Here is a 144,179-nt window from a genome sequence, read left to right on the forward strand (position 1 = left end):
TATTTGACATTTATGCTATACACACGATTTTCTCTTTAAAAAAAATGTATATAAATAAGAATAAACACAGTCTGATTTCATCAGATCATCATGCCTTAAGATGGTCAGCAGATGAATAAAATCCATCTGCCTTCAACCTGCAGACAAAAATACGCGTGGCAACAGTTTAACAGTTGCCCAATTCTGTGGCAAAACCGTGGACTTGGCAATACTGGTGATGGGATTTAACAAAATGTTCATAATGATCCATTTATTGCACATGCTATAATGCACAACTGATCAAACTTTCAGAATAAGATAAGATGCAATCTACTCATCTTTCAAAATGAAATGACTTGAAAAAAATTTGCAGGTCGCACATGTACGGAGTACAAATGAATCATTAATCATGTTCGGCTATCAACTCTTAGGTCTGTTACCAAGCAACCAACAATGCGTGAGCTGCTGCTGTACAGTAAACATTGTAATTATAGTTTTTATAGGTTCAATGCTCTTCACATCATCTGTGAGTTACCATTACATTTAAAGCTCCCATAACACATGCTGTTTCTGCATATCTGATGTTAATCTGGAGTACCTATAGAGTAGTATTACATCCTTTATATCTCCGAAGAGTTTTTTCAGATTTATAAAAGACAGATCAGCTTTACTGATTCTTTCCAAAACGCGTGGAAACATTAGGAAGGAGGAGTCCAGAGCTGCGGGAAGAGCGAGTCACGAGCCAAGCAACACTGTATACAACACTGGATAACTTCACTACATGTTCGTGTCATTAACCTTATATTCACTTATATGCCAATTTCCAACATAACTCAGAAGTCTTACTTACCGCATGCAACTCATGACCCGGTTCCGACTTTTCAACAAAATCCAGTGTTAAACAAAACACACACGCAAAACTCTGCTGGTACCCCGGATAAACAAACTATATCCATTGTTTCCATAATGCTGGCTTACTTATCCTTACATCTAAAAACACACTTCTTCTTTCATGCCACTGTTAAGTCTTGATATCAAACAAAGCTGTTACGTGAAGTGATGCATGTGACTTCTAGCGTCCTCGGTCCTTGCTCTAAAAAGTTAAATCTATGATTTTTCTGTAATACGCCCCCTGATGTCTAAAGGGCTTGTTATAGTTGTGCATAGGTCCTACAGTGTAGCCTCAATGCTTCATATAAACTTCTGTGTCGTCATCTGTGTCGACGTGCAATTACAGATGCAGACGAAAGAAAACCCACAAACGAAGAAGCAGCAGCAGCTTGCTGTGTATGTTTTGAGGAGATCAGCAGTGATAGAGGTAATTAAACTTTAACACAAAAATGTTAAAGAACATTTTTTTACCTGACGGGAGGGGTTCTAGTGGACCAATGACAGCGCTTGGCGTAGATACAGATAACCTATGGCATAGCTAGGGTGTAGACCTTACGCATAACTATAACTTGCACTTAATACTGTGTATACACCAAACATGAAGCATCGTGTTCGTATAGGTTAATTGCAGGATTTAAAGGGAAACTTTAAATCTCTTCCCCAGGACCGTTCACCAAACAAATGTCCATATCCTGTTCTGATGCAGAAATTTTGTACAGAGGGCGCACAGCGAGGCACTACTAGTCCGTCCAAGCTCGATCCAGTCCGGGCTCCTCTACGCAGCAGATGCAGCGGCTGCTGCGTCCTCTCCGGGCTTCTCGCCGCAGATCTTTGCTGTATTGTGGCTCATAAAGGTAGCCAGAACAGCGGATTAGAGCATCATGCTTGCGAAATCATCCTCTTCCATATCATGTTGATTACCTTCCGCTATTACTGTAACATGAAGCCTGACTCGCTTCACAGTGTCTGTTAGCTTAGCTTCCGAAAAGATGGCAGCTGTATCGTTTCTTTTAGTGTATTTTCGTAAGCCCCACCCACTGATCTGTAATAGGTCTGTAGCGTGAGTGGGTCACACCCATAGAGCCCCCCTGAAATAAAATGAGGATTGAGTGTTTGTATTCTGCCCTTGACAAAGATATAGCACTTCCTTCTTTCAGTGATGCAAAATAACAATTTTTACATCATTGAAAGAAGGAAGTGCAACACTGAAATCAGTATTCCTCCCTTCTCAGGGGAAACTGAGGGAATGATGCACGACCATTCAAAAACATGACTGTTTTTTTAACAATACAAAGCAATACAAAAATTGCGCCACCCAATTCATTGCCTTGCAAGAGTTCACATCTACTTGCATCTTTGCATTAGCTTTGTATGTAATCTACTCATGCAAATCTTTGATTTGGTATGCATGTACCGGTGCTGTCTGATGACCCTGCACCTTCTAGAGGTTGAGTGAGATGAGTTTGACTTCATGCGAAGCTGCTTAACGTGAGTATATTTAATGAGTGCATGGTGAGATAAAACGTTTGACACGTCATAGTGAGAGTTGGGCTTGTAATCTGAACGTTCCCGGTTTGAGCCTCATTGCTGGCAGGTTGCGACTGAGGCGCCTTTGAGCAAGGCACGTTTCCACTAGTTCAGTGGTTCTCAATTCCAGTCCTCGGGGCCCCCCTCCCAGAACATTTTAGATGTCTCTCCATATATAAAAACAGTTGATTCAGTTCATCAGCTTGTTAGTGTGTTTGTTAAGGAGCCTGATGAGTGAAATCATGTGTTTCATATAATGAGACATCTATAACATTCCGGGAGTGGGGGCCCAAGGACTTGAATTGAGAACCACTGCCCTAGTTGATCCCCAGGCACTGAGGTCATAGTTGCCAACTGCTGTGGGTGTCTGTGTTCATTACTCACTAGAATGGGTTAAATGCGTAGGCAACATTTTAAGTATGGGTTTCCATACCTTGGCCACTATGTCACTTTCACTGCACTGTATCAGGTCTATAGTTAACCTAGACAGTGTAATGATGGCTATTGCTTGCTGGGGAGTGTTGCTCACGTTTTGGTGCATCTCTGTCATAAACGTGTGGTGTCCACGTGTTTACTTAACAAACACTAAAGGTTAATGTTGCATGTATTTGAGGAGTGAAAAGAAGTTTAATAGTCTAGCATTTGTTGTTGAGTCATATAGACAATAATCAGTTAAGACAGCTCAAACATGCATTTTAGTGTCTGGGACTAGACTTGAGCCTTGTCTTCAAAACAGGGCCTCTGTGTTTGCTTTTAACTATGATGTTTTAAGGTGGATTTAATAGACTTTCACAAAATTAGAAATAATTTTTGTCTTGGCTCATTTGTGGACCTGCAAAACATTTACCTCCAACATATATACAGCACAATTTCAACAAACCACCATTATGGCGATCAGTGTTTGCACTGCAAAAAATGATTTTCAAGAAAAATATTTCTTGTTTGTCTTGCCAATGGGGTAAGCAAAAAAATCTTGAACATTTTTCTTAAACACTAAATAAATGAAAATTCAAGAAAAATGTGCTTATTTTATAAAATTGGCAGTTTTTTTGCTTGTTTTATGAACAAAATCACTTAAATTTGATATTCTTGGTCTAAAAACTAGACTTATTTTCTTGGGTCGTTTTGCTCATCAAGAAAATGCATCTTAATTTAAGAAGTTTAAGATATTTTTTCAAGACAAAAATACTAAGATTTTTTTTCTTGAAAATCATTTTGCAGTGTGCATTTATTTCATCAGCTCATTTGCATTTTAAAGGACAAACCCAAAACCGGCACATTTTTGTCCAAACCCATGAAGTAGCAATTTTAACATGCTATAATAAATTATTAATGGGGTATTTTGAGCTAAAACTTAAAAAACTTAACAAAATTGCTACAATCCTAATTTGTTTTCCTGCATGTCATTCTCCTCACTTCCTCATCTGATCTGTGTTTACCATCATTTGCGTGCATATGATACACCAGTCCTTCCCGTTCACTTAATACAGCACATCTTTCGTGTCATTTTATGTATTGGTTTCTCAATTTTTTGGTTTTTTTAACCCATTGTTGCTTGGGTTTGAGGTTAGATTTTGATGTCATTTATTATACAGGTTTCTCCTTGTTTTTGTCTAAATTTAAACCATGGTCACTTGGAGTTGCGATTTGGATGTCATTTTATGTAAACCCAAGTGACAAAAGTAAAAAAGAGAAACCAACACATAAAACGACACTAAAAGATGTGCTGTATTAAGTGAATGGGAAGGACTGACATATCATATGAATGCAAAAAAAAAAGAATTTGGCGTATGCACGACTTTTCACACTGCGTGCTATTTATACGCATTTCATGAGAGTGGGCTGTATAATTCCAACTCATCACAGGGATGGCAGATTATTGTGATGTTTATCTATTTATTCATGAGCTGGGCGTTTCATAATCATTCCAATGAAGTGTGCTGGACAACTGGACTGCAGTTTCTGGACAGCTGCAGTCTGTGTTAAGGAAATGACTAACTGTCTTAAATTAGAGATACACTTTCATGTCTGGGTCCACTTAACTCGCTTAACTTTATGTCCCTGAGTTTGGATGTTTTGTATGTACAGTTTAAGTTTGTAAGTGGTTGCAATTGATCAATGTGTGTGGTTAACAACAAACAAACATTTCCTGAAGTGCATCCCCTCTGCGATACATACAGTATAAATTTCCTTTGCTCTGTGAGTTTTTTATAGTATCGACCATGTGCGTGCTTGTACACGAACACATTAGTATGCAGTTCTGGCCCTTCAAAGAGCACTCACGTTTCAGGAAGTGGGGGTAAGGAGTGACTCAGTTAGTTTTAAACCCCTAAATAGTTTTTGAAGTCATGTTTGTTTTTTTCTTGTTCTCTCCTATGGAAGTCAATGGTTACAATCAGCTGTGTGCTTACCATCATTTATCAAAATATCTTCTTTTGTGTCCATCAGAAAAAAGAAATTCATAAAGGTTTAGAACAACACAAATTTCACGAGTTCTCTTTTACAAATAAGTTGGATAGATTAAATTTGTAAACATATTTGGCGTGCTGTCCGGGGAGAGGGCTCTGAGCTCGGAAATCGGCCCGAACACAGAGTACCCCCTGGTAAGTGAGAGGAGAAGGGGTGGTGGAGGGATTCTGAAGACTGTAGAGAATCCTTAGGTGAGTTTGACTGTGATTATATACGGGTTTGCCTTTGTGCTGATGTGTTGATTACTGATTGTAGACAGCTGGTGATACTAGAGTATTTGTTGATTACTGATTGTAGACAGCTGGAGGCACTTGAGTAGTTTATTTGACGTGTTCCTCCCGAACTACGTTAATAAAACATCATATGTGTTCAATGCGGTATGTGGACCATTTGCATCGTGCGTCATTTCAAAATACTAGTGATGGGCAGTCCGGCTCTTTCCATTGATTCGGCTCTTTCGGTTCAAGCGCTGGCTCTACATTTTAGTGATGGCAGTCCGGCTCTTTTCATAGATTCGGCTCTTCTAGCTCGGCTCCCTTAGAAGAGCCGGCTCCCCTGCATGCGTCTGAAGATTCGGCTCTGCTCGTTCGCTACAAAGAATCAGCTCTTAGAGCCGCTCGTTCGCGAACGACCCATCACTACAAAATACGTGTCTGCTGCACATGCGTCAGTAGAGTTTATAATAAAAGAGATGCTAAAGTTCACAAAATACTCACAAGACACTAACTTAACACTAAACTTTTTAGTACACATGAGATTAACCCTTGTGCATCCTTGAGGACATTTTTGGCTTTTTCAGTTTTTTTGTTATAACTTTGCCTGCGTTAATGCTAACTGCATAAAATTTTCAACAGGTGTGTATTTTTATTGGAATTTTAATATTTCACCTTCATTTCCTTTAAAAAAATCTATTTTCTACTAGGTACAAAAAATACTTCCTCTCAGGACCTTTTGGACAAAAATTTCCTATTGAAACCCATTAAAACAATTTTTAATCCCGGTGCCATTCAACTATAAAATGATGCAATCTTTGTTAACAGGCTTTCATTCTTTTGGCAAGGCTTCAAAATTTAAATTTTTACTATTTTTTACCAGATGGTGCCATTTTTTTAGGTTTGGCATATAAAGCAAATTATCGCTTTATTGTTGTTTTCTGCTTATGCATATTATAGAGCCAATTAAATATATTATGAAGCTATAATTGTGTGGGTGTGTTGGTATGGATGTCAGAGTGTGGTTTGTATGTGTGTACTGAAAATGTTGTCTGTGTGTGTGTGTGTGTACCTGGTAATTATCACGTTGTGGTGACCAATTGTCCCTGCAAAGATAGGAATACCAGCATTTTTGTGACGTTTTGAGAAAAATGAGAAAACAAGCTTATAAATCAAACAGAATGATGTTTCTTGAAAATGTGAAGTAGTAGAAGGGTTTCTGTGATGGGGTTAGGGAATGGGGTAGGTAAGGGGAATAAAATATACAGTTTGTATGGTATAAAATGCATTACGTCTATGAAATGTCCCCACAAAACATGGAAACCAGAATGTGTGTGTGTGTGTGTGTGTGTGTGCGCGTGTGTGTGTGTGTGTGTGTGTGTGTGTGTGTGTGTGTGTGTGTGTGTGTGTGTGTGAACAGTTTGAATGAAAAAAATATATTGTACTAGAAATCACAAGACTACAACCGCTGCAAAGGAGGTGTCGTTTTTGTCGTTCTGATACTGCATAAAAATATGAATGCATAAAAATTAATGTGTTGTTAATCATTGACATATTGTAAGGAACGACAGAGTCAGGATCCCAATGCAAAAGGTAATTTTATTTGACAATAAACAATTGGGTAGACTGCCAGTGAAGAACTGAGAGAATATGAAGAGGCCTCAGCCCTCTTCGACCCTTCTTGACTCTGGGAATTACTCAGGAAACTGAACCCCAAGAATGTGCACAACAGAAAATAGGAGATGCCCCGGCCGTCCACGGCACGGGGAGCTACACAGGGATAACTGAACCCCAATATGGGCCGCAACGCGGGAGGCTGGATGATGGAGGGCGAACTCTCTCTACCCGGAGCACTGTGGAGATGGCCAATCGGATTACCAAGCCACGGCAGAGGGGCACAGACGGTGGAGAAACAGCAGTGCTGGTCAACGACACCAGACGGGCATACAGCAGATGCGATGGCAGTCTAGCAACCCGCAAATGGGCATGATCCATAGGACACAAAACTCAGCTGCTCGCTGTGAAGAACCAAAGTCAGATGGCAACAGTCTATGGAGGGAACAGAGAAACTCAGTAGTCCAACTGCGGGTAATAAATCCACAGCAGGGAGATATTAATCCACAGATGGTAAATCAGCAGCTGAACATCTGAAATAGCGAAAAGCAGAAGGCACAGACTAATATATTAAAGTCAACAAGACACGACACGACACGATACGGCGACATACATCAAATGACGGACTCGCAAATACTGAGGGGAATTAAGAGAGACACTTCTTCCGACTTCCGGTCTCAGGGTACGCTGGCGCGCTTTGCTGCCGCTCCTGTTACTGTTTTTATTTGTTTATATCTGTTTATTTTAAGTTACTTTTAGACTATAATGTAGTAGGCCCTGGATTACTGCGTTGATTCAACTGTCTGTGAGGATTTTAAGAGTTCAAGCTCGTAGTGTGCTACGGAGATTTGCTTGGAAAACGTGCGGTGTTTAACTCCGGTTGAGCTGCAACCCGGCTGTGTGTGGATTGCAGGGGAGAACGCCGCTACGGAGGGTCACCTGGACTAGTCTGCAGTGTGTAAACTTCGGTTCATTGCGTCTGCTGGCTGAGTGTGTGGATTGTACGACACTGTGGTTGGTGTATTACGGAGCTCCATACGCCTTGACTCGTGAACGGACATTCATCGATCATGGCGCTAAGGTACACTACACGTACACTTTTGGCTTTAAAACATAACTGTTATTCTCTAAAGACTTCTATAATCTCTGTCGAGATATTGGTCTGTTACGTCCCAAGCGATATATCCATCGGGGCGTAAGGCGCAGCTTTGCGGATACATCCTCTCCTAACATCTTTGCCCCCATTTGCCGACGTAAGACCAACATTATTTAATGCGCGATCTGTGAACAATAAAGCATTGCTCTTAACGGATTTTATTACAGGCAAAAATCTGGACTTGTTGCTTTTAACTGAAACTTGGCATAAGGGAAACGATGGGTTCCTGTTTAATCAGATCACTCCTGCGGGTTTTGGAGTATTAGATCTTCCAAGATTATCTGGTAGAGGTGGAGGTGTCACGGCCAGGGGCTGGCTGTTCTAGGCTAAAGCCACGCCCCTTCTCAACTTCCACCTCGAGGAGGTCCCCAAAGCCAACCCAATGACCAAACAACACGAGAACGGGTAAGTATAAAACAATCTTTATTGAATTTAAATATTTAAAATGTCTTGGGGAATGGGGAAAGGGGGATTAAAACTAAATCTAGCTCTGCCCTCCAGGTGGGCCTCAGCCAGGGGATGACGGGAAGCAAGGGGCCAACGGGGGTCCGGGGCGTGGGACTCAGGCTCCGGCCCGGCCTTAATAATCCGTGGCGCGCTCCTTCTTCCTCCTGGAGGCAGAATCAGAACCAGTATGAGTGTGGGGGAATATTATATTGGTCGCGTACCTGAATCTTCCTCGGGGAGACTCTCCCTTGTAGTTACACAATTTCCGTCAGGTTACTCACTACTCCTTTCCCTCTCTCCACAGGTATCGACTTGGACACAGAAGCACCGTTAGCTTGCTTTAAGATGGCTCTCACCTTTCAACTGGACTAGCGAACCGTAAGTACAGGTTTGGCTCGGCTTCTCCTCAGAATATTCACTCTTTCTCCTCTTCTTCCCACAGGTATCGACTTGGACACAGAAGCACAGTTAGTTTGCTTTACGATGGCTCTCACCTCTCGACTGGACTCAGCGTACCGTAAGTACAGGTTTTGCTCGGTTCCTCCTCAGATTCTTCCCCACAAGTCTACCGGATACAGTGCATGCTCCGTCTCTATGGATCGACAGCGTGAGAGATTTAATAGGCACACAGGCAGCAGTGGCGGACTTACAGCATCGGCGCGGCGTGCGATGGGGTAGGTAGTTCCTAGGTGGCGTCGGGGGTGGAATATCCCAACGTCTCACCGGGCCGAGCGCTGCCCTTTCCTCGTTACCGTCAGGCGTTCGAACTCTGGACAGGGGCGCCCCTTTGTAGAGGCCACGGGACGATGGATTTACGTCACCTCTCTCTCTGCGACAACAATATTTATGCAATAGAAAATGTCAATAATAATAGCCCCAAATCGTACTCACACCTCTGCTGTTTCCTCGGCTCTTTACCGCCACTTTTCACATCCGCCTGAGGTCTAGACGGGGGAAAATCGTTTCTGGGCACCGTACTGTTTCTGGAGGCCCGAAGCACGCTCACAACGTATGCTGTAATGAACTAAGCTAAAGCCAGCAGCCTCTTTGTCTTCTCTCAACGAAGTGCGTGAAGGCGGGGGTTGATCTGACAAGACACACAGCAATACACAGCAACCCACAGCAATATACAGCACCACGTCAAAAATAAAGGTTTCCACCGCACAAAGACTCACCCACCACTCCAAGTGTACGAAAAAGGCGCCCGTCTTCCCTCACTTCGCTTAGTTCAGATATGGCGATGGAAATATGCGGCCCAGCTAGTGGTGTCGTTGTTGTGTCTGCTTCGGTAGGTATTTCCTCGGCTCACCCACCACACTCTGTTAGGGGTAGGGCCGTCCTCCTTCTCCTGGAGGGAGTTAACATAAGCCAGGTTAATACACAAGATACTTTCAGCTAGATCTAGGTACTCACAGCGATGCAGTTATAATTCCCCTTTTTCACTTCGTCTCAATCCGTCATGTGTTCGTTCTCCTCACAACCTTTAAGGTTCGCGATGACTTCCCAATCAACAGTTCCAGCCTGAGAGAGAGAGAGAGTTAGACAGCCACAAACAGCACACCAGCGGCCACCACACAGCGCTTCCACACACACCCAAAAGGACTCTAGACTGTGAATAAACTTGGCCTTAAGTACTGCCTTGTTCAGCGTATCTTCCAATCAATAACCGCTGTCCCCAACTAGGCACAGGTGCATCGAATTCGCCGATTTCCCGCTCGCGGCGCTTACCGGAAGTCCGGTGTTCGTCTTTTCCGGTCCGGGCGGAAATACTTCCGGGCGGAACCAAACTTCCATAATTTTGGTTCCGCCCCAAAGAAAAAAAAGATCGTCACCTTGTGACAGAGGCATCATTGTTGTTTACAACTTAAAATTTTGTACAAGCACTGTGACTGTTCCCCAGTATTCATCATTTGAATGTCTGGTTATTAGTATTTCTGCCCCTGTATACACCATCATTGCTATAGTCTACAGACCACCTAAGACTAGGACACATGCTGCTTTTTTTCTGAGTTTGCAGACTTTTTGTCAATGCTGGCTTTAAAGTTCGACAGAGTTTTAATTGTGGGAGACTTTAATATCCACGTTGACCGGAGTGATTCAGGCGATGCTAAGGAGTTTCTGTCACTAATTGACTGCTTTAATTTCATGCAGTTTGTTGCTGGCCCAACCCATAATAAGGGTCACACGCTGGATCTTGTGATAGCTAATGGCTCCTTTGTATCACAGTTTTTAACTATTGACATTGGCTTGTCTGATCATTCAGTTGTCTGTTTTAACCTTGAATTATATCACTCAAATGAGCCTACCTCCCGAACAGTATCTTTTCGGAAGTGGAAGTCCATCGATCAGACAGCTTTCTCCAGCTCTGTGGTATCCACCCTAAGTGATCTTCATCAACTACCATTGGAGGAAAAAGTTTTACAGCTTAACTCAACTTTAGCTGCTAATCTTGACATTTTTGCTCCTCGAAGGTCACGCCAGGTCACATATGCCCGTTCCGCTCCGTGGTATAACGACAATCTGCGCTCAAAAAAGTCTGCTTGTCGACAAATGGAGCGTAAATGGCGCCTTACTGGTCAGAGTGTCTATTATCAAGAGTGGAAGGTCCTTTTGGGGGGCTATCAAACTCTCTTGGAAGCTGAAAGATCATCGTATTACTCTCAGACTATTGTAAATAATCAAAGTAATCCCAGGCATCTGTTTCAAACCATAAACAAGTTGCTTTAAGTTGATTCTGTAACTCATTTGTCTGGCTCCCAGCAGCTCTGTGATTCTTTCTTACATTTTTTATCTCAAAGGTTGCTAATACCCGCAAAGAAATTGAGGCTAACTCTGACTATGCAACTTCATTTCTTTACACATCGGGGTTAACTGGTGTTCCTTTAACTCATTTCTCACTACTTGATTCTGAGGCTCTTACAAGGGAGGTATCAAACACAAAATCATCCACCTGTTTGTTGGATCCAATTCCTACGGATTTATTTAAAGCATGCTTCTCTGTGTGGTGCCCCTTTATCCTTAGTATTATAAATGAATCACTGGAAACTGGAGACGTACCAGCAGTACTAAACAGTGCGGTTATGCCGGTGCCAAAGAAAGATAATGTTCCTATGGATGATTTTAACAATTTTCGCCCCATTTCTAATCTTCCTTGCTTGGCAAAAGTGCTTGAGCGTGTTGTTGCTTCCCAACTCAGTAATCATCTAATAACTAATAATCTGTTTGAACCTCTTCAGTCAGGTTTTCGCAAATGTCACAGCACTGAAACGGCCTTGGTCAAAGTTACCAATGACCTGCTGATGGCTGCAGACTCTGGAGCTAAAGTTACCAATGACCTGCTGATGGCTGCAGACTCTGGAGCTATCTCACTTTTAATTCCTCTGGATCTTAAAGCAGCCTTTGACACTGTGGATCACGGTCTTTTACTTGCTCGCCTAGAAACTACATTTGGGGTGTCTGGGACAGTTTTGGAATGGTTCAAATTGTATTTTATTGACCGTTCCCAATTTGTATCGATGGGTGGCTTTCGCTCTGTTTCTTGTCCGGTTGTTACTGGTGTCCCTCAGGGATCTGTTTTGGGTCCTTTACTTTTTAATATTTATCTATATCCATTTGGGCATCTTCTGCGATCGCTTGGTCTTAATTATCATTTCTATGCTGACGATACCCAAATTTATATCCATTCTAAACCTGGAGAAGATATTGATTCATGTTACCTTGCTGGCTGTATTTCTGAGATTAAACTATGGATGAATAATAACTTTCTGTGCTTGAATGGTGGGAAAACTAAGGTTATGCTTATAGGGTCTCGGCATCGAGTTCGCAAAGCGACTACTCTGACATTGTCTTTTGATGGCACTGTTTTAGAGTCTCAAAGTAAAATCAGGAACCTTGGTGTATTTTTTGACACCAGCCTCACTTTTGATTCTTCTGTCCAGAGAAGGCGTCCTTTTTCCATCTCAGAAATATAGCTAGAATACGCCCGATGTTAAGCATATCGGTCGCTGAAAGGTTAATTAATTCTTTTGTGATTTCACGTTTGGACTATTGCAATGCAGTTTTAGCTGGAGTCTCTAAAGCTACAATTAGAAAATTGCAATATGTCCAGAATTCTGCTGCCCGGATCCTGACTGGAACTAGGAAATTTGAACATATCACACCGGTTCTGAAATCTCTGCACTGGCTTCCAGTCAGGTACCGTGTTGATTTTAAGGTCATGATGTTAACCTACAAGGCACTGCATGGCCTAGCTCCGCAGTACTTATCTGATTTATTGACCACTTATTCTCCAAATCGTAGCCTGCGCTCCTCACAGTGTAATTTGCTAGTCGTTCCACAATCACATCTTAATCTATGGGTGATAGGGCTTTCTCTGTGTATGCTCCCACACTTTGGAACTCTCTTCCTCTTGAACTCACGGAAGCACAGACTCTTGGATCTTTTAAAGCTCTTCTTAAGACACATCTTTTTAAACTTGCATTTGATTGCTGAGCTTGTGATCATTTTACAGTTATTTTTTACTGTTTTTTTTATTTTTGCTTGCTGAATGTTTTATTATATTGTGATTTGATGTACAGCGCTTTGAGAAGCTGCTTTTAAAGGCGCTTTATAAAAATAAAGTTTATTATTATTTATTATTATCTTTATACTACTGCCGATTAGGAATAAACAAGCTTCAGGTGAGATGACGCGGTGAGAAAATCACAGAGAACCAGAAACACCTGTGTGAGGCGCGTGTGAATCTGTCAACAAACACAAAACAACACAGGGAAACAGGGCATACAGCAAACCAGTAAGACCGAAATCATGACACAATTTCAAGGCTGTAATAATCAAAGAAAAAAAATCTGCTTAGCATTTAGTAAATTGAAAATAATTAAAATGTTTATTTTTTTTCGTAAAAAAACAGCAGTGGCATTATGTAAACAAACATAATGCATTTAAAGGGTTAACATTCTGAAAATGAATGAATATTTGGTCATTGTGATTAGAGCTGATGCTGGTTAAAAAAATGGCATCAGTGAAAGTGGAAAAAAATATAAATCTATAATATTTTTATGACACTTTTTGGACATGGACATTTGTGTCCTCTATGAACCTATGTGTAACTTTTTTTAATTGATGCACAAGGGTTAAGCGAGTATCTGGCAAACGTAAGTGTCTCTTATACCATAAACCCCTTCGAAGTGTCTGCAGCAGGAACTTATTTTGACATTATGCGTGATGCACATACGTTTACATGGCGCGTCGAACACATATTTTGACATGGCGAGCCACACACACGATGGCTTTGCATCGTGCGCCCTTGAAAAAGAAGTCACCGGCCACCACTGATGGATGAAAAAATTAATTTTCATTTTTGGGTGAACCATCCCTTTAGGCATCATTAAATCAGTCAGTCTCTCTCAACTTTGTTTTCCTGTAACATTATTAATGAATTATTAATAAATTCTTAATGCAATACCAAGACAAATAAACTACAAAATACAGCCTGCCATTAAAAACTTTAAAAGAGAATTTTGAGCAGCTTGAGAAAAGAGGAGAAAGCGACATTGAGACGGTGAAGTACAAACCACAAAGCTGTCAACGTAGCCAAAAAAGATGTATGTAGCAGTATCAGTGTCTTAAGACCCAGAGAGATTTAAGTGCACTGATGTTAATCGCAACCAGAACACAAACCCTGTCACCTCCCATAGGGAGTTCATTTACTTTCCTACACATACAAAGTATCAAAGGACCATGAACCTCATAGTTTATTTACAATAGGTTAAACCTGCTTGCTTGTTTAAATCCAATGTGAAACAGCTGGTGTTTATATTGTTACTAATGTAATTACTAATGGTTCAACCCTGCTTGAAAACCAAAGTAGTGGTGAATCAACAAGGTAACCATTAAGACCACAATCACACAAAAAGCCACAAATGTCTGTGAACTCACTTTCTATATGACTCACACAGAGGGTCTCGTAAAATGCATAGAGGTGGGAGAACCAAAAGTGTTTGTGGTGGTTTGCTACTTGTTTTAATGTGGATGTCATTGAGTGATGGGAGCAGCAATGGTAGGAGATACTTAGGATTCTTAGGAGGGTTAATACTTCCTAAGGGGTCAGAGTAATGCAACACAGACATGTAATGGAATTCTAGTCAGTAGTTTGGGGAATTTCCTTAACCATGTCATCACACTACAGCTCCATGCCAGGGCTCCAGACTGTGACCAAAATGGTCGCATTTTTGAGAGCAGTTTTTGAGACAGCGCAAGTATTTTTTACTCGACCTGCACATTTACATTTTTATGTTGATACTTTTGTTTATCAGTCATTGTACAATGCGCCGGTTGGTTGTGGTATTTGTCCCGCCCCTCCTCCACTGTGATTGGGTGGCTGAGTGTAAAGTGACATTGACGAGCTGAGATTTTTCAAGTTTTAAAAGTTTTAGATGACGGAATGTGACCAAGTTTTTACCGCTCATTTGCACAATGCTTCAATCATTTTATGTCAATATGCTTTTAGTTAATCTTTCGATGGGTCTACACTGATGGGTCAGGGCTCGAAATTGCGACCATTTTGGTCGCATATGCGACCGAAATTTAATCTGTGCGACCTAAAAATATATTTGGGAGCATTTGTGCGACTGCCCATTTTGTTGTGACGCGAGTTGATTGTGATCCTGCGTGCTGGCGCTGTCCCAGGTTCAGTGTTCTCTCCAACGATACATAACCAATCAAATTTCACCATTAAGTTCTTGCGTTTAATGAAGACCGTAGATTGGCTAATATGAGCGTCAGTCATTCCTTGTTGCCGTGAAGCGCGGAAGACGAACGCGTCGCGAGCATGACGAAAGCGAGCCGATTACAGCCAAGGTTATTACTGTATTTTTTGAAGACGATCCGAATTCAAATGTAACTCCACCACCGGAAAATACGAGTTGACGTTAAACCTTTCAGAGAGAGTGGCTTAAAGATTTCGAGTGTCTCCGCTATGAAAATGTAACTTACTGTGTTTACTGTAAATCCTGTAAAACGGCGTTAATGGCGGAATCAAAACATTTTAAGCGCCAGACGTACCTTGCTTAAACATGGCGAAAGTGCCAAAAATACAAGACGTGTCATGACAAATGTGTTTATTATTGATGAAGACACCGACCTGTCTGTCAAAGTGTGTTTGATGGTGTATGTGCGCATGCGCTGGTGAATGGACATTCGACAAACATCCTTGTGGTCCATGTTGCTGTGGAATACGACAATGCTGATGGTATGTTTTTGTTGTATTTTTTAAAACACTGCCTATTTAGTAGTAAAAGCATCCTGGTAATGCAGTTATCAATACCAATATACAGTCATGTTCAAAATAATAGCAGTACAATGTGACTAACCAGAATAATCAAGGTTTTTAGTATATTTTTTATTGCTACGTGGCAAACAAGTTACCAGTAGGTTCAGTAGATTCTCAGAAAACAAACAAGACCCAGCATTCATGATATGCACGCTCTTAAGGCTGTGCAATTGGGCAATTAGTTGAAAGGGGTATGTTCAAAAAATAGCAGTGTCTACCTTTGACTGTACAAACTCAAAACTATTTTGTACAAACATTTTTTTCTGGGATTAAGCAATCCTGTGAATCACTAAACTAATATTTAGTTGTATGACCACAGTTTTTTAAAACTGCTTGACATCTGTGTGGCATGGAGTCAACCAACTTGTGGCACCTCTCAGCTGTTATTCCACTCCATGATTCTTTAACAACATTCCACAATTCATTCACATTTCTTGGTTTTACAGCATTTTTGATATCACCCCACAAGTTCTCAATTGGATTAAGGTCTGGAGATTGGGCCGGCCACTCCATAACATTAATTTTGTTGGTTTGGAACCAAGACTTTGCCCGTTTACTAGTGTGTTTTGGGTCATTGTCTTGTTGAAACAACCATTTCAAGGGCATGTCCTCTTCAGCATAGGGCAACATGACCTCTTCAAGTATTTTAACATATGCAAACTGATCCATGATCCCTGGTATGCGATAAATAGGCCCATCACCATAGTAGGAGAAACATGCCCATATCATGATGCTTGCACCTCCATGCTTCACTGTCTTCACTGTGTACTGTGGCTTGAATTCAGAGTTTGGGGGTCGTCTCACAAACTGCCTGTGGCCCTTGGACCCAAAAAGAACAATTTTACTCTCATCAGTCCACAAAATGTTCCTCCATTTCTCTTTAGGCCAGTTGATGTGTTCTTTGGCAAATTGTAACCTTTTCTGCACATGCCTTTTTTTTAACAGAGGGACTTTGCGGGGGATTCTTGAAAATAGATTAGCTTCACGCAGACGTCTTCTAACTGTCACAGTACTTACAGGTAACTCCAGACTGTTTTTGATCATCCTGGAGGTGATCATTGGCTGAGCCTTTGCCATTCTGGTTATTCTTCTATCCATTTTGATGGTTGTCTTCCGTTTTCTTCCACGTCCCTCTGGTTTTGCTTTCCATTTTAAGGCATTGGAGATCATTTTAGCTAAACAGCCTATCATTTTTTGCACCTCTTTATAGGTTTTCCCCTCTCCAATCAACTTTTTAATCAAAGTACGCTGTTCTTCTGAACAATGTCTTGAACGACCCATTTTCCGCTTTCAAATGCATGTTCAACAAGTGTTGGCTTCATCCTTAAATAGGGGCCACCTGATTCACACCTGTTTCTTCACAAAATTGATGACCTCAGTGATTAAATGCCACACTGCTATTTTTTTGAACACACCCCCCTCAACTAATTGCCCAACTGCACAGCCCCAAGAGCGTGCACATCATGAACGCTGGGTCCCGCCTGCCCTCCGAGAATCCACTGAACCCACCGGCAACTTGCCTGCCACGCAGCAACAAAAAATATACCAAAAACCCTGATCATTCTGGTTAGTCACATTGTACTGCTATTATTTTGAACAAGACTGTATATTAGCCTTCTATATTAGGGTCACTTTTGTAATGTCACAATTAATCAGTGTTTTACGTGTTTGCTAGATTTTCTATGTAATCTTAATCATGTTACCTGTAATTGTTAAATTATTATTGCTGCAATACTATTTCAACAGCATTTGGGTATTAATTTAGAAATTTATGCAGCAAAAAATAAAATAAAATAAAATAGAAGACCAACTTTTAAATGCTGCCCATAGGACGTGTAAAGCCCGGTGGTGGTGTTTTATTTTTAATAAAATAAATCTATTAACATTTACATTGTAGTTGTGGTGCATTTAAATTTTTTGATGGATGCGCCTAAATTTTTGCTGGTGCTCCTAACTCTTTAAAGTTGGGAGCACCAGTGCTACCAAATAAAAAAGTTAATTTTGAGCCCTGTGGGTACACACCTTAACACATCTTACTCAGATCCGAGAGCAGGCACGGGGTCATTAGACATTGCAGAGATGAGAGATAAAGAGAGCAGGAGCACTTATACATTAATACCAAAAACATTATAGATGAGAATAAAGGTTTTAGTAATCTCATGAGAATACCAGTTCTTATCAGTGACCTTAGCCTTCAAATCTGGTGTTTGTTATGAATTTAAATGTTGCACCTCAAGAAGCTTTACGACACATTGCTTTATGGCAGTGATATCAAACGCTCAATGGCTCTTGAGTGCTACATCATAGATTTGCGACATTGGTGTCTTTCAGTCGATGTACTTTTAAAATTTTAAATGCGCGCCTTAACAGAGAGAAGCTGGATTAACATTCTCATGGATTTAACTCCAGAGAGGACCGTGGCTGCATTAATTTCACAATAAATAAGTTATTATGATTACACTTGTCTGTCTGTTATGGTTTTAATTTCAAACAGCCCTACTGAAAAATCCAGCTAATACCAGCATAAGCTGGTGAGCCGGTTTTAGCTGGTCTCCAGCTTGGTTTTAGCTGGTTTTGCTGGTGTAGGAAGCTGGTTTTGCTGGTGTAGCAAGCTGGTCTAGCTGTGTTTTGGTCACTTTTTAAGCTGGTCTAGCTGGACTTAGCTGGTCAGGCTGGAAGACCAGCTGGCCCACCAGCATGACCAGCTTTGTCAGGCTGGGAGGACCAGCGTAAACCACATTAAAACAGCTAAAACCAGTTACCAGCCCATGCTGGTCTTAGCTGGATTTTTCAGCAGGGAGTACATGATTTTAAACTGTTTTGGGTAGGTTTAGGGGTAGGACTGTATTAGCGGCTTAAAAATATCTTTTAAAGCAACACTAAAGAACTCTGGCTCTTTGCTCCCCCTACAGGTTAGGAGCGTAATTGTTCATTACCACTGTCGTAAAAACTGCAGCATAGCTGGCTCTGATTGGATTGTAGGTCTGCCGTAAAGCAAGTTTTTGTAGTTTTCACTCGAACTACAGGACCGCTACCCGACGGTTGGAAACTTCTTTAGTGCGGTTTTGGCCGATAGAGGGCTGCAAAGCGAATGTGAAAGTGCCGTTCACCCTGTTTTGAGTGGATGAACCACTGAAACTTTTTTGGAAACGTTATTTTAAGGTAAAAAAAAAACTCTTTGGTGTTGCTTTAAATGCTATATTGTTACAAATAAGTTATGTTGCATAATATAAAAAGAATACATTACATTCTATTTAAAAAAAAAAAACTGTATAAAAAGGGTTTGAGTTTAGGGTAAGGTTTGGGGTAGGAGTAGGGTTGTAACATTATCCATAAAATAGTTAAGGGGAAATTATACAGCAATCTTTATAGTATGAAAGATTTGTAAATGTTTTACGTTTTGTAGCTGTAAAAGTTAAATTATAAAATGGGCAGTTCTGGTTCTTCATTCTGATTGGTTGAAACACGTTCTAAGCTGTAATAAAATACCTCGGTAACCCCACGGTTCAGACCGCATTACATAAGTATCACTGTGTCACTGTTGCTGCGTACTGATTTATGAAAATAAACACCACAGTCTTTAATCATATTTTTAATTTTTCTACAATTACACAATTAATGGCGATATCCAGATAAATGTCAATAAATATTGTTGAGACATCTTGTCAATAAAGAGAAAGCGTTCTCTGAGGAGTTTCTAACTCAAATTCATACGTCCGCTATTATCCACTGGGTGGCGATCTTACCCAATTTAAACACTGACGCATTCACTCAACACTGAAAACACAGTGTATACTGTTCATGGCTCTGAATCTGATCTCTTACAAAATTCCTTCACAAAAATGGAATTATCTTCACTTTTAGCTGAAAATTTGAGAGGTGATAAGAGAACAAATGAAAGTAGGACGAAACTTGTTTTTTAAAGCGGAGGGTCTTTTTTATTTGATATATTTTTTCTGTAAGGCATTCAACTAAAACTGGGTGGCAACTCAAAAAAAAAAAAAAAACACTGACAGGGAAAGAGTTAACGTTAAGCATGCTTCCACGCATATTTGATCATCACTTCAACAGTTACAATATAAATGTTAATGTATATTTTAGATGAATGTTGATTTATTAAAATAAATACCACAGTCTTTAATCATATTTTCATTGTGTCTTTGCTGCGTCTGTGTTGTTTGTGAACTGCGCTCTGTTTCACTCAAACTTGATTCTGAGGAACTACTTTTTTGGCGGAAGAGTAATATTCGTACTAATATAATTACAACTTATTTGTGTTTATTTTATGAAATCCTGCTAACGTTATGCATATGAAGTAACAGTTTTATTAAAGCAATAAACCCTGCAAACCAGCGGGGTTACAGTGCATTTTATAACAGCTAAGGGAGTTAACAACGCCCCTTAGCTGTTATAAAATGCACTGGTAACCCAATGCTTCTTGGGGCTTATTGCTTTATAATGCTACGATTAAATGTTGCAAATATGTCTACATTGTAAGGTTTAGCATCTATTTAAACATACGTGTGTTTTTGAAAGTTACATATTAATACTATCGCAGTTTCCGAAACCGTCTACTTCCATACTACATAGTAGGCGAAAAGCACTACTTCGCCTACTATATAGTATGGAAGTAGGTGGTTTTGGATGCAGCATATTTATTAAAGGTCCCGTTCTTTCTGTGTTTTTCAAGCTTTGATTGTGTATACAGTGTGCAATATAACGTGTTCATTTTTCACGTGTAAAAAACGCGGTATTTTGAACCACTCATCTCCATTACAAATAGAAAAAAGAGGCTACAATTTGCACAAGCTCACCAAAATTGGATAGTTGAAGACTGGAAAAATGTTGCCTGGTCTGATGAGTCTCGATTTTTGTTGAGACATTCAGATGGTAGAGTCAGAATTTGGCATAAACAGAATGAGAACATGGATCCATCACGCCTTGTTACCACTGTGCAGGCTGCTGGTGGTGGTGTAATGGTGTGGGGGATGTTTTCTTGGCACACTTTAGGCCCCTTAGTGCCAATTGGGCATCGTTTAAATGCCACAGCCTACCTGAGCATTGTTTCTGACCAAGTCCATCCCTTTATGACCACCATGTACCCATCTTCTGATGGCTACTTCCAGCAGGATAATGCACCATGTCACGAAGCTTGAATCATTTCAAAATGGTTTCTTTATAATGACAATGAGTTCACTGTACTAAAATGGCCCCCACAGTCACCAGATCTCAACCCAATAGAGCATCTTTGGGATGTGGTGGAACGGGAGCTTTGTGTCCTGGATGTGCATCCTACAAATCTCCATCAACTACAAGATGCTATCCTATTAATATGAGTCAACATTAAAGTATGATTTCAGCCCCTTGTTGAATCAATGCCACATAAAAATTAAGGCAGTTCTATAGACGAAAGGGGGTCAAACACAGTAATAGTATGGTGTTCCTAATAATCCTTTAGGTGAGTGTATGTAACGATTTCTGATTGTGTAGTTTATTAAGTGTATTATATAGCTTGCGGTTAGCTCAGCTGGCAACTGATGTATTCCTGTGGGCGGAGTTTAGTCCAAAACTATAGTGACAACATTAAAGCAGGAAGTAGAGGGCTGTAGTCGCTGTAGGCTTTGAAAGGCGAATTCTGTTTAAGAAAATATATCGCCTGGCAGTGAACTTTGAGCTTTATCATTTTACAGGTATTATTTATGCTATTACAGCAACATTACACACTAACTAGGGTTTAAAAAATGGGATCAGAAAGAACTTGACCTTTAACCAGGTCAGGAAAACTGGATAGAAGATGAGAAACGTGTGAAGGATTAAAGAATGTACAGGAATCAAACTCATCTCATTACAATATGCTAGCTGGATAACACTGGGTATAACTTATAGTATATATAGTTTAATAAAATAATGTATATTATCAGCAACAAATCAATTTGTATTTACTAGCTGCTGACCTAAGATCAGCACAGGGAATATCTATGGCTAGTTTGAAAGATATTTTGCTGATTTGTTGTAGGCTACCTTTCGTCTTTTGGGGTCTATTATGGCTAGAATTAGTCAAGGGGGTTGTATGATTATTTGGTTTATAACTTCCTATTCTGAAAGTTTTGCATAATGACATGTGCAACAAATGCATATAAAGTTAAGTATATTTATTATCAAAGTATTTGTTCGTAATATGTTTTTTTGTGCGGGGAGTGAATAATTGCATTGCAGGCTGATTTAAGATGTATTGTACCCCACTTTCTGCTGAATGATACAGAAGTCATGGGCAGGAAGGTAGGGCGGCGTGGAAACGAGAAAGCTTTCCACAAATCTAATTGCTCTTTTTCTTTTTTTATAAAACCCTTCATTGAAACGGTGGATGAGTCAGCTCAACCGTGCCTTCTAAACACAAGCCAGACACACACACTGACTCATAATACAGACACTCATCAATACCATACACATAAACTTAGCAGGTTAAAATACACATTGACACGCTATGCTAAAATTAGACAAACATTCATGTCTGACTGAAAAAGGCTTTCGTTGTCTCGCTGAGCCTCCTCTGCTGTTCACAGAAACACTTGTGGCACTATGATTTGACCTAGCCTTAACCAGTCAGAGTCTACAGACTAACTTTAACCAGTGCATGTGTAGTTCTTATTAGCCACTTACAACTGTCTTCTGTCCACACACAGGTAGTTTAGACATGGTTTTGTTGTTAACTTTACAGACACATATGGCAAAAAATATATGTGCTGAAATACATTTTGAAATATGTCTACAAAAAAAAAAAATTTCACCAATATTTTTTTGTATATTGGACAATTTATTAAAAGAACATACAATATATATTAAAAAAAGAAATATATTTTAAAGCATTTAAAACTTACAAACCTGTAAACATAACAGGTTTTAAAAGATTTAAATTAAATATATTTTCAACTGCAAAAATATACTCTTAATTTTATATTTTATACATATTTAAATTTTATAAAAAACGTTTATATTTTTGCCAGGAAAAATATATTTTTTTGCTGTATGGGTTGTAAAATTTGGTTATTAGGTAAAATGATGGTAAAATTATGTGTTGCCCCTAAAATACATTGTGAATTATATGTTAATATATGAAGGTTTAAACTGAATATATTTTCAAATTCAAAAATTAAGCTTTACTTTCTACAAAATGTATTTCACATATACGGTATTTAAAACATATATGGCCAAAGAAATTTATTTTTTTGCCATATTGGGAACAATAGACAATATGTAATATATTACATAATTATTAATTACATTCAATCAGAATTTTTTTTTTTTTGTATTTGGTACATGCACATTTGAGGTAATCCTGTGAGTTTGTCATAATGCTTTCCCAGGATTCCCTTGGTCATAAAAAATCCAAAATAGCAAAAAAAGCCTTATTTTAAAGCGTGTGAAAATAATCACAGTACCTTTGGAACAGGAACTTGTTTTGGGAAAGTGCCTACAGACAGCTCACAAGGGGTTGAAACAGAGCTATTACATTCGTCTCTGATTCGCTCCTTTGATGTGAGAACTGTGGTTTCCTCTCTCAAAGATCAAAAGATATATCACTTTGAACCTTCACATCTGAGTCCATGAGATCTGCTATGACCGGCACAGTTATGTGAGTAAGGCATCATGGACTAATGCCATAAACCAAGACATAAATACTGTTTTACTGGTCATCAGTGAAGGTGTGTGTGTGGTCTTGTTTTCTCTTCTCTTTCATTTATTATTCTTTCAGCCGATTTAATTGTTCTTCCCTTATCATGCAGTACGTGGAGGTGACAAAAGGTTAGGGAGCATCTTCAAAGTTCCATAAACGGATAAGGGTGAAAGAAAAGACAGACTATGCTCAGAAAAATAAGCGGATAGTTATCTCTCCAGGTGTTAAAAACAAAGAGAAAAGGAAAAAGAATGTAAATCTTGCTCTGTGTGTTCAAGAAGAACATGGTGTGCAATTTCCAGTAAAAATTCAAAGTGCAGATGTATGCACACTTCCCTGAATTAAGGCAAAATGTTGAATGCTGCCAAATTTTTCAACTAAATAAATGAATGTAATTTAATAAATATGTGATGCTGCATTGAATTAATACGTTAAGTTATATAATACATAAGAGATAAGAAATAGATTGTTAACCATCACTGTGCATTTAGACAAATATGGTCACTTCAGTATTTGCATACTTTGCTACTAACTCAAATCTATGTACTTTTCCATCAAATATACTGCATTGTATAAGGAGGCAAAATGCAGTATCACCTCCCACACCAGATTAAAGGGACATATAATGAAAATCTGACTTTTTGAATGAATGAATGAAGCTTTATTGTCACATGGTCACAGGTACCAGTGAAATGAAACCTTGTTTAATCCATGTTTAAGTGCTATAATTGGGTCCCTTACCTCTATCAGCCTAGAAAATGTAAAAAAGAAACAACCCAGTAACTTAGTTTTGGTAAACCATTCTCTGCAAGCATATGAAAAATAGCTCATTGAAATTTGGCTTCCCTGTGATGTCAGAAGGGGATAATACCGCCTCTTAATCTGCATTATCCAACCACAGCACTGCTTTTAAAGGCGCTCTAAGCGAATCTGTGTGACGTCACTTTTTGTTGATGTTTGAACTGTTTTCAAATAAATAGAGTGTAGCTAACTCCTCCCCCTTCCTTCTGTGCTTTCATGAACGCACCCAACCCCCAAATCCTTCTTGTCGTTTATTGGCTGGAACACTTTGTTATGTTTCGTGGTGCTAGGTTTGGCCACTTTGTTTTTATTGCAGTTTGTGGAGCCTGGGCTGTCTACAGAGATCGCGTTTTTTACAATTTGATCAGCGGACAGTTTTGCTGTATGTAACAAAAAATGTTTTATGGTCTAAAGCGCGTGAATTCGCATAGAGCACCTTTAATGCAGAGATCAGCTCATTTGCATTTTGAAGGACTCAACCTGAAACGGCACATTTTTGCTTACACCTACAAAGTAGCAATTTTAACATGTTATAATAAATTATATATATGGTATTTTGAGCTAAAACTTCACATACATACTCTGGAGCCACAAGTTTTTTTACATCTTAAAACTCTTGTGAAATGTCCCCTTTAAAACATTCTGGTAAATAAAGTGCTCTTACACAGTGTTACATACAAATGGGCATTTTAAAAATATAACTAAACATTTAAATTACATACCTACTAAGCATTACTGTAATTAAGAGTGTTTTACATATAATTCAAATAAAGTAAAAAAAACAGTTCACTTAAAGTGAACCAGAAAAGGAAATAACCGAAATGACCTCAGTCCTTTTGGGGGTTTTTTTTAAGTTAAAAAAGTAAGAAGCAATATAGTGGAGTTCTTTTTTGTTCCTCTTCAGAACTGAAGTGACCTCAGACCCTTTCTTGTTCAGGTCACAACTTCATAAGAACTCAGACCCCAGCTTTCTGTGCAGCAGTTGATTTTAATACATGTGAAAATGACACGCAAAACAAACCGGGACCTCATTGTTTCACATGTCAAAAAGAAGTCGAAACACAAAAGAACTCAAAAGCGAACCGTACTCAGACAACCTCTGGACGTGGGGGTCAATTGGGTGTCTGAGATCGCTTGCTTTGTTCACATTAGCCCTTAGCCCATTATGGAAAATACACGAAAAATGCATTCAGGATTTGTTCAGGATCATTTGATTTTTGGTTCATTCACACTGCCAATGATTTTCTGGAATCCGTGTGTGCATTCACACACATACCATAAGGATCCTGTAAAGACACATGACGTGTTTAAAGTTCTGCAAAGTTTGTCCTTTTCTCCGCAGCATCTGAAGTTTGCTAATTATCCGTGATTTCTCTCTTCACAAACCATGCACCTGCATTTTTGGTTTATGATAAGATTATAAAGGAGTGCGTGATGTGCTGTTCTGTCATGCTGGTGAATGATCTCAGCTTCAGCGCGTGTAGTGATGAGCTCCCTGATCTCTGCTTCAGTCCAGTTTGCTGACATTTCTTTACTTGTGAACGTTGATCTGCGTTTGAATTTCTGTGTCAAAGAGATGAACCATAACTTTGCGTCACAATGACATGGCGTTCTCACAACGGCACACCCCTTACGGCATTGTTTCTGTCTCTTGTTCCCACAGAATGCTCTCTGTGAATGTTACGCCAATGTTACTAAGTTCTCTTTATGGGAGTGATCCAAGAACATTTACGGTACATGTTTGTGTTCACGCCTCAACAATTTTACGGAAATTTTCTGGGACCAAAGTGCTGTGCAAATGGGGTTAATGTTGAACCCCTAATTCTGTATTTTGTGGTGGGGGAATGAACTCTTTCCCCGTCATTGACGAGTTAACTCTTCAATTAAGAGAAAATGTTTCCCTGTCAATGACAAATATTTCCGGCAATCCGTAATACCGCTATTATCCAGGTGGCGATAAACCCGAAAGTATCGCCCTAGGGCAAACAGCTGTATTTACGTGTAAGTTTTGAAGATCACTCTGAATCTGATCTCTATCAAAAGTCCTTCACAAAATGGAATTAACTTTCAAAATTTGTGTTTTTGAAGAAACCTACACATATTTGAGAGGTGATAAAAAGAAAACTAATATAGGTAGGATGAAACTTTTTTTGTAACACAGTTTCCTGAAGGCATTGGGATAAATGAACATATGTATGGCATCAATGCTGCTTCTTCTAAGCCAGGGCTTCTTAATCCAGTCCTGGAGGACATTTAGTACTGCTCACTTTGTTTGTCTCCCTCATCTGACACACCTGATTCAATGAATCAGCTCATTAGTAGAGACTGCAGTACCTGAATCAGGTGTGTCAGATGAGGGAGACAAACACAGTGTGAAGTACTGGGAGTCAAGGACTAGGTTGAGAAGAACTAAACTCACCCTGGCTGAGTGTGCTGCCACACTCTAAAAATAGCTGGGTTCTTTTTAAACCATGTTGGGTATATATTGGACACAACACACTGCTGGGTTATAATTGACCCAATTCTGGGTTTTTTTAACTCCACTGCTGGGTTATTATAACACATGGTTGCATAACAAGAACCCAACATTGGGTCGTTTTTAACTCAGCACGTGTTCTGTCCAATATTTACCCATTATGAGTTAAAAATAGCCCAGCCATTTTTAGAGTGCACAGCCCCTAAAGAAGTGAAAGGGAAAACATTGCTTTACTCTCCATAGCCTTGAGTTTAAATTAGGAAATTCCCTTTCCAGCTACACAGGCTGCAATTTGTGGAAAGTTTTGGAAAGTTTCATTTAAAAATATGTATAATTAACCATGGTGAGCTTAGAAAACCAATGAGGCTATTTCTTGGTAAAGTAACATATACTGGAATAGAATAATTATGAGAATATACTCATACATGTCATTCTCAATGAAGTGTCCTCAACACTCTGCTTTCATTTACTGTCTGTGGCCAGTGATCTGGAATGATGGAATTGTGGGTGTCAGAGGTTTTATGATTAAAAACAAACGACACAACCTCTTTTGTGCTAGTCTGACAAGAACATGTTCACTCTCAGTTTTCTTGTAAAGCGAACAAATGTATTTGAGTGTAAATGTATTTAGCAGTAAAGCATGAAGTTGTCGTTTAGGTTTAGCTTGATCTGTTGAACAGAGGGGAGGATTTGAGGACACGTAAAAACTTTTGTGGTTTTTATTTTAACAATTAAAGTAGATCACTGTTGGGTGTTCCTGTGTGGCATGAGCGAACTTTACCCAACACAAAAACATTTTAATAGTGCTCTTTGGACTTAATTAACCAATTAACAACAACAACAAAGGTACGTCTGGTACTTTTTTGACTTATTGTCCCTCCTCTTCTGAGTGCTAAAGAAAGTCAAACTCTAATGACAGCATTCCCACCCAGCACAAGACGTCATTTAGACGTTGTTTTTTGGGCTAAATCACGTCGGCCCGTCATGACCTTCATTTAGTCCAAAAAAAAGACGTTGAAAACTGGTCTTTGTTTGGTCCGTCTAATTCAGTCCAAATTTAGCCTAAAATTAGACGTCTTTTTCGGACCACTTTTCAACGTGTCTCCATTCAATAATAATCCTGACAAAATATGCATTAATGTATAAATACTGAGCACATTGAACGATAATGAAACATATGCTTTGTTTAAAAGTCTATTAATATTTCTGTTTATTTTAATTAAATAAATATCTTAAATGTGCTCTAAACAGGTCATTTCGGTCCTGTACAGCACTGATAGAAGCACTTCATTTTCATCTTTTAACAAATATCTTTATTTTCTTTTAATATGATATTATTGGCAGAGGCGCGCGTCCGTCTCATGCTTTGTGATCACGTGATTATTCAACGGGGAGACGCGCGTTCTGGATTACAGTTTCTCCTCAGACAAGTGTTTCTGTTTTGTGGTCGATTTTGGGGTAAGTTTCCTTAAATTCGTGGTTACTTTATTGAAATTAGTTCACAGGGATGTTAATTCAGTTGTCAGTATATGTCGATACGAATAATAAATGATCAATTTGAATGTTTATCGTTTGTTAGTAATGTTAGCTCGAGCGCTGTCAGCTTGACTGAGCTCGTCGCGCAGGTGACGAGCAGGTCAGTTAATGGAAATCTTTTATTTGTCTTTATATCTTCTATATGATCGTGTTATGCTTGTTTTTAAATGTATTTTAAATTGTTTAGTTAATTATAATGCAAGTTTACTCCAAGTATTGTAGTGTGGGCTTTTTTCAGCTTACGGCTAGCCTGATTGAGCTCGTGGCACAGCTGTGAGCTAACAGTTAATGTTAGTGGATATTTGTTTTATATCTTTTATAAAAACGTGTTGTGCTTTTTTCTTAAATGTATTAAAAAAATTATATTGCAAGTTTACTCCATGTATTGCAATGTATGTGTGCTTTGTTCAGCTCCCTATCAAAATTACATTAACTAGTCTACTTTAAAATGTTAAAAGGCCATTCTGAATAAATAACTGTTGTATATTTATTTTTACTTCTTTCAGATCCTTTTCTTGGTGTGTCTTGATGTTTTCTATTGGCTAAAGAGTAAGTATTACTTTGTTCATATTTTCACAGCCACCAGAATCAGAAGTAAGTGCTCAAAAGTGAAATAGCATGTTGGTCTCTTCAATGCAATGATAAATAAAATAGTTATAACTAATGAAATAGTCATATCTCATTTTGACTTTATGTACAGTTTGCTCGAGGTCAAAACACAGCTCATTCATACAAATCAAACAGTGACACTGGCTATATGTCTGCTTTATTTTTTATAGCAATAAAAGCATAGAGATATATAAAGCAAAGACAACTATAAGATAATCCTTCAGGAGCCAGTAAAACATATAGTTACAGCAGTAAACATACTTGTTATGGGGTAAGAAAAATAGTACAGTGTAGATATGAATTATGGTATCCTAAGCACTTTTCTTATTATTGCTTCTGTCTTGTTCTTCATTTTTTGTAGTGCAAATAAGGAGACTTAGAGTAAGTACGAATTGAGCTTTTAGTACTGACGTGAATATTACATCGACATTCGTTTGAAAGAAATAGAAAAGCGCTACGTTTTATTTTGTACCACCAAACTTGCTGTATAACTACGATAATAATACTTTTTATGATGCTGCTGTTTACTCCATTGTAGCATGTCTCTGTGAAACTGACAATCTCAGGTAGGAGCTGCTGGTTTGTGGTTGGCAGTATGGATCACGGTCTGCGACTCATGAGGAGCTGGTCTGGAGACATGAAGAGGTTGTCAACAGGTGTGGTCCTATACTCTACCAAAATGAGAGAGGGATCAGTCATGTGGGCCAATGTGTGTGAAACTAAATGTTTTTGCAAAGTCTTTAAACTCTTTGTGTTGATTTTGTGGAACTTTTAATTTCACTGGTATGCCATGTCTCGCGAAAGTGACTAAGCTTGCTGATGACAGTGGCAGACATAGTAGTGTTGAGTTTGTCTAATTGGAAGAAATGGTAATAGTAATCTAAATTAACCATTTATTCATTGTCCGAGGTGAAGAGGTCTGAAGCTAATACCTGCCATGGTCTGATTGGTATTTCATGAGGAATCATGGGTTCCTTGGTATTTGAATTATGTTGAACCAGGCAAGTACTCCATCTTTCGATCATGTGTTCTGTCTGCTTACACGTTCCTAGCCAGAATAACATTTCGTGCCCTCAGCTTAGACTTCTCAGCGTGTGCGCATATCTCAGGTCAGATATGACTATTTTCTAATCTTCACTGGTCAATGAAAGTTTGTCTTAAAAGTCAATAATGTATGTGGGAAATTGTCTCCTCTTTGCAGGCCATCCATCCAAGATCATCTATCTGAGCTGCTGAAAACTGCCTCGGTACGGATCTGTTGGAGCTTTGTGTCAATGACTGGTAAGTTTTTATAATTAAGTGAATCTACATGTCCATATCTTTGATGAGATTGTCATGTTTTGTTGTTATGGACTTTTTGGAGAGTGTGTCTGCCACAGGAATCTCCTTTCCTGTTCCGTGTTTGATGTCATATTTCTAGGGCTGTAGAATCATTCTTTAAAGTGGTGGAGGAGCGGCATCTAGTAGGACCCTATGAAATCCATTAAAATTTTGTCCGGAATTCAGTTTTATTTTTCTCAAATAATCACACCAAACGCGCTTTAAATGCTTGGAAATGCAAGCGCGACGCACTGCGTTTTGTTAAAAAAGAGCAGTGTGACGTGGCTTTTCATATTGCTAGCAACCAACGAGTCAGCTGTCTTGTCAATCAAATATTGAAGCGTGATATTATTTTGCTCTTAACTGTCATATTAGCAGAAACTTTAAAAAGAGGACGCTTGCTCTGACCTTGTTTGAGGGTGAGAGGTGCAAAAACACACAGGAGAGTGAGTGAGTGGTGTCCGGTTCTTCAAAGCAACTGTAAACTTCCCTCACCACACCGTAAGGCCCGCCTCTCCCCCCATCCGATTGGACAATGGAAAGATGCGAATGACGTCGGCTGCTTTTCCGCTCTCAGCGCTCCTTCAAAAGCGTGTGCTGCGGCTGGTGGCAAAAAACGCAAGGCGTTCAGCGCGCATAAACAGTGCGCAAATACTCCCTGCCCATAGAATATAATTAATGAAAAGGCGCCTGCAACTGCCATAAATGCATTTGGTGTGATTGGCCCCTAAGAGTGATTCTTAGCTTTAAGAAATTTGACAACTTGCTTTTATACTTAAGATTGAAAGTAGGAGTATATTTCATGAATTCTTAGTACTTAAGACAAAAATGGCACTTTCAGAAGCTTGATAAATATGGGAACAGTTGTCTAACTTGAAACTAACTTCAGTTTCTTTCCTTTCCCATCAGAATTTCTGCAAATTCCTGTTCCGTGTCACATTGCTTATGCAAGACTGAATCCATAAAGGTGAGTCGTCATCATCTTGAGAAACGTCTTTGCTCACTGCATGCACATTTCTTTTATAAGCAGAATGACACACTTTGGTGAAGTGATTGTGTTTTTGGGGCTGTTTAAACTTGGTATTAAGATGTGTGTTTGGTTTTTTTGTCGATCGGATCAAGTGGATGAGAAGGACACATTCTGTTTACACCTGGTATTTAAATCCGTCAGTTTTGTCCCCTTTCAACCTCTTCTGTTCTGAATACTTTTAGGTGATGGTCTGTGGAGACTGGGCGATTCCTTCTGCTGTCATTTAAACATGAGCAGGAGTAATGACGGGTTTAAATGGACGCAACTAATATTATGTCAGAGTCCGCTGCTTGTAAGTAAACATGCTGCACAGTGTTTTGTACATTTATATGTAAAAGCTTTCTTTGATATTTCTTTGATATTCTCTTGTGGCTGTTGGAACACATTCTACCACATGCTCGCTTACACTACAAAAGCAATCCGATCAAAAGTGTTTTCAACTACCTCTGAATGTGGTCAAAAGTGGACGAGCTCAAGATGTTTTGAACTTCATTTACACCTGTCTTTAGCATCGTCCACTTGTGATCCGATCGACAACAGCACATCTTAATACCAAGTGTAAACGGCCCCTTTTTTACTTGCGCTTCCAAGCTTTATAATGGTAAAAAACAACAGTTAGGGGACAACTTCTGACTTTAAACCTCAATAAAGTGCATTCATCCTTCACAGAGGTAATCCATACTCAAATATTGCCACTCATTGCGCATTGAATCGTGTGAGTCCAAGACATCGTTACCGGGAACTAGTTATTATAGTTTATAAAGTTTAAAACATTATCTTTTCTTACTATATAGCATCGAATACCCACAGAAGACCCTTGGAGCGCTGTGGATTACTTCTTTAAAGGCTGCACTTCTTTGGAAAGTCAGAAAATGTACCCTGATCCATGTTTTTTCCCATATTAAGCTCGGAAAAGCTCGGACATTTACTAGAATAACTCCAAATGTGTTCGTCTGAACATGTGTATCTGGAGTTACTGAGTGTGAGTACATCATGGGGTAATTTTAAAATCTGTCTGAAGTATCGCTTTAAGGTTTTAAATGGAGTATAGCAATACATAATTGGGACTAAATAACAAAGGTAAAATAAAATATACATTCCTTTAAATATTAGTGTACCTAATTGGATTGATCATGCTTTACCTTTTAAGACAACCCCTGTTTTTAATGTTAACATTTAATTTTTTTAATGTTCTCACTTAGATGCTGTAACCATAAAGCAACCAGGACAACACACCTGGAGTGACCGAGAGCAGGATGAAGGAGGAATCGGATGAGAAAATGTCAACTGGTGCCCATGAGGAGACATATTGTTCTTGGACCTGCTTTTTATGTTTAGTAATAAGTGGTTTTATGTGGTTAAAAAAAAGTAAATTAATATTAATATTTAATATTTTAATATTCACTCCAAAATGGTCTAGTATTGTCACTTAACTTATGCTGCTTGACTTCTCAGCATAAAGATCATTATTAAATTAATATTAAATATTTCAAATTTAGAAATAGGCTACCCCATGCCATCTAACAAAGAAGTGGGCACTCCGTGCGTGTCGTGTACCCAGCACTACACCATATGGCATCATTGATGTCCGCTGTTAGTAGATATATAACTGTTATTAAATAATTATATTGTATTTCTTTCTATTTAAGTCAAAGTTCAAAATAAAACTCTATAAACCTCTCCATTGTGAAATGGTTTATATACATTCACGGTTTATGGAGTTTTATTTTGAACTTGGACATAAATACGAAAAAATATAATATAGTTGTTTAATAAAAAGTTGTATATCTACTGACAGCGGACATCACTGATGCCATATGGCCCGGCATTGAATTGACCCCTCAGATCTGATTTGTGCATTTTTGTATTCATGGTTAAAATGTTCAACTTTTTGATTGTAATAATAATTTAACCTTATCCCCATATGGGATTTAAAATGTTCAGTGACATTACTGTCAGATTCAAACGTCTTTCGCGCTGAGCCAGACGGACGAGCTCAGCGCTGTCATATAGCAACATGCAGTGTTTTCAACCTCATAATGTTTATTTTAGATTTCAGACATTTAAATACACATAAGCACTGGTAAAACAATAGCCTACATTTAGTTTGTAAAATACACACTGATGTCTGTGGAAGCAGCAATACAAATCTATTCAAATAAGATAGTAATTTGCAAATAATAAATAAATATTATTTTCAAATAATAATAATTTGCCGACGTATCAGACAAACACAGTGAGTATAAAGTTTACTTTATTGTTATAAAGGTTATAATGAAAAGACGGGGATGCGCTCCTCCCTTGCGAAAAATAAGCGTGCTTAAATGTACTTTTATAAAGTGTACTTATTACATAAATATAATATACTTTAATACAGTTAAGTGTGAATTAAATGCAATCTTTTCGGAACACTTAATGCACATTAAATGTAATTAATTTCAAATATATCATATATTAAGTTGAAATAAAATTTAATAAGTTGCCATTAAGAGTTAACTTAATTGGTACTTTATTACAACTTTATATCTACTTTCATAATTGCTTCTAGTGTTTTTACAATATAGGCTACTTAAAGTGCACTACACAATATGATGACATGAAATTAATGTGACTTAAAATACACTTTAATGTCGGTTAACAATAAACTTAAGTGTGGATTAAATCCAATGTTTTCAGCGAAATTAATAAACATTAAGTGTAATTAATTTAAAATGTATCACATATTAAGTTGAAATTAAAACCAATAAGTTGCCATTAAGAGTGCTTTTTTGCATCAACTTATGTGGGTCTTTAATACAACTTTATATTTACTTTCATAATTGCTTCTAGTGTTTTTAAAATATAGTTAAAGTGCACTGTTCAATCTGCTGTCAAGCAATTAATGTGAAATTAAAAATAAGTTAAAGTATATTAACAGTACATTTAATTATAATTATATATAATTAAATAATAGTAATTTAATTATAATAATTAATTTAATTATTAATTAAATGTTATTCATTAAATGTAATGTTTCAAATACAAATTTGCCAAATAAATTCAAAAATATAAAATTAAATTCAATCAATTGAACTGTGATTTCAGTGCAGTAAAGCGATTTCAATGCATCTTTCTACAGTATGTACTTTAACTACTTTTATGTACTTCTCAAAATACTGAAAAACAAATCTAGTTAATTAAATATGTATTCATTTCAGTTTAATGCATTACAAACAAACAAAAACCACAATGCTTACACTGACAATAAAACAGTTTGGTAGTCAAATAATTATGAATCGATTTTTTTGTTTTGCAAAAGTACATTTAATAAATGAATAATGAGTTGTATATGTCCAAACAAATACAAAAAAATGATCATTTATTAAATGTGTTTTGAAATATTGTCATGAAAGTGTACTTTCTTTAAGTTAAACTTAAATACATATTATTGCAGTTGTAAAAAGTGCGCTTGTGTTAATAAATAGTGTCATTAAAGTGTGTTCCATTTAAGTAGCTACATTAAGTGGTCTTTAATTTTAATTATATTATATTATCAGCAAGAGCACTTCTTAAAAATTATACTCTTATTATTTTAAGCACACAAAAAGTACGCTTTCAATACACTTAAGCACGCAAATTTTTCACAAGGGCTGTCAAGCAGCTAACAGAGCTAGGCCGACGAACGTGCTCTTAAACAGGAAATAATATATGGAATTATTTGTGCATCTTTAAATAATTGTAAGAATACATTTCCTTTAAATATATTTTTGTCATATAAAGTTTTAAGAGATAATAATGTCTTTTCCACTTTTATTGCTTAGACTTGTTAATGCGGTTAACGTGTTTTGCGTATTTACCTCAGTTTATTTCAGTAATATTGCTGTTTTTCCGGTAATAATAATACAATTTACATGTCAATCCTGCTTCCTTATTCGTTTATAAATTGTATCATGCTGTTGTGTAAAGTAATATGTAGATATTTATTGCCATATGAGACGTTCATTGCCGTTATATGAATACTCTCGTCTATTATTCAAATCATATGCGGAATAAGGTGTGCATCTTTGAATAACTGTAAGAATGCAGTTCCTTTGAAAATAATTTTTGTCAAAGTTTTGATCAATAATAATGTTGTGAGGAAATGCCATTGCCGTTGAATACTCTCGTCTACAATATGGATTATTACGCTGTTTAAATTTTGCTAGTGAGTTTCTGGTTACCTGTGCAGTTGCATATGGAGTGTTTTATGGAGCGCTGCATTTAAAAAATCTGTCGTTCCAAAGCGAGATCTCAATGTGTATTATTCATTAATGGTATAAGTTAAGCCCCCAACAATTTCAAATGCCCCCTCAGTCATTTCATCCTGCAGCCGGGCCTATAGGCAACTCATTACATTTTGTTTCAACTTAATATATGATATATTTGAAATTAGTTGCACTTGGTGTGCATTCGGTGCGCCGAGGGGATTGCATTTGATTCACACTTAGGTGTGTTGGAGTTTATTATATTTGTGTAGTGGGTACACGTTATAAAAGTACATTTAAGCACAATTATTTTTCGCGGGGGAGGTGCGCATCCCCGTCTTTCAAACATGTATCATTATGACCTTTATAACGGTGAAGTGGACTTTGTACTTCCACTGTGTTAGTCTGATATGAATAACATGCGTCGGCAAATTATTATTATTTGAAAATAGTATTTATTTTTTATTTGCGGATTGCTATCTTGTTTGAGTGGATTTGTGTTGCTGCTTCCGCAGACATCAGTGTGTGTTTTTCAAACTAAATGCAGGCTATTGTTTTACCAGTGCTTATGTGTATTTAAATGTCTGAAATCTAAAATAAACATTATGAGGTTGAAAACTCTGCATACTGTAATGTTGCTATATGACAGCGCTGAGCTCGTCCGTCTGGCTCAGCGCGAAAGACGTTTGAATCTGACAGTAATGTCACTGAACATTTTGAATCCCATGTGGATAGAGTTAGGTTATTGTTTAGATCAAGGGGTTGAGCATTTTGGCCATAAATGCAGGAATGAAACAGAGGGGGTACGAACCAGATCTGAGGGGGCAATTATATATCTACTAACAGCGGACATCAATGATCGTGTGGTGCTGTGTGCACGGCACGCACGGAGTACCCACTCTTTATTAGATGGCTTGGGATAGCCTAGTATGCCCACACTTTGTCCATTGTGGCCACATTTTCCCCACGTATTTGTATTAAAATACATTTTTTCACACAGTATTTTGTATTTGTGATATCTGTGAATTTGTGAAAGTATTTTGTATTTGAATTTTAAAACAATTCCATATATGTATGCCTATCTCAGATCATATGCATGTGAAAGGCAGTTTCTGGTATAACTAGCAGAACACAAAAGGTTTTCTGTGTCATTAGAAATGCAGTCAAATAGTGGGACAACAAGGATAACTGATCATGAAGGTAAGAACCTTAACCATGCCAGGTGAGGGATAAATTATGGCTGAAAAAACAAAACAATTAATTAAATATTCATGTCATATGTGTATTTGACATATAAATTCGTATTAACTTTATGTTAGCTGTCCTATTTTGAGACAATTATTAGCCTAATAATAATAGTATAATTAATATTATATAATTAATTCTTAAAATGAGGTTAAACCCTTGGAAAGACATAGGAAATAATATAGAAATTTAGCCCTTTTATAGACGTCTTTTCAACGACCATGAAAAGACGTCTTTTAACCTTTCACTTTTCAACCAAATTTAGCCTTAATCTAGACGTCGATTTATAGACGTCTTTTCAACGACATGAAAAACACGTCTTTTCACCTTTCACTTTTCAACCAAATTTAGCCTATTTCTAGACGTCGATTTATAGGCGTCTTTTCAACGACATGAAAAACACGTCTTTTCACCTTTCACTTTTCAACCAGAATTTCACGTCATTAAGACGCCTGGAGAAGTCGTCGTTTCGACGTCTTTTCAACCAGATTTTGCTGGGTGGGTTTGTGGCATAATGGTAATGGCATAGTGAAAAGATTTACTTGACGTTTACCAACAACAATTTTCATGTGCAAACAAAGGTGGAAAGTTCTGTCGTTGTCTGTCCTCTTCCAGTTGCACTGATTTCACGTTGGTGTGCTGTGACACGTTTTTTTGGCCGATAATTTAATGTCAAACCACTTTTTTATTTCTTGAAGTGTTCTCCTCATACCCAACAGAATTAAATGCACTGGTAACATGTTCCCATGCAGATTTGTTTTCTTTTGTTAGTCATTCTTCCTGCACTAAGTGAACCAACAGTATGTGTTATTTATATAAATATAAAATCTATATTTTATGAAGCGACAAGAACACTTTTTGTGTGCAAAAAAATGCTGTTATTCAATATTTTCTACTCTTCCATGTCAGTGTCACGGCCGGGGCGGACCCGAATATACTAAAGGTCGCGCCCCTCTCAACTCTTCCACCTCGAGGAGTTTCCCAAGACCACCCCAATGACCAGACAGACGAGTAAACTACAGTTAAAATAAACTTTATTAAATATTTAAAAGGAAAGGGGGAAAGGGGAAAGGGCAATTTAAAACTAATGGGTCTTCTTCTCGCCTCCAGGGCCACTTGGGACAAGGACTGGGGACAGGGGCTCTTTTGGGGCTCTGGTCCGAGAATCCGTGGCACGCTCCGCTTCTTCCTGGAGGCAGAATCAAATAAAAGTTATGCAGTGGTACGTTGTTCTAGGTCGCTACTCTTCTCACCCTTCTTTCTCTTTCTTTCTCTCTCTCGTGCCTTAGTTGCGTGGCTCTTTGGATCAACCCCGGGGTTCTTCGCTCACAAAGAGTCTTCGAACAATGGTAAGCAATCACTATAAGCACAGATTGTTTTCACTTCACGGAATATGTTACTCACAGTACTGGGGACCTTCGTTTACACAGGTTTCACCGGAAACGTTCTCACAGCACTGGGGATCTTCATTCACACAGAGCCTTCGTTGAGGCACAGGTCAGTAATTGCTATAAGCACAGATTAACTTCACTTCACAGGGTATGTTACTCACAGCACTGGGGATCTTCGTTCACACAGGCTTCACCGGATACGTTACCCACAGCACTGGGGGTCTTCGTTCACACAGAGCCTTCGTTGGAACACAGGTAAGTATTTGCTATAAGCACAGATTAACTTCACTTCACAGAATATGTTACTCACAGTACTGAGGATCTTCGTTCACACAGAGCCTTCGTTGGGACACAAGTACGTAGTTGCTATAAGCGCAGGTTAATTTCACTTCACAGGATATATTACTCACAACACTGGGGATCTTCGTTCACACAGGCTTCACCGGATACGTTACCCACAGCACTGGGGGTCTTCGTTCACACAGAGCCTTCGTTGGAACACAGGTAAGTATTTGCTATAAGCACAGATTAACTTCACTTCACAGAGTATGTTACTCACAGTACTGAGGATCTTCGTTCACACAGAGCCTTCGTTGGGACACAAGTACGTAGTTGCTATAAGCGCAGGTTAATTTCACTTCACAGGATATATTACTCACAGCACTGGGGATCTTCGTTCACACAGAGCCTTCGTTGGAACACAGGTAAGTCTTTGCTATAAGCACAGGTTAATTTCAATTCCCAGGATATGTTACTCACAGCTCGTTCGCTCGCAGACAGTGGATTTTCGCTACAGCGTCGGTGCACCGTAATCCTTCGCCCATCCACTCAAGCTGTCCGGGCGTTGTAGGGACTGGTGGGCTCAGTGGCACGGAGCCGAACGCTTCCCGAACTCCCCCTCCTACTTCCACGGCCGGGGTCACGAGTTGGGGCGAACTTTCGTCGGGGCCCCGCACACCACAAGCTTCTGTTGGAAAGGTCAGTACACACACAGCTATGACCCTCAATCCGCACGGTACACTTCCTACAATACTCACTGGGTTTCACCACTGTCTGCTCTTTGGAGGAGCGACGCTCTCGTTGACACACCCGGGGCACAGGGCTTAATTTTCTCGCTCTCCGTAGGACCCAGGCCACAACAGATGTCGTCATCTCGCGACTCGTCCGAGGCTAGGCAGTTTGGACGCTATAAGCACAGCATACACACAGCAAGTAAAGCGTAAACACCATCAATCCGTGAAACTCACCCACAGCACTCTTATACAACTTCACGTGGTTTTTAGATCGCCCTCGCCACCTGGCTACGGCTCCCTCGAGAGGATAGTTGGGCGATAGCTGGACCACCGATGAGAGTGAGATGTGTGTTATTCGCAGGCCCGGCGTGTTGTTTATCACTCCTCTGGCTCACCTGCGCTTCCTTTTTCCACAGGGCCACTGCTCTATTGGTGAACGGTGCTTCCTACCAATTGCTTCGTCCGTGCTTCCGGTCAACCTGCGGCTCGCCCACGCTTCCCTCTCCAGTGGGGCCAGGGACCTCAAACACAAGGAAAACACACACCAAGCAACTCCTCTTCCAAGTATTATACAGATAAGTACTACAGCTGTTACTCACTCTTCGTTGTCAATGATTTCTAATATCTGCACTGTTGAATGCTCTGTGTCCGCTCTCTCACGAGTGAAATCTCCCAGTATTCCTTCACCAGCTGACTGTCCCTTTCTCTCTTCCCCAGGGGAACGATCAAGCCAGCGTAGTCCGTCTGCAAAGCAGCAACACAGCGTATACAAAGTACACAACAAGCACCCCGTTTGATGTCTTCAAATGTCTTTTTATGCTCTGACTCTTCTCCTTGTCAGCCTATTAGCAACCGCTGTGTAAATTATCCCCACCTGAGTGTGATCAGGCTTAATTTCGGTTTCGGGGAAACCCCGGAAATTCCGGTGTTCTGAGTGAAGCGTCCGGGCGGAACCATCATCGGGCGGAACCCGTCTTCTACACTTTTGGTTCCGCCCTCACAAACCGTCACCTGTGACATCCTCCCCCGCCGAAATGGTTCTAGTCCCTAGAACCGCTTCCGGTGACCCACTCTCCATACCGGATGGGCGGCCGTCCTCGATTTTCCCGCTGGGGACGCTGTGGTAGGGGCTCTGGGGCTTCCTCGGCAGGCAAATCATCCGGCTCTCGTGGAGCCTCTTGGGCTACTTCGTTCGCTGGACCCGCTTCAACAGGTAAGTTCTCGAGCTCTCTTGGGGCCGCCTGAGCCGGTCCCTCTACCGGGCCTCTTGGGAAGATAACCCACCCTTCGTACCAAGGGGCAGCAGTCTCCGGCTCCTTAGGAGCTACCTCTGTGGCTAGTGGGGGATAGTTTAGTTTGGACAGGGGCGGATCCTGTTCCGATGAACCACCCGATCCGGTCCAGGCTTCCCTTTTGGCCGGATCGTGTATACCGGCTGCCCCGGTCTCTGCTGCCGTTGCACAATGTACGGCCTCGCCTCCCACCGATCACTCAACTTGCCTCCACCTAGTCGCCGATTATCCCGGACTAGTACCCTCTCTCCGGGGAGCAAGGGAGCGTCCCGTGCCGTCCGGTCATACAACCTCTTGTTCTTTTCCCCGGCCGCCCGGATCTTCTCATTGACCTGTTCATAGGCGAAGTGGAGACGATGGTGGTGTCGTCCTACCCACTCAGTCACGTTCCCTTCTTTCTCCCCTCCCGATGTTCCCAATAGGAGGTCTGTGGGCAAGCGAATGTGTCTACCAAACATTAAATACGTGGGAGCATACCCCGTCGTGCTGTGGATGCTATTATTGTATGCTTGTAACAAATTCGGTAGAGCACTCACCCAGTCTTCCTGGCGTCTCTGATCTAGCGTTCCCAACAGGTTCAACAGGGTCTGGTTAAAGCGCTCACATCCCCCATTCCCTTGGGGATGGTATGAGGTCGTGTGGGTCTTCACACACCCGTATAGCTGGCACAGTTCCCGAATTATGCGGGACTCAAAATTTGGGCCCTGATCTGAGTGCAGGAACTCAGGGCACCCAAATGGCTGGAAGACTGCCCTCCATAGTGCTGTGGCCGTGGTACTTGCTGTCTGGTCGAGGGTGGGGATGGCCCAGGCGTACTTGGTGAACAAATCTGTCACGACTAAGATGTTCTGGTATCGGTCCTTCGGACGACTCAGGGTCAGATAGTCCATTGCTACGATATGGAGGGGGGCCTTTGCGTGCATGGGTACCATCGGTGCTCGTGGTTCCTGTCGAGATTTGAACAGAGTACATCGGGGACATGCTTTAATGAACGTACTCACCGAATCCTCCATCCCTGGCCAATAAAAGTGTCGGCGTAGTAATGACGTGGTACGCTCCTGCCCTTGATGCCCCATCTGGTCGTGGTAGGCCTTAGGGTTGTGCCGATAGACGATAGTATCGTGTATCGACGATCTTCAGACATATCGCCAATGGCAGGCTTTCATGGCGATAGTCACGACGATAGTTGGCGAATGGTTATTATTATTATTATCATCATAGTTTTATATTAACACCCACAATGCATGCTTTTCCTCACATGAGGGTTTGGCTTTAATTTACGTGGAGAGCTTGTAAAGAGAGAATTCCTTCTTGCACGTACCTGCATTAATGCGCGCGTCTTGGTCTCCTTCTACCACTAAAATCCACAGCGCCGCGTCATGAGCAGCTGTGCTTCTCTCTGTCTCACGTGCACGCGCTCTCACGTCTGTCCGAAGTCTAAACATAAACTAAAGTAGTAATCCTTATGTATTTGTTCAGTTTAATGCGTTTCATGCGAGCTGAGGCAAACTTTACTTTTTGTTTAAAATATGACCCGCTGCATGGCGCCTCTCTCACTCTCGCGTACGTGCAGAGAGCTGCGCTCTGTCCGAAGTCAGATCACTAGTTATTAATCCTGTTTATGATATGCATTTCAGTTGTAGCAACACGCCCCTCGTGTTTAATATATGATCGCGTTCCGCTGGACCGATGCGTTTAAAAAGGCACCTCATGAGAGCACCACTGCTTGACACATGTAGTCTTCTGCAACAGCACTAAACCAATGCATTGAATTGTTTATGTGCGCGCACGTGTGTGTGCGTGCGCAGATGCATGTTTTTACAGTTATTAAGTAATCATGATAGGGTTTTAATGACGCGCATTAATGGCATCAGGTTTAAGAAGGTTGCGGTCATGACGGTGTTGCTCTTGTTTTTTTGTCCACCCATCAAGTGACTTGTTATAATGAGTAAAAATTAACAAATAAAAAAATGAGTAAACTACTGCCCCGCCCCCCGATAATATCGTGTATCGCCGATCTCACAGGCTGACGATAGGACGATCTGAAAATAGGGCATATCGCCCAACACTAGTAGGCCTCCAGGAGTGTCCGGACTAGACTGGTCGGTACCACGATCTGACTGACCTCTTCATCGGTCCCCGGATCCCGGATAGTCCTGCACAATACACCTTCCGTTAGCTTCAATTTCTCCCACTGCCCCAGTATTTTATGACCCACCTCTGTCTGAGTTTGTCTCTCGGTGGGGGTAGGTCGCCGGGCCCGCCTAAGCCACTCGCTCAACCTCCGTAGCTCTTGATCTTCTTGCTGTCTGGCCCTCCAACGCTGGGAGTCCCATCCCCAACTTACGGGCACTGCCTCCTGTTGGCTCCCAGGCGCCTCTACTATCCCGACCATCAGTCCTTCCTCTTCTTGTCCTCCTTCAGTTCAGGCCGAGCCCCTCGAGTCTTCCCTCGCTGGTAGCCGGGAGAGGGCATCTGCGTTGGTGTGCTCCCGCCCCGGACGGTACTGCAGCTGATAGTCGTAGTTGGCTAGCTGGGCCACCCATCGCTGTTCCACTGCTCCCAACCGGGCCGTCTGCAAATGTACCAAAGGGTTATTGTCAGTGACCACGGTTACCTTGGCTCCCCAGAGGTAATCCTTAAATTTCTCACTCAGGGCCCATTTTAGCGCCAGCAATTCGAGCTTGAAGGAACTGTAATTGGCATCATTTCTTTCAGCGGGATGGAGGCTCCGGCTAGCGTAGGCGATCACCCGTTCTACTCCGTCCTGTTTCTGTGCGAGCACCGCTCCCAGGCCCAGGTTGCTGGCATCTGTATAGAGTAAGAAGGGTTTGGAGAAGTCAGCATATGCTAAGATCGGAGCTTGTAACAACTCTTGCTTCAGAACCCTAAAGGCCGTCTCACACTCTGTGGTCCACTCCACCGTGGGGGATCCCCGGCCCCGTGGTCGCCCTGTCCCGACCAATAGCTGGTTCAAGGGTTTGGCAGTCTTCGAAAACCCCTTTATAAATCGCCGGTAGTATCCTACAAAGCCTAGAAACGATCTCACTTGCCTTACAGTCCTAGGGGCCTCCCAGTCACGCACCGCAGCTACCTTCTCGGGGTCAACAGCCACTCCGGCCGCACTCACCACGTGTCCCAAGAACTGCATTTTACGACGCAGCAGATGGCACTTTTCGGGTTGCAATTTCAGCCCGTACCTCTCCATCTCTCGGAACACCTTCTCCAGATGTTGTAAGTGAGTCTCGAAGTCTGGGGAATACACAATCACATCGTCAAGGTATACTAGCACAGATTCCAATAACTGACCTCCTAAGCATCGTTGCATCAGTCTCTGGAAGGTGGCGGGAGCGTTGCACAGCCCGAAGGGCATCCGGTCCCACTCGAAAAGACCAAAAGGCTTGGTAAAGGCGGTCTTTTCTCGGTCCCGTTCTTCCACTGGCACCTGCCAGTACCCGCTGGCCAAATCCAAGGTGGAATACCATGCAGACTTAGTCAGGCTTGTTAGTGAGTCCTCAATGCGGGGCAGGGGGAAAGCATCCTTCTTGGTCAACTGGTTTAGCTTCCTATAGTCCACGCAGAACCTCCATGCCCCTGTCTTCTTCTGAACCAACACTATAGGTGCTGCCCATGGGCTGCTACTCTCCCGCACAATCCCCTGCTCCAGCATACCTTGTAGGAGAGTCCTCACTTCGGTGTATAAGGTGGGGGGTATCGGCCGATACCGCTCCCGACTCGGTGCGGCTTCTCCCGTGGGGATACTGTGTCGTATCACCGTCGTACACCCATAATCTTCATCATGGGTGGAGAACACGTGCTGCCATCTCTCCAACAGTTCTCGTAGCTCTTCTGCCTGTTCCCGCTCCAGGTCCTCACCTCGTAAGGAATCCCCTGCCAAATGGGCCGGCATCTTTCTCTCCCTCGTCTTAGACGCTCCTTCTGCTTGGGTTAGGGCTACCTCAACCACTGCGGGGTGCACCCGCCAGAAACTCACGTCCTCCTTATCCCGTACTTGATGGCCTTCGACCGGCGTCACTGTTACTATCCGCTGGTGTTTATGTAAGTGTACTGGGTAGGGGTTTTCATTGCAGACCTTTACCGGCACTCGGCCCCGCCGCACCACCGCCAGTCCTCGGGCCACTCCCACCTGGGTGCAGTCTGCATGGGGTTCGACCAACACCCAGCCCTCAGGCCCTTGATGCCGCTGGGGGACTCTGGCCCATACCAGGGCTTCACTCTTTGCTGGTACTGACAGTGCAAACCGACATGCCACTCGTCCAACTTCTTCCCGGCTGTCACGGCTCTTAGCCATCTGTACCCTTCGGCAGTCGGCCACTACACGTTCCCAGCCCGGCCGTTCAGCCCTCGGTATGGTCTGTACGGGCCTAGCCCGAAATAGCTCCTCCCAGCACTCCGAGAGGACGTTCATACCTAAGAGGGCTCGATGCTGGCCGAGACAATGGTCCTGTACAATGATGACCCCCTTCTGCGGGACTTGTACTCCATATAGCTCGAAGTCGGTCAGCCTGTAGCCGATGTAGGGAATCTCTAAGCCGTTCGCCCCCTTCAGGGTAAGCCAGGGCGCTTCGGCCTTGTGTGCAGGGTAGGCTCCAAATAACTCATGGGACAAGCTCTCTGAAAATAAGGTGACCTGGGAGCCAGTGTCGACGAGACATCGCACCGTGGTGCCACATACCTGGACCTCCACTGTTGGGCTAAGCCCGATCATCCCGTCCTTGGGTTCCACTCTTCTATGGGGGTCACTTTGGGGGGCGCCGACCACATGACCCACTGTGGCCGGTCGTCCTAAAAACCCCCCTCGGAGGCTCTTCGTGGGCCGCATTGTCTACTCACATGTCCTGCGATCCCACACCGATTGCAAATGGGCCTCCCTTGTTCGTCCCACTCGAACCTGGGCCGACTAGCCTGCCAGGGCCGCCTCATCCCATCTCGTCCTCGGTCGGAATACGTCCGTGCTCGGGGGGCGGGCCCTTCTTCCTTCTTTCCTGGCCCTAGGCGCAGCTCTCCTACCAGTGTTTTCGTTAGCTCAGCCATCTGGTCCCGCACATCCTTTAAGAGTTACATCTTCAACGCTTGTTTCCAATCCGTCACTTCGGAGGCTGCCACAGGGCCACTCACTGCTGCACATACGGGGGTCTCCTTTACTTCAGCTTGGTCGCCTTCCAAGGCCATGGCCTCTTTCTTCAGGTCCTCGAACGTAAGTTCAGGGTCTCTTCTAAACTGTACCTTGAGGTTTTGACGTAGGGGACCCTCTCGCAGCCCTAGCAGGAACTGGTCCCTCAACAGAGTTTCTTCGTCTCCCAACCCATGATCTTGACGCCGCTGCAGGCGTGCGTACTGCTCGCGCAGCTTCAGGGCAAAGGCTCGAATAGACTGGTGGGGGCCCTGTTTGCAGTTGAAAAACTGCGCCCTCAGGACGGCTACAGGGGTGGTGTCACCATACTGCTCGGTAAGGAACTGGAATATGGACTGGGCGGTGGCTCGAATGGCCTCGGGGGCGGCTTGTACTTCTCGCCGGGCTTCTCCTCCTAATGAGTTTAGCACAAATTGTTGTTGTTGAATAGCACTCAGCCCTTGAAGGCCGGCCAAATACTCGATCTGGGCCCTCCACTCGGTTAAACGGACCTCGGACTCGACCCCACTATACTTCTGCACCCAGGGGTTCCCCAGGAATACGTGCATGGCACGGGGTGGTGTTTCTGGCCTCTCAGGCACAACATGGGGTGGGGCTTCCGGCAACTCGTCGTCGGCCATTGGAGGGCCTTGGTCGCTCAACTCGAGGTGGAAATCCTGCCGACTACGCCAAAATCTGTCACGGCCGGGGCGGACCCGAATATACTAAAGGTCGCGCCCCTCTCAACTCTTCCACCTCGAGGAGTTTCCCAAGACCACCCCAATGACCAGACAGACGAGTAAACTACAGTTAAAATAAACTTTATTAAATATTTAAAAGGAAAGGGGGAAAGGGGAAAGGGCAATTTAAAACTAATGGGTCTTCTTCTCGCCTCCAGGGCCACTTGGGACAAGGACTGAGGACAGGGGCTCTTTTGGGGCTCTGGTCCGAGAATCCTGGAGGCAGAATTAAATAAAAGTTATGCAGTGGTACGTTGTTCTAGGTCGCTACTCTTCTCACCCTTCTTTCTCTTTCTTTCTCTCTCTCGTGCCTTAGTTGCGTGGCTCTTTGGATCAACCCCGGAGTTCTTCGCTCACAAAGAGTCTTCGAACAATGGTAAGCAATCACTATAAGCACAGATTGTTTTCACTTCACGGAATATGTTACTCACAGTACTGGGGACCTTCGTTCACACAGGTTTCACCGGATACGTTCTCACAGCACTGGGGATCTTCGTTCACACAGAGCCTTCGTTGAGGCACAGGTCAGTAATTGCTATAAGCACAGATTAACTTCACTTCACAGGGTATGTTACTCACAGCACTGGGGATCTTCGTTCACACAGGCTTCACCGGATACGTTACCCACAGCACTGGGGGTCTTTGTTCACACAGAGCCTTCGTTGGAACACAGGTAAGTATTTGCTATAAGCACAGATTAACTTCACTTCACAGAATATGTTACTCACAGTACTGAGGATCTTCGTTCACACAGAGCCTTCGTTGGGACACAAGTACGTAGTTGCTATAAGCGCAGGTTAATTTCACTTCACAGGATATATTACTCACAACACTGGGGATCTTCGTTCACACAGGCTTCACCGGATACGTTACCCACAGCACTGGGGGTCTTCGTTCACACAGAGCCTTCGTTGGAACACAGGTAAGTATTTGCTATAAGCACAGATTAACTTCACTTCACAGAGTATGTTACTCACAGTACTGAGGATCTTCGTTCACACAGAGCCTTCGTTAGAACACAGGTAAGTATTTGCTATAAGCACAGATTAACTTCACTTCACAGAGTATGTTACTCACAGTACTGAGGATCTTCGTTCACACAGAGCCTTCGTTGGGACACAAGTACGTAGTTGCTATAAGCGCAGGTTAATTTCACTTCGCAGGATATATTACTCACAGCACTGGGGATCTTCGTTCACACAGAGCCTTCGTTGGAACACAGGTAAGTCTTTGCTATAAGCACAGGTTAATTTCACTTCCCAGGATATGTTACTCACAGCTTGTTCGCTCGCAGACAGTGGATTTTCGCTACAGCGTCGGTGCACCGTAATCCTTCGCCCATCCACTCAAGCTGTCCGGGCGTTGTAGGGACTGGTGGGCTCGGTGGCACGGAGCCGAACGCTTCCCAACTCCCCCTCCTACTTCCACGGCCGGGGTCACGAGTTGGGGCGAACTTTCGTTGGGGCCCCGTACACCACGAGCTTCTGTTGGAAAGGTCAGTACACACACAGCTATGACCCTCAATCCGCACGGTACACTTCCTACAATACTCACTGGGTTTCACCACTGTCTGCTCTTTGAAGGAGCGACGCTCTCATTGACACACCCGGGACACAGGGCTTAATTTTCTCACTCTCCGTAGGACCCAGGCCACAACAGATGTCGTCGTCTCGCGGCTCGTCTGAAGCTAGGCAGTTTGGACGCTATAAGCACAGCATACACACAGCAAGTAAAGCGTAAACACCATCAATCAGTGAAACTCACCCACAGCACTCTTATACAACTTCACATGGTTTTTAGATCGCCCTCGCCACCTGGCTACGGCTCCCTCGAGAGGATAGTTGGGCGATAGCTGGACCACCGATGAGAGTGAGATGTGTGTTATTCACAGGCCCGGCGTGTTGTTTATCACTCCTCTGGCTCACCTGCGCTTCCTTTTTCCACAGGGCCACTGCTCTATTGGTGAACGGTGCTTCCTACCAATTGCTTCGTCCGTGCTTCCGGTCAACCCGCGGCTCGCCCACGCTTCCCTCTCCAGTGGGGCCAGGGACCTCAAACACAAGGAAAACACACACCAAGCAACTCCTCTTCCAAGTATTATACAGATAAGTACTACAGCTGTTACTCACTCTTCGTTGTCAATGATTTCTAATATCTGCACTGTTGAATGCTCTGTGTCCGCTCTCTCACGAGTGAAATCTCCCAGTATTCCTTCGCCAGCTGACTGTCCCTTTCTCTCTTCCCCAGGGGAACGATCAAGCCAGCGTAGTCCGTCTGCAAAGCAGCAACACAGCGTATACAAAGTACACAACAAGCACCCCGTTTGATGTCTTCAAAGGTCTTTTTATGCTCTGACTCTTCTCCTTGTCAGCCTATTAGCAACCGCTGTGTAAATTATCCCCACCTGAGCGTGATCAGGCTTAATTTCGGTTTCGGGGAAACCCCGGAAATTCCGGTGTTCTGAGTGAAGCGTCCAGGCGGAACCATCATCGGCCGGAACCCGTCTTCTACACTTTTGGTTCCGCCCTCACAAACCGTCACCTGTGACATCAGTCTCCAACTTGTGTTCATGAGAGCATTACGACACATACGCGTGACGCTGACAACAACGCATGTGCATGAATTGGCAGAGCACTGCGCATATGAATGGGTGAGGTGCAAAACACGTATTGCAGCCACAGACCAAACCCCTCAATGACAATGACACACTAGGCATTAATTATGTCTATGTGCAGATTGTTCTCGACGCAGGAGGTCAGAGTTCACAACAAGCATGTAAACGCGCTTTGGAGACTGACACAGCACTACTTGGGGACTCCAGGGCTGTTTCTCAATTCCAAGAACGCAAAGAACAGACTTGCTTTCTCGTTGAGATTGGTCTTGCCAGGCGACCTTGGAAGAACGAACTCAGAAGATGTCGAGAACACAGAAGGCACTTGTGAGAATTGAGATGTGTGCAATCTTCCTGTTGGTCACCTGACCTCCCCAGATTTCAGCGCGCAAGTCTGCACTCAATGCATCCTCGATATCAAGAACACATTCGGGTATTTTCATGCATCCTCTGTATTTGTGTTCTTGAGAATTGGAATTGAACTTTGACGGTTCATGATGACGTAGAGCAAGAACACAAGGACGCAAGACGTTGAAGAATGCATATTAAGAAACATCCCAGGTCAGCCGCTGGCGGTCGGCATCCTACCGTTGACACAGACTTCCAGTATTTTGGCGATGCCTCCTACCTGCACCCCTACATCATCTTTGGATTCCTCCCATCCTCTGGCTTCCTCGTCGGCCTCTCTCACCACATTGTCGGCTTGTTCAGCAGAGTCCCCACCAGCTCCTCGGTCCCGGGAGTTAGCGGCTGGTCTCTGTGCTTCCAGCGCTTTGGTGTCGTCCCGGTCCTTCGACCTCTCGTTGCCGGTTGCCAATTTCCCCATGGCTCAGATTCCGGTGTTTGGACCCTGGGATTCGCTCAACGCATCATGCGTTACACTATGGCTCCTCCCACCTTCAGCTACACTATTGTCCATTGTGCCAACTCTTCCACACCCTTCACTAATTGCCTTCACCTCTTGTCCAAACCCTCATTCCTGCTGTCACCACGGCACGAGAGTGGGGAGTACTGTCACATGTCGTCTTGTATTGACTTCACCTGTTATCATTTGTCCTAATTAGTCTACTTCCATCTGTACCTGTTTAGCTCCCTTATCACTCTGTGTATTTATACTCCCTGTTCTGTTCATCATTTGTCGGTTATTGTCTAATGTATGCCATCTATGTAATGTCAATTATCAGTAAACCTCTATGTTATTTGTACTCCCGCCTTTCTTACAGTGGATACGTGACAGTTGTCTAGTGTCCACCAAAGCATATAAAGTATTTGGAGGGGAAAATATGTGTGGGAATGAGTTAACTATGTGTGTGTGTGTGTGTGTGTGTGTGTGTGTGTGTGTGTGTGTGTGTGTGTGTGTGTGTGTGTGTGTGTGTAATACCAGTACATTTTTGACCTTGTGGGGATTTTGGGGTCCCCATAAGGAAACAAGCTTATAAATCAAATAGAATGATGTTTATTGAAAATCTGAAATAGGAGAAAGTTTTCTGTGTTGGTTGGGATTTGGGAATAGAATATACAGTTTGTACAGTATAAAATGCATTAGCAACAAATGTACCTGATTAATCTGACCAATTTTAAAAAGCAGGATTTTAGGAGAGGGGATAAATAGCAGTAGGCCCAAGAACATGCACTGAGGAAATAAAGACGCTAATTTTTTGTTTCATGTTTACTTGTGCAAAGATGTGCAAATCGGTCAGGCTTTGCCAAGTCAAGAGCCAACACATTTTGTGTCTTGGCAAAGACAGAGCCAACATTTGGTCATAATGTGCTTGTTAAAAAGCTCAAGGGGAGGCAATAAAACAATACAGTCAAGTTGTGTTTGGAGAGAAGCTATATAGTTGTTTAGCTCTTGTTGTATTATGTGAGGAACCCTCGGGGGTTAAGGTTTGTAGAGAAATTCGAGAAGAGGTTTCAAAAATGTAACAAGATAACAAAGCAGATGATAAAAACGGCAGCTTAGTCCTGTCTATCTACAACTTATCTAAAAGCTTGCGTGGATGCCAATGTGTGTATCAGAACTTTTCCATGCCATCACCACTACATGTTTTAAGAGCAGGTCTTGACCTGCATGATTTATTTCCAAAGCCTGAGCAAACAGACTTAGTTAACTTTGGTGAGAAATACCTAAATAAATAAAGATGTAGACAGATGTGCACCAGATCACAGAGTTAACATTAAAACATTAGACATTTAAGCCCTAACATGTAGAGCCCTATTTGGATTATAATTGTTTCTCATGAGGACGTCTGTAAAAATATATTTACAGTATATTTAAGTCACGTTTTCGCAAATGCCATTCAGCAGAGACTGCACTTTTAAAAGTATCAAGTGACATTATGATGGCCGCAGACTCTGGACAGTACACTGTGTTAGTTTTACATGATCTATCATCTGCGTTTGATACATTGGACCATACCATACTGATAAATAGGTTAAGAAATGAAATGGGTTTCTCAGTGTCTGTTCTAAAGTGGTTTTCCTCTTATTTGTGTGACAGATCCTTCTGTGTGTCTGTAAATAACATTCTGTCCGAGTTGTCCCCATTATTAAGTGGAGTCCCTCAAGGCTCAGTTTTAGGTCCAATTTTGTTTTTATAGTACATTACTCCCCTTTGTGAAATAATTTGTGGTTTTAATAATATCTTGTATCATTTTTATGCTGACGACATTCCGTTGTATTGCTCTTTTAATGAGTCAGAGTTTGGGAAGTTAACTGACCCATTGGAATGCTTGTCATCTATTAAGATCTGGTTAAACAATAACTGTCTACAATTAAATAGAAACAAGACTGACACCCTAATTATTGCCCCAGACCAAAAAATCCCTAAAATTAAACAACACCACTGTTCTCTAAAATCTGTCAAACCGAGCCTAAGAAACCTTGGGTATTGTTCGACCAGTCAATGTCATTGAATGGTCACTCTAGACTGATGGAAATTGTTTTTATCATCTAAGAAATATCTCTAAATGGAGATTATTGCTGCCTAAGGGGCCAGTCACACCAAAAGCGCTTTAAACGCTTGCAAACGCAAGGCGCGACGCACTGCCTTTTTTAAAAAGAGCAGTGCGGCGCGGCTTTTCATATTGCTAAGCAACCACCGAGTCAGCTGTCTTGTCAATCAAATATTGAAGCGTGAGCGCTCTTTTGCTGTTAACTGTCATATTAGCAGAAATTTTAAAAAGAGGACGCTTGCTCTGACCTTGTTTGAGGGTGAGAGGTGCACAAACACGCAGGAGAGAGTGAGCGAGTGGAGTCCGGTTCTTCAAAGCAACTGTAAACTTCCCTCACCACAACGTAAGGCCCGCCTCTCCCCTCATTCGATTGGACAATGGAAGACGCGAATGACGTCAGGCGCTTCTCCGCTCTCAGCGCTCCTTCAAAAACGCGTGCGCGGCAGGCGGCAGAAAACCACAAGGCGCGCGGCGCGCATAAACAGCACGCAAACGCGCCCTGCCCATAGAATATCATTCAAAAAGGCGCCTGCAACTGCCATAAACGCTTTTGGTGTGACTGAGCCCTAAAGCTACAATGGAGTTGATTATTCATGCTTTTATTTCTTCTCGCCTTATTGTAATTCTGTCTTTTTTTGTTTTAACAAATCTTCCCAGAGTCGCCTCCAACTGGTGCAAAATGCTGCCGCTAGGCTTCTGACAGGACAAACAGAAGGGCACATATCACACTGATACTATATACACTCCATTAGCTTCCAGTTAAATTTAGAATTGATTTTAAAATTTTAGTTTTTACTTTTAGAGCACTAAATAGACAAACCCCTCAATATATCACAGATTTTTTGACTCCGTACTTTTCATCTCGCACTCTTCGCTCCTCGAATCAAAATCTCGTTAGAGTCCCCAGAACACGTCTTAAAACCAGAGGAGACCTGTCCTTTCACATGGTTGCACCAAAGCTTTGGAATACCCTGCCCTTATTGCTACGTGAGGCTAAATCCATTAAGTCTTTTAAAAAGCAACTGAAGACATTTTTATTAAGCTTTTAGTTAATCAGGCATTTTATGTTATATATTTTTTGTTTTTAATTTTCTGTGTATTATTATTTTTGTACTCTGTAAAGCAACTTGTGATTCTGTATCTGTGATGGGTGCTATATAAATAAACCTTACTTACTTACTTACAATAAAATCACTGACTACCCCCTATAAATGATGAAAATACCTTACGTCTTCATGAGAAACAATTACCGTCCAAATAGGGCTTAAGAATATGTGCTGATGTGCATGATGAAAAGAAATTGTCTGAGAGTCAAAAACAAAAAGAAATAGTACCCAATGAAAAACAGGTGACAACTAAACTCAGCAAAAAAAGAAACGTCCTCTGACTTTTAACAGTTTTTACTTTCAGTAAACTTAAGGTGCGTAAATATTTGTATGAACACTAAAAGAGTCAACACCATAAGACATAAACTAAAAATGTAACACAGACATGTGACTAACAGAAAAAGAATAATGTGTCCCTGAATGAAGGGAGGCTCAAAATCAAAAGTACCAGTCAGTATCTGGTGTGACCACCAGCTGCTTGAAGTACTGCAGTGCATCTCCTCCTCATGGACTGGACCAGATTTGTCAGTTCTTGCTGTGAGATGTTACCCCACTCTTCCACCAAGGCCCTTGCAAGTTCCTGGACATTTCTGGGGGGAATGGCCCTAGCCCTCACCCTGCGATCCAACAGGTCCCAGACGTGCTCAAAGGGATTACGATCCGGGCTCTTTGCTGGCCATGGCAGAACACTGATATTGCTGTCATGCAGAAACTCACACACAGAACGAGCAGTATGGCTGGTGGCATTGTCCTGCTGGAGGATCATGTCCGGATGAGCATGCATGAAGGGTACCACATGAGGGAGGAGGATGTCTTCCCTGTACTGAAAGGCATTGAGATTGCTTGCAATGACAACAAGCTCAGTCCGATGGTGATGTGATATACCGCCCCAGACCATGACAGAACCCCCACCTCCAAATCGATCCCGCTCCAGGGTACAGGCCTCGGTGTAACGCTCATTCCTTCGACGATAAACACGAATCCGTCCATCACCCCTGGTGAGACAAACCGTGACTCATCAGTGAAGAGCACTTTTTGCCACTCCTGTCTGGTCCAGCGAAGGTGGGTTTGTGCCCATAGGCGGCGTTGTTGCTGTTGATGTCTGGTAAGGACCTGCCTTACAACAGGCCTACAAGCTGTCAGTCCAGCCTCTCTCAGCCTATTGCGGACAGTCTGAGCACTGAGGGATTGTGTGTTCCTGGTGTGACTCGAGCAGTTGTTGTGGCCATCCTAAACCTGACACGCAGGTGTGATATTCGGATGTACCGATCCTGTGCAGGTGTTGTTACACGTGGTCTTCCACTGTGAGGATGATCATCTGTCCTTCCTGTCTCCCTGTAGCGCTGTCTTAGGCGTCTCACAGTACGGACATGGCAATTTATTGCCCTAGTCACATCAGCAGTCCTCATGGCTCACTGCAGCATGCCTAATGCACGTTCACGCAGATGAGCAGGGACCCTGGGCATCTTTCTTTGGGTGTTTTTCACAGTCAGTAGACAAGTCTCTTTGGTGTCCTGCGTTTTTAGAACTGTGGCATTAAATGCCTACTCTCTACAAGCTGTTAAGGTGTTAACGACCATTCCACAGGTGCATGTTATTTAAATGATTATGGTTAATTGAACATGCATGGAAAACAATGTTTAAACCCTTTACAATGAATATCTGTAAAGTTATTTGGATTTTTACAACATTACTGTTGAAATACACATAGTTGAAAAAGGGACGTTTCTTTTTTTGCTGAGTTTATGTGTCTGAATTTCACAAAACCTGTTGGGGGGAAAAGTCACAGCATCTTATTTGCATTTCATAACAGTTATGTATATGCAAAATATATTTTCTCTTGACTTTAAAGTAAAAAATAAACTAGATGGCCGTTTGTTGAAAAAAACTCCAGCTTCAGCCACTGGGTTCAACTCAAATTCAAAAAGAAGCAATGATTCTGCAGTCAGACCTCCTGTCATTCAATCGAGACGCATTAAGATATAGGTTTAGGCTTTCATTTACAATTTTTCTTGTTTAAAAGAAAAATAAATCAACTGATGCTATGGCCTGGTTCAGAGTTTTGTTTATTGTGAATGGAACAGAATGGCATAAAATAAGTGCTAACAATAAGAAAAACATTATAATGTACTGAACACAGTGTGAAGGTGAAATGTTTGCCTAGAGACACCTGTATAAATGAAATGATAAAACAGCAGACCAAACACATGCACATTTAAAATAAAGTACATACCTATCAAAATCTAAAGTTCAGAAGGTGTGCTGTAAATCTATTTCAGCACACCTATATAGGAGAATTGTGTTGAGCCTCGGCCATGTTGTCTTTAAGCTAACATACACGACACAATTCTCCTCACTCCACACCACAGCTGGTAAGGCACAGAGAAACCTGAAGCCTCTATAAATATCTCTACTAATGTTCACATACAGATGTCAGCAGTAGGACAGCACAGCTGAGAATCAAAGCAGAAAAAATAGATCAAGACATACATGCGTGAATCTCACAAAACCTGTCAACAAATTCAAATATCCAAGTCATATTTCAAGCTAAAAAGGTTTTCATGACATTTAAGCACTTTATGGTCACTTTAATAATAATGTTTCTCATGATCCTAAAATTAATTTTTTTTAATTGTTATGGTTGACAAAAATATAATTGTAACAAATTTAATTTAAAAGGGTAAAATTGCACAGGTCTGATGAGTTTACTATTATTCAAAAATATAAAAAGAACTAATAAATTAATAATACTTTAAACAGCGATGTCATTGAAGAACCAATTTTGATTCCCCAACAAATCATTCATCCAAAGGTTTTTAAAAGAGCAATTTTTTCTTACCTTTTAAAGAACCGTTTCACTACAAACATCCTTCAAAAGCCAAGGGCTTTAAATGTTAAAGGTTTTTATTGAAGCATACATCCATACATGGTTCTTCTATCACATCATGTAGCACCTTTACTTTTAAAAGTGCATAATATATCTAAATTGCGAAAAGTAAGTGCGAAAACTATCCAGAAACATTTTTACATGTCCATTTACAACCCTAGGATTTGTCCTTTGAATGAAATTATCTATTTTTGCTCTATTTGCAAGGGTCACGAATAATGATGTTGAGCTCTGCTCTGATTGCTCTGCTCTGAGGCTCATGCCAGTAGCTCACATTAGTAAACATTTTAACAACTTTGTACCTAATTTAATGTGTAATTTATTGTTGGGGCCTACATCTCGGCTGTAACGTCACAGTTAGGTGTTTTCCAGGAGGCTTTTGCATGCACAACGTTTACATAAGAATGAGGGAAACAATCGTGTTTGAGGCTTACGATATGTCATTACCATGTACAGAACTCTTATTATTCATCTATGTCTATGTAAATACAGTTTTACAACCCCACCTTTTAATTTCTGTTTAAATTACAGTATTAATGTCAGCTGTTTGCCAGTAACTTACTGTAGATTTAAATTGATGTTATTTACATGCAACAGTTTGTTCAAAGTTAAATAATCATTAAAAATTAACAAGTCTTAATCTTTACAGAATAAAACTAAAATGACAGCCTCATGCAAAGCATTCTGGGAACCAAAATCTGAAGGAAAAAAACTTGATGAGGTTTTCTGTTTTCCAGAATGCTTTGCATGAAGCTGTTATTTTATGGTTTTATTCTGTAAAGATTATGGGCCCTATTTTAACGATCTAAGTGCATGGTCTAAAGCGCATGGCACACATTCTTAACGGGCGTGTCCGGATCCACTTTTGCTAATTTAACGATGGGAAAAATGGGTGTGTTTTGGGCGTAACATGCAATAAACCAATGAGAGTCTTATCTCTCATCCCCTTTAAAAGCCAGTTGCACTGGCGTAAGGCTAATCCCTATTTAGATGACAGACGCTAATTAAATAACAAAAACAATATTGCGCCATTGACTTTTGACTTTAGACCAGGTTTTAATTGGTCAATGACCAATGCTATTTAAATAACTTGGCGCTAAACGTGAAAATTATCATTGCACCGGGTTGAAACTAGCAAAAGACACTTGCGTCGCGCATTGCGCCAGGTGTATGATAGAGCTCAAAGACTTGTTAATGTTTAATGTTCATTTAGACTGTTGCCAAAAAAATAACATCAATTTAAATCTACAGGCAAACAGCTGCAGAACTACATCATTTTTTACAGTGTACTTTTTTCCTGACAGTGTATAACCAATGTTCTTAGGTAAATAAGACATCATATCATGTACTTCTTTCAAAATGAACAAAATCTTTTACCTGATGGTGTTGATCATTACTGATGGAGTGAAAGAACCGACTGAGTTTACAACAGATTTTTTTCAAAATATTTTTGTTTGACATTAAACAAATAAAGAGAGCAAACTAATTGTTAAGTAATATTTAATTTAATTCAACAATCTTCCCAGTGGTTGGCTTTTTTCTTTATCAAAATTTTTACTTTACCACTTATTTCCTGAAGTCTCACTTTGTAAACTTTATTAAATGAATGTTTGGCTATTGATCCATTTTAGAAGTCCAGATGCTACGATTATTGTGTAAGAAAACCAAAAAAGACTGAATTACACTAAAGGCTGATTTATACTTCTGCATTGGACGTTGTAGGTCTGACGCAGGAGTATCAATCAGCCTTAATAAAAGTCTAAAAGAGAAAATGTGCTTAATTGCCATGAAAATAATCCTTAACAGACTTTATTTGATACAAAATGTAATACATTTTATTGCTGTTTTTTAGATTGAAATGTGGACATTTTGCTAAGTTTCCCGAACAAATCCTTTTCTAAATCACTGCCTCAAAATAGTTGAGGAATAACAAACTGAAGGATTTGAAGAGATGGGAGTTAATAACTGTGCTAATGTGACATCTGAAATATCTAGGGAACACAGGAATACATTATGTGACTTCTGTCTTACTGTGAGTAAAGGGTCATTTAGCTTCATTCAAAATTCCTACATGGCTTTTCCTCAACCGTTCCTCTCGTGTTCCTCGCGTTCCTCTTCGTGACATTCAGGCCCTCTTGAATGCACACCTGTTCAAGTGAGACATTTGCATGAACTCCCATGTGTGTTGGGCTGTTTATAGCCACATATACGAGACCTTGCAAATCAACGTTTGCACATATCTCGTGAGTGTTTTATCGCCACTTTATACTGGTGAAATGATTTCTTTCGTCAGCACCATAAGAAATCTTCATTGTACATTTGGCATGCAGTGCTCCCTCAAATGCTGCCAATATAGTACAATCCAAATATAAACTTAACCAGCAAAATAAATTAATGGATATGAAACATGTAAACAGAGTAAACATTTAAAAATATAACAAAGCATATATTTGGTTTAATATTAAGCTTGTTTGATGAAATGCTTCATGTATGTGTGTGGGTTCTTGTTTCACTACAGAGGTCCATAGCTGAGAAAAAAGTTTGGGATTTCCATTTAAGACGAACTTTATCCTCACTGCTTTTTTCTCGTTTATAATTTTCCCATCTTTAAAGTCCACCTCTCCATGTGTGGCTATGTCCATTTGCTTGCTAATCATTCATATAGAGTCAGATAGAAAGCTCTAAAAGACTCGATGTTCAACTTTAACTGCACTTGCAACTCCTCACCACCATGTTGGACAACTGCTCCACCTGTAACCAAGAGACAAGACAAAATGAGTCATTCACATTGTTCACATATGTCTACATTACTCAATTCTACTATCAATTAATTTTATCATTAAATGTTACTGTAGGACAAAAATCACAGGAGAAGAATTGGGCCAGGAACTTCTAAACAATTAAATATTTTCCCTTTTTTAAAGGGTTCATATGATGAATTTTTTTTAAGATGTAAAATAGGTCGTTGGTGTCCCCGGAGTGTGGATGTGAAGTTTTAGTTTTAACATGTTAAAATTACCACTTTGTAGGTGTGAGCAGATTTTTGGGGTGTATCTGTTTAAATGCAAATGAGCTGATGAAATGCATACACTGAACATAATGGTGGTTTGTTGAAATTGAAACTCAATTGTGCTGTCAATTATTCTCTCTCTCTCTCCCTCTGCACTATATTGCAGTGCTGTGGTTGGATAGTGCAGATTATTATAATAAGATCCCCTTCTGACATCACAAGGGGAGCCAGACTTCGATGGCATATTTTTTCACATGCTTGCAGAGAATGGTTTACCAAAACTAAGTTACTGGGTTGTTCTTTTTCCCATTTTCTAGGTTAATAGAAGCGCTATTAACGTTTGCGTCAATTTAAACCTGCCATTACTCCCACTCGCGTTTAAATGACAGCAGAGGGACTCGTCCCCAGTCTTCACAGACCATCCCTTTACAGTATTCAGGACAACAGAGGTCAAAAGTGGACAAAAGCGACGGATTTAAATACCAGGTGTAAACGTAAAAGTGTCTCTCTCGTCCACTTGTGATCCGATTGACAAAAACGCATCTGAATACCAGGTATAAAAAGCCCCAAATAGTCAATAAAACATGTGAGCTTGCTGATTTGAATTGTTGAATATAAGAGGGTAAAAACCAGTGTGGCAGGATGAGCTAAAACCACCATATCACCTGTCAATGGAAAGTACCTGTATTCATGAAGCTGAAAGGCAAATAAGATGAAGTAATTTACCTTAGGTTGTCTTCCCTTATAATAAATAATTGGCAGAGAGTCCAGGACTGCAGGTACACAGCAAGGCTGAGCAGATGCCCCAGGGTTATGATGTTTGTACAAAGCTAATACCTATTAAACACATAAACACAAAGAGAGAAATGTTTGAGGAAAATGCTGAACTCTTCATCAGCTCACACTGGAAGTGTAAATCTGCAATACTAACCCCGGACAAATATAAAGCAAATATACAGTTAGGACATTTTGTACATGACAAGCAGCAAACAGAAGCCTTGAATGTGTTCTGGCATTGTTGTAATTACTCAAATCGCTATAGAAGTCAACGGGTGCCGTGCAGTCAACTGTATGCTTGCCATCATTTATCAAAATATCTTCTTTTGTATTCAACTCGTATTTAAATTTTTGGGTGAACTATCCCTTCAATTTAAACATAAACTTGCAATAGCATTAGGTTTATTGGTAGTGCATTATTTTACAGTCCTGTTCAATATGTATGTGTATGTATGTATCAGCCTTGTCTCACTGTTAATACGTAGTATTAATATGTAACTTTTAAAAACACAAAACATTTTTTGTAGGTTTAAATAGATGCTGAAGCGTACAATGTAGACGTATTTGCAACATTTAATTGTAGCATTATTACATTTTTTACAGCTACAGAACATAAAACATTTACAAACTTTCATACCATAAAGATTGCTGTATAATTTCCGTTTAACCATTTTATTGATAATGTTACCACCCTAACCCCACCAAAAAACCTTATCCTAAACGCAAACCCTTTTTATACCAAAAAGTTTAATAACAATAGTAACAATATAGCATTTAAAAGATATTTTAAGCCACTAATACAGTGCTACCCAAACAGTTTTTTAATAATCATGTACTCTTATAAAGTGTTCAAAAGCAAATTTCAAAAGCAGTACCAAAAGGATATGCTGTAGCTGCAGTCCTCTTTGGAGTAAATAAAGTTATGAATGCACAAGAACGTTAATCCAGCTTCTCTCTGTCGAGGCGCGCATTTCAAATTTCAAAAGTACATCGACTGAATGAACAGACAGAAATGTAACAAATCTGTGATGTAGCACGCAAGAGCCAATGAGCGTTTAATATCACTGCTGTAAAGCAATCTGTCATAAAGCTTCTTGAAGCGCAATATTTACATTTGAAATCATAACTAACTTGAGATTTGACGTTTATGGTTACTGATGAGAACTGGGACATTTTGTGTGTCATGTCAAACAAACTAAATATTACAAAATAGTTAAATGATTACAGAAAGTGTTTTTCATTTTAATCGTTTAAAGTCTTGATTAATATTGTGTAAATCTCTGAAAGTCATGAACATTTCATTAGGTAAATGAGTAAACTGTGTAAAATAAATAAATCAGAAAATATGTATATATGTGTATATATATATATATATATATATATATATATATATATATATATATATATATATATATATATAGCTAAATTAAATACCTATAGTCACATAATTTTTTGATTCTTTTTCATGATACTGTCACATATTTACATGTTTTTCCGTGATCGTATCACGAATTTCTGTTTGTGTGTCATTGTCACATATTGGTTACTCAACTGTTTTGTCCTATTTTCTTACCATTGTCGCTTCGGTTTACATAAAATGACATCTTACCCAAACCCAACTCTAACCCTAACGCCATTATGTACCTATAGTAACGTGTATATATATATATATATATATATATATATATATATATATATATATATATATATATATATATATATATATATATATATATATATATATATATATTACAAATTTCCCATTTGCTAATTGCTCCACTCTCATATATGACTGGACATTTGAGAGGTCATGTAAGGTTTTTTGTGATGTCATAGTTTCATTGGCATTCAAGTATTTTTGGAGGACCTACAAACACTAGACCCATTAGGCAGTGTCCCACATACAGTATGTAGTACTGTATGTACTTACTAGGTAACTGTATTAACAACTGGTACTATAGCCCTAAAGATAATCCTTAACCCAAACCTATCCCTTATTACGTACATGTAATTACCAGTAATTTGTTGAGCAATTTAATGATGCTAAATTTAAATAAACAAGTAACATAAAAACAAGCTCATGTTTTACAAATCATGTTTTACTGTTTAAGGTTGGTTAGGAGTGTAATGTAGGCTTCATATGTTCATAATCAGGTTTTCAAGTGTACATGGGATTCAACCCATTCTCACCAAAAAAGCATACAAATGACACGCAGTCTGATTATCGTGCAATAGATATGCCAAATTCCGCTTTTGCTAAATTTAAAGCTAAATTTGGCGTATCTTTTGTACGATAATCACACTGCGTGTCATTTGTACGCATTTTGGTGAGAATGGGTAGGGGGATTAGACATGAACATCATAAATACACTTAAATAAATAAGCACTGTTAGAAAAGTATCAACAGGACCTTATTAGTAGGCTATTTTAATAAGCCATCCATTCCTAAAGAAAGCCGACATAAACAATATCAGTTTTTCCTTAGATCTGTCATTGATATGATATCTGTCAGAGGCGCAGTAATGCGGTCACAGGTGTGTGTTTGTAAAGTAATTTACAACGGCTTCAAACATGGCTCAACCAATCAGAATCGAGCACCGGAACTGTTCTACCAGATCTGTTAATCATTAATTGTTGTTGTAAATGTCTTGCATGTTTAAACAGATTTGGCTCACTTAATAGTTAAGTACACACACATTTAACATTGCTGCACTCATTGCAAGTAGGCTACAGATAAAAATCAAAAAGAAAAAAATATTATAGTACCAAAACAGTGCTGCCCAACCAGATTTCTGGGTGCAGTCATGGGCCAGGGCGGATCGGGGCAGTAGCAGCAGTAATGCGGTGGCTGTACCAGACTGTTGTGGTGAAAAATGAGCTAAAACGGACATAAAGGCTATTCATTTACCAGTTGGTCTATGTTTCCATGTAGCCATGAGCTTATGTAGTTAGAGAAAGAACATGATTGCATAAATAAGTGGCTGAAATAAGTTTTCTCTGTTGGGTGAGCTGACCAAGAGACAAAGAGTGAAGTTTGGACATCCAGTAGGCACATTTGGAGTAGAACTTTTGCACTATTACATCAAACAGAACCAGTTATTGTAGCTTGGTCATCTGGTCACGGTGGGAGGTGTTCCTGGCATGTCCAACCAGGAAGAAATAGCAAGGCAGAGCCGGGACACACTTGGATGAATATATCATGACTGTCCTGGGAATACTTTGGACAGAAGAAGAGGCAAGAGAAGAGGACATGTGGGCTTAACTATTAAGTGAGCCAAATCTGTTTCCAGCATGATCTCACGAATAGACGTGTGTATTTTTACATAAAGTGTGGTTGTACCACACATACATTTAAAGGTGCAATAGAATGTAAAACTGTCTTTATCTAGGCATAGATTAATAATAAGAGTTTTGTACATTGTAATGACATATTGTGAGCCTCAAACATGATTGTTTCCCCTTCATGGAGGAATCAAAAGACCACTGAAAAACAGGCCAATCTGAACATAACGCCAACTGTGACGTTTCAGGCTACGTTTACACGGAAACGATCTGAAGAGAAAACGCAAAAGTGTCGTTGCATTATCACTTTTTATTCCGCGTTTATACGAGCGTTTTGGGTGGGAAATCGGCGTGCATTTGGTGATGCAAAAGTGTGTGATATTCGATGTAGTATGCACTCCAGGCCGCTAGGTGGCAATGTGAAGCACTGACAGACAACAACACCAAGTCCACGCGGCTGCGTACAACCTTCTTCCTTGTTCTTCCAGGTCTCGTCCAAAGCCGTCTGGTTTGCCTCCGACGATTTGGCGCATCAACAATTTGATGGAGGTAATTAATGCAACTTCTCTGATCAGTAATACTGCTGGAAAGACTCTTGTATATTTATCAGAACTGCTATGGCAACTTAAAGGTCCGATGTATGGAAGTAATCCGACATGTTTGTTGTTATTTTCCTGAACTGGTGCATGCCTGTGACGTAACTGCATACACGACGAGAGCCACCATGAGCAGAGTTCTGCATTTTTACCCTTTAGATGGGAACGCGACAGTAAATGGTAGACGGTAGACAGCATTTTTAAGATTTCCACTCTGGAGGCTGGTTTCACTTTTTTGCGTTTTTAAGCCCCAAAAAACGCTGTGGCCGTGTTAACGAAAAGGCACATCCGATAAAATATTTTTACGTTTTCACCCTCTAGCGTAAACAGGGCCACAGTCGATATGTATGCCCCAACATTAAATTACACATTAAATTAACTACAATATTGTTACAATGCTAAAAACAAAGTTGTTACTGCTAGCGCTATATGCTAGTTAATGCTATATTCTAGCGTTTAGGCTGAAGTTCTGCTATTGATGTTACATTTGACAGGCCCATACTGATAAAAACGTACCACTCAGAAACGTCCTTTAATAATCTCAAAACAATTGATTATTCCTCAAAATCTGTTTCTTCATCTGATACAGACTCAAACATACCATCTGTTTACACACACACAGAGAGCTACTGAAAGAGATGCTCTGAGAAACAGCCAATCAGAGCAGAGCTTAACATTATTATTCATGACCCTTTCAAATAAGGTAATAATAAACATTTCATTAAGGCAAATTCGTAGTGTTGTAAATGGACATGTAAAACCATTCTATGTTGATATCAGAGAACAATTTAATAAATTATTTCAATGCATTCTTTGGCATCTTTTTTATGTTTTAATACACACTGAAATGTACAATATCGACAGGACTAATACGTTAATTGTTTACGTATATACGTATTAACAGTGAGACCAGGCTGGTTTATCTTATCGCACACTATGACAGACTCACAAATGTAATTTAATAGTTTTTGCTGTGGGTTTTTGTAACAAAAAATAATGCATGAGAAAGCAAGAATACGTTTGACCTCGTTTAATCTTTTCAGTGCGTGATGGAGGCAGCATTCTTAGAAGAACTAAAATTGGTCCTAAAGGCAAACTGTATTCTCAAGTTTCATTTGTTTTGTCCGTCAGATGTATACAGTGAAGTGTCGTGCTGAGAAATCCATTGATTCATTGAGCTCCTCACACCTTAAGACATTCAAGCAACACAAGTATAGTTTCTTTTCCTTCTAGTAGACGACAGGTTACTTTTTAAAACCAGTCAAATGAAGTTAAAAAGCAAGACAATAGCACAGAAAAGTATACCTGTTACATATTTGTTTATAATAAATGATGATGTTTCAACCCTTGTGTTAACTAGTCATTCAAATTTAGCTTTCCCTACATTGTCAACTTCTCACTTTTCCTTACTGTACTGTAAGTACTCTCATTAATGTCCCTGTGGACACCACCCATTTATTGTGAATGAGCTCATACATCAAAAATGAACTAACAATCACAGCCCCAGGTGCAACATTCCAAGTTAATGAAATCTGTCATTACCCTCCTAGGTTGGTGTTGTGTATCCGTATCCTAAACTAATTTCTGATGGGAACCAGTGTATAGAAACGATTCATGCAGGAAAATAAATATCCCTGAAATGGCCAGATTTGTGCACATATAGTACATGAACTTCTAAGTGCTATGACAACCCCCCCGTGTGCTCCACTGCACGCTGAATATGCAAAAGACAAATCATACGGGTTTAACAGACATGAGGGTGATGACAGGATTTTCAAAAGCGCATAAACTGACAACAAACACCTTACCTCTGAATATTTGTTCTCAGCGTTCCAGATGTAGGTGCAGGAACCCATGCAGTAGTTTGCGAGGTAACCCTCGGGTTTGTGAATCCATTTCCAACCCAGATCTTTGCGAAAGTTGATGTAAAGCTTTCGCATACAGCAAGTCTCAGATTTCCTGCCAGGGGATATCGAGAAATGGTATTGAGTTTGTTTATCGTGTGAATTTAACAGATTTTAAACAGATTGCAAACAAATAAGACTCACTCATCACAGGTTTCATCTGCGCCGAGGGCTCGCTTCCTGCGAGCGGATGCAAGAGAGCTGCCATTAGACGGCAAAGATAAAGCTAAGATGTATGGTTTCACCATCATTTCTGCGAGAGGACCTGTGTCACCTCTCTGTTTGTCAAGTCCTGACAAAAGACACACGTACAGATAAGGATTACATCAACGTTTACATCTGTGTAGGATAGATTTCTAAGAGGCAATTTTCAGGACTTGAGATTATCATACCTGATATGATAAAAAGGAACTTCTGCTGGTCTTTTTCTGCCTTACATCCACAGTATAATCTTAACTCCAAACTCTGTTCGTCTTCTGTTCAGCACACACAAACACATTTATTTGAGTTTCTGAGAATACCAGCAGTAAAAAACTAAATCTAAAACTAAATAGAAAATATGTAACACTTTTTGTTTGATGGTTACTTTGTTTCTGTAAACTGTAACTAGTGCATTTGCTCTTATCTGTATACTTGTAGCAACTGTGTGCAAATGTGTTCAGGCTATTATTTCCTCAAACAAGTTTTAATGAAAAATATAATACAGCTTTCTTGTGCAAAATTCATCCAAAACAATGCTAGAAGTATCTGGGTGGTGTCCATAATTGGGACACCTGAGTTTACGTGAATATTTTGCATGCAAATTTTTATCTATCACAAAAATACTGATCACCAGATTCAGCTTGGATTCCTCAATTTTCCTCAATATCTTAATGCAGGACCTCACCTGAACTCTGGAGCCATTCTGTGATAGTCTGCTTTACATCGAATGAGAGCCAGCTATTGGCCGAGGCCTTTGAGACGAATCGAGTGCCCAGATATCGGCCCTGATCACCCACTCCATGATACAGTTCCAGTCTTTGCTCCTGGTCCATCGTAGGATTCTTGATTCGAAGCCGTAATTCAGCCTGAGAGAGCAGCCGGTGGTCTGGGATACCCTGACGCATCTCTGACACGTTAAAAACCATCTGATGCTTTGTGCCATTCGGCGCTAAAAAGAGAACCTCTTGGTCAAATATTTTATAGTTTAGACAACACAGAGTATTATTTTCAGATGAATACACCACTGATTATGGTACTGTATGCATGTTAAAGTGTAGTTTTAGATTGCAATATTTCCACCTACAGTCTCTTCAGTGAAAAATATATAAAGCAGAATAAAAAAGCCTCTTTTATTCAGAATCTGCACAACTTTTAGGAGTCTGAGAAAATGCACAAATCTATCTGAGTTGGGTTTAAAAAGGTAAATAGTGTTATACAATCAGAATATGAAAATATTACTGTATTTGCCAAAATTTCTCAGCTTATTGGCATTGTCTTTGAATGATACTGCGAGAGATTTATTTAAGACAATAAACATGTATCTGAACATACAGTTTTACTTGTGGGCAAGTTTAAGAGAGAGAGAGAGAAAATAAGAAAGAGAGAATATTTGACAGCACAATTGAGTTTCAATTTCAACAAACCACCATTATGGCGATCAGTGTTTGCATATCATCAGCTCATTTGCATCTAACATCACACACCCAAAAACTCACACCTCAACAAAGTGCTCACACCTACAAAGTGGCAATATTCACATGTTATAATAAATGATCTATGGGGTATTTTCAGCTAAAATGTCACATTCGTAGTCTGGGGATACTGAAGACTTATTTTACATCTTAAACCCCTTTAAAATTGCAGAGGTTAGCTCCAGTCGTAATCAAACACGCCTGAAGCAGCTAACAAGTTTTTACTAAACATTTTAGACACTTCTAGGCAGGTGTGCTGAGGCAAGTTGGAGCCAAACTCTGCAGGACACCGGACCTTCAGGACCCGCTGTCCTGCAAAGTTTAGTTCAACCTTGCTCCAGTTCACCTGCCTTTAATTTTCGAGTGATCATGAAGATCTTGGTTATACTGTAGCTTCAGATGTGTTTGTTTGGAGCTAAACTCTGCAGGACAGTCAATCTCCAGAAGCAGGGTCAAAGACACAATACCACAAAAACATGCGCACAACATGCAACACGCATCTAAAAGTAAACATTTCTTTAACTTTCCTAAATATAGTGTACCTGTATACATAAATATATTGTGTACACACAACCATTAAATGCACTGTAAAAAAAATCTGTATAAATGACAGTATTACTGGGAATTACTGGCAACTAGCTGCCAGTAACTTACTGTTGATTTTACATTTATGTTATTTATTGGCAACAGTTTTTTTCAAAGTTAAATGAACATGAAACATTTTCAGTCTTTATCTTCTACAGTAAGTTACTGCAACCAGCTGCATAATTACAGCTAATTTTTTATGCATATACACATACGATATGAGACAAATGTAAAACATTACTATTGTGTTCATTACTATATCAAATACTTAATATAAATGATATGAAATAATTTACTAATGTAACTAATCTTTAGGCCAAGCTTGTAAAACTGCTAGCACGTTATTTGCTTTGCAGTTGTTAAACAAACTTCCAAAATGCAAAGCACAATTCAAATCATTATTAAAATTTGCATAATGATGTGTGCATTTCTCAGAACAATTCATACAAACTGCATAACATCATGGATGTCCTGCAAAAGCCTGTAATTTGTTCAACATCCTTAGTTCATCTCTCAAAAGTACATTTTTACGTCAGTGAACATGTCAATGCCATCAAAATGGCAAGTCCTTTTGTGATTGTTTATTCACAAGGCAGTCAAAACGTTTAGCCCTGTTGTGAATATAACAAGAGTACACAAAAAAATAGAATTTGCTTTTATGTTGTGCACAACTGACTTGGACTTGATGATGTGGAAATTGGAAAAATACATTTCTGATCTAAGAAATGCTCTTAAGCAGCGTTTCTCAAAGCGTGGGGCAGGCCCCACTAGTGGGGAATGGGAACATTACAAGTTCACTACGACGTCACGTTGTGACCGACGAATTGGGAACCACACAATTCGTTGGTCACAACGTGACGACGTAGTGACCGGCTGAAAGGGAACGAGGGTTAAATCCGTAACCGAGACGTTCTACATAGCATCTTTCAGCTCTTTAACCATTGTTAGGGTCCATTTTCCAAGGCAAATATTTACCCGTGGCCCTTCTTTTACTTGAGAATCTAATGGACTTGTCATCAGTATTGCTATGTAGTGTTAACACATGCATAATTGTGTGTTGATAGTGTTCAGCTTGTGATAGCTTGAGACAATTATATTGTGTGTTTGTGTTTTCTGAATGAGAACATGGTTAAAAGCTGTGCAAATTAAAGGCATTTTTGTATAGAATTTAGCAAAAGGCGTTGAGTAAATTGAACCTTGTGAGAAAGCAAGTGGGTTGTGTTTAAAATGAGTTGTGAGAAATGTATTTATGTTTCGAGAACTGAATTATTGGTTTGGGGAATTAGGCCAAAAGAGAGGAAGTAGAGTGAGAGGAAGAGGAGTGAGAGGAAGAGGATAAGGAGTGAGAAGATGAGCACTGTGAGTTGAAGAAAAAGAGTAAGAGGAAAAGGACTGAAAGTTAAAGAAAGAATGGGTTTAAATATTTACTTTTCATTTTAGCTACAGACCACAGACTGCTCAATTTTTGTAAGAACCTAATTCTAATTTTGAAACACTTTTGATATTGTCTAACTAGTAGGACACCAATTGACACATTTCGACTGTACTCTAAACACTTTCATATAACAAAGACTACTAAGCTAAAGATGTAAGGTTATTAGTATTAAGACTATAAACAATTTTGTTTTATCCAACGTGATCTCATGAGAATATGTGTGTATTTTTACGTAAAATGTGGTTGTACCACACATACATTTACTTAAGTTTCAAAACACACTGAAACGTATAATATCAATGTGTTGACAATATTTAATATATTTATGTATAAACAGCTTTAGAGATATAAAGATTTGTACATATTTCTATTCATAAATATTAAAATAGTAGGCATTGCCATTTCTTACTCATATTAATGACATGTTTTCAGTCGTGTCTTATTTATTTAAGACAGGTTACTCATTCACCTAATGAAATGTTCATGACTTTCAGAGAATTACACAATATCAAACAAGACTACACTTTAAAACCTTAAAATGAATAACATTTCTATGATCATTTAACCATTTTGTAATATTTAATTTGTTTGCCATGACACGCAAAAACGCGTTTTCTCCTATGCAACAACTGTTTTGGGTAGATTTAGGGAAAGGACTGTATTAGCGGCTTAGAATATCTTTTTAATGTTATATTGTTACTAAAGTTTTCCTACACATGTCTGTCCATTGCTTTGCATAATAAAAAAAGAATACATTACAGATTTAAAAAAAAATTGTATAAAAAGGTTTTGGGTTTAGGGTAAGGTTTGGAGTTCACTGATAAAATGGTGTTATGACAGATTTGTAAATGTTTTAAGTTTTGTAGCTGTAAAAACGTAACAATGCTACGATTAAATGTTTCAAATGTCTACATAGATGCTGAAGTGTACAATCTAAATTCACAAAAATATGTTTTGTGCTTTTGAAAGTTACGTATTAATACTACGTATTAACAGTGAAACCAGACTGGTTTAATTTCAGCAATATACTGATTGTTCTGCATGAAACCAACCACATCACTCCACAAAAGTCTTATGCATATAATAGTAAAACATTTCTTGTGGGCTGACATTTAAAGCTAGACCTTGTTTGTTAAAAAAGGGGACTTTCTGAGTCGAACCATAGCTTTGTGACAGTCGATGTTGACATGTTTGTGAGCCATCAAAGGATGTTGAACATCTAGTCGAGAATGTGGGAGGAAGATTCACAGTGGTCTATTCCACTAACAATAACTCACTCTGTCACAAAACCAAAATTATTGGCCAAGACCTGCCAGCACCCTCGATGGGATTAGAATACAAAACAAATACTACAATCACACTGCAATTTTGATTGTACATTAAGACGAAACCCAGATATGTTTTTGTGAGATTAATTCAGATATCATTTTGTCACAATAGATGATATTGAAGTTTATGTGTTTTGTAAATATGCATTTTGATGTTGATACAGATTGATTTATTATTTAACAGTACAATTATTTTGGTAAGATAAATATTTGACAGAACAGTGAAAGGAAATATAGGTCTCAAAAAACTGTAATGAATCCTTTAGCCCCACTGCAAAGAGGTTAGCCCATGTTGTCTAGTATGGAAAACTCTTCTGTTATGTCCAATGTATCAACAAATGTGGTCAGAAATGAAGGATGTCAAGGACAAAATGTGCTGCTCTTTGTTTATGGTGTATGGTGAATAAGACCAGGGTGGAGATGGATTTGTGTATGTATGTGTTTACACAGGTTGACGCTCAGGTAAGCTCAGGACAGCTGTCCTAACAGGCACCGAGACAGCCTATCATTAGTGATGGGTGCAACCAGATTCCAGCAGGCTTAAATATCTGCCTCTCAAACACACGCTTCGCCCCTTCTTTACTGATCTATCTCTCGTCTTAGATCCAGTCCTCTGTCTTTCTATAACTACCTATGCTGATCCACACACATAAACACTGACGTACTTTCCCGGTAGATGAACGGCGCAGTCAGCACGATCTTTAACGTGTAATGACATGAATTGTAAAGTGACACATATGCAGCATAAAACTGAGTTACGAGTCTTTAGACTGACATGGAAAATCAGGGGGTGCCTGCAGGGCACCAATTTAAAAGTGAAGTGTCAGCGAGTGCAAACTATTATACTGCATTTTATCATAACATAACTGATTTACTGCTAAAAATTTGCAGAAAGACATAATACTAAATGTAAAGTTATTTTTTTTTTTAAAAAGTATCAGAATTACACTAAAACTCCAAAGGAAATGTTATATTTTGGCATCTTCAGTATGTTTACCCTTTGCCAAGAATTTGCAGAGTAATGAAGTTTCTTGAGGTTTCACCCTGGGACGCTATTACAGGAAACTATCAAAGGAGTTCCCATCTAATCTTGGATCTTTGTTTGGTGCTTTTTCTTCATTATTTGGTTCAATGTATAAAACTTTTAAATAAATAAATACATTTTAAAATCTAAATAAATTTTTTGTTTTGCAAAAAATAAATAAATTAAAAGGTGAACACATTTTGTGTTTCTCCCAACCCATTCTCATGATTTGCATATAAATGTGACAAAAAACTGAAAAGTTTGAGATGCCAATAGATAAAACGACAAAAAAATATACGCTGTATCAAGTGAACAGGAAGGAATGGCGTATCATATGCATGCAAAATGGCTATTTATACAAATTTCATGAGAATATATATACACATAATTCAGATCAAATGGGCTTTAAGATAATTGAAAATATTTTAGTCAAGTGAGCCTAAACTACAAAAGGGGAAAAGTCAACCAATCTTCTCCTTCAACAAAACAGCTACTAAAATCATATTATAAAATGGCCCGTTCTGGTTCTTCATTCTGATTGGTTGAAACGCGTTCTAAGCCGTGATAAAATACCCCAGAAAACCCACGGTTCAGACCGCATTACATAAGTATCACTGCGCCACTGTTGCTGTGTACTGATTTATGAAAATAAACACCACAGTCTTTAATCATATTTTTATTTGTCTACAATTGCACAATTAATGGCGATATCCAGATAAATATCAATAAATATTGATGAGAAAACGTTCCCTGAGGAGTTTCTACCTCAAATTCATATTTCCGCTATCCACTGGGTGGCGAACTTACCAAACTTAAACACTGACGCATTCACTCAACACTAAAAACACTGTGTAAGTTTTGATCGTGGCTCTGAATCTGATCTCTTACAAAAGTTATTCACAAAAATTGAATTATCTCCGCTTTTAGCTCAAAATTGAGTTGAGGCAAATAAAAAAAAACACGCTGACGAGGAAAGAGTTAAGTATGCTTCCAAGCATATTTGATCATCACTTCAACAGTTTTACAATATAAATGTTAATGCATAAATTAGATGAATGTTGATTTATAAAAATAAACACCACAGTCTTAAATCATATTTTTATTGTCTTTGCTGCGTCTGTGTTGGTTGGGAACTGCACTCTGTTTCAGCCACACTTGATTCTTGATTCAACTTTGTTTGGCGGAAGAGTAATATTTAGACTTATATAATAACTTATTTGTGTTTCATTTTATTAAATTCTGCTATGCATATGAAGTAACTGTTTTATTAGCGCAATAAGCCCCGCAAAGCAGTGGTGTTACAATGCATTTTATAACAGCCAAGGGGGTTTTAGGCACTCGGCTTCGCGTCGTGCCCAACAACGCCCCTTAGCTGTTATAAAATGCACTGGCAACCCACTGCCTCTTGGGGTTTATTGCTTTAGTAAACAACATTAAAGTTTATTAAGCAAGGTCTTCTAATATAACTCAAAACATTACATTAGAAAATTAAACTTTTACATAGAATTCATATTTTTTATGTCAGTGAAGTGCTGGCATGTTTTGCTTTGTAAACAGCTACTGAAAAGTAAGTTTATAGTCATTTATTTCAGCTAAATACTACCCAACACTACATAACATCAAGATACCCAGCCGTGCACAAAAACATATTTCAACACACACGCACACATTTAATGTTAAAGTTAGTGGTGTCTCACAAGATAAGTGTATGTAAGTGTTACATAATGGCAATGTGAAATTTCATCTTTTGACATTAGGCATGCAGGAAGTGTTTCTCATAAGATCTGCCAAGAATAACATTTTACTCGAAAACAGGACCTCTGGGGGAAACTGGTTCAGTGCTATAAGAAAACAACTTCACGTGGGATAGTTGACTTTTAACTAAAAGAAAGAATTGAAAATGAAATGGCAAACAGCCAAATAGTGATCCCTAAGGCAATGCAGTATGATTGACGGTAATGTGGAAGAGATACAAAATGTGTGCTAGTTAACAAAGGGACATATTAAACAATAGCATGTTTAACTATCCAAAATAATTTGTGTTGTTTGATTAAGCCAAGTGTGTACAAGATAGACAGCTGTTGCATACTAATAGTTTCTTTTCAAATCACAAAATGAATTTCAGATGAGTTGCATTAATTGCAAGTCTCAAACCCCAGCAATCCACCAGAACATTAAAGCAAAAACAGTAAACCAAAATTTTTTGCATGTTTTTCTTTTGGCTCCGGGCTTAGCATTGCTTCATGCACTGCACATTAATAAATTATTGTGGCATGATTGCAAAAGCAATTGCAAAAGTTGTAAATACAGAGAGTGGGAGGCCTTGCGATTGCATCAATTCAAGACTCAATGAATTATTACCGTTTGCTCCACCTTAACCATGATGGAGCACAAAAACAAAGTGGGAGTTCTAGCTTGCTAATTATTTTCTTGAAATCTTAGTCACACCTCAGGAACAAGCAGCCGTTAGATGGATCTGTCGAGGACAGAAAAAGCAGAAACAAAGAAACACATAATAGAGAGAGATCGAGTTACAGGAAAACCCCCAATCCCAGAGGATTACACAAAAGACAGAAAGGAAGAAAAGGACAGTGAATCCCGCATCGCCCCTATTTCTCTTTGTTTGTATCTCTATCATTGAGGAGATGGGACTTGCTCGAAGGGTGACAACCAGAGGTCTTGTTCACAGCATGTGAATTTGATCACAGGACTGATGTTTATGCTTCAGTCTTTGAAGTGGTTAAAAGACTGAAAGAGGAAAAGACGATACTGTAAAATAGGGTGGGGACGGTACGAGATGAAAGCAGGTGGGTGGCAATCATCAGACGAGAAGTTATTAAGCACCAGGTGTGGCGGAGCATTAAAAACGGTCTGCAAGGTGCGAAAACTTTGAACAGACAGATGTCAGGATGATCAAACAAACAGAAAGAATATGTTGAGCAGCTTTGAATGTGGACACCAAACATCTGAGTTTAACAATCTACCCAAACAAGGCAACAGCATAAACAACAAGACTATTAAAATGCCACAGATACTCGGAGGGCAACGCACGGCATCTAAACAGATGGAAAGTGAAATGCTGCATGAGGGGGGCACTGAAATATTAGAGAGGGCATGAGGGGAACACGTGCGAGACAATGAGAGACAGGTCGGCATGATTTACTGCGTGCGGGTGTAATTAAATAGTTAAACATAATTGACGTCGCAAAACTGCATGACGGTTGGCTTTCCACAAAGATAATAGAGGAAGTTTGATACTTGAAGGAAACAACTGTTTGCACGATAAAAAAAGTCCCATGTATGCTGTTCAGTCTGGGGTTTCATTGCAAAAATGACCAGGTGGGTATTCCAGAAAGCTGGTAACTGTATGTGACATTCCCGGGTATGTTTGAAATTATAAATGTCTTTATGAATTCCCTGTGTGTGCGCATTAACTCTTGATTACCAGTAGGAGGTTGATTGAACTAACTCTTATCATGTGTTTTGGAACTGACATGATCGGGGTAAGCAGGTTTTGGGTTAATCAACCGAAAGTTCAGGGTTTCATGGATGGTAAGTGAACCCCGCTTTCTAAAACACACCCGTGCTGACTTTACCCTGCACAGCTACTTAAAGAGATAGTTCACCAAAAAATGAAACATCTGATTTCATTTACTCACACTCATGTTGTTCCAAACCTGTATGAATTACTTTGTTCTGCTGAACACAAATTAAGATATTTTGATAAATGTTTGTAACAAAGCAGATCTGGGGCACCGTAGACTGTCAAAAAAAAAGGTACAAAACTGTAGCTTTCTGTTGCTGGGGTGGAACCCTAAGGTTCAGTTTTGTACTTTTACAGGTATACTAACATAATATATGTTGTACCTTTTTGGGTATACCCAGGGTGCAATTTGTGAAAAAAATCAAGGGGGGTTCAAATACTTTTTTATGAAAATAAATTATGACCACGGGCTTTTATTGATTATTCAGCAGTGTTGTGCCTGAACGAGTTCATTGAACATAAGTTCATGAACTTGTTCATATTTTGGGCAAACGTGAACTAAACGTACAGTATTACTGCCTGATGAACCTTTCTGTGAACTCGTTCATTCTGGTGCTTGTGAACGGCACGCTCTCTCAGTTTAAAGTCGTTCAATAGGGTGCCAGATTTCTATAGTCGGCTAAAACACACTGTTTTTTTAAGGCCTTAAAAGTGTAGTGGAAAAACACCCAATCTGGCAACACTGCCACCAGTCAGTGTTTCATGCTGCATGCGTCATCAAAACAACACTGACTCTGGACGCTGCTGAAATCCCTCACATAGTTTAACATTAAATAACATCATATTTGTCGTTAATATAAATCGTTAATATTAACATAGGCTGCTAACGCATATTCTGGCTCTTGATATAGACTAAGTTCACGCTATTTAACGTGCACGTGCGGTGTGCAATACCTGCGAGTTGTCCTACACGTGACGCCTCGCAGCGCTTCTCGCCCGGTCTGCGACCCCCTTGAACCACCCGGCTAGCCTTCAAGGTATGTGCAAGCAAATACAAAAATTGAAAGACAGTCAATGCTAATGTAAACCCTGTTTGGATAAGGATTTAAAGTTGGATAAGAAGATGAAATCTGACGCATTTAGCTTCAGTGTTAAAACTGATAAAATTATTGCTGTCTGTGGTTCCATATGGGCTATAATGGCAATAATTAAAAAAAATATATGGGGAAAAGAACAATAAATTAGTTCATTTTTGGAACTGTAAACTAGTTTTAAATTTTGAAATATGAACTATGAACTGAACTACTTCATTTTAAAATTTGTGAACTGTGAACTGAACCAGTTCATGTAGAAAGTGAACTTTCCAAACACTGTTATACAGGGTATTAAGTTATTTCTTGTAATAAAATATGTATTAAAAAGTAACCAGTCATCGCACCCGCCCTGAGTGAAATTCGAACTGGTTTGTAAGGCATGAGTGTCGGGCGCTCTAATAAAGAAGGTCGAGAGCTTTAACGTCTGTCATTAGAGCGAGGTTGGGGAGGTTTGCTTTTACCTCACAGCTCTCATTGATTGCTTAATAAAGCAATTATGGAACCTAACCTGTACATGCCAGAATACATGTGCTTTTTTATGCTTTATAGAGCTGTGACGTTCGCGAACGAACCGATTCTTTTGAACGGCTCATAAACATGAACGATGGGAGCTCAGTTGCGGCTGGAGGGGAGCCGTTCTTTCGGTCGTTCTTTTTTTCCTATGCGTGTTTCACACAGATGCACAGATGTTATTGTTCATTTAAGACTTGAAGGGGCTGATGTCCTATTTTCAAAGTTTACAGTAGTAATAGTAGTAATAGTTGATTGAATGTAGACATTTCCATTTTATTTATTCTAATTTGTGGAAGTGTTTGTAGTAAAAGCTGTTTTGCACAGAAATTCATTGCACCCGGCTTTGTTTTTGATGTTTATTTGTGAGTAGGTATTGTATGAATAAAATAAGTCAACGTAGCTTTACACATACACACACTTTGTACTAAAGGTAAATCCAAAATAGTGACGTCACTGTCTAAGCAGAGGGATGTTGTGCAACCCTATGGAATATAGTCTACACATGACAAGTGAGGTAATAATCAATATTTCAGAATAATTCAAACTCAGATATTGGTGTGTGATCTCTGAGTTTTAATTTGACTACAAATCTCACCTCATTCCTCCCAGTGATTATTTCCAGGATAAACTGAGATGCCCCCAAGCTTGCTTCTTAAAACTGACTAAATATTTAAAAAGAGCAAAAGAGCCGTTCTTTTGAACGGCTCTTTAAAAGGAACGAATCGCAAAGATCCGGATCCCCTCAAAGAGCCATAAATCCCATCACTAAGGCTTTATGCTTTGCATCAGACATGCAAAAACACTTGTTTATAATCATAATATTTATTAGAAAAAAATGCAATGCACACCTACTCTCGTCTCAATATAACAATAAATAGGATATATATGCATACTTAGACAAGACGTCAGACTAAGAAAATGATTTTGATGACAGACTTTTGACCTTTTTTTGCTTTCCTGTGTTATCCTGGGTGTTCCCTTCATTCTAACGATGGTAGTTTCGGTTTTCTCATTCCTTCAAACAGTCCTTTTCATTTAGTTTGTTGCTGTTTTGCGCAAAAATAGACTATTGGTGCTTGGGGACATTTGGAAAATCCGAGCATGGATTAAAAAAGGATCATGACATAACCTTGACGCGTTATCTCAGAAGCGGAAGCGCTATAAGTTATACTCTATTCCTGATGTTACTGTTGTTTGCACTAGTGCGTGGCAGCATTTTTAGTTATATTACATTATCTTTATTTTTTGGTAGTTTATATGGCTGTATGATGATCATTAAACATGGGGGGGGGTAAATTTTGTGAGGGGATAACAAATTATTCATCAGAGGATATAAAGACCAGACATGGTGATCATCCCTGCCACCCCCCCCCCCCAGCAAATTGCACCCTGTGTATACCCATAAAAGTACAAAAATGAACCCTTTAGGGTACCACCCAATCAACAGAAATGTACGTTTTTCTGACAGTGTATTTTGTAAATAAATGATGACAGAATTTTCATTATGGGGTGAATTATCCCTTTAATAAATAAATGAATAGATGTTTAAGCTCATTTTGACATTAGGTTTACTTTGTGACACAAACTACATGAAACAAGCCCAGCTATGTAAGAAATCATACTAGTTATGATTATAACAACATATTTGACAGACAAATGGTGCAATTGACCGCTGCATACAATTAAAAGAAATACTGTTTCACATGATACCCAGTAAGCAATTGTGCATTTAAACAGCCATCCAAACATAGCCCAGACATTTAGATTAAAACAACATTTGGGCTGAAATTGTAAATGTAATAATGTCTAACCATAGGCCAAAACTATATGAAATAAAACAATAAATGTAACCAAACACCTTGTTGATTTGCTTTTATGATGGAATTTTCAGTCATCTCACAAATTATTTTTGCAAAAACCGCATGTAACCAAAGCCACCAAGTGGGTTGCTCATAATCGGACTATATGGCATCTATAGTTAACCTAGACAGTGAAAGGAGAGCTATTGCTTGTTGGGTGTGCCAATTAACTTGACCACTATAAGTGCATTCATTGTGTTGTTCTGAATATGTGTTATGTAGATTTTTAAGTGAATAACTAAATAATTTTGTATTTTATATAAAAACATTGTAAAATGATGAAAGACTGATAATAATCATCTGCATTTTCCAGATGCTCACACTATTAAATACACATTACAATATATTACAGCACAAATTCAAGTGGTGTATGTCAGCATCATAACATATTAATGGGAAGCTCTTACCTTGCCGCATGATAAACTTGTGAACCTCTTTGCCGAAGTAGTCCTCATCTTCAGCCTGCACGGGGACGGGCTTCGTCTTCATTTCTTCGTTGAGTTCAACCGTGCTGTTGTAGAGCGAGAGCAGGTAGTCCGGGATCCTCTGACGTTCCTCCTCGTCGTCGGACTTTGGTTCTTTGTCCATGCGCAGTTTGCTGAGGATCAAACCTCGGATGGCTTCTATCCGTTTCTTCTTTGCCATGTCCAGGTCTAGAGTCCTGCAGGTTGACATGCTCTCTGTGCCAGCCACCATGTAGAGGGCTGTCAGCGCCAAGCAAAATAACCTCATGGTGCCAAGTGTGAGTCCGAGTTCTCTTCCAATCGATTTTAGGCAGAGATCTTACGTGAAGTGCTCGGGGAAAACAATAACGGTAGTGTTACAGGTGAATGATGTATGCTACTTGATGATGATGTTCTCGGAAAGCACCTTTATTAATGAATGCGGCTGACGTCTGTGTGTTTAAGGAGATCCCCAGTTGCCTGTATCACCAGATCTGCATCCACACAGAGCATCCCACACAATACGCTATACCTGAATACCTGGCATGCACATGCAATACGTAAACTTACAAAACACATGGATAGCTTTTTAACTGCTGGTTCATTGCTGGCAGACACACACAGAAGAAAGCTTGTTCTTGCCCACGTGTCTGGAAGGACTTTTTTTTCCCCAGTCTTGAACAAGCGTTCAGTCCTGCTGTGAAAACACACACACACGCTGATGTCCAGACACAATGATACGCTTGTAAACGTGTTTCCTTAACAATCTTCCTCTTTGCTCACAGCCGGCTTCAATGGTTTTTGACACAGAGCCTTCCACATGTGTCTGTGTCTCAATGATCCAAAGTGTATTTGCAATGAGACAAGGGCTGTGTCTGCTTTAAAAGCTGAATGAGTCTCTCTGAATGAGACGTTTTTTTTCTACTAACACTATTGATGACTTGCTACAAATACAAATTACTTCTACAATGTCTAAGTAAGTATAACTTTATGTAGCAAAGCCTTTAGGTTAGATCTTTGAAGTAAGTAGCAGGTTTTGTGGATAGATCTATTCACATGGCCATCGACGGAAATTGAAACAGAAATAGATCTTGGAAACCACCCGAGCCCCAATGATGTAATGTGTCGGGCAAAACAAACTAACCACGACCTTCAACCCACAAGTTTCGAATGACAGATGGACCAAACCGAAAGGATGAAAGAAATGAACCGTCCAAAAGTGCCCGGGCTGTAAACGAGTGAACCGCAGTAACACCAAGAGTAAATGAGGTGCGAATGTCCTCTTCCCTTAACTCCTCTTGCTTCTATTCAGTTCTGTCCGTCCACCTTCATGCCTTGAGTCCTAAAGAAAAAAATCCCTCACACCTCCTTCCTCTCTTGTGCCTCTCTTTTATTAGTCCTCTCTCTCTCTCCTTCGCTTGTCAGAGTGACAAAATGATTTGTGAGAGAGCTTAACGTTCCAATAACTTCTCTCTCTCCTGCATATGTTCACCCTCTTTCCGGGCTCCTGTTGTTTCACTATTGGAGCCGAGAGCTCTCCGCCCAGGAAATGAGGCTAACTGACTCTCTCTGAAACATCTGCTGCTCACACAGTCCTTCTCTTATACTGAAGCACTCCATAACCTCTACTAGACACACACACACATCTACACAGTGAAAGAACAGACAGGTAAATAACACGTGCATGACACTAACGTCTGACCAAACTAACCACACACTTTACCATCTAAGTGGCAAGGTCAGATGATGGCAGGAAGGCACGCTGAAATTCTCAACGTCTCTCTGTTAAACAAACTGAACTCTGACGAGAACCGCACAAAACAAGACTGTTAACAAAGCCGTATTTATGACATGCGGTGAGTTGCCGCCCTCCGTCTTGGTTTGTTACTACTATTTCACATATTTTGAAAGATGGATGGTTTGTTATGAAATATTTGTGAAGTTAAAATATTAGTTGCATGTGATCCAGAACCACATAAGGTTGGATTTTTCTCACAAATGTGAATACGATCCTCCCACAAATGTGAACACGATTTTCTCACAAATGTGAACACGATTTTCTCACAAATGTGAACACGGTTTTCTCACAAATGTGAACACGGTTTTCTCACAAATGTGAACACGGTTATCTTACAAATGTAAACACGGTTTTCTCACAATGTGAACACGGACACGATTTTCTCACAAATGTGAACACGATTTTCTCCCAAATGTGAACATGATTTTCTCCCAAATGTGAACATGATTTACTCATAAATGTGAACATGGTTTTCTCATAAATGTGAACATGATTTTCTCACAAATGTGAACATGATTTTATCATAAATGTGAACTCGATTTTCTCACAAATGTGAACATGATTTTGTCACAAATGTGAACGTGATTTTGTCACAAATGTGAACGTGATTTTCTCATAAATGTGAACACGATTTTCTCACAAAAGTGAACACGATTTTCTCACAAATGTGAACACGATTTTCTCACAAATGTGAACACGATTTTCTCACAAATGTGAATACGATTTTCTCACAAATATGAACATGATTTTCTCACAAATGTGAACACGATTTTCTCACAAATGTGAACATGATTTTCTCACAAATGTGAACACGATCCTCACACAAATGTGAACACGATCCCCCCACAAATGTGAACACGATTTTCTCACAAATGTGAACATGATTTTCTCATAAATGTGAACACGATTTTCTCACGAATGTGAACACGATTTTCTCACGAATGTGAACACAATTTTCTCACAATGTGAACACGATTTTCTCACAAATGTGAACATGATTTTCTCATAAATGTGAACATGATTTTCTCACAAATGTGAACATGATTTTCTCATAAATGTGAACATGATTTTCTCATAAATGTGAACCTGATTTTCTCATAGGTGTGAACACGATTTTCTCGCAAGGGTGAGCACGATTTTCTCACAAATGTGAACACGATTTTCTCACAAATGTGGACACGGTTTTCTCACAATGTGAACACGGACACGGTTTTCTCACAAATGTGAACATGATTTTCTCACAAATGTGACCATGATTTTCTCACAAATGTGAACACGATTTTCTCACAAATGTGACCATGATTTTCACACAAATGTGAACACGATTCTCTCACAAATGTGAACATGACCCTCCCACAAATGTGCGCAATCCAAAACAGCAGACGGCACCCCCCCGACCTTTTTTTCAGACATCTTCAACGAATCTCCCCAAAAAGCCCTGAATTTTACCTTAGATACCACCACTGCCAGTGGCAGCAACTGAATAAAGACATATTTCATTTGTTGGGCTTTATTCTGTTGGTCTCATTGAATTTATTGAAAGTGTTAATAATACTAAGGGTGGGTTGCACCAACAAGGATTAGGTCTAAATCTGGTTTAAATCAAAGCTTATTTAATAATTCTGTTGCACCAAACTTTAAACCTGTTTAAAAATAATCAGGTTTTCATTTAAACTCCCATTTTGATGCAAGTTTAAATTTTACAGTAAACCTAGATTATCTTTAATCCTGTTGCTCCATTAATTAAACTCTGTTTAAAATCTCAGTGAGGGATTAACTTTAAACTTGCATATGAGGAGGTTTAAATATGTTTTTTTTTACAATTAAATGTCTGGCTAAATGATTAGAAACACATACTGCGAGCGTGGTGGAGCTACTCAAAGATGCGTTTATTATAACGTCTCAACAAAGTGAGTTTGGTGGCTTAAAAAGATTATTAACAGCACCGATGACAGCTACCGATGCTCGTATGTGCTTCTCCTCTGTCACGCGCGCTCCAGTCAGACAAAGGACAGTGAATGAACAGACACACGGTTGTGCTTTATGACAATTGCTTCGACACACCTTATTCATTATATCACAATATCTGAGCTTTGCGATATTTCCTGTCACAATATTTCCTGATCTGTTAATCAATACAATTGTTTTAAAGATTGTCAAATGTTTTTATTTGAATCAGACCTTTAGATTTGCCTACCGGTGTAGGTGGTTTATAATACAAAAATTACATTACCTTTGCTTGCATAAACTGTTTATTTCCTTTTTGAATGACAACGTCAACATTATTGCTTTTTAATTACACCGGAAAATTCAACATGGCGGACAAAATAAATAGCAGATGAAGGGTTTAATACAGTTTAAAGTTTTAATCTAAGATTTGTTAATCTGTGTTTAAATTTAAGTGGTGCAACAGAACTCGAATTAAAATTAAACTGAGATCAACAAACCCTAGATTAGCTCTAAACTCTGCTTAATTTAATCCTTGTTGGTGCAACCCAACCTAAATGTCTGTTAATAGTAAACAAATTCTGTGTGTACTAATAACAGACATTTATTATTATTACACTTTGAATAAATTAAATAATATTAAAGGTGACGTTCTTGCTGATCCAATTTTTTCAAACTTTAGTTAGTGTGTAATGTTGCTGTTAGTTAATAATACATGCAAATTGATAAAGCTGAAAAGTTCACTGCCAGGCAATATATTTTCTTTAATAGAATTCCCCTTTCAAAGCCTACAGCGAACGGCCGGTTTGGACTACAGCCCTCTACTACTTCCCAGTTGAATGACGTCAACATAAGAGTTTTTTACTAAACTCCGCCCACAGGAATACGTCAGTCGCCAGCTAATCTCAAACTGCTCTGCTAAACTAAGCTGCTGTCAAATCACAACACACTAAACAAACTAAACAATCAGAACTAAGGCATTTTTGAAGGAGGGACTTTTTGAACAAAGAAGACATCAGCCCGTTTTTAGGACCGTGAAAACAGCGGTATACACAAATAAGTAAATTGTGTGAAAAATACTGTGTTTTGTACACGTGCAACATGAACACATGTTATATTGAGCACTGTTAACACAATCAAAGCTTTAAAAACACAGAAAGAACGGGACCTTTAACATGAAGCCCGACAAAGGAAACATGTCCCCATTCAGCTGCCGCCACAATAAGCAGGGGTGGTGTCTAAGGTAAAATCCAGGGTTTTTGGGGGGTTGAAAAAGTCTGACAAAGTCGAAAAAGTGCCATCTGCTGTTTTGGATTGCACACATTTGTGTGAAAATCATGGTCACATTTGCGAGAAAATCATGTTCACATTTGCGAGAAAATCATGGTCACATTTGTGCAAAACAGTACATATTTGTAACACCTCTACATTTTCACTTAAATTGATTTTGTATTTGCAAAGCATTTTCTGTTTGTTTGCAAGTCGAGTTTCCCTTTGTAAAGCGGATTGAGTTTGTTTGCAAGATGCTGGATTTGTTTGTTTAAATATGGCACAAAATTAATTGCATAATCATCTGTTTGCAATCTTTTTTATGTCACTTTTAAGCAAATATAATTCTCATGTAAGTGTTTTTGTACTATGATCTGGTACAATCAAGAGAAAGAAGACTGCCTTATACTCTGACAGTATTCGTGTTTATGTTTTCATGGCGCCCCCTTGTGGTTCTGAAAGGGCAGTGAAAAATGTGTTAATGTCAAAGTATTTTAACTAATATTTACTACATTTACATTGATAATTAATAATATGTCTTTTCAGATATTACATATAAATGCATCACCTTGTCTCTAAAGCTTTAATCTCTAAAATGCTTTCTTTAAAAAACACTATTCTTTATGTATTTTGAATCATGTTTGTGAGAGAATTTTTAAGTTGAGCAATATTGTGCGCACTTTCACAGATTATAAACTCCAGCCAAGGGACACATTTGTTTCCAGTATGTTGACTTAGCTGCCGCAAAATTGCAGCAAAATTTAACGAAAGAGGTTATTTTATGTAAATGTATGAAATGTTGTGACAATGAAACAATAAACCACACGTGATTATTAACACTATGACACTATACAATTTTATACACTTTCAATTTACATCCCATATGGAAAAAAATAATTTATTTGGCCAAAATATGTTTTAAATATATACCTAAGAAATGTAATAAATATATACATAAGAAAGTTAATAATTAAATATATCTTTGAATTTGAAAATATATTTAATTTTAACCATCATACATCAACATATATTTCGAAATGTATTTCAAGGGCAAGCAAATACATTTATAATTTTACAATCCATATGGAAAATATGTATTCTTGGCCAAAATATTTCTTAAATATGCTAAATACAAGTACATTTTATAAAGTATATTTTTGAAGTTGAAAATATGTTTAATTTTGTAACATAAACATAACGTTCATCTTCCAATAAGACGTAAATATATATATCCTTGGTTTGAATGATATGCTTTAAATATATTTATTTTTAAAATATTTTTTTCAAAATATACAAAAAATGGCCAAACAATATATTGGTGAGAAATAAATTTTTGTAAACATCTTCCAAAATATACTTCAGCAAAGATTTTTTTGGCCTTTAGTTGTATAGACAGTTTCAGCAGTGACAGTGGCTTTTATTCCACTCAACACCATTTGTGAGTTCAAATTAAATGACCTGCGAGCTTTCCCACATAAAACTGAGACGAAGCACAACATCAGGCTCTAAAGGGGTTAGACTGACACACACTAGCAAAACCCACCCACAAATAAAAACACAGCGAGCGAGCACACCGTTTTCACAAAAAGATCAACTTACCTCAGAGCTGGGGTCAGGGGATTACTCTAACAAATATCGTTGCTCAGATAAAATACCCATGTGAAATAAGTAACTTTAGCACCATCCGTGGTCAAAAGGACATTTCCCAGTCCTACTACATGGGCGTTTCTAAATTCGAAACCTGCAGCTTCCGGAGGTCGCATATGCAGGATGCATACGTCATCAAGCCTGGTTTATTTACGTTCACTGAGCAATACATTCGCAAGTCATAAGCATATTATAATAATTAACGATTAACTAAAAATAATAGTCAACTTTATAATTGTTAACATTCTTGAAATAAGACGAATGCAGCCTACAAATGCGACCTCCGGAGGCTGCAGCCTTTAAATTGAGAAGCGGCCACTGTGTCGCTATGCACTTTTCATACAGACATGCTCAGGCGATAGTTAATCTCCCAATGGTTTGTAATAGTGGGCTGTTTGTTGTGGATACTTGAAAGGCTACTGGTTATCATCAGCACTTGAGGACATTTCTGAAAGGACGCACTGAAGCGAACAAATCGATGACTATCCATCCAGTAACAGTTTTACAGTACGTCGAGTTGCTGGCTGCTTACGGTTACTATGGTAAAGCTGTGTGGAGGACCTGACTTTAAACAGTGTGGACGGACTGCTCGTTAATGTGGAATATTTATACTTCCGACTAAAATTATATTCATATTAAACCCAGCGATTAGGAGACTGTTTCACATAAAGAGAGCGATGTAATTAACTTCCGTCTTTCTTCAGGTAAGCAACGTCTATGCTTCTAATGCAATAATATTTTACATGGAGATATTCTGCTGATTATTTTTCATTGTGAGTTGTTATTTAAAACAACACACCACAACCGATAATCCAATCACCTATTAATGTTTAAGTCTTTATTAAAATTTCTCTGGCACAAAAATATGTTTTAAAAATATGCTAAATACATTTTGTAGAAAGTAAAGCTTAATTAAATATATTTTTGAATTTGTACATATATTTAGTAACCTTCATATATTAACATATATTTTATAATTTGTTTCAGGGGAAACAAATAAATTTCTAATTTTACAACCTATTAGGCTTATATATTTCAAATATATAAGCCTAATAGGTTGTAAAATTAGAAATGTATTTGTTGAATAAATAATTTGTTTCCTGGCCAAAATATAAACGTTTTTACAAAATGTATAAAATATAAAATGTAAAAGTATTTTTTAAAATATAAAATTATAAGTTTATTTTTGTAGTTGAGTAGTTAAAATTTTTATTTTAATCTTTTCAAACATGTTATGTTTACAGGTTTGTAACATACAAAGTTTTTCTTACAAAGTGATGTTAATATTAATTATTTTAAATTATAAAAAATTATTAAAATGGCCAAAATATTTTTGTAAACATATTTCAAGATATATTTCAGCACAGGCCTATATATTTTTGGGACATTTTTGTATTTTTGAGATATATTTGAAAATAATTTTTGCCATATGAGACAGAAGATCTTGCATAGTTCACTTGGCTACTTAATCCTTTTCCTGGTAAAAGCCTTACAATTATAAAAATTTTACAATGTCAATTGTTTTATTCAAATAACTTTAAAATAATATAGCCTGTATAGTAACCTGGGTAGTTGAAATGAAATTTTAAGAATTTGTAACAGTGCTCATGTGTGACATCTAAATTGATTTTATATAAACGTGCCATTTCTTCTAATTCTATACACTACATTTACAGAGCGCTTATTACACTGCCAGTGGGCACCTTGATGTTAAAAAGACATTAAATTGACATCAAACACTGACATCAGGGCAAAATGCTAATCAAACTGACGACCAAAACTTGATGTCTATTTGACGTCCACACACTGATGTTCTTTCAGCCTCCAAAATAACAACACAACAGCCATTTAATGAAAGGAAAGTTTTATTCAGCAAACTTGAAACTAATAGTTAGGGCTGTAGCCTAGTCCACCTTTGTCAAGTCCAAGACCAGGTCTAGTCGAGACCAAGTCAAGAGTCCAAAGAGGTTTGAGTCCAAGTCTAGACCAAGTCCAAATGAGACAGTCAAAATAGAGACAGAAAAAGAATCCTCTTCAAGACCTCATACTTAAATATTGATAATTTATGTGATGCGAATTTGTCGTCTAAATAATGACATTGATTGTAAACTGAATGGCCTGCAAACATATTGGTCTGCAGTTTCCCGGACAGGGTTTAGATTAATCCAGGACTAGGTATTTTATATTAGGACATTTAAGTAGTTTTTGCAAAGATGACTTACAAAAAACATTACCGGTGTTCATCTTGAAACAAAACAACGGCACTGATATATCAGTGTTTCCCATACATTGATTTATTTGTGGTGGCCCACCACAGAATCAACACTGGCCCCCACAAATAGAAATTTCATGATTCCCATTTACATTTTTATTTCACTATTTAAAACAGCTTAATTCGGCTTAAAATGTAATTTGATATATAATACAGATCAAATACAGATACAGATCAAAGAGAAGAAGTGAAACATATTTCAGGTGCCAACACTAGATCAAACGCAAACACGACATGATGACGTCAAATATATGCTGATTAGCGGGTGACGTCATCACCACCACAGTCTCTCAAAATCCTGTGGGAAACACTGTATATGTAAGGAATAATTGACGACGGGCCATTGAATTATTCAAAAATAATGCACACCCAAAGTGGTAACGCGGCAAGACGTGAAGCGGACATGCATTTTAATCTGGGACTAGGGTAAACCCTGTCTGGGAAACCGCCCCTATATCAATTTTAGTGTGGGTATTAAAGGAATAGTCTACTCATTTTCAATATTAAAATATGTTATTACCTTAACTAAGAATTGTTGATACATCCCCCTATCATCTGTGTGCGTGTACGTAAGCGCTGGAGCGTGCTGCGACGCTTCGATAGCATTTAGCTTAGCCCCATTCATTCAATGGTACCATTTAGAGATAAAGTTAGAAGTGACCAAACACATCAACGTTTTTCCTATTTAAGACGAGTAGTTATACGAGCAAGTTTGGTGGTACAAAATAAAACGTAGCGCTTTTCTAAGCGGATTTAAAAGAGGAGCTACATTTTATGGCGTAATAGCACTTTTGGGAGTACTTCGACTCGGCGTAGTAACACCCTCCCTCTCCCATTATGAGAGTGAGAAGGGGAGCGGACTTTTCAGGCGAGTCGAAGTACTCCCAAAAGTGCTATTACGCCATAAAATATAGTTCCTCTTTTAAATCCGCTTAGAAAAGCGATACGTTTTATTTTCTACCACCAAACTTGCTCGTATAACTATTCGTCTTAAATAGGAAAAACGTTGATGTGTTTGGTCACTTCTAACTTTATCTCTAAATGGTACCATTGAATGAATGGGGCTAAGCTAAATGCTATCGAAGCGTCGCAGCGCGCTCCAGCGCTTACGTGCACGCACACAGATGATAGAGGGATGTATCAACAATTCTTAGTTAAGGTAATAACATATTTTAATATTGAAAATGAGTAGACTATTCCTTTAACTTCCTATTTTTACCAAACTCGACAACCTTGGTGAAAAATAAAGAAAAAAATAAGACACACTGACCAGTTATACTTTCCCTCATGCATTTAAACTGAAATCTTATTGTTAAATACAACCCCAAAACAGAAAAAGTTGGGACATTGTGTAAAATGTAAATAAAAACAAAATGTAATAATCTGCAAATCTCATAATCTAATTTTTAGTTGCCAAACGGGTACAGACAACATATCAAATGTTGAAAATAAAAAAAATACTATTTCATGTACTATTTCAAAATGTAGGCACGTTTGTAATGTGATGCCTGCAACACCTTTCAAAAAAAGTTGGGATGGAGGGTAGATTTTGAGCTATAATGAGGTAAAACAATTTATTAACGATGTGATTTGAAATAGGTGATGTCAACAGGTGATTGTAGTCATGATTTGGTATAAAACCAGCACCCAGGAAAGGTCTAGTCCTTTAGCAGCAAAGATGGGCCGGGGATCACCAGTTTGCCAAGAAACACATGAGAAAATTATTGAAAAGTTTAAAAAAGTATTTCTCAAAGACAGATAGGAAGAGATTTGAATATTTCGTCCTCTATGGTATTCAACATCATTAAAAGATTCAAGGAATCTGTCGCAATTTCAGTGCGTAAAGGCCAAGGGCGCAAGCCTAAGCTGAACTCCCGTGACCTCTGTGCCCTAAAACGGCACTGTATCAAGAATCGTCATTCTTCCATAGCTGATATAACCACATGGGCTCAGAATTACTTTGACAAACCTTTGTCAAGCAGCACAATACAAAAGTACATCCACAAATGCCACTTCAAACTTTACTGTGCAAAAAGGAAGCCGCCGTCAACGTCTCTGGGCTCGGAGACATCTAGAATGGACCATGACACAGTGGAAAGTGTATTATGGTCAGATGATTCAGTTTTTGAGGGTTTTTTTTTTTGGAAAAAATGGACATTGGGTGCTCCGGACCAAAGTTGAAAAGGACCATCCAGACTGTCATGGTCTGGGGTTGCGTCAGTGCCACTGGCAAGGATAACTTGCACTTCTGTGATGGCACCATTTATGCTGAGAAGTACATAAAGATTTTAGAGCAAAATATGCTGCCTTCAAGACGACGCCTCTTCCAGCGACGGCCATGCATATTTCAACAGGATAATTCAAAGCCACATTCTGCACACCTTACAAAGGCATGGCGCGAAAGAACAGGGTGCAGGTGCTGGACTGGCCTGCCTGCAGTCCTGATCTGTCTCCTATAGAAAATGTGTGGCGAATTTTGAAGCGTAAAATGCGACAACGAAGACCTCATAACTGTTGCACACCTCAAGACATGTTTACAGGAAGAATGGGACAAAATTCCACCTGAAACATTAAATCACTTGGTGTCTTCTGTCCCTAGACGTCTTTTGAGTGTTGTGAAAGGAAATGGCAATGTTACAAAGTGGTAAATGTTTTACTATCCCAACTTTTTTTGGAATATGTTGCAAGACTCAAAACGCATATATGTGTTTATTTTGAAGAGACAATAAAATTAATATTGTAAAACATCAGACAAAGGTTTGTTTATAGTTTCTAAGTGCAATACACAACAAAAGGGGTTTTCAGATCACTGTTTTCAGTTTTAATTTTAATTTAAGACTTTGTCCCAACTTTTTCTGCTTTGGGGTTGTACAAAGTTTAAAACTACTGCCCAAATTTAAATACTTTATATACTCGGTGTGTTTTTACTTTAATAGATTTTTAATTACATAACAATTGTTATGTTTGTAGTCATGAATTAGATTAAGCATATGTGAACATATAACACACTTAGGTTTGTTTGTTTACAGTATATGTAACCCTGTGAGATGGATAAGTATGAGAAACTGTCTAAGATTGGGGAAGGCTCATATGGAGTGGTGTTCAAATGCAGACAGAGGGACACGGGTCAGATAGTGGCCATTAAAAGGTTTGTGGAGTCTGAAGATGACCCAGTCATCAAGAAAATAGCACTGAGAGAAATCCGCATGCTGAAGGTAGATATATACAGTATATATAGACACAGAAACTATTAAAAAGTATTGTACTGTATATTGTACTTTCATCCTTTACCCTAAATCATTTGCACAGTAATATATACACGTTTTATTCTTTATCTGTATAGCAACTGAAGCACGTAAATCTGGTGAACTTGCTGGAGGTCTTTAGGAGGAAGAGACGTCTTCACTTAGTCTTTGAGTTTTGTGAACAAACTGTACTCAATGAACTAGACAAACACCCACGAGGGTCAGTAACATACTTCTCTTTAATCCCACTATCATGCTATCTTTTGCATCATCTGTCTGTTGTCTGTCTTTCTTTCATTTTATGAGCAATCAGATGGAAAATGCCATATCTAGAGACATGATCAGAGTGTTCAGCTACTCAGTAATATTAAACATACAGTACTACAAATATTTTTATTGGCTCTCATGGCCATATAAAAAACTATGAATTTACAGCCTTTAAATGATCATATGCTAAATTTAGTTACTATAAATATTTTATATTAATTTTCCTTTACTCTGAAATGTTTCATCAGCAAAATATTGCTTTCTGTTAGTCATTATGTCATGCAAACTTGTATAACTACACAAGTTTTTTGGTTAAGAAACTATTTTAGTGTAGAGTCATTTAATCTAAATGTACACAAGTAATGTTTTTATTAAGGCATGTTTGTTAAAACTAGTTATATTTCCTAATTAAACTAAGACATAGTCCTGGCGTAAGCTATGCTCTGTCCGGGAAACCACTCAAAAGTGTTAGCGATTTCGAAAGTTCTGGTTTCTGATCCGTCCGAGTCTAAATCAGGGCTTGCAAAATTTCAAAATCCCTGGTAGCTCTTCGGGCAAGTACTCTTTGGGGTGGTTTCCCAGACAGGGATCAGCTTGAGCCAGGACTAGGCCTTGGTTTGATTGGGAAGTGTGGCTTGTTTCAACAAACATGCCTTACTAAAAACATTACTTGTGTGCATTTTGAGGCAAAAAAGGGACACTGGTGTATTTTCAGATTATGTCAGTGCAAGTTGTTTTTAGTTTGGACAGCTCTTATATTTATTTTAGTATAGGACTAGTCTAATCCCTGTCCGGGAAACCGCCCCATTAATTTTTGTTAACCCAAGATGAATATATAAGTAGCCAGAATTTATAATGTAGAATATTGATATAACCTGGATTTCCATGCAAGCCCTGTTCCTTTTCATCTCCACATTGAATATCATCACCATTTATTTGTAATTTAATGGATCACAAGGCTCACAGTTTGGATCATACAATGTTTTTCCAGTTACAGATTGGAAAATTTTTTCGATCAGAAAAATAGGGACTACTGTCGCTTTAAGAGCGAGTTCTTCACAGAGCCACTTAAAGCCTAATGTTACAAATCTGATTTCTTTCTCAAATGATTATTTTCACTTCAAGACATTCATGATTGTTTTTTACAAAAATACATTACAAGATTGCTTTGTGTGAAGACATGAGAGAGAACTGAATTTTATGTGACAAATCAGTACTGCCGCTTCCTGTACAGTTCAAGTGATCACGATTGGAAAGTGAAAGTAAGATTTCAATACCCAATACCTGAATTACCTCCATTTTGAATTACAAAAACATTTAAATATATTTTCCTCCCTAAAAAAGCCCAAGTGCAAGTGCATTTTTTTTTTTTTTTTTAAGTTGTAAAACTGGTAAGGCCTTACAAGTTGGTGGCCTCCCAACATCTTTCTCTCTCAATTCCCAGAATGCCTTTCGATTGTAACCTTAGCTGCTCATGAAAACAAAAGAACTGGTTGCCAGTGGTCACAGGCCCATGCCTACTGTAGACACAGGACAGCGTTTTTCTCACTCCTTTAGAGAATTGAACGACAAACTGTGTAGTATTTAGATAGCATACTTGATATTAACATTTGTCTGTTTTTGTTCTTCTCAGTGTTCCTGAAGCACAACTCAAGAATATTGTATGGCAAACACTACAGGCTGTGAACTTCTGCCACAAACACAATGTTAGTGTGCCCAACCTGGTTTTCTACCTATTGTTTACTTAAGTTCTCCATTTTCTTTTTTATTAAAAAAAGGCTTAAATTCCCTTAATGGAATTTATTTTATGTAATTTTTTTGTACATTGTGGGTGCTGTAAGCATTTAAATGACCGACATTACTGAAATAGGTGTCCTAAAATATTAAATGTTATTCTGTAAGCAAAAGATAAAAACATGAAAAGGTGGACCAGATCGATTCTTTGTTTAGCCAATCAGAGCACTTAAGGAATTTTTCGGGCCCTATCATACACCTGGCGCAATGCAGAACAAGCTATCATTTTTACGTTCAGCGTCACAAAATAGTAAATGCATTTGCTCCTATTTGTGCGCCCATGGTCTGGAAATGAGGTGTGTTCAGGTGCATTGTTGGTGCGTTGCTATTTTGAGGCAACTAAAATAGACTACGCCATTGACAAACTAAAACCTGGTCTAAAGTCAGTGCAATATTGTTTTTGTTATTTAAAGAGCGTGTTCGTAATATGCGCCTATAAATGGAATGAAAACGCGTATTTGCTTTTTACACACATGGATGCGCAGCAGCACACAAATGATTTTAAATATAAAAAATTAAAGGATTAAAATGTAAAATTATTCTTGAGTCTCCTGGACATAAATGAGGACAGTTTACAGGACTTTAAAAGGCTTGAAAGCTGCTTTACCTTTAGCCTAGTAATTTTTAATCAGATGTTTTTGCTAATATTGCATTTATTTATTTTTTAAATGCTACCCACGGGTTTATTGTAAATGTGGTCTTTGTACACTGTAAGAAAATTCTGTAGAAATTACAGCATTACTGGGTATTACTGGCAACTAGCTGCCAGTAACTTACTGTAGATTTTACATTTATGTTATTTACTGGCAACAATTTGTTCAAAGTTAAATGAACATGAAACATTTTCAGTCTTTATCTTCTACAGCAAGTTACTGGCAATCAGCTGCATAATTACAGCTAATTTTTTACAGTGTACCTTTGGATATGGTGAGATGAGAACCATTTTTAGGTAATATTTTTCAAAACACTCAGCATGCTGTCCGAGTGCTAAAACGCCTCTCTACAAGTTTGTAAATTCTTTATCTCCTGTTTGTTACGAATAAAGTATTTTGCTAATGCAAGCCTTTTTTGTAAATTATTCTTTAAACAAACATTTTGAGATTACGGTGATCATGCATCATACTTTATCAGCAATTTAAACACTGCTTATTTTACTCCATTACTGAAATAACGATGTCTAAAGAGAACCAATGCTTTAATTACACAAATAACCTTTATAATGAATAAAACGCAACACAATTTTTTTATATCAATCTTAAACTGGTGGTCTTCTTCCTCTGCTTACAATTTTCCACTTACAAATTCTGCCATTTAAACAGTCAATCCGCCATGGCGCGAGCACAACTGCCTTTTACAGGGAATAAGAGTTGAGACGTTACACCCAAAACACACCAATTACTCATTACGAGAATAGGAACAACCCTTTTAGACTGTGCGTCAGGCGCATAGACAATTTTTCCGTTGTTAAACTAGAAAAAGTGGATTTGGTCACACCCTTTTAGACTGTGCGCCGTGTGCTTTAGACCATGTGCTTAGATCTATAAAATAGGGCCCTTTGGGTTAATGCTTTCGCATAATAGATACATAATCCAAATCTGACAAAATTAATTAAAAATTTCTTGTGCCTTTGGTTCCTTTATAATATTGTCAATGGTGTGAAAAAGTGTTGGCCCCTTATTCCTGATTTTTTATGATTTTGCATGTTTATCACACTTGTTTGTAATGTTTCATATCATGAAACAAATTTAAATATTAATCAATGATAGCACAAGTACACACAACATGCAGTTTTTAAATGAAGGTTTTTAATATGAAGTATATTTAACTAAGTTCGGGAGGAGCATGGTCATGTGATCCAATCAATCAGCGCGAAGAGGTTTCTGTAAATAGCCATCCTTCACCTTTGTCCCGTGACAATTTTTGGATCATCCCTCCTCCACCCCATCACCTCACTCTCAGCTAGTTTCATCTATCCCAGTTAAAGAGGGGGGGGGGGGGTAGTCTTTAAGTTCATTTCCATTCCAATTCACAATACCACAGCAAGTCTTCCAGGTCCTGAAGCAGCAAAACAGCCCCAGACCATCACACTACCACCACCATATTTTACTGTTGTTGTGGGGCCTTTGTGACCTCTTGGATGAGTCTTTGCTGCTCTCCTGGGGTAATTTTGGTCGGCCTGCCACTCCTGGGAAGGTTCACCACTGTTCCATGTTTTCGTCATTTGTGGGTAATGGCTTTCACTGTGGTTCGCTGAAGTTCCAAAGCTTTAGAAATGGCTTCATAGTGTTTTCCAGACTGATAGAGGTTAATTACTTTCTTACTTATTTGTTTGTTCCTGAATTCCTTTTGAATCTCAACATTATGTGTAGCTTTTGAGAATTTTGGTTTACTTCACTTTGTCAGGCACATCCTACTTAAGTGATTTTTTGATTGTGAACAGGTCTGGCAGTAATCAGGCCTGGGTGTGGCTAAAAAAACTGAACACAGGTGTGATAAACCCAAGTTAAGTTTGAGTTGAGTGCGTTTACATGCACAGAATAAGCGGATAACTAGCGGATATTTGTCAGGTTTCTCACAAGTAGTGATGTCACCGCCTATAGTACATGATAGTCGTTCAAAAAGCCAACGGCATATCTGTCGTTGTATTTTTCTCATGTCTGCAGAACCTGTAAATGTAAATGTTTACCCTGCTTAAAAATCCAGCATCAAACCAGAATGGGAATTATGCTGGTCTATGCTGGTTTGATGATGGTTTAGCTGGTGGTCACCAGCATACCAGCACCAAAACACAGCATATGCTGTGTCTTGCTGGTATGACCAGCATGGGATGCTGGTTCTAATGCTGGTTTCGTGCTGGTTTAGCTGATGCTTATGCTGGTTTGGTGCTGGTTTAGCTGGTGTTCAGTAGTAAACCAGCACCAAAACACAACATATGCTGGTCTTGCTGGTATGCCGTTTTTTTTAGCAGGGTAGATGCCACACAAAATCGGGGGTAATGAGCAAAAAACTACCTGTGCCGATCGTTTTTCCTTGCGCTGTTTATGGGCTTTCTCTGATAAAAGAAAACTATTTACGTGTTTACATGACCCCACATGTTATCAGTTTATTAAGCATATAACGCACTCACTTTTTCACACAGGGCTATGTGGGTTTGGATTTTGGTTACCCTTCATAATTAAAAGCTTCATTTAAAAATTCATTTAAAAACTGCATGTTGTGTTTACTTGTGTTATCTTTAATTAATATTTCAATTTGTTTCATGATCTGAAACATTAATGTGTGACAAGCATGCAAAAAATGCACCTTTTCACACCACTGTATGTATGGAACATATATACAGTGAGGAAAATAAGTATTTGAACACCCTGTTATTTTGTAAGTTCTCCCACTTAGAAATCATGGAGGGGTCTGAAATTGGCATCTTAGGTGCATGTCTACTGTGAGAGACATAATCTAAAAAAAATCCAGAAATCACAATATATGATTTTTTTACTATTTATTTGTATGATACAGCTGTAAATAAGTATTTGAACACCTGTCTATCAGCTAGAATTCTGACCCTCAAAGACCTGTTAGTCTGCCTTTAAAATATCCACCTCCATCACATTTATTATCCTGAAATAGATGCAACTGTTTGAGGTCATTAGCTGTATAAAGACACCTGTCCACCCCATACAATCAGTAAGAATCCAGCTACTAACATGGTCAAGACCAAAGAGCTTTCCAAAAACACTAGAGACAAAATTGTACATCTCCACAAGGCTGGAAAGGGCTACTGGGAAATTGCCAAGCAGCTTGGTGAACAAAGGTCCACTGTTGGAGCAATCATTAGAAAATGGAATAAGCTAAACATGACTGTCAATCTCCCTCGGACTGGGGCTCTATGCAAGATCTCACCTCGTGTGGTCTCAATGATCCTAAGAAAAGTGAGAAATCAGCCCAGAACTACACGGAAGGAGCTGGTCAATGACCTGAAAAGAGCTGGGACCACCGTTTCCAAGGTTACTGTTGGTAATACACTAAGACGTCATGGTTTGAAGTCATGCATGGCACGGAAGGTTCCCCTGCTTAAACAGATGTCCAGGCCATCTTAAGTTTGCCAGTGACCATTTGGATGATCCACAGGAGTCATGGGATAAAGTCATGTGGTCAAAATAGAACTTTTTGGTCATAATTCCACTAAGCGTGTTTGGAGGAGGAAGAATGATGAGCACCATCCCAAGAACACCCAAGAACACCAGAATTTGATGATCAGCATTAAACACTCAAATCAATCTTAAGTTTGGACCCTTCAAGACCAGACTCAGACCAAGCCAGAGGCCCTTAGAGCCAGACTCAGACTAGACCAATACAAGTTTTGCAAAACTTCACAAATTTACTTTGATGCCATCAAATTACTATTGTGCAGTATCTCCACAAAAACACACCAAAACTTTTCACAAGTCAGATTCATTGGAGATCATCTTCTGACAGTGAGAAAAAGACTTAAAGGCACTTTTTCTCCACTCAATGTATACTTGAGTGGAGAAAAGTGTTAATCATTTACAATCAATTAATAACAAAAACATTATATACTTCTAGTATATTTGTCTAGTAAAGGATACAGGTCCTTCTAAAAAAATTAGCATATTGTGATAGTTCATTATTTTCCATAATGTAATGATAAAAATTAAACTTTCATATATTTTAGATTCATTGCACACCAACTGAAATATTTCAGGTCTTTTATTGTTTTAATACTGATGATTTTGGCATACAGCTCATGAAAACCCAAAATTTCTGAACGAATAGGCTGTTCCCAGAAGGCTGTATCAAGGCACCTCAGTGGGAAGTCTGTGGGAAGGAAAAAGTGTGGCAAAAAAATGCTGCACAACGAGAAGAGGTTACCGACCCTGAGGAAGATCGTGGAGAAGGACCGATTCCAGACCTTGGGGGACCTGCGGAAGCAGTGGACTGAGTCTGGAGTAGAAACATCCAGAGCCACCGTGCACAGGCGTGTGCAGGAAAAAGGCTACAGGTGCCGCATTCCCCAGGTCAAGCCACTTTTGAACCAGAAACAGCGGCAGAAGTGCCTGACCTGGGCTACAGAGAAGCAGCACTGGACTGTTGCTCAGTGGTCCAAAGTACTTTTTTCGGATGAAAGCAAATTTTGCATGTCATTCGGAAATCAAGGTGCCAGAGTCTGGAGGAAGGCTGGGGAGAAGGAAATGCCAAAATGCCTGAAATCCAGTGTCAAGTACCCACAGTCAGTAATGGTCTGGGGTGCCATGTCCGCTGCTGGTGTTGGTCCACTGTGTTTTATCAAGGGCAGGGTCAATGCAGCTAGCTATCAGGAGATTTTGGAGCAATTCATGCTTCCATATGCTGAAAAGCTTTATGGAGATAAAGATTTAATTTTTCAGCACGACCTGGCACCTGCTCACAGTGCCAAAACCACTGGTAAATGGTTTACTGACCATGGTATTACTGTGCTCAATTGGCCTGCCAACTCTCCTGACCTAAACCCCATAGAGAATCTGTGGGATATTGTGAAGAGAAAGTTGAGAGACGCAAGACCCAACACTCTGGATGAGCTTAAGGCCGCTATCGAAGCATCCTGGGCCTCCATAACACCTCAGCAGTGCCACAGGCTGATTGCCTCCATGCCACGCCGCATTGAAGCAGTCATTTCTGCAAAAGGATTCCCAACCAAGTATTGAGTGCATAACTGAACATAATTATTTGAAGGTTGACTTTTTTGTATTAAAAACTATTTTCTTTTATTGGTTGGATGAAATATGCTATTTTTTTGGATTTTACTTTTTTGCCAAAATCATCAATATTAAAACAATAAAAGGCTTGAACTACTTCAGTTGTGTGTAATGAATCTAAAATATATGAAAGTCTAATGTTTATCAGTACATTACAATTTTTTTATCACAATATGCAAATTTTTTGAGAAGGACCTGTATACTAGGGCTGGGACAATAAATCATGTGATTCTGCTTGCTATGCTTCTCAATGAATTATGGTGAAATGCTGCTACATCCAAAAGCCAGAGGGCGCTCTCGTGCAGAAACTCGATATGCGAACCATTTACACACGGAGCTCCACGAAATGCCTGCAAGCATGTTTGACAGGTGTTGCTTTATCAAATGCATGTTAAAAATCAGGGGTTTTCAAACTTTTTTTGTGTGTGGACCACTATTTGTAATCAAGAATTTTCGCGGACCACCTCATAATACCTCTATTAAATAAAACCTCTAAATAGGCTTACTCGCACTAAAACTATAACTGGTCATCACATCAGTACAACAGATTCTTAAAACATATTCTTAAAAAAAATATTCTTTTATATTTTATTTTGCCTTTACACGGACCACCTGCAGTACCCTCACGGACCACTAGTGGTCCGCGGACCACAGTTTGGGAATGGCCGTTATAAATGACTCAAACTCACAGTTATTTTAGATTGATAAGGACTTCCTACTGATCAAAGAGCCGTAATCCATAAAAGAGCTGTGCATAATATCGCCTTTGCCATTCAGAATCGATATAAGACAGGTATTATTAGTATGAATCGTGATTAATCGACCCAGACCTACTGTATATGTGTGCTATAACAACATAGCTGCCATTAATCTTAAAAGTCACACTGTATTGCCATGTATCTGTTATAGTACTGTATTGGTGTTTATCTAATAGTGTCAGTCTTTCTTTGTGTTCCTACAGTGTATCCATCGAGACGTGAAGCCAGAAAACATTCTTTTGACCAAGACCGGTGTGATCAAGCTTTGTGATTTTGGCTTCGCTCGCATCCTCAGTAGGTTTCTTTGTCTCTACCTATTTATGTGCATTTAGCATCTTCAACTGGTTACTGACTTATTTATACCTCTTGCCTACAGTATATCAGTTGTCATTGCATTCTGAGCTCACGAAGCCTCACAGATGCAGTCAGCCAGTCAGGCTCTGCTTACACATCTCATTCTTGAGTTTCAGTGTATTGTTACTCTGGGCTAACACAAGGCCTATCTGTCAGCATGTTGTAATCCTTTTTGTATGATGTACATGTAGTTCTGTGTCTATTTGTGTTTGTAAAACAGCTGGCCCAGGTGATGATTACACAGATTACGTGGCGACTCGCTGGTACCGAGCTCCTGAGCTTTTAGTAGGAGATACTCAATACGGTCCACCTGTGGACGTGTGGGCCATTGGTTGTGTTTTTGCAGAGCTGTTGTCTGGAAATCCTCTCTGGCCAGGACGTTCTGATGTGGATCAGCTGTTTCTCATTCGACAAACGCTGGGTACTGACAGAAAAACAAAAGTCTGGGTAGTGAAGGTTAGATAAACATAAGTAAATTTAGTGAAAAGCCCATTATTAAAAAGCACAAAAACCTATATATATATATATATATATATATATATATATATACACACACACACACACTGGTTTCCATGTTTTGTGGGGACATTCCATAGACGTAATGCATTTTATACCGTACAAACTGTATATTCTATTCCCCTAACCTACCCCATTCCCTAACCCCAACCATCACAGAAACCCTTCTACTACTTCACATTTTCAAGAAACATCATTCCGTTTGATTTATAAGCTTGTTTCCTCATGGGGACATCAAAATGTCCCCACAAGGTCACAAAAACACTGGTATTCCTATCTTTGTGGGGACAATTGGTCCCCACAACGTGATAATTACCAGGTACACACACACACACACACGCACACTATATAGCAATTGCTTTAAACTTTAGTCATATTCCCCTACTTAAAAAATGTGATATACTGTTTGAATAGTATTTATGCTGATATAAATGTAATTTTTTTTTATTAATTACATTTTTACTGCCATTAATCACTGCATGAATACCATAGGTAAAAATAGACATCTAACTGTGCTTTCATACCAGACACGAATGAAGCAAATACATCACGCTGTTTGTACATGGTTGGATGGTTGAACGTTTTGAGTTAACTTGCTTCATTTGCAGTGAAATCTGCGCATGAAACACGAAAATGTACCTATGTTCCGCACACAAAAGATTGCATTCGGCCATTCGGTGCACACGTGCACTGTGCCAAAAGTCCTGTACGAATACACGTACTGCTACACCCCTAATATATAGCTAAATTTGAGTAAAGAGTGTTTTTACAACTTACCAGATTGTCCGACCTCCTCACTCACTTTCTTTCAAGCAAGATCTTTTTTATTCCTCTGGGTGTCCACATGCAGCGACGATGATTTTGGCCTCCTTTTTGTTAAATTATTTTTGCCCCTGCTCGCGTTGTAATCACGTTACTACTAGAGCAAGCTCCTGATTGGTTAATGTGGCACGAATATTCACCACAGTTCAGATTTTTCAACTTGCGCAAATCACGCGTTACATTATGTGCCTGAAACGCTCAATTCACGCCTTGTCGTTCACGCGAATCAAGCCTCAGGATGTCTATCGCGTCTTAGTGTAAATAGCGTAAATCACTCCCGCTTAACATTTTATTCGTGTCTGGTATGAGCGTACCATTACACTCTTTACAGTATAATTAGAATAATGTATTTGTGGGCATACATAGCAAAGAGAAAAGAAAGCTGAAATGTTGTATTTTAAATTACACTACTTAGATTAACCACTGTGTTTGAAACACCAATAGGTGACTTGATCCCACGACATCAACAGGTGTTCCGGTCCAATGTCTTCTTTAGTGGAGTGAGCATTCCTGAGCCCGATACCATGGTAACACAAGTACTCACACAAATACATGCCTAAAGGCTGTTTATGGATGACCGGCTCATCATGACTAAATGCTTTTGTGTCCTGAAACAGGAGCCACTGGAAAAAAGGTTTCATGGTCTTTCTCCTCATGCTGTTACTGTCATGAAGGTGAGATGCTGACTTTGATGGGTTTTTACGTTTAGTCAACTGCATCTTATAATCTAAACAGTAAATGATTGCTTCATTTATTTTTAAAGGGGACATTTCACAAGACTTTGTAAGATGTCAAATAAATCTTTGGTGTTCCTGTATGTGAAGTTCAAGCTCAAAATACCATATAGCAGTGCTTCCCAATCCTGGTCCTCGAGGCCTGCCTGACAGAAAGTTTTAGATGTCTCCTTATTTAAAACACCTGATTTAACTTATTAGTTTCTTTCCAAAACGGTACACATGTCTCCCTAACACGCTGATCAGTTACATCAGGTGTGTTAAATAAGGAGACATCTAAAACTTTCTGGGAGGGGAGCCTCGAGGACCAGGATTGGAAAGCACTGCCATATAGAATCTATATTATAGATAATTTATTATAGCATGTTAAAACTGCCACTTTGTAACCTTCTCATTTCTGGCTTATAACAAAAACAGAATAATGCCTAAAAGCTGCTGTGTGACAGGGTATACAGTTTACAAGCCGAAAAACCCAGAAATAAGTTTTTATAAGCTGTCGACCCCAAAAAACGATCGTTTAAAGACACAAAAGTGGAAACCGGCAACTTTTCATACTACTACTATAAGTAGAACTGCGCCCACTAGATTGAAACGTAGTCGGCGATCCACTTTTTTCGCCTTAAAGGCTTGGTTTTACGGCTCGACAGCTTATAAACTAGTCACTGTGGTTAGTCACTTTAAGTCTAAACTTAGGGCTTTCTTTTTTAACAAAGCATTCACATAAAATGTCAAGTAAATGTACCTATCCCGCAATAGTTAGTTTGTCCAGAACAAAGCATTCACATAACTCATATATACTAATATACTTATGCTGCAATAGTTAGCCTGTCTGGAACCGAGCGGATTTTAAAGGGGTGATTCAATGGTATTTCAAGCATTCTGACTTATTAACACAGTTATAGAGTTGTTTCCTCATGCTTAACGTAGGCAAAGTGTCAAAAAAAACAGTTGGGCGTGTTACAGAGTATTTCTGTGCAGAATGCACTTCGCCAGGGTTCGATTACAGGTCCAGCTGACATTTCATGGGTTTCTATACGTATCAAACGTATTCTATACGTATACGGAAAACCCCGCCCACCCGTCAATCAGCGGGAGACGTTAGAACTTGCAAACATCATATCACGCGACACAGCTTTGTTTAATTTCAAAACTCAACAATGGCATGAAAGAAGAAGTGTGTTTTTGGATGTAAGGAGAAGAATGCCAGCCTTATGAAAACAATGGATATAGTTTATTATCTGGGGTAGCAGCGGAGATTTGTTTGATGTGTGTTTGATGCGCTGGATTTTCCCAACCAGGTCATGAGTTGCATGCAGTAAGTAAGACTTCTATGTTATGTTGGAAATAGGCGTGCGCCGTGCATATTATATAAATGACATCAACATGTAGTGAATCATAAGTTAAACAGTGTTGTATATTGTTGCATCAACCAGTTTAATCTGCTTACCCGTTTCATGTCCCTATCGTGTTTATATATATAAATATATATGTATTTTTCTCCTCCTAGGAGTTTTCACACAGGATATTTCTCCTAGGGTTTTTTTAATCCCCTGGCGAGTCAGCCACCATTGACTTAACTTAGTCAACAATATTAATGCAAACTTAGGTGTCCCATATTCAGGACGGCGACGCTTAACAGTTTAAGGCATTATTCTGTTTTTTGTTATAAGCCAGAAATGACAAGGAGTCGGCCTCTCGCAATACAAAGTCAATGGAGACCGTTGGATCCTTCACCCACCCCCACCCCCGGTGGGCGTGGCTTTCAAATTAGCATAACTGCGCTCTGTCTCTATAGTGCAGGTTAAGGGGCGGTATTATCCCCTTCTGACATCAAAAAGGGAGCAAAATCTCAATGAGCTATTTTTCACATGCTTACAGAGAACGGTTTACCAAAACTAAGTTACTGGGCTGGTATTTTTTACATTTTCTAGGTTGATAGAAGCACTGGGACCCAATTTTAGCACTTGAACATGGAAAAAGCTTTAAGCGACACTTCTGTTCCTCCATAGTATTTTTAATAAATAGGTAATTTTAATAAAATCTTTAACCCATTTGTGCCCAAATTTTTCTGAATGGTTTCATGCATACAATTGTGTTAATAGTGTCCTCTGTAAACATGTTCTGCATTTATTTTCCCCATTTTTATTTTTATTTTTTTGAAAATCGTATTTGAATGTGCGGCAACTATAGTTGCCGGTGGGCAAAAAGGTTGTATGCACCCCTTTAAAGGTGTAGCGGAGGATTTTCTTGAATTTTAAAAAAGAACCGCCTTCTCCACTTTTTAAAAAATGCAATTGCGCAACACTCCTGATTGACAACTAGGAGGACCAATAATCTTGTTGATCCACCCGGAAAAAGAAAATCCTCCGCAATACCTTTAATGTCAAATTTTAATACATTTGGCATCTTACACAAAATAACGGCTTTCAACAGATCAACCTTTATTCATAAACACATTTATTATGTATAACAGTCAAAGAACATTCGATGCAACCCCCCCCCCCAAATAAAAATGCATCTAGCTTATAATCTCTTGTTCAATTCAATTCAATTCAATTTTCTTTATATAACGCTTTTCACAATTGTTAATTGTTGCAAAGCAGATTTACATGAGTAGATGTAAAGGAGAACACAGAAAATCAATAGATAATATAAGCAGTAGAATATAGCAGCTAAGGATAAACCGTACAAGCGAGTGTATTAATAATGTAACGTATACAGTAAAGTGCTAAGTTAAGCCAAAGTTGGCTGACTCTCTCGGGGACGAAAACCCCCCTAGGAGAAAACCCTGTGGGAAAAACTCCTAGAAGGACAAAAACCTTAAAGAAATTAATATATATATTTATATATATAAACAGGGTAGGGATAGGAGGCGGGTAAGCGGATTAAACTGGTTCAGCCGGTGGTCGCGCATTAGCTGGGCATCACGTTGAAGGACAGCCAGTAGATCAGTGGTGTGATGACCTTCACAGCAACAGGAAATGGGTCTGTTTGTCCCATTGTCTTCGGGGTCGAGGACGAGACAGGGAGAGAGAAACAGAATTCTATTAGCGTAGGGGCCGGTCGCATGAAACGCAAGTGTCATGCAGTATTGTAGTTTAAAAACACTCGGTTCCAGACAGGCTACCTATTGCAGCAATAGTATATTACCCATATGAGGTATGTGAGTGCTTTGTTCTAGACAAAATAACTATTGCGAGACAAGTACAATTACTGGACATTTTATGTGAATGCTTTGTTAAAGAAGAATGTCTTCTTTAGTTTAGATTTACGAACGCGTGCTAAGTGATATAAACTGTGACTTGTTCAGGTTTTTTATTATTATTTTTATTTATTTATTTTCTCTGTTGCATTCAGTGCTTTCTTCCAGAAACAACGGACCATATGTCAGCTCCAAATCAGTTCATATCACTTAGTTCATATCACTTAGCACATCGTTTGTGGCTCGACTTGTCGAGTCTGTTTTTCAAGATGTCTGCTGTCTGAATACGCATAATATGCTGTCTTTATAAAGTAGCTTCTTATTAAACTGTTTGTACACTTACAAAGTTCTCAATGCTTCGGTTTGCATGTAAGGACCCTCATTATGCTACTGTGGTAGTGTGAGGCTATTTTAAGCCTTGTTAGTGGTATTAACTAGCGATTTCTTGTACTTACTCTTTGCCCCATATACTAGCGCTATACGCTAATCTGTTTTTATTGATAAAAACTCTTTACATTCGATTATCATGAAAACGCATGCCAGAGAACGATCAACTCGGTCACCATGTGTTAATTACCCCTAGGTTCATTTTTCACCGGAGTTGTCCTTTAATGAAAATAATATGAAAATAAATCAATAAAATGGGCAACCAGTCTTTGTCTCTGTCTCCCTCTTTAAATGACCTGTATGAATGGATTTTATTCCCTATCAAATTAAGGTCTAATGGACAGTAGATATGTTAGTTAAAGGGGTTTAGGTATGATATTATGAAAGAAAAAAGCAATAAAAAGACCAATAACCTTGATTATTGGTATACACCATTTCCCCATGATATATGTACTTACAAGGCATTTATTATGCCTTCGCCATGTTTCTTGGAAGAAGAGGTAAGAAGTTGACAGCCTTGTGTGACAGGAAGGAGATAAATACCTTTTCTTTCTTTTTTAAATCCTTTATTTGATTGTTAGCTTGCATGTCATTGAGAAATAAAACATAGATAACATCAAAAAAATTCTTAAAAAAAGGAAAATGACAACTATGCACTGTGGCAACTATAGTTGCCGGTGGGCTGAAATGGTTTAATAAAAATGTCAAATTTTGACCCAACTATGTAGATGCCATTGTCTCGTAAATTATTTCACCATAGAAACAATTCAAGACTTTACACCTTCATTTTGACTATCTGTAGATTTAGTCTTTAAAAGCTTTCTTAGCTGAAAATGTTTGCCAGGCAACTCTGAGTAAACAGGAATAGGAATGATGATGGGTATTCAAGCACATGAGTAAACACAATGCTTGTGCACTGACTACTGAAAGGTTTTAATCTTTTTTTTTTTGTGCATATGAAGTCCTGTCTAGTAATGGATCCTTCTGACAGACTGTCATGTGAAGAACTCCTAGAGCTACCATACTTTCAAGAGGATGGAGGAACATGCTGCACCAGAGAGGCGGATCGTCCTGGAAGACGTAACGAGAAAGGCTCTAGACGCAGAGTCACAGGGGTACGAATCAACATGAAACAAGAAATTTCTATTGAAATTTCTTGAATAAAAAATAGGCCATAGCATATTTTTACATCAAAAACAAAAGAGAGACATACGTAATTGAGGAAAGTTCCTCAATTCTTATTACTGTAATTGCCATTTGACTTCATGGTTAAAGCTGATGTACTGCCTATGTGCTTATTAAAATAATTCGATAAACAAATGAAAGTAGGAATACATGAAATGTAAATTTGACCTGCTTTACAACAAAAGTAACTATGCTTCCTTATAAGGAATCAAAGGTTTAACTAAATCGTTTTGAAATTGTTTGGACTTCTGACTTGAATTGATTTACTGAAAGAATCACATGTTTTCCAGCCCCAGTACTTTCCACAGCTGATCAACAGCAACGTCTCACCAGCACCTGAACTGAAGAATAAACACAGAAACAAAAACGACCATCGTTTACCCAACATCTGATAATGACACTAGAGCAAATGTGTTTGACAAGCTAAAGTGCCTATAAGACATCTATAGATGTAAAGCACCTCAAGAAGACTATATTACTTTTACTTTATAAATACCTGTTCAACCTCATTCATCTCTCTGTCTCTCATTGGCTGTTGTGAAAATACTTACCGCATGTAATCATCCAGAATTAAAATCCTAAATATCAAACATGTTTGATACGATCAGGGCAGCCCAATTTTGCTTGCAGGCGTTTCAGTAAGTATATGATTTGATCTGTAATCGTCACACATCACATGAGAATTTGAGCTTGTTGGTTTTTTGCTTGTTGGTTTACCTTGATGGATATGCATGTCTTGGGTCACTCTGAACTGAAATTTGTCTAGTAGAGCTTGCAGCACTATGTTGTGTTTTAATGGTATTCATTTAAATGTAATTCATCTTGAAGTTGCAGTAAGTTGCTGCCATACTGTATGTACTTTCACATTAGCTTACTAAAGAAAGTGCCTGGTTTTTCACTGCTACACTACAATTTGACAATATTACAATACACCGTAAGTGGATTCTGTAAGTAACTGTGATGTAGCATAGATAATTTCTACCATAAATACATCAGATAATATGGTTTAAAACAAAAGTACTGGTACTACTACAAAAAATGTATATCATCATTGTATATCTGTGAGTTAACATGTGTCACTATGCATTAACTTTAACAACAGACCAGCAGGTTTGACTTTAGAGGTGCACTTGTGAAACAACAACATTGAGTTAGAAGTAGAGAAGAAAAGTATCTTTGTATTACTAATGATCATTAATATGTGATAAAAAATAATCAAATAATTCAAATTACAACATTTCCTGCAAAACTCCTGAATGCCACTCACAAAATAATTGCAATGCAATACCATAATTTAACTTTTAAAAGATGTGGTTCATTATGGTTCAGATCCAGAAATAGAAAAGGGGAAAGTTAAGATTCAGTTTAAGAAATTCATAATTCAAAAATACAATTGTACACTGCAAAAACGTATGTGTTAATTTTTTACACATTTTGTGTGTCATGCCGTTTTAGGCATTATTTCATGTTAAAATAAATGAAAGGGACAAAACAAGTTGTGTTAAAACAGTGACAGGAGTAACGCGTTACAAAGTATAATTCCGTTACTGTAATTCCACTACTTTTAGCGGTAACGAGCATGTAACGAAGTATTTTTTTTAAATCAAGTAACGCAGATACAATTACTGAAATTTAAATGAGTTGGTTACTCACATTACTCTATTTTGTGATAAATGAACACTTGCAGACAAGACATTTCTGATTTAACATCGCAGGACTGTGAGCGACACAATGAATAATAACACACAAGGTGTGTTAGTAAAGGGATGACACATTTAATGTGTTGTCATTTATTTTATACTTTTTACTTTACTTTATTGTCCCCAATGGGGAAATTCTTTTTCACAACACTGCACTTGTTTGACACACACAGTTTCCTAAACCTCAGCACTTGGACAAAGTTGGAGAAGGATTTGCCAGACTGGCCCATAGCCATTTCTTCAAAAAGTGTGTGGGTGCCATCGATGGATGCCATGTTAGAATAAAAAAATCATAGGTTAACACAGATAAAATCATAGTTAAGTTTGTGTTTCAAATGTTTGTGACTCAAATGTGGATGCCAGTCATCATCAGAATGGTTGATTTTCAAGTTCATAGTTCCACTCTGTACCTGACAGAGTTCCTTTAAGGAGACAGACATGGTTGCTGCAAAACATAAATTAATAAAGGACAAACAGAAAATAATTTCCCTACGTTATATAAGGCATGTTTATAATAACGAGGCAAAAAACAAGTTAGCTTGCATAATGATTCATGACTGCAATGGCAGAACTAGCGGGGTCGAGATTTTTTGTCTTTAAGCCCCATGAAAATCACGTTAGATATCTCACCAAACATGATGACAAAACCAATGCATAGTGGCTAACTAAGTCAACAGCAGGCAATTTGTGTTTAAATTCACTTCAGAAACGAATAGCGTAAAGAGAAATCTAGCAGCCTCAGAAACGATACATTAGACTTTAGCACTACCATTACTTTGAGATAAAACTGTTATACATAATATAAAAACTGTTATTATATAATTCATATAACTGAAACATAAATAACCAGTGTTTTGAGGACATTTACTTCAGTGGACGTGTTGCTCGAGAAGGATTTTGTTACAATTCTTAATCTTGAAGAGAAATATGCAGCGAAGCTCACCCGCGGAGTGAAGAAGCGTTGGAGGTACGAGGTTTCTCAGACCATTGAAATGTCCAATGGAGTGAAGAGGTTTGCGCTCAAGCTTTTTCAGGACTTAAGATTGGTTTATAAATTGTAAAAGTAACAGACCCACGTGGGGACTGACCAATAGCATCGATTTTTGAAAAAATACGAAATTGACCAAATTTGGACATACAAGGTTTCCGCCCGACAGCGACAATATCTGTAATGTATTTCGGTTCTAAGCCATGAAGTGATTTAGAAACAAGTAACAGTACTTTAAAATATATTCTAAATGTAACAGAAAGCAGTGTAAGGACCTGAGGACTGAAGTGATGTGCTCAGATTTTTTGGTTCTGGTCAGAATTCTGGCAGCAGTGTTCTGTATGAGCTGCAGCTGTCTAGTGGTCTTTTGGGGATCCCAGTAAGGAGTCCATTGCAGTAATCCACCCTGCTGGTGATGAAAGCATGAACAAGTTTCTCCTGTCTTGAGACAAAACATCTCATTCTGGCAATATTTCTGAGATGGTAGTAAGCTGATTTGCTTATCAATTTCATGTGAAACATGTTAAACAGGAGCGGTGCAAGAATTGAGCCCTGTGGGACTCCACATGTCATGGATGTCCACTCAGATTTAGGGTTACCTATGTTCACATAGTAACCTCTCCCTTTTATGTATGATTTAAACAATTTGAGGACCATCCCAGAAAGCCCTACCCAGTTTTCCAGTCTAAGAAAGATTATGGTGTGATCTACCATGTCAAAGGCAGCACTAAGATCTAGTAGCACCAGCACTGATAATTTACCAGAATCAGAGTTTAAGCGAATATCATTTATTATCTTTATGAGCACTGTCGTGCTGTGATGCTGACGGAAGCCAGATTGAAAATTGTCCAGATAGCCATTTGAGTTTAAGAATTTGTTCAGCTGATTGAAATAAACATTTTAAATAATCTTTCCTATAAAAGGAAGATTTGAGATTGGTCTGTAGTTGCTAATAATGGTTTTGTCTAGGTTACTCTTTTTTAGGAGAGGCTTAACAACTGCCGTTTATAAGAACCTTGAAAAGTACCTGTGACCAGAGAGGTATTTACTATTTATCAGTGGCGAACCGTGGGTACTTCAGCTGGGCCTTCAAAATATGCAATGAAGTGCAAATGCCTCTCCATCCATAATACTAGGCTATTCGTATTTCGTTAAATCATACAGTGAACGTGTAAAAATTCTGAGCACGCAAAGTTACATTACAGAATGGGCATTGTCTACCTTTAAATGCAGTTTTAAAGTTTAAAATTACTTTAATCTTAAAAAATCGCTAGTCCGAGCCCCGAGGGCTACCAAAATGTATCTCCGCCCTGCCCATCGGGTATAGCGGGGAAAAAATATTTGAATGTTTTCGCATTCTCTAAGATTTAGTTAGGAAATTATATTGTATGTAATTCAGCGTCGTCTGTCAGTCATTACTATCCTCACGTAACAAGTGAAACGGTCAGGAAGTAAAAGTATAATTAAACCCATTATTTTTCTCGTGTTCGCATCATATGCACAGGCTCCTCTGCATGCGCTTCTCCCGGCTGTGCTCTTCACCAGTACTCGCTTAAGTCGTTTCGTTTTTACCTCAGCCCTATCAAGCTAGCCACAACGTTAATCATGTTTTCCGCCATTTACCTCAACCGCTCTCACCGCAGAGATTCGGGCCATTAGACTGTATTAATATTAACGGTCTATGATCTTCGTCTTTGGTGTTTTACGGCAGCTCGCATCCAGTTTGTTGCATGCTTAGGACTTCATGAAGGCTTACAATGTTTTGTTTTTTACCCGCCCACTTGAAATCAAAACGTGATTGGTCGATTTGCCCGTCACTCTCCACACCAAAACACATAGCTTGGCCTTCCCTGGGATTCATGAAGTCCTAACCTATGAATGAGCCAGATAACCGGGCCTTAATAGAGACAGACGATTCTGATTGGATTAGATGTTTTCATGACATGAACCTGACAGTAAGCTTAACGTTAGAACATAGATGAGAGAAAATATATTACATGTATTGTATTAAATTGAATTAAATAGAAATTTAAAAATGTAAAAACATATTTTTATTGAATACTATATTATTTATTTGTATTATTATTATAAAAAATCTTTTTATAAATTTTTTTAGGCCTTCTCTGAAGGCGTAGAAGGCCCTGAAGGTTCCCCACTGCTATTTTTAAGAGGTCAGTTTCTAAACAGTTAAGTACCTTTTTGAGAAAGGATGTGGGGAGGGTGTCAAGGCTGTAAGTTGATGCTTTAAGAGGTTGTACTGTTTTTTCCAAGGTTTTTATGTCAAAAATTATGATCACTATATAATATGTCCCAATTTTTTTCAGATCACTCAACTAATGTCAAACCCCATAAAGCCATACTGTGTAGAGAAAGAGATCTTATTATTGGATGCACTTTGTCGGTGAGATTTTTTTTAAACAAATCTTTTCTGTTTAATAATTTTGCTTTGTCCAAAGCTGAATTAAGATGGTTCTTCTTATATCCTTTATGTGAAAGTGTTTGTCCATATCTTTGGCCTGTACTTCGAAGTCCACATCAAAGTCATAGATTCTGCAAAATCTTTGAAACTGCCTGTAAGGGATATTTGAAATAAGTGTGCTAGGATGAAAACTATACGCCTGCAAAAGAGTATTAATATCCGTGGGCTTCCTAGAAATGGATGTATGGAGAAGGCCTTGCTCATAAACAGTGATTTTGAGATCTATAAAGTTAATCTTTTTAGTTATGAAGTTTTGAAGAGCACCCTGGATTGTTTGTACATTATTTATAAAAAAAAATTTACAGAGAGAAGCATTCCTTTTTCTTTTTTCTTATTAACCCTCTGGGTCCGACCATTTTGGGACACTGGTCTTTTTCAGTTGCTTTAAACATATTAACTCTTTCACCGCCATTGACGAGATATCTCATCAATTAAGAGAAAATGCTTCCCCGCCAATAACGAGATTTTCCGTCTTTCCGCAATACTGCTATTATCCACCAGGTGGCTTCCGCAACTTATAAAACCCGGAAGTAGCGATCACGTGAAAGAGAAAGAACTCCGTGTATGTTTTAAAGATCGCTCTGCATCTGATCTCTATCAAAAGTCCTTTGCAAAAATGGAATTATCTCAGCTCTTTGCTCAAAATTGGGTGTTTTTGAAGAAGCCTACCCATGTTTAAAAGGTTAAGAGAACTAATAAAGGTACGATGAAACGTATTTTTTTGGTTTGAAAGCAGAGGGTCTGTTCTTTCATCTGATATATTGTTTGTTTATATATTTAAAGAAGAACATTTTCTGGAAGGCATTAAACTTTTGTGAAAATCATGAAAAAAGCTGGCGCTGGCTGGCAACTTTTTTTTTAAAAACGCTGGCGGGGAAAGAGTTAATGGCAAGTGTCTCATAACACTGCATTCAGCACAAACTGTGCTAAAATATTATATGAGCTACATGTATGTACATGGTTGTATTTTTGAGAGAAAAATGTTTATGCATGTTTTTTTAAAAAAGCTAAATTTTTAAGTCACTGATATAAGTTCACAAAACCCATACTAAACATGTTTTAACAAGACTTTTCTAAACATAAAGTCTAGAGTTTTTTCTTTAAAATGATGTGAAAATCATCCTGCCTACTCATTCACATTAAACAATATATTGATTTAGAAATTGTAAGACACTTTTTGTTTAGAGGAGCAGTATGCGAGAAGGATTGATTGACAGCTGAGCAACAAAAGACTTGCATAATGAGCTGCATAATGAGGCAAGATTGTGAGAGGGAACTTCAGTAAAGAATGTGAGGAGAAATAAATGTATACATGTTTGTTTGAGGTTTATTAAGAAGTTAACAATATAATCAAAATAGAAATGAAGGTCAGTAGGACATTTTCAGTTTATTTGGAAACAAACCCTACTCTAAAACTTAACTTGTATAAACTAAGAAACTGATAAACAACAGAGCTGTAAACTTCATGTGGCTCATGTTACCATATAACTTTATGTTAGAGCTGTGACTTTCGCAAACGAACCGATTCTTTTGAACGGCTCATAAACATGAACGATGGGAGCTGAGTTGCGGCTGGAGGGGAGCCATTCTTTCTGTCGTTCTTTTTTTCCTATGCGTGTTTCACACAGATGCACAGATGTTATTGTTCATTTAAGACTTGAAGGGGCTGATGTCCTATTTGCAAAGTTTACAATATAGTAATAGTGGATTGAATGAAGACATTTCCATTTTATTTATTCTAATTTGTGGAAGTGTTTGTAGTAAAAGCTGTTTTGCACAGAAATTCATTGCGCCCGGCTTTATTTTTGATGTTTATTTGTGAGTAGGTATTGTATGAATAAAATAAGTCAACGTAGCTTTACACAAACACACACTTTGTACTTTAGGTAAATCCAAAATAGTGATGTCACTGTCTAAGCAGAGGGATGTTGTGCAACCCTATGGAATATAGTCTAAACATGACAAATGAGGTAATAATCAATATTTCAGAATAATTCAAACTGAGATATTGGTGTGTGATATCTGAGTTTTAATTATTTGACTACAAATCTCACCTCATTCCTCCCAGTGATTATTTTCAGGATAAACTGAGATGCCCCCAAGCTTGCTTCTTAAAACTGACTAAATATTTAAAAAGAGCAAAAGAGCTGTTCTTTTGAACAGCTCTTTAAAAGGAATGGATCGCAAAGATCCGGATCCCCTCAAAGAGCCATAAATCCCATCACTACTTTATGTCCAAAAAGTGTGAATATGTTTTTCCACTTCATAGTTTTGTACTGATGAGAGGGATGCAGACCTGTAAGAGAGTTATAAACAGCTGTTAGCATAAATTGTCCACAGAAATACCCAATATATGGAATCATATTACAGCACACACTTAAAAGATCCAGCAGTGCAGCCTTACTGAAAGTTGCCATGAAGGATATAAGTTATCCACCATTGAATTCACGCGTCCTCGTTTGTAAACAATGCAAAAGTTTTTCAATCCGAAGCATGCAGTCTGCATGTATTTCAATTGATTTTTGTAACGTGTTTTGAGAGACAGCTGGTGGAGAAAGAAATGTCTGGATGCGCACCCTGTTTATTTTCTTTATTTGACAAAAACACAAAGATCTCTTGTTATTGTGAATGTACACAAATTAAAGAAGACCCTTCACAGTTTCAAATTATGTCAACCATGTCAGTGTATGATTCTGCTATGATAAGGAGAAAACACGTCAAAACTCGGCGCCGCGTTTTTGCACCCCTGGGGGTTAAAAACTATTTGCGCACCTCCATGTCACAGGAGAGACTGTGCGGCCTCACCCTGCCATCCATTGAAAAGGACATTGCATCAAAACTTGATTATAAAGATCTTATTGCCGAGTTTGCGGCCATGAAGGAAAGGAAAGTGACTCCGACGTGATTAGTTTCTCTGTAATTTACGCATGGTGAGTCCATCTCATTTATTAGAGCTACAGTGTTTTAAATAACTAGTTGTGTATAGTTGTAATGGATTAATGTATATTAGGAATGAAAAGCGTCCTAATCTATTTATTAAAACTCTCATGATGATAAAAATAAAAATAAAGTGACTGACTTGATGTAAAGCCACTCGTTGCACAGTTGATTTTTTCCCTCTGAAATAAATATAAAAAAGGATGTGATATTTCTGTATAAATACGGATTTCCGTATTTTCTGACCTTGGTGGAATAAGTTGTCTAAATCACATAAATCCAATGAGTTTTATTTTTGCGATGATGGGGGGGTATGCACGCGTTGTTTGTAAACAGATTGACGACTGGTCCACGCAATCAGAAAATACATCATGCATACATGAAACTAATCGCATCAATAATAATCAGTCCAGAAATCAGAAAAAAACTATTTATGTAGAAGGTTTATCATTTGCATGTGTTTATAAGCCTTGCAAATGTTATTATTTAAGCGATTCAGACTATTTGAGCAACAAAATAAACATTGGTTACTAGTAAAATAGGTAACGCTTAGATTACAGCCGGAAAGTACTGCATAAGTACAGCGAATTTACGGCGTATGTTTCTGTAATTATAGTTTACTTAAGAGGTACGTACGTGTAATTATAAGGGAACAATTTATAATATTTGGGGAATAAAGGGGTAACAACCAGGAAAAATACAAATAATATATGCAGTAAAGTACTGCGTAAGTACAGCGAATTTACAGCATACATTTCTGTAATTATAGTGTACTTATAAAGTACATATGTATCTTTTAAGGAAACAATTTATAATATTTTGGGAACAAAGGGGTAACAAGTGCCACTTTAATTTACAGCCCGCAGATGCTATACTTACTCTGTAACTACGTGAAACAAGGGGTTAAAAAAATTTGACTTAGACTGTAACAACACAAACAATGGTATATTTACACAGTAACTACAGAAAATAGTTATAGTTTTGCTTGCTTTGTTTTCACCATAGTTGCCTTGCCTATTTTTAATTTTGCTTGATGACCCAACAAATTCATGTACTCTTTTTCTTTCTTAAGGTAAGTAACCTTTATTAAAAATTCTAAATAAATTGTATCGTACTAATAAATAGCATAAACACATTAACTGAATTTCAAGTTTTTTTGTTTAGTAATCTTCATCATCATGCATCATCATGCATCATGAAATTATAAAATATGTACTTAGCCTATGCCTGAATATATTTTAATAGCCTACCTATATTATTCCAAAAATATATGTGGTGTATGATTATGATTGAATGAAGACCCACAGTTTGCAGATTCCATGTGAAAGCAGCCATGGTATGATGCCACTGCGATCACCACGCACCAGCTATATGTGGAGAGGAGTGTGATCGAGCCAGTTCAGTGAATGTGTGTGTTCTCGCTAAATTACTCTCAAACAAAAGATTGTTTTGCATGTAGCCTATGGCATATCACGTAGGTCTAATATTTGAATCGTTAGTCCGAAGTTATGAATTACTTACTGTATTAATAATTTGTAATTTCCCATGTTTTAAGCATATAAGTGATACATACCATGTAATATTAAAATAGTTAGCCCTTAGTTATAAAATACTTACTGCATATATTATTTGTATTTTTCCTGGTTGTTACCCCTTTGTTCCCCAAATATTATAAATTGTTCCCTTATAATTACACGTACGTACTTCATAAGTATACTATTACAGAAACATACGCTGTAAATTCGCTGTACTTACGCAGTACTTTACTGCATATATGATTTGTCTTTTTCCTGGTTATAAATTGTTCCCTTATAATTACACGTACATACTTCATAAGTATACTATAATTACAGAAACATACGCTGTAAATTCGCTGTACTTACGCAGTACTTTCCGGGCTGTAATCTAAAGTGTTACCGTAAAATGTTTTTTATAATCTAAATAATTTTATCTAATTTAATTTAAATCAGGGGTCCACAACCTTTTTTACACCGTGGACCGCTTTCAGCTTTAAAAACATTTCGTGGACCGGGGGTTGAGGTTTGGGGGGGCGCTGAGTTGCTGTTCAAACAAAGTGCTGAAAATCCTCCTTTGCAAAATGTATAACGTTTTAAATGGAAGAAAGATCAAACAACCATGTATTGGGAAAATTAATAATTGCTATATTTATAGTATATTTTATATAGATGCGTAAAACCATATTTTGGCGGATAGTTTTTTTACTCTCATTGTTTCGGTTTGCCTGCCCATTTAGTCTTAATAATTAACGGTAAACGAACTTGGCTTGCTTCTCGAAGGCAGCTCGAATCTTGGTCGGGCTCGAGCCCCAAGTTCAAGTAAGAGAACGGAAGAAAAATGCAGTGAAGGAGGAGAGATGCCAGAAGAATTGCGGCTGGTTGCGGAGGCACGGAGACTCCTGTTTACCATATAATGATGATTGACACAGGATATTTAGTTTCCTTTTAAACCTACGTTAAAAGTGTAGCCATTAAAATATTATTACTGCAGTAAAAGAGTTTATTTTGATCATGGTGCCACGATCTCTGGATAATTCTGAAGTTGTTTTACAGAAGAATAAAATAATTAGCCTACTTTTCAGTCATGCAAGTTGTACGTCTTCGCGTAAATTTGCCTGATTTGCGACGTACGTTTGCAAATGATGCAATAATTCATACCTCTGTAATTCTTTGATCGATTGTGTTTTAGAAGTGCTGTATGCTGAAACTCTGACAGCAATGTGATCGCCGCTGCACTGGTAGAGATAAAGAGAGACCGCGAGAAAGTGCGGCTCTGTACAAAAGTGGAAATGATTTGTTATTTCAAGTCGGCTCTTAAAATACAAAATACCCGATTAAGCTATTACGTAGCTATTATACAATTTTTTTCAGGACATTCTGGGTCGCGACCCGGTGGTTGGGGACCTCTGATCTAAATGACCATTTAACTGGGCATTTAATGACCATCTAAATGTCAGAATTAAATAATTAATTATGTTTATAATGTATTTTTTGTGTATGTTATGGTGTGCATTTTGTCTCCGCTTGCCGGGTGGTGGTTTTGGGTTTTGGCTAATCACATGCCTGAGAAAAAATCATAGCTGAGACTATGTGCATGATTATGCTGTATTATTCTACTTGATAAAAACGTATTGCAGCGAGTTTATGCATGCTAGAACCGCTACGTTGGTGCGACTGTTATTCATGCGCAATTGAGCATCCACATCAAAGAGCAGGGCCTCACATTTCAGGTTCGCACAGGGCCTCGCACCCCACCTGCAACGGCACTGCAAGGAGGCGTAGTATCTCCTTTAAGGCCCTGGAAGTTGACTCAAATTTTGTCCCTGACATCATCACATGTTGTACTGTATTGCATAATATAAGCCTTGGGGTTGGGGACATGGAGGATCCTGGACCTAAGGCAGCAGAAAATTATGTGGGACCACCTTTTTAAAAGGGCTCTTGAGACCTGAGTGAGCAGCTCTGAGGAACACACTCTCTCGTCAGATTTTGGCACCCAGGGCCCAGCTACATGACCACAACTACCTGTAGCAGCAAACTGAATTTCTTTCATAAATAATTAAAGGATACAATATGCTACATATGTAAATAGTTAAATGTTTCAAACTCTAGTGGTAATATTACATTCAGACTCAAAAAGTGTTCTTTTTATTGAAGAACTTTGCAGTGAAACAGTGAAATTTATTCAAAATTTTCTTGTCATTTATTTTTTTGTTAAGTCAAGAAAACATGCAAAGTTTGTAAAGTCACATGGTAAGTCACATGTGCCATATTAAACTGAAATAATGCACTTTATTATTTTTTCTCTTGTCAATAACTGAAATTCTTGCACATGTTAAATCTTCTCTTTATGAAAATATGGCAACAAATCAATTACTAAAAACTATTATGCAGACAATATATAACAGAAACAATTCTTGTTCCTTTTTTAGTATTGCATTGCTAGTACTGCTAAGACCTCTCAGCCAGCCTCTCTTGTATGGTGGTCTGTCTGAGATTGCAGATGCTGAAACCTCTGTGCATCTCTGTCTCCCTCCCTCTGTATAAAATTAAGTCAAAGGGTCTTTCCTTTGTCTTTTTGGCTGTTGCCGGAGGAAGCAGACGAGAGGGCAGTGGCTGATGTGACAGAGGCTGCTGATGATGGCTGTGGGTTGGGTTGGTTACTGCTAATGATGGGTGATGTTGTGTGGGTTGGGGATTCTGGGGCTACAGGTGAAGGTGGATGTAAGAGGATGGCACTGGCTGGTCAGATGAATTTGGTGGGGTTGCCAAAGCAGATGAAATTAAAACAGGAGAAGTAATGCTGGCCCTTGTTCCAACAGTGGAATGCATTAAAGTAAACCCCTTCCACATGCAGGCACTGCGTCCCCCCTGGTTTGTTCCAGCGCCATTTGGTGGGTTCCAGAGTTCCTGAATAATGTTTGAAAAAACAGAACAACGTTACAATTTGGAAAACTGTAGCACTATAATTTTAAATTGTTCAGAAGCAACAATGAAGCGAGAGGCTGCGGGCACAGGAGGGAGCAATGTCAAGGTTTCTTGTCCGTCAGACGTCTCAAGAGGCTGATATGGTATGTAATCTAGAGCTGTAATCGGGCCTTAAAAGTTAGGCCCGAAATGTCCGGAGCCCGACAGAATGCAGCCCGAACCCGAACGTACATTTAGATTGACAGCTTTTTAAAAGCCTGAACCCGTTTACAGCCCGACATTATTTAAATGTGCGCACACACACAGCTTTTGTCAAAAATGAGAAATTTACACAGGTTTTAACATTATTTATTCATGACTAATAATCTACACGCCACTTGGAAGTTGAAACAAAGAAATAAAATAAGTCATCTGTAACATTGTAATATCTCATTCTAAATAGGCTTATGCAATACACTATAAATATGCCGATAAAATTATTATTTCTTAACGAATTAAATTAAGATAATTCATTCTGAATTAAGATGGGTATTTGGCAATAACGAAATTAAGAAAGGCTCCGCGGGATTTGCGTCGGCACTTCTCTCCATTACTGCCAACATTAGTCTATATCCTCTGTCTAAATTATGTATTAAAGACTCGATTCATATTTAGTTATACATTGAAAAACCTTTACTCACCAAGATTAGGCTACATGTTTTTGATGAGGAAAATCATTAAATCCACTGTAAATGAATTCAGCGCGGTCCTGCGCTACTGCGCTAGTGCATCCAGCAGCATTAAACTTGACCGCTCATTTACCTCACAAAGCCGGAGCATAAGCCCGAGCCCGTGTAAAATGTTAGAAATGAAGCCCGAACCCGACGGGATCTTCAGCTCTAATGTAATCATGTGGATTTTTAAACTCAATTATAGTTTTTAAGAAAGTGATTATATTAAAAGGGATCGTACAGGTTTAGCTTAACATTCCACATATATCTCCCCAGTGTTCTCCTTACGAAAATTAACCATGGTTTAAAAAAACATGTTTACTGTAGTAAAACCATGGTAACCACAAAATAACCATGGTTAATTTTCATAAGGGTCCCCCTCTGTTCCTGTCTTCTGCTCCCTCCCGTTTCATAATGTGTCAATAATTTCGGATGGGTTTCTTAATAAATAATTATGGATTTAGATAGCTCAAGATTTAAAAAAGGGTCTTTGAAGAGGGTTCAGACTAGCCAAGTTAATTACAAAATTCATGTTTGACACTTAAAAAGGCTATATTTCAATGTAGGCTATCCATTTCACACACACACACACACACACACACACACACACACACACACACACACACACACACACACACACACACACACACACACACACACACACACACACACATTCTGGTTTCCATGTTTTGTGGGGACATTCCATAGACGTAATGCATTTTATACCATACAAACTGTATATTCTATTCCCCTTACCTACCCCATTCCCTAACCCCAACCATCACAGAAACCTTTCTTGTACCTTAGATTTTCAATAAACATAATTCTGTTGGATTTAGGAGCTTGTTTCCTCATGGGGACATCAAAATGTCCCCACAAGGTCACAAAAACACTGGTATTCCTATCTTTATGGGGACAATTGGTCCCCACAACGTGATAATTACCAGGTACACACACACACACACACACACACACACACATTCAGTCCAACAGTCCAACCAAATAGTGAAATTGTATCTCTTTCTTTACAGGTCACTGCTGCTGAGCTAGCACATGTATATCATACAGTGAACCACAACTTAAGCTACAACAGTTCTGACTGTGGGCTTAAGCTCTGTCACCGAACAATGAGCGATTCTAATATTGTCAAGAAGATGTCCTGTGGGAGAACAAAAGCAGAGGCACTGGTCACAGAAGTCCTTGCCCCAAAGGCAGTACAGGAGGTGATCAACAAATTAAAAAGTGCTGAGAATCCACGTCCATTCTCTATTCAAACTGACGCATCTAACAAGGTCAATCGCAAGATGTTTCCCTTGACTGTACAGTTTTTCACTGCAGAGAGCGGGGTCATGAACAAGTTAATAGATTTTGTTGAAAATTCAAATGAATCTGCTGAGGGAATAGTCACTACAATTCTGAGCTCTCTTGGAAACCTGGGTCTGACTTTGGATCATGTGTCTGCATTCAGTGCAGACAATACAAATGTCAATTATGGAATCCACAATTCATTGTTCTCAAAATTAAAAAGTTCCAACATTGATCTCATCAGAGGCAACTGCCATGCGCATATTGTCCATAACACCATAAAGTATGCCCTGGATTAGCTCTCAGTCGACATAGAAAATGTAGTTCTGAAGGTCTACAGTTTCTTTTCCATCTCTGCAAAAAGGAGAGAGTCCCTAAAGGAGTTTTGTGCCTTTTGTGATGTCGAGTTCCATGAAGTCATGCGCCATGTTGTGACCAGATGGCTGTCACTCAACCCTGCAATCGGTCGCCTGCTCCAGAACTGGACTGCTCTCAAGTCCTGTTTTATTAGCATGGGGGTTGACTGTCCAAGGCACCTGCAAACATTGCTGAAATTAACAAGCGATGCTGCTGGCGTTGAGGATGAGCCTGATCTCGTGGAGGTGTCTCTCCTCTTTTGTAATAACATCCTGACCCTCTTTGAAGAGGTGGTCAAAAAGCTGGAGAGGAATGACACCACATCAGCTGACCTCTATGCTATCATGGACTCTTTTCTGACAAAACTATCTCAGAGAAGAGATGATGGGTTCTATGGCTACCTAACTAAACAAAAGCTTCAGCGTCTTTCTCCATCTGATGCTGATGTTGCCAGACAGGAGTTTACAGCCTTCTTAAACACTGCCATAATGTACATACAAAAATGGTTACATTTTTCAGAAGACAACTGGCTTTTCCATCTGCAGCCCCTCTCTTTGACATCTGGGAGGATCTCTTATGATGCTATGGAGAAGATTATTGAGCAGCTTCACCTGGTTAGCAGACAAAACATCTTCATGGATATGCTTTATGATGAGTGTGTTACCAACAACATTCTAAAGCATCTCACAGAGCATGATGACTGGGTGTCCAAGGGAACAGCAGAGAAGTGTATGGCAGTTCTACAGGCAGCTGATCTTCCAAACATCCTTGCTGTGGTGTCCTTTGTCCTCAGCATCCCATCTTCCACTGGGTATGTGGAGAGGGTGTTCTCAGCAATGAAAAATAAATGGTCAGATGTACGAAACAAATGTGAAACATCTTGTTTCGTATACATCAACTCTTGGAATAGCTCTGTTTTCTCTAAAAATTAGTTTGGAGAAATCCCTTTAGTTCGGCCACTGTCATGTTGTCTATGTTTATAAACATTTCTTTGAATATGCCTGGTCTTATGATTTTAAGAACACCACAAACAATCTCTGAATCATCAATTTGCCTACAGACATTATTGTAGCTGATATCTGAGGATTGATCACCGATCTGCCCGCTTTGCACTCTATGTGAAAAGTAACTGTGTTCCCTTAAGGACACCATCCCCTCACGATCCAACTGAGAGGCATGCTTACCCGGGGCTTTTTGTCTGGCTGCCTCAACATGACTGAGGATGAGGGCATATTTGTCTGTGATGGGGGCATATGTGTCTGTGATGGCGAGGCATGTGGTGGCATACACTGTGTGATTTTTTTGCTAAGGTCCTCGTAGCTAGCGAGCACTCCAAGCAAGTCAGCATTTGATGTGTCAGGTACATTTAACATTGTAACTAGGGCTGCATGATAAATCACATGTGATTGTCACGCGCATCTCATGAGTAAAGCCGGTTCTTTGATTAGTAGTAAATCGCCATCAACTGCTTTTAGATGGAGCAGCATTTAGTTCACTGACAATCGGGGCAATTTTGCATTAATTATCCCAAACGTATCACATGCAATATGTATGCAATATGGCCCAGCTTGTCAGTGAAGTACGGCTTTATGTAGTAAATGCTGCTCCATTTGAAAGCAGGTGAGTGCGATTTACTACTAATCAAGAAACTGGCTTTACCGACAAGATGCACATTCCTATCGCATGTGATTTATCATGCAGCCCTAATTGTAACCTTAGCCAAGCCTGAATCTGGTGACAAAATCAAGGGTTATATGAGACCAGGGGCGGAAGGGCACGGATAAAGGTTTAAGGAGACCAACGGGTGATTGATGAGAGGCTTTATTACAAGCACAAACCTGACAGGCTAATACAAACTGTCTGACATCCGAGCCCATGGTGGGCCACCAAAAACGCTGACGGACAGTAGCCATATTTCTCCGAACTCCGGGATGGCCGACAAACTTGGATTCATGACCCCACCGGACAACCTCGGAGCGCAACACCTCAGGGACCCACAGACGACCCGCCGGGCACCCCTCCGGGACTTCCACCCCTCTGATGGCCTCTCTCACCCGCCGCTGGATTTCTCAGATGAGGGCACCTGACCACCCTCCCCTCCGGGAAAATGGTTTCCGTCTGCTTGGACCCAGAGTTATTAAACAGATGGGAGAGAGCATCAGGTTTAACGTTCTAAGAGCCCAACCGGTATGAGAACGTGAAGTTAAAACGATAAAAGAAAAGCGCCCAGCGAGCCTGTCTGGATGTTAACCTCCTGGCCAAACGGATATATTCCAAATTTTTGTGATCTGTCCAGACCATGAAGGGCTTTGAGTTTCCCTCTAACCAGTGACGCCATTCTCTCAAAGTGAGTCTAACCGCCAGCAGCTCCCGATTAACTATGTCATAACTTCGCTCCGCTGGGCTTAGTCGATGAGAGAAAAAAGCGTACGGATGCACTTTCCCATTAACGGGTGACCACTGTGACAAAACGGCACCTACCCCGACATCAGAGGCATCTACTTTCACTATAAATTGATTAGCTGGATCTGGAATAGAAAGAACAGGAGCAGAGATAAAACGGGACTTAAATTCATCAAAGGCTTCATTATTCCAGCGGAAACACAATATAGTGGAAGCAAGAGCAGGAAAAGGTTTAGCGATCTGACCAAAATTTCTGATATAAGGCTGGTAAATTTAGCAAAACCCAGAAATCGTTGTAACTCCTTACAAGTGTAGGGTACTGGTCATAAACAAAACGCAGGAACGAAACCGACTCCTTGCGGGACTCGCACTTCTCTGCCTTAACAAATAACTGATTCTCCAAAAGCCATTGTAGGGTTAGGCGAACATGTTGGGTGTGTATCTGCATAGAGGGAGAAAAGATAAGAATGTCATTAAGATACACAAAGACAAATTTGTTAATCATGTCTCCCAACACTTCATTAACCATAGCCTGGAAGACAGCCAGGGCATCCGAAAGGCCGAACGGTAGAACGGAGTATTCATAGAGGCCCGAAGGAGTATTAACTCATTCACCGCCAGCCTTTTTGAGAAAAGTTGCCCACCTGCGTTTTTGTGATTTTAACAAAATTTTCACAAAATTCCTTGCAGGAAAAATCATTTTCTATAAATATATAAACATACAAATTTTATTAAATTAAAGAACACACCCTCTGCTTTCAAACAAACAATAAACAAACAAACAAACAAACAAAATGGGGAAAAAACGTTTCATTATATATTTACTTTTTCTACTTAATTTAACCACTGAAATATGGATATTTCTCTTCAAAAATACAACATTTTGAGCAAAAAGCTTAAAAAATTGCGCTTTTGTAAAGGAATTTATGTTAGAGATCAGACTCAGAATGACTATCAAACATAAAGGCAGTTAAAATAACCATTAAATATTTTTAACTTCCGTTTTTGATAAATTCAATTTGGCGCCATAACTCGTCAATGGCGGTGAATGAGTTAAATGCTGTCTTCCACTCATCGCCCTCCTTATTACGCACCAAGTGATAAGCATTGCGCAGATCTAACTTGGTGAAAACACAAGCTCCCTATAATAGTTCAAAGACAGAAGACATTAGCAGTAAGGGGTACTTATTTTTAATCGTAATATCATTTAACCCGCTGTAATCAATACACAGATGTAGGGAGCCATCTTTCTTCTTAACAAAAAAACCCAGCCCCAGCTGGGGAGGTGGAACGACGAATGAGACCGGCACTAAGTGCTTCATTAATGTATTTATCCATAACCTCTTTTTCAGGACCAGTAAGGGAATAAAAACTACCCTTAGGCAGAGAAGTACCTGGGAGAAGAGATTGATAGCGCAATCATATGACTGTTGAGGACGTAGGGATGTAGTCCAGGCTTTACTGAACACCGCATGCAGATCGGAATCCTCCGCTGTGACCCCTGAGAGATCGTCAACAGGAATCTGAAAAACAGAGCAGACAGAGCCAGAAGGAGCAGGACCGAGACATGAGACATGACAAGATGGTTTCCATGGCAAAACAATACTATTCTACCAATCAACATGAGGATTGTGTTTAACTAACCAATCATGCCCTAAAATGAGAGGAGATAGTAAAGATTGTAAAAGGTAAAGTTTGATATCCTCACAATGATTGCCAGAAACAAAAAGACTCACAGAAGGTGTGCAGTGAGTTATCAGTGCCATGTGTTGCCCTTTTAATGTCCAAGCAGACAGTGGTTCAGCTAAAGGCAAAGCGGGAATCAGCATCAAAAAAACTTGCCTGGGCAACGGAGTCCAGTAAGGCCTGGGAACGAATCACAGTTATCAAAGTGCACAGTGACGAACAACTGGGTGCGAGATCCGGGAGATGTGTCAAATGAAGATGTGCCCACTGATACTCCCGGATCTACCGGCGGCCAGAAACTTTAACCGGACAGCTGATAACTCTGTGCCCTGGCTTACCGCAGTAGAGGCATAATCTGTTGATGAGTAATGTTACTTATGTAAAAGTAAAGTTACCTGTCTAAAAATCTACTCCAGAAAAAGTAAAAAGTAAGTCATTTTAACTTTACTAGAAGTAAAAGTTACTTTTGTACAGCGGGGAGAGGTGAGGGATTCTTCTAGTATAGTTAAAAAAGGACAAGGGAATATAAATCTCAAACTAGTTGTTTTTAATTGTAGGAACATGTTTAAAATTAATGTGCAATAACAAAAAGTTAATCAAATAAAAAGCTTTTTTATAACTAAGAAACATTTATGGAATTGTTTAATGATTTTTACAGGTGATTTATATGAGTTTATATGAGCATATAATGATATTGTGCCATGGCTATATACTTTTATCCTTTACATGTTTATTGTTTTCTATCTAGCTTCCCTAACCTGGGTATCTGATGTCTATACTCTCTCCTTCTCTCTCACTTTCTCTCTCTCTCTCTCTCTCTCTCTCTGTCTGTCTCTCTTCAAATGTGCCGTAAAAACCCAGCAATTTTGTACTCAAGAGCGTAAAGGGGGTTTAGAGGAGGGGTTTAGTCTTATAAATATGTATAAAAAGTTGGCCCCAACCCTAACCCTAACCCCATGACCATTTACAAACTGACTCTCATAACATAATTTTATTCCCAAAATGGTGATGATATATAAAAACTACACTCTTAGAGCTTTCAAATGATATATAGTTTGTCATGATTATATACGAATTCATATGCAAAAAACTGAAGCAACAGTAGGCATCTCGTAGGTGGAACAGTGACATATAGTAGGATTATCAATGTTTTAGGCGCACTCTTATCATAAATGAATCAATTACTCTCCCTACATAATTTATTTTATAAAACACTGAAAATAGCTGTATTCTAGAGGCTTAGACGTTTCCAAAGATATATAGTTTGTCACGATTCGATAAACATTTACATCCAAAATATTGAAGTAAAGTCAGGTGTTCCTCAGGAGGAACGTTGACAGTAAAAGGGTTAAAAAATGAGTGTGAGGGCTAAGGGGTGAAGGTTCAGTGATGTCGGTGTGCAAATAGGAAAGAGGTCGGGAATTAATCACAGCCTCCACTTCACAAATCAGGGTTTGGAGTTCTTCAAACTCAAGATAGGATTTTCCCAATACTTTCCGTAAGCACGTCTTAACTGATCTTACCAAGCTCTCCCACATGCCACCCCACCAAGCGGCGCGCTCAACGATATACTTCCATGCAATCCTCTTGTCTGTAAACAATTCTTGCAAGTTTTTTCCGTTCATAAATGTCAACAGTAATTTCAAATCCTTTTCAGCTTTCTTAAAGGGACACAAGGCAGCATTTTTATGTTAATAAATCATCTTCGTAAGTCGGTATATGGTTAAATGACTCATTACATGATGAATGAAGACCCTCTCGCCCGCCCCTACCGTCTGTAGGAAGAATACCCCACTTGCAAGTTTGCTGTATCCGACCCGGTGTCATTCAGTCTCGTAAGGTCTCAGATATAGAAAGCATTTACTCCCAGACACTAGGGGGAGCTAGTAGAGAAATAATACTCAGACTTGCCTGGTGTGCCTTTAAAGGTCTTTGTGTTATCAGAATAAATGACACTGCAAATGCTGCGTCTGGCGATAAACCTCTTAAAGGCAAGCAGGAATGCATCAGTAGTCAATTCAGAAACAAGTTCTAAATGCACAGCTCGAGTTACAGCGCATGTAAATAAAGCAATGTATGCTTTCATGTTTTCCGGTTTTACATAAATTGGACCAGCAAAGTCAACTCCAGTAATTTCAAATGCTTGTGCTTCATTGATGCGTTCCTTTGGTAATGGTGCGCTGACCTGTTGGCCTGCTGTAACGCGTGCACGTCTGCAGATCAAACAACGTTTTACACAATTCTTGGTCATCTGTCTGGATTTCAATATCCAGTACCTTTCTCTCAGTTGATTCAGAGTGGCTTGTAAACCTGAATGCATCACATCCTCATGTGCCTTTCTAATCAATAGTTTTGAAAATACTTCATTACCTGGCAAGATGTACGGATGCTTCTGTGTAAAGGACCAGTTCGTTTCTTGCAATCTCCCTCCTACACGCAGAAGTCCATATTCATCCAGGAATGGTTTCAATGAAATGATTTTCGAATGTCTGTCCATATTTGTATTTTTCATCAGACTGACCATTTCCTTTGGAAAGCTATTACTTTGAGTGTGCTTGATCCAGTACTGTTCTGCTTGTTGTATCTCCTCTGTGCACAATTGTCCATTACGTTTTTTCTGCGTCCGTGCGTTATATACAAACCGCTGTATCCATGCTGTAATTCTCAAAGCTTTGTTGAGTCCGTTGTATTTGTGCAAGTCAAACAACGGTAAAACTGTACAGTTTTGATCAATAGTTGTATTCTGAACGACATACTCCAGAACGTCATCATTTTCGTTAATCACTTGAGGTTCGATTTCATATGTCTGCGCACCGGCTTTCAGCCACTCCGGCCCGTGCCACCAGAGCACTTCCTCTTGGAGCGCTTGGGTGCTTAATCCACGTGTCCCACAGTCAGCTGGGTTCTCCTTTCCAGAGCAGTGTTTCCAGTTTTTCGGTGATGTCAAGCTCTGAATTTCACTTACTCAATTCTCCACAAACGGTTTCCACTGTTTGGAACTACTCCTAATCAAATGAAAAGTTATCATCGAGTCAGTCCAGAAATACATTTTATCACTCACATGCAGCTTGTTCGATATGAATTTCCAAGTCTTGCTCCAATAAGCGCTCCCATTAACTATAATCTGGGAATTGTCAATTTCTTTAGTGGAGCGACTTTAGTTTTGGATGCAATCAAACTTGTTGTAAACTTTCCGTTTCCTTTTATGCACCTCAGATAGGCTGCGGCACAGTATGCCTTCTCACTGGCATCTGTAAATCACGTTCAACTGTTGCCTTTGCACTCGTTTCATCACATTTAATTTTGATATCATTATCATCATCATAACGACGTGGAATAGTTATCCTTTTCAAATTGGGTATCTCTGAGCACCATTGATGCCAGGTCTTTGCGAGATCCAAGGGCATATTTTCATCCCATAATATTCCTCTCTCCCACATTTCCTGAAATAGACATTTGACAGCTGTCTGTAGGACTCATCTTTTCGTGTTTCTTTTGTTCTGCAGAAATTCAATCAGTTCGTTAGTTTCAAACACAAACTCATCAGTGTCTCTATTCCATGTTAGAGAAAGTACTTTGAGTGGATTTGGGCCTTTGATCTTTGAATGGATTTGGGCCTTTGATTTCCACAACTTCTTCATTATTTCGTTGTTTCCATTCGTTTTGCATCGTTTCATGTTTGCACTTGACATTATTTCTTTGGCTCTCTGAGACAATTTGAGTGCAGTTTTCACATCATCTGCTCCTGTTATTAAATCATCCACATAAAGACATTCATCCAAAACTTTGACTACTTCTGGATATTTCTCTTGATATTTCTTAAGATGGTGTCTGATAGTTGCAGCCAATAAAAAAGGGCTTGCTGTTGCACCAAATGGTGTTAGGTTCAAAGCTTTAGAAATATCTTCACGGATGAAGCTACGTTGACTTCCCCCATCTAACAAACATTTTGTAATTTGGATTTGTCTTAGTGTATCTACCCAAATAGTTGCCATTTGTAACAGCCCTGTTTACCATTACAATCACCTGGCAAAACTGAGCATTGAGTTTGCGCAGTGTCTACCTCTGTTTTAGTCGTTGTTTCTCGTATCTGTGTTGACTGCTGGTTACAAATTGTTTTATAATGTCGTTTGCCACACTGTGCACATTCAATACCGTGTGCTCTACAATTACGTGCAATGTGTCTGGGCCCTAGACAAAACACCTGCCTACTCGTCTCAGCTTTTCTCTCCTAATATCCACTGTGGATTCGGTACAGTCAGGGGATCTGTGATCAGGCTTCCCACAAAACAAACAGTCACTATCATTCTGACTCCACGTATGGAATGTTGCGGCAGAAGAAGCCATATTTCCGACGTTGGACCTTTTCGTCCTTCGCTCTTGCATACGTTCTTTGTCGATACCAGCACTTCTCCACTCATTCTGAGACACTTCTTTCTTCTGAATCAGATTTACAGTTCTTTCTCTACTCTCTACCTCTACTTTCAAAAATTCCATCAACTCTTTTGCTTTGAGAACATTATCAGCTTCTGATTTCGTAAATTCGAGTGCAATGTCTTCTGGGATCATTTTCAACAAAATTGGACATAATAAACCTCCATAGGTGTCAGCTACAACACCTAATGCATCAAGGCTACGCAGTTGTATCTCACAGTCGTCATATAATTTGCGCAGAGCGTTTACATCGGTTGCTCGTTTCACGGGAGTCATATTTAACAACTTATTCATATGGGCATTTATCACTAAATCTTTACGGCCAAATAGTTTTTTGAGCAGATTAATGGCAGTGTCATAAATAATATCAGACAAAGCAAGACCTGCTACCGCACTAAATGCGGTGCCAGATAATAATGATTTCAAATAACTAAATTTGTCAGTCTTACTCAAACTTTCATTATCATGGATCATTGTTTCATACTGACTCCAAAATCCTTGCCACTCACAAATCTCCCCAGAAAACTTCTGAATGACCAATTTAGGAAGATTGACTGTATTTCTCCTATTTATTCCAAGTCCAGTTCCATGTGTGCTCTGTCCTGACTGGCTAGCTTCCGAGCGCAATGCGCGTCTTAATCTTGTTCTCCGAGTACTAATTGCATCCATATACTCCAATGCTGTAATCATTTCAGCTTCCAAATCCTCTTCTTTTGTTTCTGCTTCAACATCTTTATCATGTTCTCTGAGAATCTGTTCTTTATCTTGCACCTGTTCGAGCAATTCCTCCAATCTCTTAAAACATAATTCATCTTTGTCCAACTCACCATCAATCTTCTGAATGAGTTTTGTTGTTGCAGTTCGAATCACTCTCCGCTTTATCTTTAGTCGCTTTACATCTACTGGATCCATAACTTATGTTCGAAATTCCCTCATAGTTTCTTTTTCTTTCTTTAAACAAATTTTTAATCCAGATCAATCTTCTCCCTTTATTCTTCTTGGATGAAATCCTTGTCCCGGTTTCGGCACCAGTTTGTAAAGTACAAGGAAAACTACAAGGTGAAGAATTTTCTTGTTGCATTGTATTACTTTATTAACTACTAGTTTTCAATTTAAGATTTGTGCGGGAAAGGGGATTGAGAACAAAGACAGCATCGAGTCTCTATTGTGCACGTTCACGTGGCATGTCAGTCTTTCCTTTATACTGGGGAATCCCAATGAAACACGCCCACTTCAGCGGGTTTGATCCATATATGGGCATGTTCATCACAGGAGACGTCACCATTGATAAAGGCTGCAACGACAATCATTAATAATATGCAATATAGTCACAACAGTATCATTTTAATATTAACGTGGATGCGCCCTTAAACAAGGGGTGCGCCCCTAACTGGCCATTTTCCATTCACTTGGACATGGGGATACAGATAAATATAGCTGCAAGCAGTGATACCAGGGTCAAGCCAAAAAGGGCACAGAAGGATATAAAGTTGAGTTTGGTAAACCTAATGATTTTAGATGACAAAACACAAAAGTAATCAACAAAAATAATCTATGTTCTTGTCTACTGCAATCGTCCTTCTGTTATTGACAATCATGGAACATAAGAGCACTGAAGAACATGTGAGTGATGTTTGCAGTGGCAAAACATGTGTCACAACATGTTACAACAACTTAAATTAGTCAAAAGAGACCATCCCCATGTCTCTTTGATGTTCTGATGCCAAGATAAAGCTCTTGCAAAAACGGTTGATAAGGTATTCTCATTGGTTGCTAGAGAGTAAATGGACATCCACCAGTGATTATGAGAAAATCGTGCATGCAATCTCAGGTCATGACTGCGTTACATCTAGCTAGTTTCATGACTATACACTTTAGTTTAGCAATGAAATAGTTGTATGACCATAGGGTTTGTTTGATATGAAAGATTTTGTTCAATTATAGGGCCACCTAGTGGTGCAGGCTTACCATTTTTTTTGTGTGGCCTCAGACTCTTGTCACAGGTCGGAGCGGACCACAGGTGTCGTGAGTCACGCCCCTTCCTAATTTCCACCTCGAGGAGGTCCCAAGAACACCCAAATGACCAGACACACGAGAAGAGGTGTGTATATTTAAAACAAACTTTATTTAAATTAATTAAAATGTAATCAGGGGAGGCGAAGGGGGACTAAAAACAAACTCTCGGGCCAGAGAGTATAAGCTGGGGATGCTGGTTCTTCGTCACGGGGGCGCTCAGGCAAGTCTTCTCAATTACTGCGCTTTCCTCCCACGTGACTTTCATCCACTGTTTCCAGCCTAACACTATTCTCTGCCTTGCAGGTAGACTGCCCGTGGCGCCTTTCCGTCGTCCTGAGGGAAAGGAAGAGACACGGTAAGTAATACGTAGACTGAGGTGAGTATCTTATCCTGCAGTGCCCACGTCGGGGGCGACTGGAGCCTCCACGGCCAGCTGGGCTTCCTTCAAGGCCCAGAGGTTGGTTACTGGTCGGTTCCTAGTGCGTGCCTGCGTTCACGCCAGGCACAGGATGCTTTCTTCTTGACGTACAAAAAGGTATTCACAGGTAAATGACCCCTGGCTTTGGGCCTACAAGGGCATACTCAGGTAAGTGGCTCTTGGCATTGGGAGCATACAGGCGTACTCGGGTAAGTGGCTCTTAGCGTTGGGCATACAAGTGCGTACTCAGGTAAGTGGCTCTTAGCGTTGGGCATTCAAGTGCGTACTCAGGTAAATGGCTCTTAGCGTTGAGCATACAAGTGGGTACTCAGGTAAGTGGCTCTTGGCTTTGGGCATACAAGTGCATACTCAGGTGGCAATCTGTGCGTTCTGGAAAAGTCCAGAATGGCCGTTCAATGGAGGGCCGTCGCCCGGCCGTCGGCAAAATGTCTAATAACGCAATATGAATAGCCAACAGCAGGGGCACTAATACAATCACTTATATGCTGCTACTTGGAAAAACCGAGAAAGAGGAGTCGGCCTACTGGCTGTGATTGGTCCACGGATTACCGGAATTCGCGAGCCTGAGCAGCCACAGCCTGGTCATGATGAGGGACAGACAGAGTTAACTTCACACCAGCAAGAGGTCATGTAAGTGCCAGTAGTAGCAGGATACGTGACATTATAATAAAATTATAATATAGAGAGAGACGTGCTGTGAGTGTGTGCGCTTGTGTGTGTGAGAGAGAGAGGCGCGGGCGCAATTGAACAGTGAAAATGTAAAAACAATACATAGGCTATACTCCATCATTTTGTTCATATGGGACATCATTCAAACTGCAGAGTGTTGTGTACAGTCGCAATAAGTCAAAACATTGTGCTTTTGTCAAACTGTAAACTCTTGTCAAACTGTAACCTACAACTGTCATCTAACCAAAATCACAAACACACACACACCAAAGCAAAAAGTATTTATCCAACCCCATTTAAAAACAGTCTGTGGGTGGACATTCATCGTATTGCATTGGTTTTCATTTCTTTCATTGACTTTATTGTATATGAGAGGTTGTAGTGAGCTCACATTTTCTGCTACAATAAAGGTATTGAATTAAACGAGAAAATATCAGTCATGCATTGCTACCACTCTAAACGTGCTAATATACAAGAAATGGGGCTAAATAATTGTCAAAATATTAGTTTAACCAAAAAATCCTAGCTTGCACTTTCCTCCATCAGTGTGCAGTTTTTCCTTGTCTTTTATATTTGTGTTTAGTATTGTGAAATTGGCAAAGACCTGGTGGTTGTTTGTGAAAGCTTTACAGACAAAATGAATAGGGGCTAGCCATTTTCATTATTTCACAGCCTTATTATACTTCAAAGTGTATGACATTGACAAAATATTAAATAACCTAGCCAGGACATCCTTGTGTCTGTTGCGCACGGCTAAGGGCGAATGGCCGGATGATGGGCCTATTTGGGAAAAAGTCCAGGGCTGTTTTTTAACCCCAGTCCGTCCCTGATGAGGGACAGACCAAGGTTATTATAGTTTTGCTTTTTAAAAGGAATTCTTCAGACAATTTAAATTTGAATATATTATTAAATTGGGTCACCTATGTAGTAGAAGTGTGAAGTTATTTTAGAAATTGGTGCCTTTTAGGCAGAGAAAAGACAGAAAATATGCTTTTTGGCTCATGTGGATGAAAAACACCAAATCCCAGAATGCATTGCTTCGCTGCTCTACGAGGCCACTCCCTAGTCACACCTACCGATTCGAGACGGCAGGAGGGAGGGAGATTCAACTAGGCTAAATAAAACTTTTACAGACACCAGTAAACGTCTCTGCGACAGTTTAGATGATATATTATTATAAATACTACCTTTTCCACATCGAAATGGTGATAAGTTGCGTTGTACCGGGATGTTCGACCAAAACTGAGAAAGGACAAGCATTACGTTTTCATAATTTGCCGCAGTGTAAACAATGGCTGTGGGCTATCAACCACCCAAAGTTTCGAGAAGACACCGATGCGGTAAAATTGAAAAACCTGAGGGTTTGCAGTCTCCATTTCAAGCATGAAGATTTCCCAATGTACTCGGAATGAAGCGAAACACGCTAAAGGACACTGCAATTCCGTTCATAGTTCACAGACACGACGAACAGCCGGGGCCATCTGATATCAAACGCATTCGTCTACGTTAGAGGTAAGACTTTTGCTAATACTCGTTTCTGATCACACAGTAGCCTTTACATAGTGATACAGTTGTAAGCAGTAAAGTTAGCAAAGTAACATTAGATAGACAATGATATATAAGTTGGCTGGTATCAAAATAAAACAACTGTTAGCTACCGAGCTACTTCTAGAGTTACGTAAGCACGAAAGCCTGTTGCTGTAAAGTTATTTGATGGTTGAGATTACTGCAGATACATTTGCGAGATGTACATTATTAATTAAATAATATTTATGCTTGCTACACGTAAATACCACTGCATGTTATCTGTAAAATATAGTTATATGCAATCATTGAATATTATTGTATTGCATATCCTTTTTATAGCTTTAGTTACTTTGCCTATTCATATTCAGACTTTATTGATCTGGTGGTGAAATTCAAAAACTACCTGCAAAGTCAAACTTCTGCTGTTATTTTGGTGAAAGTAATGCAAAAGTATTGTTCTGCATTTACTCACAGGTTTCCGGAAGAAGATGCAGAAGAAGGGGGAAAAAAGAACAATGAAATCGTCCTTGCATGGACCAGGTCAGTGTTTGTTTGTAATGTGGGAGACTTTACATTGGTTTGCAAGGTTCAAAGTTACTAGTTGTATTATCTTCTATAGGTCTGTCCTAAATCATATGTGGTTTTCCTGTGCAACCAGTAAGGGGGACATGAAGAATGATTCTGTGGCATTTCAAGACCTGTCATAGCTGGTCCTTGACAAAAGGCTTCTGAGAGACATGGAAAAGATGGCCCTGTTCAAACATACTGGTGAGAAGTTGCGCTTGTACACTTGATTGTTTTTCCAAATCCTAATGATCATGTTTTAATTTGTTATATCCCTTCTTTCTTTCTCTTTATATAATTGCACACAGGGCCGCTGGAAGTCTTTCACAGTGCACTTTTGAAATACCTCCCCAATGAAGGTTCCTGCACTACAATGGTACCACACTGCCCATAGTTGTACATATCTTGTCTATATGGTTCTTGCTGAATATGAATATTTATTGTGTTTTTCTTATAATATATTCTGTTTATACATTGCATAAATGAATATTATTTGTACTACTATTAGGTTACTGCTACTACATCGCACATACATACATGCTTCATATTACATATCCATATTAATTCTGCCCTTACAAGGTAACAGCTAATAAACTGCACACATTTATATTTTGTTTATATTACTCTAAACCACCTTCTGTAAACAAACAGCACTACTGTCTACACTGCACTATATATTTTGCAGTTCTGGTTGGACACAAATTACTTTTTTTTTGTACTTGTACTCTGCATAATGACAGTAACGTTGAATCTAATCTAATTTCCTACCCGTTACAGGAGAAGCACGGTTCAACAAAATGTTCTGCAAGAGATCCAAGCAGTGGGTCTTGAAGAAAATCTTCATACCACACACCACACAGTTTGTAGACGAACTCATCCAGAAGGCCATTGACAAGACTCAATCAAAACATTATGTTCAAAGTGTCAACCTCCTCACTTGCCCTGCCACAGCCTGCGCTGCCACCCAACATTGCACCAGTGGCTAAACCATCAAAGGAGGCTGCCAGACTTCTTTCAAAAGTCACTTCTGAGACTGACACTTTCTAATAATAATAAATCAGCTCTTCCCTGAGTCCTATTGGTGTGTCTAATCAGATTCTGCCACCACTCTTTATATTGTTATATACTGTGTGTGTATATATATACACATAATGTTTTTGTATATATTTTTTGCTTTTTGCTTCAAGAAGAAAATGCCATCGCTGAAATTCGCAACAGCAATATGATTCTCTTTCGGTGTCCATAGGCGCACAGCGAGAGAGCTCACACCACCAGACTGGCCCCATCTCGGCTACAGCAGCCGCGGTGGCAGCCTCTTATTCCTCGATCATCCGTAATTGTTCTTCGTTGTATTGCGGCTCGTACAGGTAACCACGACCATCAGATTCGAGCAACAGGTCATTCTGAGCAACAAAATCCCCTTCTGCCATCCGTTTTCAAAACTACAATCTGCCGTCGTGGTTTGTTTACTCTGCTTTCTCCACAAAGCAAGATCCAGGTTAGCTTAGCGAAGATTAAAGATGGCTGACTCTCGTTTTGATTCGGGCTTTTCCGAATGGACTCGCAGTCCAACCCCTATGGGTGGGGAGAAAACATGCGGAAGTAGCTCCTAATACTGGCTGTAGTCTTTGCCTCGGGCCAAAATCTCCTCCGATGACGCAAAAATCGTCATTTTGCGTCATTGGAGGACTTTTTTGCACAACCAGAATACAGATATCTCTCCTCTCACGGGGACATGAGGTAGGGAAACACGGTCATTCAGAAATACTGCCAGGTTTCTACTGATACAAAGCTGAATGCTAAATTGGTGAAGTATTCCTTTAATTAGTTTTTATTTTAGTATCGTTTTCAATTTTGCTTTAAATTTAAGTTTAGTTTTAGTTAGTTTTATGAAACATGAACAGCAGCTAGACTGTCTGACATATTTATCAGTTAACTGAGGTTGCTGTCAGCCTCAGCTAACCTCACATGCATAAAGCGCCATCTACAAGTAAAGACTCCTTAAAAGTTTGTAAACATTGCAACATCTCCATTTGGGCGTGGATTAGTTGGAGGCAAAAAGAGGCGCGGACGAAATGCTTACAAGCGTAAGCTAGGACGTTTTAGGAGGGATTTATTAAACAAAGATGCAGGAGAAGGTTCGGAACTGTCCGAATATGTAAAGTTACTGACTCTGCTTGACAGCTATTTTTGTAAATTAAGTCTGTAACAGTTAGTTCTTGTATCTTGTTCTCATTGGAAACCTTTTAACCAGGTTTTGGATATTTCCTACATATGAAGTATTTTCGGCTGGTTTAGGGAATTTATTCAAGGCTTATTGTCTAATGTAACCTATCGCTGGGCTAGCTATGATTAGCGATGGGGATTTTTTTAAGAGATCATTCAAAGGATGGCACACACATCTATCGCTGTGTGTTTGTTTAACATTTAAAGGAACAGTATGTAAGAAATTTATATCAATTAATCATAAAATTACCCTGATATGTCACACGACATTAAGAAATCATTTTCATTTCAAATACTTCTATCACTGACAACAGTGGTCGGGCCAGGATATTGTTATTTAAAAAGTGGAGTTGCAGCCCTCAACTGATGTTTATGTTGTCATGTTGTGTATTGGCCACCAGTTGTGTGATTGCAGTGACAGTTTTACCCACAAGTTTTGTGATTGCAGTACCAGTTTTGGCCACAATCCTACATACTGTTCCTTTAAGCTAGCTAGTGCACTGGCGGTTGACTTATCATCACCTATAAAACAGAAACTCCGTCCATTCAACCACAATTGTCTTCTTTATTTCTGTGAAGGAGTATCTGTACAACTGTCATCTAACCAAAATCACACACACCAAAGCAAAAAATATCCAACCCCATTTAAAAGTAGGTGGACATTCATCGTATTGCATTGGTTTTCATTTCTTTCATTGACTTTATTGTATATGAGAGGTTGTAGTAAGCTCACATTTTCTGCTACAATGAAGAATAAGATGTTGAATTAAACGGGAAAAAGCAGGCATGCATTGTGACCACTCTAAACATGCTAGTATACAAGAAAGGGGGCTAAATAATTGACCAAATATTAGTTTAACCAAAAAATCCTAGCTTGCACTTTCTGTCGGTCTTCCATCAGAGTGCAGATTTCCTTGTCTTTCATATTTGTGTTTAGTATCGTGGAATTGGCAAAGACCTGGTGGTTGTTTCTGAAAGCTTACAGACAATGGCCTAGCCATTTTCATTATTTCACAGCCTTATTATACATCAAAGTATAATATGACATTGACAAAATATTAAATAACCTTGTCTGATGGTCTGACAGTGTTGTGGCATAGTATCAGGACATCCTTGTGTCTGTTGCGCACGCCTAGTTGCGAATGGCCGGATGATGGGCCTATTTGGGAAAAGTCCAGGGCTGTTTTTTAGCCCCAGTCCGTCCCTGAGTGGTGGGATGTCCCCAGTGTAAATATCACATATGCTAGACAGATACTTTGTTTGCACAGTCCTACCGTAATTTTTCAGTCCTAGACGTACGTCTGGCATCAGAGGGAAACGTTTACCTCGATGAAGGAAAGTCATTGTCTCACCAGGCTATGTTTATTCGGCTACATCCAGTGCTGAGCTTCGATGAAACTTTACGAGACCGGCGAGATGCTTCCACAGGGCGGGAGATATGTTTAGGAGAAAGAACCGCAGGCGCTTAGGAGGCTATAGTTCTCGCCCTGGAACGTTGGTCAGAACGCATGACAGGAGGCAGTTATCAATTTGACTTATTTACTAAAATTCTTCAACAGCACAGACATACGTTAGATTCCAATTGTACAGTGTGATAGCAGCTCAGCTTAGTATAATGTAGGTGTTCATACAGTAGTTTGGAGGCGTGATTGTGTGGCTGCAATAAACAAAACAACAGTTTACTTGTACTATAAAACAACAAACAAGATTACAGGTTAACTAAAGCACTGTTTCTTATAAAGGCATATAAACTTAGCATTATGTCTGTTTCAATACAAATAAACAAAGTATAACTCGTAAATACAATGCTCTTAAGTATAAAGTGTACAAAACAAATAACCAATAACCGTTTAAATAATAAAACAATGTTTAAATAGCAGGCATTAGAAGTCAACAATGGTGTTAATCATTTACTAATGCCACAGGATTATGAATGACATTATACACATGTCCTATAAATGAATTTCCTAATGAAATACTTATTTGTTCCTAAATATACACATATGTCATCAACATTAAACATAAAGGGAACAATAATAAACTTACTTTTCTCAAATGGATGCACACAATTCGTAACAAACACCACAAACTCTGCACAGCAACGATCTTTCGTGTCAGAGTGCCTCAGTTAATGAGATGCGGATTTCTCACATGCACAATCAATGCTGGCAGGTCCGTCAAAGACAGCTAGAGGGCACCAAAGCCATACCTTTGTAACAGCCGCCCCCACATTTGCAGTGTAAATGTGCTCCACTTGATTCTAATCATCAGGTAATTCAGGAAGTTTAATTAACTTTACTACTGGCCTGATGAAACGTTTGTTATTCACTTCTACCTCAGCTGCTCTCACATGTCCATCAGCACCTGGAAAAACCTTTCCCACTTTGTCTTCTAACCATAGAGCTTGCGGTAACTGAGGGTCAACCATCATCACGACAGATCCTTCTGTGAGATCCGCAGTAGTATTTTGCCATTTCGGCCTCTGCTGAAGACTGGGTAAGTAGTACCGTATGAACTTGACCCAGAAATGATCCACTAGGATCTGACTCTGCCTCCACCGTCTGCGACTTAGGCGTTCAGAATCTTGGTAGATGACTTGAGGCAATGCACTGCTAGGCCGCCCCATCAAAAGGTGATTTGGTGTTATTGGGTCAATGTCTGAGATATTGGCCGACACATATCCCAGTGGTTTGGAATTCAAGATTGCTTCCACTTCAGTGAACACTGTACGGACTACCTCCTCAGGTACACTCTGTGGTCCAATAGTGGTGTTGAGTGCTGATTTAACAGAGCGAATTTCACGCTCCCACACTCCTCCAAAGTGTGGAGCTCCCGGAGGATTGAAATGAAACTCAATCTGGTGCTTCACCAGTAATCCTTTCAGGGCAGTACTCATGACAGAGAAAGCCTCTCTCAACTCTTTCTCTCCTCCTCTGAAATTCGTCCCCTGGTCAGAATAAAGTTTAGCAAGGGTACCACGACGTGCTGTGAATCTCCGTTCTGCCATTAGGAAAGTATCGGAATCCATAGAAGTAAGAACATCAAGATGCACTGCATGAGTGGTAAGACATTTAAATATAATGCCCCATCTTTTTCAGTACGCCTGCCAATCTTTACCTGGAATGGTCCGAAGCAGTCCATTCCAGTAGAATGGAATGTTGGTTTAAACAAACGAAGTCGAGCAGGAGGCAGGTCAGCCATATTTGGTATGGTAGGTTTGGATCTTAATTTCCGGCACTCCAGGCAAGCATGTTGATGCTTTCTCACAGCTTCACACCCTCTCAGTATCCAGTATGACCGTCGGATCTCCGCAAAGACATGCTCTGGTCCACGGTGGCATAATCTTTGGTCAAAATCCTGGATTAACAATTTGGTGACACGGTGGTTTAGATCCAGCACGATAGGGTGTTTAAAGTTCGGGTCCAAATCCTCTGCTCGTCGGAGGCGGCCACCCACTTGGATTACTTCATTTGTGCTATCAAACTAAGGGGATAGAACAAGAAGGCGGCTACTAGAATGAACTGGTTTGTCAACTTGGAGAAGGTGGTAGTCATCAGAAACTGTCCAGCTGGGACTGCTTAATAAGGAGCAACTTTGCACCTTAATACATTTCTGCAGTGGGTGGATTTGCTCGCTCTGCATCGTCCTGCTGAAGGGTGTGTACTGTGGCCTCCACCAGTTCACTCCATGTAGCATAATGGGTTAAATTAGGGATGTGCCGGTCAGCAGTGCTTGAAATAAAATGACAAAACAAGGATCGTCATAACTCCGTAGATATGTCTGTCTCTGGTCCTGCTGGAAGTTCAGGCCACTCATGCGGTGGTTGTAACAGGAAAGATGGGCCATGACACCATCTATTAGGTTGAGCTAGTTCCACCAAAGTTTTGCCCCTTGTCAGATCATCTGCTGGATTAAGTGTTGAGCTCACATATCTCCATGCCTCCTGGTCCGTGATCTCCTGTATCTCTGAAATCCTAGTTCCCACAAATACCTTGATTCTACATGAATCCGACTTCAGCCATGTCAGGACAGTGGTCGAGTCAGACCACAGGATGGTGTTCCTTATAGGCAGAGTGAGCTCATTAAGTATCAACTTTGCAAGTTGAGCTCCAGTGACTGCAGCACAAAGCTCCAATCTTGGCATGGACTGTTTTCTTTTCGGTGCATCTCGGGGTCTGGTCAGTAGGAAAGCCAAGTGAACACCACCATCTGCATCTTCTGAGTATAGGTAGGCCACTGACCCATATGCTCTCTCTGATGCATCGCAGAACACATGGACATCTCTTTTCACATCTGGCTGGTCCATCGTTTTGGGAACATAGCAGCGAGGTAAGGTGATGTGTGATAATCCAGGGAGTTCTGCTACCCATTCGTTCCTTGCCTGAAGCAGCTCCTCGGGTAGTAATGGGTCATCCCATTCCCTTTGTTTGTCCCAGAGTCGCTGTACAATCACCTTAACCCTAGTTGAATATGGTAATATCAACCCCAAAGGATCATATTGTCTGGCCAATGTGCGGTATACACTACGCATTGTCGTGGGGCCGGCATCATCCAGTTGATGCTTATAGCCAATGGTATCTGTAGGGCAGTGCCATCGTAGTCCCAGTGTAGACTCTTGAACATCAGAGAGAGCTCGTATACCGTTTTGTAGACGAACCTTCAAAACTTTCAGCAATACCCTGCTACAGTCTGTAGGATGATTCAAGTAAGCAGTGCCAACAGCAGAACTCAGCATGCATATGCCTTCTTTCCCTGACTTGAAATTGACTTCATGCAGTATCTGGAGATGTTTGTTCTGGCAAATGTTACATGTTTTTTTGAGAGTGCAGTCTGTAACCGCATGAGCCCGACCACATTTTAAGCACCTTTTATTTTCAGCAATCCAGTTATAAACAGTGATGGGAGTAACGCGTTACTGTAATTCCACTACTTCTAGCAGTAACGAGCATGTAACAAAGTATTTTTTTAAATCAAGTAACGCAGTTACAATTACTGAAATTTAAATGAGTTTGGTACTCGCGTTACTCTATTTTGTAAAAAATAGACAAGACATATCTGACGTCGCAGGACCGTGGTTGGCGACGCAATTAATCATTACACTTCATCATAGCTGACAGTGCATATAGAATGAACATGAAAAATCTAAACGGGACAACATACCTTTGTTTAAAAATTGTGCGCAAGTCATAATCCATCCGTTCTCATGTTTGTAAATTATCTTCGCCAAGCAATCCCAGTATGACATTACCTTTCATTTGTAGTCCACAAAAGTAATAAATCTGAGAAATGTTCATTCTTAGATGTTTACATCGGCTTCATGGAAGCGAACGATCCGCGATTGTTGTTTCCACTAAAATATTCACACTGCGCTGTACACCCGTGTTAAAACTCCATAGTATGTGTGAGCTCGCTTTTAGTTTTAGTTTCAGTCTCTCCGTATCCGAAAAAACAATCCACTCGCTCTGTGTCCGTCCGACAAAACAATCCACGTAGCCTACTCCTGTTTCTGATTAAATATCTTCCTTTAATCTTGTTTATCATTTTAATAAAACATAAAAAATATAGAAACAATATACAACCAAAGAGTGCCGTCCCTGCCGCAAGCTTCACAAGCTGTGTTCCAATTCAAGGGCTGTGCCCTACTAAGCATGCGATAAAAGGTGAGCACTCGGTCTTTCAAGGCGCATAGAAGTTTGCGAAGAGAACTGAAATGAGATGGTCTAACCTTTGGAGGACCCATAATTTGCGTCACCTGCTGCACGCACACCGCGCCTGTCAGCAGGACACAGCGGAGACGTTTCCAACTTATTAAAATAAATATGGAATCAGAAAAAAATATAATTTATTTTAGAAAATATGACATGTTGACACAATTGTCTCCAAAAATAAAGAGACACTACACAATTTTAACACAATATATATTTTTGTAAACATGCAGAATATTTGTCCAAATGGTCTAAATGATATACATAAATAAACTAAACTTACATATTAAGATAATTTCTAACAAAAATATTCAAAGGTTGAATCTAGTGCAAAATAGTCTCCTGTGTGATATATTAGAGTCTTACATGTAAAATAACCCATCCATATCCTTTTATTGTTTGACTGTTCAGTACTGTTCATATTTACATTTAAAAAGCAGACATAAAAGTAACTTAAAAGTTACTTTTCTTAGTAACTAATTACTTTTGATATACAGTAACTGGTAGAGTAATTCAGTTACTTTTAAAAGAAGTAACTAGTAACTGTAATTAATTACTAATTTTCAGTAACTTGCCCAACACTGGTTATAAATCTGCTCAGTAGTAAAGGTCTGGAAAGTTACACACTGACTTAAGAAATGTTCCCGGGTCTCACAATACGGACAATACGGTTGCACTTTACCTTTCTTTTTGCCAGAGGTGTGTGCAGGATGTCCTGGTTCTGGATCTTTTATTACTGGAACAGCTTTGGCACCGTGGAGTATGGTGGCTGGTCGGGTTCGGCTCTCAGGATTTGTCTTGGTGGGGAGTTCGCTGTGACCCTGACAACGTGATTCATACTGGAGCCACTTTTGAAAACTCAGGTAATGTATACACTGAGTGAGGTTGATGATACAGGTGTCGGCGAAAGTCGGCAACTCTGGAGGTAATTTGCTAAGTAGCCTAGCAACATGGGATCCACATTTAA

General features: G+C 39.2%; 2 protein-coding genes, 1 long non-coding RNA gene and 1 pseudogene across 5 annotated transcripts; 2 read left to right on the forward strand and 2 right to left on the reverse strand.

Moving 5' to 3' along the window:
• The first annotated feature begins 28,046 nt into the window (after positions 1–28,046).
• LOC129427897 (uncharacterized) lies at positions 28,047–32,581 on the forward strand. Of its 3 annotated transcripts, XR_012367589.1 has the most exons (10): positions 28,047–28,213; positions 28,620–28,662; positions 28,893–28,993; positions 29,084–29,103; positions 29,261–29,378; positions 29,638–29,723; positions 29,924–30,003; positions 30,952–31,009; positions 31,255–31,364; positions 32,275–32,581. It is a non-coding gene; the product is annotated as an uncharacterized lncRNA (long non-coding RNA). The 3 variants fall into 3 exon arrangements; XR_012367588.1 differs by having other exon boundaries at positions 28,620–28,993; XR_012367587.1 differs by lacking the exons at positions 28,893–28,993; positions 29,084–29,103 and having other exon boundaries at positions 28,056–28,213.
• A 20,482-nt stretch (positions 32,582–53,063) lies between these two features.
• Positions 53,064–54,521, reverse strand: LOC141361648 (uncharacterized; annotated as a pseudogene).
• Positions 54,522–56,749: 2,228 nt separating this feature from the next.
• Positions 56,750–80,587, reverse strand: tgfb1a (transforming growth factor, beta 1a). Its single transcript, XM_055195729.2, has 7 exons — positions 78,640–80,587; positions 66,124–66,387; positions 65,630–65,713; positions 65,382–65,529; positions 65,142–65,292; positions 59,405–59,515; positions 56,750–58,419 (listed from the first exon to the last, which is right to left on the reverse strand). Exons 1-7 carry the CDS (start codon positions 78,962–78,964, stop codon positions 58,372–58,374), a joined length of 1,131 nt encoding a protein of 376 aa, XP_055051704.1. The 5' UTR covers positions 78,965–80,587; the 3' UTR covers positions 56,750–58,371.
• A 4,984-nt stretch (positions 80,588–85,571) lies between these two features.
• LOC129437533 (cyclin-dependent kinase-like 1) lies at positions 85,572–107,131 on the forward strand. The gene is made up of 10 exons (XM_055195730.2): positions 85,572–86,040; positions 90,638–90,823; positions 90,952–91,073; positions 92,754–92,826; positions 99,626–99,716; positions 99,997–100,197; positions 101,559–101,641; positions 101,732–101,788; positions 106,400–106,552; positions 106,913–107,131. The coding sequence occupies exons 2-10, from the start codon at positions 90,656–90,658 to the stop codon at positions 107,012–107,014; spliced, it is 1,050 nt and encodes a 349-aa protein (XP_055051705.1). The 5' UTR covers positions 85,572–86,040; positions 90,638–90,655; the 3' UTR covers positions 107,015–107,131.
• Positions 107,132–144,179: the final 37,048 nt, after the last annotated feature.

Source organism: Misgurnus anguillicaudatus, chromosome 24, assembly GCF_027580225.2.
Source record: "Misgurnus anguillicaudatus chromosome 24, ASM2758022v2, whole genome shotgun sequence".
Lineage (NCBI taxonomy): Eukaryota > Metazoa > Chordata > Actinopteri > Cypriniformes > Cobitidae > Misgurnus > Misgurnus anguillicaudatus.

Excerpts from the sequence above, each read along its gene's own strand:
- tgfb1a (XM_055195729.2), bottom strand. The coding sequence starts at position 78,964 with ATGAGGTTATTTTGCTTGGCGCTGACAGCCCTCTACATGGTGGCTGGC. Across the intron at positions 65,530-65,629 it reads GTTCCTTTTTATCATATCAG|GACTTGACAAACAGAGAGGT; the intron begins GTATGATAATCT and ends GTCTTTTGTCAG. Across the intron at positions 59,516-65,141 it reads CTGAGAACAAATATTCAGAG|GTATTAGCTTTGTACAAACA; the intron begins GTAAGGTGTTTG and ends TGTGTTTAATAG.
- LOC129437533 (XM_055195730.2), top strand. The coding sequence starts at position 90,656 with ATGGATAAGTATGAGAAACTGTCTAAGATTGGGGAAGGCTCATATGGA. Across the intron at positions 92,827-99,625 it reads ACTTCTGCCACAAACACAAT|TGTATCCATCGAGACGTGAA; the intron begins GTTAGTGTGCCC and ends GTGTTCCTACAG. Across the intron at positions 101,642-101,731 it reads TTCCTGAGCCCGATACCATG|GAGCCACTGGAAAAAAGGTT; the intron begins GTAACACAAGTA and ends GTCCTGAAACAG.